Source organism: Melitaea cinxia, chromosome 8 (assembly GCF_905220565.1).
Source record: "Melitaea cinxia chromosome 8, ilMelCinx1.1, whole genome shotgun sequence".
Lineage (NCBI taxonomy): Eukaryota > Metazoa > Arthropoda > Insecta > Lepidoptera > Nymphalidae > Melitaea > Melitaea cinxia.
Genome location: NC_059401.1, coordinates 12,955,440 through 13,085,211, shown reverse-complemented (window position 1 = coordinate 13,085,211; position 129,772 = coordinate 12,955,440). Strand labels below are relative to the sequence as shown.

Here is a 129,772-nt window from a genome sequence, read left to right as displayed (position 1 = left end):
TTGTAACACGACTAATTTAAACCTCAGTATCCTCGTTCCGCTAACAAATGGAAAGTTATCATTTAATTTAAAAGGATTATACCTAGCGCGTAGTTAGGATACACCGAAAAGTTACATTTTCAAATTAAATTTGTTTGAGTGGTGCTACACGTTGTTACGGTTACACGCACTGTTATTACTGAGTTTAGTATAAATATAATCAAAAACAGATTGTTTATACGTATAAAATAAATCATGGGAATAAAGTAAGTATTTTTATACCTAAGGTGCACTATAATTTACTAAAAAAGCCTTTTTCGATTATTCAAATATAGAACAATATTTGAACAACGAAGATATTTAATATCTATTATATTATAGTATGTTATGTCATAAGTCTATGTCATATTACGTGCAAATTGTATAAATCTTATATATGTATATCAATAATATAATAGAAATAGTAGGTACATATCAATACGAAAAAATCTTTTCTCCTGATTTAATAGTTTTATTGTAAAACAATTAAAAGGTTTTTTTCATTTCTTTCCTTTAAGAAAATATTATTTGCATATCAAAACCAAGTGCAGGTAGCTGATATTATGAAACAAAAACAGTGTAGGACATCGTAATTGCCCGTTAAATATTAATGTTTTGTAAATGTTAAATTCCAAAAACAAAAATGTGTCCTAAAATAAGTAAAACTGTAATATAATAACTATATCAAAGCCTTAAAGCCTTGTGTCTAAACTCGGTTGTCAAAACAATATCTTATTACACGCTTTTTTATTAAGTTATAATTTGGTATTTAAATTCATAAAATATTTTTACTTTTACAGTTATATATTTATGAATATAATATATAAAATGAATACACTGACATATAAATACATTTTTTTAATTCATTTATATAATTCTTATTTACTTGTATACAATTGCGTTATGTTTTTGCTTACACTATATTTTAATATTAAAATTATTTAATATTTGTTTTTACCGTTTCTTTTTGTTTATTAATATAAATAACGTACGTCTCTGTAGTAAACAGTCTTAAACACAAAGGTATTTTAAAATGGACCTAAAGATGAAATGACGTTAGACGTGATTGAAGCCGCATATGACCTATTTCATGGTATATACATATGGATACATCTTAAACAAAACTCTTAAAGTAAATAACCTTTATATTGCAACAGTATTAGTAATAAACACAAGGGGCCATTGAATTCACGATTATGGGTGTTGTCACGTGACCAGAACAACCTTCACGGTCACAACTTTATTATACTAATTAAGAACCCAACTATCTTTATTCCCTAGCGATTGTGAGTGCCCATGTGGTTGCGTTCACGACCGTCACGGATAAATGTTGTCATGGCCCCAATTCGTAGAGCATTTTATACGATTTTAATAAAATTAAGATAACTATCATTTGTGACCATCCTTCGCAACGCTTTTAATTATACTTTATGTTAAATATACTTTTTCTTATTTTCTGGAAGAGTGTAATTATGAAAAGTAGAAATATCATTTAGATTTATTATTTTATACTGTAATTAAATGGAAGCTACAATCGCTTTGTACGATAATCTTACTGAGAAGAAACGATGACAAAGTCAAAGTTGTTTTTTTAAATAATACTATAAGAACTGAGTGTCTTGATTGACTAAACTTACCATGTTCCACTTTTAATTTGAGTTTGTTTTATTATAATTTTATTTCATAGTAATTATTGAAATAATCATCATTACCGTTGAGGTATACAATATACATATATGTAATATCTATACTTATTGAGATGTAATCTATAATATAAAAATGAGTCGCTGAATGTGTTGCTAAGCGCAAAACTCGAGAACGGTTGGACCGATTTCGCTAATTCTTTTTTTAAAATATTCCTTGAAGTACGAGGATGGTTCTTACGGAGAGAAAAATTATAAAAAAAAATTTTTTTAAATTTCCTGAATAAGTCTAAAAACAACACTTTTCTATACTCCCATACAAAAGATTTGTGATAATACTTAAAAGTCAATTTGAACTTTAATACCATACGATAAAGTTTGTGTTAGGCGATACGAAGTTCGCCGGGTCAGCTAGTATGAAATATATATTTTATATTAAAATCATACAACATACAAAATAATCTCGAGTTCAAAAATCACAAATTCAAAATACTTTTAATATTTATTGTCAAACGGAACAGAATGGAAATATACTCGTATTTGTGAAAATCATGAAAATGACAAAAGACAATTATATATGACGCGTTGGCGCAACGGTCACAGCCATAGATTGTACCTGTTGTGCTGGCAATTGTGGGTTCAATCCCCGTACATGACAAACATTTGTATTGGCCATACATGTGTTTGCCGTGGTCTGGGTGTTTGTGGAGTCCTTGTGAGTCTCCCCACCGTGCCTCGGAGAGCAAGTTAAGCCGTCGGTCCCGGTTGTTATCGTGTACACCTGATAGCGATCGTTACTCATAGTAGAGAATATATCCGCCAACCCGCATTGGAGAAGCGTGGTGGATTAAGCTGTGATCCTTCTCCTATATCTCCTATATGGTCTATGCATGGTAGTGGGATATTATAGGCTGAAGCAGAAATTATATATTATTGAGTAAATAAGATACCTAATAGGTTTCAAAAATTATATCGCAACGTAAAAAACTTAGAAATAGTATTTGTTATATTATATGGTTTTTATTTAATGCCCCCCTTTTGTACCCACGTGTAAACTTTTATAAATCTATATCGATGTAGATTTATTGATTTAGCCTCCTAAACCGTCTCTCTAAGGGGTGACAATCGGGAATTCACAGATGTCATGTCCTAGTGTAGGCGAATATAAATGAATGATTGATTACTCTTTCACGGTTTTTTCGAATTTTCTCCATTGACAAATCAATAACAAGGGTGTAACACGTAAAAACTTTTTGCTGTGTTATACATAGAACATATGATGTACATACAATAATGTAGTATGTTCAACATACATCTAAATTAATGTACCTCTCATATAATGTCTAATTTAATCTGCATAACAATAAAATCATATAATGTACATACACGTTATATACAGCCTATGTATCCTATGTATAGGTGGGTAACTTTTTATAAGTACTCATTATATTGTTTACAGGTTACTTCTTCTGTTGGGACTCTTGATAGGAGTTTTATATTGCTTGCATATCCTCGCTAACGATTATCAAGCAATTACCGCACCGAAATTGCTGCGGCTTCTCTTTAAAAGAGATATAAACTCCACTTCGAATTACGTGAGTACATAAGTAGAAAACTGTATTTCAAATAACTTACCATATCACGTGTTATATAATATTAAATTGACTAACTTTAGTAATATACTAAACGTAACTACTAACTGTGTATATGTAAAACGACATATTAACGTGTTATTTGGTAGTAACTTTCAACTAGCAACAAATGTGATAAATAAACCGTTATATATATAATCATAATACTAGTAACCAGAAAACTAGTATTAAATGTTTATTTAAAAATCATCACTTTATTTTAATTTTCATCATTACATAGTATAAAAACAAAATCGCTTCCCGTTGTCTGTATGTATGCTTAGATCTTTAAAAGTACGCAACTGATTTTGATACATTTTTCTTTAAGCAATAGAGTGATTCCAGAGGAAGGTTTATATGTATACATAATATAGTACTGACAGTTTTTGCAACCATGCGAAGCCGGGGCGGGCCGCTGGTTCAAATATACAATATGTTCAAAAATAAAAAATATTGCCTAGTTATTATCTTAGTATAAATAAATTATTATAAATAGGAAAGGTATCAAAAATGAAATTATATTTACAGTATCCTACGGTAAGATGGAACAAGATATTAAAGCACGATCCAATACAATGTGCCCGATATCTGTACTGTGATCTCGGAGCTCGTTTACCAGACAATCAACTCCGAAACGGCTTAATTTACATGTTATCGTGAGTATTGTAATTATTTATAGCATTATCGAGTTAATAGCCGAGTATCATCGCCGCTTATAGACATTTAAAGCTACAAATGTGTTGATAGCGGAAAGAGGCGAAAAAAAGCTATTAGAAGAATGTACTATTTTACCAAAATGTCATCGAGCTATTTGGAAAATTTAGCCAATAACTTTACAATGCTATAAAATTATTAGTAATATTTATTAGAGAAATAAAAAGTGAATATTATTTTGTCGTAAGGTGGACTATTACACCATACTTAACTGACGTTGAAAAAATATACAACCACAAAAGAAAACTCAACAAAAATAAAAGTAAACTTTAAGATAGCGAACAACAAGCAAAAAAAATTACATTACCAACTAAGGTAATACACCTAGTCTCACACACAACTACCTAAAATTTATAAATCAACGCGAAGTACTAAATTAAACGAAAATAATATGCGGCAGAAAATTTACTTTCCTCTAAGAGAATTTTTAAATGAATGTTTAAGAATGTATTATAATAACAAAGTTAAAAATATCTCTAACTGTAATACCTTCATATCTAAGCTATCAAAGCAGTGTAAAGACCTACATTTGTCCAACGCCTTTGAAATCCCGAGAAATCCCACTTCGTGGCATCGCCTGAGGCCTTGTCGTAGTAATTTTTATTTACCTGCTCTGTTTCAAAACGTTCTGGTGTAGTTGTGATTAAAGCTCTATTAGCACCGACAATTCTGAGCTCAATTTACATTTGGAGTAAGAACTTTTGTTTGGAGTACAAGTACAAATTCTTTGAACAAATATTTCTTTCTGGTCTAGGTCGTTGAAGGTTTTTCCATCGTGCTTAGAAGTATACTCAAAACGATCGGTCCTGCTGCGATTTTTTTTTTTTGTAGTAAAATTATCTGCCAAACAGCAGTAGATTGGCGCAATGGTTTAAAGTCCAACGCAGTCAAATATACGACAGACGTTTGCTCTTTCGTTTAAAATTGTTCCATGGTAGTTATACGTTAAACATAAATTAATTCAATATTGTCAAATTCCTAAATAAAAAATAGAGATTCATTCTTCTAAGCAGTGTACTTTATACTAAAGTAACTTAAAAGCGCTTTTTTGTTTATATTGGGGTTGAAAGTAGAAAAAAAAAACGTTTCTTGTTCTCTTATTCAACCCGCAGATTCTACGTGATTGCACCGTCTAGACATTCTAGAGTCATTTTCATTGAGTCTTTTAGACTGTGCTAATAGTACGGAGCTAAAGAGTTTGAAGTACAAAATTTTTGCTATCCTCATTTTTCCATGTACCATTTGAAGAAAATTAATTTTCATAGCCGATGCCATCTCAAAGGGCTTATGAAAGGAGTTAGTTATAAAGTCCATTTGAAAAGATAGAGTTCATTTTGACAATTCATTGACATTAAAGATATGTTAATCGTTTATTAGATAGAGAAATAAAATTTTATATTAAACTAGGTGTGCCCCGTAAGATCAAGAAAGATTTAAAAAAAACTAACAAAAATGTTATATAGCCTATTTATTATTGATTTTTCATCCTTAATTTGTGCACACTTCTAACCGCTGCTACTGTATCGTATCCAGTACCCAAAGGTTATCTGGAAGAAATCGCTATTTAGCGATAAGATCGCATTTGTACATCTTGTATTGTATCTTTCTTAATATGTGTCTGTATTTTGGTGTACATTAAGAATAAATAAATAAATAAATAAAATATATAGCCTTAATCGGAAAATGGACTATCTAACACAAAAAGAATTTTTCAATTTTAACCAGTTCTTGAGATTTGATTGGAAAATATGAAGATTCAAACGCTTCAGCTTTATAATCTATAATATATATAAACGCGAAAGGTCACTCATCACGAAATCTCTGAAACTATGACACCTACAAACTTGAAATTGGGAAGGTAGGCTCCTTATAGGACGTAGACATCCGCTAAGAACGGATTTTACGATACTCAACCCCTAAGGGGGTAAAACGGGGGTTGGAAGTTTGTATGAAAGTCCTATGTTTTTGAAGTAAGAGATTTGAAATTTAACATGTATGCCTTATAGATGATGAGAAGGTGTTCAAATAATGTATCTTTAGAAATCAACTCCCTTTTGGGGTTAAAACGGGGGATGGTAGGTTTACTCACTCATCACGAAATCCCCGAAACTATAACACCTACAAACTTGAAATTTGGTAGATAGGCTCCTTATAAGGTGTAGACATTTGCTAAGAACGGATTTTACGAAACTTGACCCTTAAGGGGGTAAAACGTGGGTTGGAAATTTTTATGAAAATCCTATGTTTTTGAAGTAAGAGACTTGAAATTTAAAATGTATGGTCTATAGATGGTGAGGAGGTGTCCAAATAATGCACCGTAATCTATATATATATAAAGAGAAAGGTCACTGACTCACTCATCACGAGAACTCAAAAACCGCTGGAGGGTCCATCCAAAAGTTACTGAGTGTAATAAGAATTTCAAGTGAAATTTGCGTTAAACATCTTAATAGACTTAATAGCATATCTTCATAACCACGCGGACGTAGTCGCAGGCAACAGTTAGTGTATTATAAAACAAAGTCTCCAAAAGTTTATGTGATCGATTCGCTCAAAATCTACTGAACGGATTTTCATGCGGTTTCACCATTGGAGAGAGGGCTCCACCATTGGCAAGGGGAAGGTTTACGGAATGGCTAAGCCGATTTTGATGAGAGTTTCACTGGAAGTTTGCCGGGAAAACGTTGTGACACACTAATTTCAACGCGGGCGAAGCCGCGGGCACAGCTAGTATTAGTATAGATTCATATATTCCTATAGTAAATTTCTGAACGCACGCATAAATTTTTGACAACCAATATATATGATATAATTATATGTTTGCCAGTTTCGAAACCTATGAACAATTTGAATTGAATTTGTTTTTTCTTATATTTTATTTATTCGTCAATTTTCCATTGTTTTTAATACTTAATATCCTATTCCGGACTGATGGTACAACTAACATGGCTTGCTTTATAGTTATATATATATATATATATATATATATATATATATATATATATATATATATATATATATATATATATATATATATATACTAGCTGACCCAGCAAACGTTGTTTTGCCATATATATTATAAGCCTCCTTAATCCCCCCTACTATACCTTAGGGGTATGAAAAATAGATGTTGGCCGATTTTCAGACTTACCCAATATGCACACAAAATTTCATTGAAAATCGGTCCAGCCCTTTCAGAGGAGTATTTTAACTAATATTGTGACACGAGAATTATATATATAATTATATATATAGTATTACGTATAGTATTACGCGATATATTAGTAACTACATTGAAAAATCGCTAAGTATTAGATGAATAATTTATTACAAATAGTTATTAATCCGTTCTGTACTATGGTTCATCATCATCATCATTATAGCCCTTACAGTCCACTGCTGGACATAGGCCTCCACAAGTTTACGTCAAAAATAACGTGAACTCATGTGTTTTGCCCATAGTCACCACGCTGGGCAGGCGGGTTGGTGACCGCAGTACTGGCTTTGTCGCACCAAAGACGCTGCTGCCCGTCTTCGGCCTGTGTATTTCAAAGCCAGCAGTTGGATGGTTATCCCGCCATCGGTCGGCTTCTTAAGTTCCAAGATGGTTGTGGAACCTTGTTATCCCTTAGTCGCCTCTTACGACACCCACGGGAAGAGAGGGGGTGGCTAAATTCTTTAGTGCCGTAGCCACACAGCACTGTGGTTCATAAAAGAGTAAAAATAATCATTAAGGTCAAATGATCCAAAGAACTTTATATACGATTGCTTAAAAGAGCAAAACAATAAAAAATTCAGAGCAGTATTTTTTCTAAATATAGTATCATTTTCCCTCCCAATCTTAAATGTTTTTAGAGTACGTAATATTCTTTAGCAATGCTAGGTGTTAAGTAACTCGATCATTAAGTTTATCTAAAGGATTTTTTAAACGAACATTTAATATATGCGCTAAACGCGTCTGACCCTTATGCATACAGTTGTTGTTTACATCAAACACTTTCACAATTATATAATATACTCGGAAACGGACAGTCAGGTTTAAACGATGCATTTGCAAAGTTCTAGAAACCTGTATTTTATGGAGGTCTTACACTTGAATTGGGACGATTACGACCGTTTTAGTTGATGTGACTTACTTTTTTTATTATCTGATTGTTATTTATAACGTAACCGCGTAACCGTTGTGAAGACATAAACCAGATTTCTATAAGTAAAGTATTATGCAGGACAAGCCTCATATCCTTCTATTATTGTAAAGAATATGAATGGACGACAGTTTACTGTTGGTCACACACTAATTATCGTAAAAACACACACATTCCTTCACAAAAACAATTCGAACAACAAGATAAATTTAGTATAAGGAAAAAACCCTAAGTTGAATTTTAAAGTTGGTCGCCTAGGTTTGTTTAACTTAGCAATATAAATAACAACCTTAGGCATGCTACGTAACTGTATAAACATTAATTTAACATTTCTCAAGGGCAGGGTTTCTCAAACCGTGTGCGGTACAAGCCTCTAGAACTAATGAAACATGAAATGCTGTCTCCAAAATAAAAAAATAAAAATATATTTGCCTCGTACAGTTTCCTACACATATTAAACAATAATTTTGCTAAATATTCTATTATTTTCAATGTAAGATTATTTTATAAATAATGAAATAATAAACTTGAAATAGTAAACTACTGAATGAGGAATTTCAAATCTTAATAGCGATTAATTAATAGTCACGAATCCGGTAACATTATGTAATTATATTTTAATTATACTCGTAGTTAAAAATATATAATAATATTAAAAATAATACGTTTTTTTTCAGCTTAAAACCAAAGGAAGAAGATAAAATCGCCTTAAAGGAGTTCGAATCAGCATATTTCCAGGGAAGATCGTATCGCAGTTTTCCAGAACAGTGTAATAAAATATATCCAATGTGCCTATTCAATGCGCCTTTCTTGCTTGATTTGATAAATTATTTACTTAATAAAACGTGATTGAGAACTAAGCAATCGAAAATCGATACTTAAATGGACAATTAAGCAATCGAAATCAAGCTATATATTGAATATATATTGTATTTTTTTATGTGAATTCCGTATTAATTAATATTACTTTAGATAATAATATGTACAGAATTTTAAGTGTAATCATAATCCTTCGTGTGCCTTTATCTATACGTATTAAGTATCCGGGTACAATCCGGCTAACTCGATACCAGATAAAAGTTTTATAAATAACAACCCTTGTTAACTTCACCGTATCCAGCGTTTTAACTATACACTATTACATAAATGCAAATGAACAGAAATGGAATAAGTCTAGTAATATCCATAAACAACATACTCATAATACATTTTAATTAATATCAATAACTGTTCCGTAAATAGTACCGTTGTATTCTAGGAACAAAGAAATATTCACTCACAAATTATTTCAGAATACAAAATAAACGTTGTTTTTTTACTATTATTTAAAAAAAAACATCTTCGTGAATATAAACTTATAGAGTTATCTATCTTCCATTGATGTTTATAAGTCTAAACAAACAACGAAAACGATTTTTTTTTCTACATTTCGCCATAGCAAAGTAGGTTCATATTAATGTATAGATGAACACAATCATTGTTTTTTTTTTTCTTTAATTAATATCAATTAATATAGTTGTATGTAGTTGTATATTACTATTTTTAGATTTTTGTTTTAATATAATCAGTGCTATTAACGCGTTTAATTTTGAATAAATATTAAAATTTTGATTATTGTATGTAATTATGCATGAGATTATCCCAGCTTCGTTATTTCCGATATTCCAATGGAAAGCTTAAGCAGATTATCGTAATTCAACATTCGCTATAATGATCTTCCATTACGTATCTATTGACGTGAAGTTATGATTACAATTTTACATTTTAATTTTATTTATAAATGAGGATAAAACTCGGTTCACTAGAAAATATCATCAAATTCCACTATCTAGGTACTTTTTAAAAAATATTTATCAAATTTATATTATTTCAATTTTATTTTATTTTATTTTTTGATATTTTTCCCCTTTTAGACATATAGCGCGGTAGCAAAGAAATGTTTTCTTTTTTCTTTTATTGTATTTGTAGAATCAAATGAATTAATTAAGGCAAAAGAATTGAAGAAAGCTATAGCTATATATATTTAAAACTATTAATACTACTATGTTTATTTAAAACTATTTATTAAATAATAAATGTAAATTTATTACAATATAACAAGATACCTTACGTCGATGACCCAATTACTCAGAATACAAGTTCTTAGACCAAGGAAATTAAATTTTAGACAAATATTCTATTTATAATCTTGAAAAGAATTAACTGGATTAGTTAGTAATATTTGCTAAATTTATAATACTATGGTATTTGGAATACGTAATATTATTGATAATCCAAAATTTTGTCTCATTTGCACGTTTCAGTCTTATTAACTGTAATATGACTCTGTTGTTGATTCTGACAAAAAATTGATTAACGTGATACGTTTTTATTAGAAAACTAGCTGTGCCCGTGACTTCGTCCGCGTGGAATTTAAAAAAAAAAAGTTATTATTCAATTCGCAGAGCTAAAATATAAATAAATTTCAAAAAATAAAAGTAACCTAAGTTACTTCTTATTACATCAGCAATCTACCAGTGAAAGTCGGTCCAGCCGTTTCAGAGATTAGCCGGACCAAACAGACAGGAAGGCAGACAAAAATTGTAAAAAATGTTTTTTGGTATACTCGTATATACCATATGCATTTAGTAAAAAACGTTTATTTTAATATTACAAACAGACACTCTAATTTTATTTGTTTGTATAGATACTTGCTGAGCCAACAGACTTTGTCCTTGTTGAAAACTTTTGGCGGGTTTGAAATGTAATAGCCGTTAAGTTTTCTAAAATCTCTCAATTTTCACTCGTTAAAATTCTTTTACAAAGTATTATAAAACTTTAAAACAAAAAGATCAATGAAATTATTAAAGTTGTTTTCAAGTTATGGCGTGACCGTTAAATGTATGTAACTTCTATATTTTTAATTAAAAGCTGTCTATAAAAAATCACTCAAACTATTTCAGTAACAATATTTTTCATGAATATTGAATCATCATTCATCAAACATGACTGACACATTCATTCACGACACTCGCCATGTACGTGTACTTCATTTTAAAATAGCAAAAATCTGAAATTGAATGAAAACAAAATACTCAAAAAGTACAGACACTAAGTAGAGTTGTGTTGATTTAAACACCTTTCAGAACTTTTACTATTTGAATTTTTGAATCAAGAACTTTCTATAGAATGAAAAAAATTATTGAAGGGGTTGAAAGAAATGTGCATTTATTTAGGTTGCAACAGTTATTTTATTAGTTTTCTTTTATTTATCTCCATGTCGACTTCAACCTTATAATACAAGTAATGAGGATTGTTACAGTAGTATTACATTACACTTCTGTAGCATATGTAAATAATATTATTGTACACAATTATCATATTAACACTATTATGATATATTTACACTGTCTTTAAAATAAACCTAGGCCGATCAAAAAATTATTAATTAACAATATACGTTACAATTTAATATAGCCTCAGAGTCATATGCCTACTTGATGATACTGGAAAAATAATATCAAGTTAATCAAATAGTAGAATACATAAAAGTGATAACAAGCTATAATTTTAACTTGAACAACTTATAAATTCATTTCAACTAAATATTTATATTGTACTTAATATAAATACAATCAATTTATAGCTTAGTTACTATAACATCAATAAAAACGCTAACATGTTTACTTACTGACATTATTTTAACATTGCCATATAAAAAGAGTTGTCATTCGGCCGGTTATACTTCCATTTGTAAAACATTAACTAAAACTTTTTTATGGATAAATTAGTTTTATTAAGATACTAATTTTGTGTTGGAATTTAAAATGGTTAGTTTACTAGACACACTTTTACTATTATTTTTACTAAAGTCAAGTTTTATTCACTTCCACGTTTTTAATAATACACAATTTTTCCTAAAGAAACTTGATTATATTCACCAACATAAACAAGTTACAGTTTAAATAATTAATAATAATAAAACTTTTAATAAAATGCATATGTAAGTGAAAACAAATTACTAAGACTTTAAATATACATTTATTATTATGTGGTATTTATTTATAGCTTAAATATTATTTCTCCTTTTATAACACTATATATATAAATATAAAGAATGAATGGAGTGTACGCTGTAGTTCTGAAAAGTGATACAATTGAAAGCACAAAAAAGAAATGTTTAAACATCATTCAATTTTTATTTTAAGAGAATATACAAGATCCGGTTTCTGGTAACATGATTTTACGCTATTTACATGTATAATATTATTCTTTCCCGGAACGCTATAATACAATGTGTGTATTTTAAAGGAATAAAAACAGAAATTTCATATATTTTGTATGGTTTTACATCTTTTTACACATATACGAAGAAAACAGCCGTTATAGATGCTTATTCGTTTTTAAAATACCAGTTTTTATTTTTAATAAAATTACTATTTATAGAAGCGAAAGTGTGAAAGATATATTTTATTTATTATTTACATTGTCTATTAATATTAATGGACGACGAATTCCTCAATAATCGGTATAGAAATCCTGGACTAAAGTTTAATATGAACAGTTTTGTCAGCAAAATTATAATTTACTACAATCATATACAAATACATACAAGTAGTTAAACAGTTGTGTCCCATATTAACGTCTTCATTATATATTTTTTCTTACTTCAACACTTATAACTAATGTACGATCGATTTTTCCGATGTTTAAAAGGAATTAATGAGAAGTGGGTGACCATTTTCTGTATTCAGAATCCACTTAACAGTAATCGTTAACGTAGTGTAAAGAAAACTTGTGGATAATGTCTTTTACTTAAAACAAAATAATAGAAACAAAAGAATATTGATTAAACAAATATGATTAAATATACCTTTGTCTCATTTGCCAAACTATTTAAAAGGTACGATGGAACCAGCTGTTTGTTATCCTTAGATAACAAATATTTTTGTGGTTTACTTTAGTTTAAAAACTAATTACGTTACATCCTATTGTTTTTAGCAAATCACAAGAATCTCATAACCAGATTTCGGAATAGAACCGAATAAAATCATAATCTGAGATGGCATTTACTGTAAATGTTGAGTAATGGTACAAAAATGGTAATACTGATAGTGATTGAATATCTTATTCAACCTATATTCGAAGCTAATATTTATTCGAAGCAAAAACCTGCAACCCTTCTGAAAATGAAAATAGTCTCTCAAAATCAAAATTTCGTAAACATACTTAATTATACTTACGAGTGTTGGTCTGGTTGAATTGTAAAAGTGAATTGTAGCGTTGTTTATCTTTGAGAAGTAATTTACTATATGTATCAATACGATAATAAGATGTCATATAATCAAATAGATCGCCAAGTCATTTTATTCGTAATATAATCTTTGCAAACACCTAAAATATTCGTTTTAGACCCATTAAAGGTATATATGTAAAAAGGAGTGCTTCCAAACCATTTATTTTAAAATACATTGCCAGCTCTCAGACTACTACTCGCTGCATAATTTTTCACTTATCGTACTAGAACCGTTTTAATAATTAAATTAGTGTACTCCATTTAATGAAATACATAAATTCGGGTTGGCACAACTACTAAGTATCGACGTTTTTTTTTTTTCAGTGAAATTTCTTCTGATGGTATTTAAAACTATATACAACACTATGGAAGTATTTATCACTATTACATGGAAACTGTTTTCTCAGGATACACGTGCTTCTCCTACTATTATTTCTACTGGTACGGTACCTTTTTCAGAGTAAATAAAATGTTTAATTTAAATGAATCCGAAAAAAATAATAATTAATGAATGTTTTTGATTTTTCGGTGTTAAGTACCAAAATTGTAGCGTTAAACGCTCAAAATTCAAATACTGATGAACGAGTATTTTCAGTTTTTCTTCAACAAGTAGACTAGCTAAGTGATGAGGAACAGTCACTTTTTTTCTTAACGCCAATAGACTATAGATAGTAAGTATATTTACATAAGGGTAAATGTCATAAAAGTCACTCTGTTTAATGACAAATTAGCAAATTTCTAACTAATTTTTTTAAATAATTTATCTGAATAGAATAAATACTAGTAGTATAATTAGAAATGTCATTAAATATACTTCGTTACGTGAATTCTCTGAAATACTCCAGGCATCTGAAAACAAAATAATAACATTATATGCGAGTAATAATTCTACAAATCACATCGAAGTAAATTCTTAAAATCATAGTATTCATCTTTAATTAGTTGTCTGGAATAGAGGACATCGTACAGAATAATGAGAAGATACAATTGTTTACTATCCAAGGGCAGCAATATTATTACCAAATCAATCGACTCGAATTTTTTACCAAATGTTTATTTATTGTACATTTTTTCTAACGCAAAGTGTTTTCATTACATAGAAACTTTCAAATTTAGTATTTCCTTGTTACTGCCTCTTTTCACAGCGTATTTTTTGCTTTTTGTTTTCTAATAATAATTTCAAAACTCATTCTAGTTTGTATTTAAGATTCTCAATATTTTAATCATTGTGTACTCAAAATTTGTAACGTCAAAAACCTAAAAAGATGTGTCTACGGTGTATTTATGACTTTTTATATATCACCAGCAAAAGTAAGGTCCGGCTGATGGTAAGCCTCTGGCTCCTTACTTACCGCAGGAACACAACATTTCTTGGTAGCAGTATTATTTGACTGTTATTTTTTGTAAGATTGCGGCACATTCCTAGTCAGGCTGATCCAGATTTGAGAAAAATAAACGAATAGCAGTGCTTTAAATCCAATTAATTAGCTGGGTAAAGCTTTAGATTAGGTAAAACCGAATTTTGGGACCGTGGGCGGAAGGGGGGGAGAGGGTGGGGAACGCTACCCCTGGTACCATTGTCACACCTCAGAACCCCATGGTTATGGAGATATCCATGGTTTAAGTTTTGAGGTTAGAAGAAGAATTTCGAAAGTTAGAGGAACGCTTGGCTCCGGCGCTGCGGAAAGTGCAGCCCTTCCGCCCTTGCGTGCGAAAGCACGCTCACTCATGCTCCGTTCCGCAGCGGAGGCTGGTCGCCGAAGGCGACCAGCCTCAGCCGCTTCTCTACGCATTCGTTTGCGCGCTTTCGCACGGCGGGCGAGGGCAGCCCTCCCTCCGCGCCTCCGCGGCACAAAAAAAACACTCTAGGGGTAGGACAGACCAAGACCACGTGGACAGTGGGGTGCTCCGATTCGGTTTTGGGTATTTTTCGAATTTCTAAACCTATATTCTAGCACGCAATGTTACTAATTTTATTAGAATATTATGTCTGACGCGTTATTTTGTTTAAAAGTGTCGATTTGTCACACAATGCAAACAGTACGAACTCAAAGGTATTATAATAGCTTTAAATTCTTCTTCTAACCTCAAAACTTTATTTATTTAACACTTTATTGTACACCATACAATTAAAATAAGCAAGCAACATTAGCAATAATTTGTAGAAAAAAAAATGTACAAAAGGCGGCCTTATTGCTTAAGAGCAATCTCTTCCAGGCAACCTTAGGGCAAAGGAGATGATATATTGACGGTGTAGGTGAAAAGTATAATTTTATAAAAAATAATAGAAAGCAGCTCAATAAATAAACATACATACTAACATAGATAGTTTGTATACATACATACAAACACACACATACACACAGACACACATACATACACACACATACACACAAAGTTCATACTAGATAACTAAGAAGTTTTTAAACAAGATTAATAGTGACAGAAGAAGACAATCATAAGACTGGAAACCTAAAGCAAAGGATTAATTCCCACCCATTTTAAAAAAGTGTAGTTTAACGGATTTCTTAAAAATAGGAAGGGATTGAGAACGTCTAATCCACAAGGGCAAATAATTCCAAAGTCGAGCAGCTTGTACGGTGAAGGATTTGGTGTAGAAAGTAGAGGAATGAGAAGGAATTTCAAGAAGTAGATTGTTGTTCGACCGTAAACTACGTTCATGTAAATCAGTTAGATATTTAAACCGCTCTTTTAGGTAAGATGGAGTTGCCGGATTAAACATAATGCAGTATAATAGCCTGACAATGTGAGTATTCCTGCGAAGGCGAATTGGGAGCCACTTGAGTTTTTTGCGAAAATTGGAAATGTGATCGTATTTGCGGAGACCAAATATGAATCGGATTTGATAAATTTTGAATGCGCTCAAGCTTATTCAATTGCTCCTCGGTTATGTCAAGATAGCAAGTGTCAGCATAGTCATAGATAGGTAAGAGAAGACTATGTACGAGCGCAATTTTGATGGACGTAGGAAGGAAATTTTAACCATGGATATCTCCATAACCATGGGGTTTTGAGGTGTGACAGTGTTACCTTGTATAGATTCCCCTACACCCTCCACCCTCCACACCCAAAAACTCCATAATTCGGTTTTTCTAATTCGGTTTTACCTAGTCTAGATCTTAGCCATAAGCTGCTTTAAATATCGTCAAAATAATTAAATTCAGTAAAGCATTTAAGTCTTACCACTACCAATTTCTGATAGTCTAGATTCTTGATTGTAGCTTTCAGAAAAAACTATCCTCGGCCTGGTGACTGGCTCTGGTGGAATCGTCGTCCTATAGTCTAGTAGAGTCGTTGTTTTCTCGTGACTTTTAGCGTATATAGAATAAATAACCGCCAAGCATCGTATCTGTAAAAGAAACTGAGATTTAAGGTATGAATAACTAAGTAATAAGGTGTGAGTAACTATGAATAGTTAAATAAATATTATATTTAAATAGATACTTAATATTAGTCTCAATATATTGATGTTTTTGTAGTATATTTATGAAGATAAAATAATGAACTAAAAACTACTTACCAAAGGACCCCGCACAATTTGTATGGAAAATGGCTCTCGGCTAAATTGGCTGAAATTTTGCATAGGGGTAGCTTTCAACATACTGATCGAAAGTCTCAAGGGTCACAAACCCCCAAGTTCAACACACGACCCTCTACAACCCCCTAAACCCCCAAAATGCACTTTACAATAATCGACTGCAGTTTTGCGAAGAGATAGGCACCAACAAGCTTAACATAATTCTAAACTATACCCCCTCAAAATAGACCCTCGACTACCTACAGCTCAACCCCCCACTCCCACCAACCCTTATTTTAATTAGCTTAAGTTTTTGAAAGAGATGGATATCAAAATGCCAGTCAAAAATCTCAGTGAACAAACCCACTGCAAATCGTGCACAGACCCCCACGGTTCCATCTCATACCCCCAATACCTAACCCTCTACAATCCGCCCACCCCTTCTAATTCGTTAATTATTTCGATATTAAGATTTTGTACTTCACGATGTGCAGCATCTAGAGTAGTATGAAGTAAAGATTCATCTGGATATTTAATATGTTGTTGGTGTCGGGCGTATCCTAAATACCATAAGACGCTAGCAACATGCGCGCAAGTACCTAGCGTACGTGCTCCACTCTGGCAGGTGCAATAATAGCCCAGAATGACTTCTTCATCATCATCTTTTTCTTGATTCTGAATATTTTCATCATCTACTACATTCACGAGTCTTTACTCAATTTTAGGGTGGTTGGGGGTTTGTGTGTGGGGTCGGGGTTGATTTTAGAGGGGGTGTCGATTGAGAATTTCGACCAGCATGTTGATATTCATCTCTTTTAAAAACTTAAGCTAATTAAAATAAGGGTTGGTGGGAGTAGGGGGTTGATCTGTAGGTGGTCGGGGGTCTATTTTGAGGGGGTATAGTTTAGAATTATGTTAAGCATGTTGGTGCCTATCTCTTCGCAAAACTGCAGTCGATTATTGTAAAGTGCATTTTGGGGGTTTAGGGGGTTGTAGAGGGTCGTGGGTTGAACTTGGGGGTTTGTGACCCTTGAGACTTTCGATCAGCATGTTGAAAGCTACCCCTATGCAAAATTTCAGCCAATTTAGCCGAGAGCCATTTTTAAAACAAATTGTGCGGGGTCGGGGGAATTCGCACTACGATTTCTTATCCAGAAATGAAATGGATTTTTTTCGCATTATAGTATACTTACAAACTATACATATTTCGCAAAGATTACAAAAGTATACCAAAGTCTATACAAAAAGATAATATTATAAATATTCATCACAGTATTTTATTATTTCAATTTCGTTAACCCTTTTCCTTGGAAAGAGACCCTTTAAGAATAATCACCCTGTATATCTTCCTCTTATTATTTCAAGATTGTTTCAAGATGGTTTTTAAGTTCAGAAGTCAATGCCATCAGAAATTATAACCAGGCTTATGTTGACTTATGATGTATTTTTGGTTAGAAACTAAATTAAAATTGACCTCATCTTCAAAATGTATGCAGTAAGGACAGCAATCGTGTACTACATGTTTAAGTATATAAACTCGTATTATGTTTGTTATGTACTTAAGATGTATAAGACTATGTGTATATGAGGACACACTATCCATTTAGTTTAGCAGTCATAAGGGTCAACCAAACTAACAATAACTTAATGACATTGAAATTATAACTAGTAATAATGCTTAAATTATTATAAATTAAATAATCTCACCCTCAATTTTCCATCAATGAAGTGGTGGTGTTGCACTACGAACTGTATAGTACCATATGATGTCCATAAGCTGCCATTAGTCCCCCCTGATACTTTCCGATATACGTGCTTTTCATGAGCCTAAACAATAAAAAATTAATTTAATTTTAATATTTAACATTAGATTTGTTAGTTCGTACACCTAGTACGTAATTAATTACACCTACTAGTAACTTGGAGAGGCCTATGTCCAGCAGTGGACTGCAATAGGCTGAACTAACTAACTGACTGACTGACTAGTAATACCTATTGTTTATTAGTTAGTGGCAGTTGCAAATTTAATTTATTGCTAATGAATAATATTCATATAAATAGAAAATAGCGAAAATACTTGACTGTGGGTATTTAATCACTCGTGCTTGTTGCAAACTTCTTAATTATTACACTAACTAAATTGTGCATACAGTTTTAATGTAGGAATATTATTTAAATTCATTTTCAACTAAGCTAGTTACTATTGTTTAACACAACTGAATTATTCAAAACTATATTGCCCTTAATTATTTCAAATTGCTCCTAAAACATCCAGAATATTTATAAATTCCATCTTTTGATTATATTTCTACAAAATACTAAGTTCATTACGCTTCAGACTGTAATATCCCACTGCTGGACATAGGCCTTTTTCCCCACGTAGAAGAAGGATCAGAACTTAATCCAGCACGCTTGTAGCAAGCAGTGTACATGATAACAACCGGGACCGACGGCTTAACGTGTTCTCCGAGGCACGGTGGAGAGACCCACAAGGACTGCACAAACACCCAGACTTCGGCAAACATCTGTGAGGGCAATACAACACTTGTTTGTTGCGCCAACGCGTCGTCAAGTCATTAACTTGAACTTTATTTTATGAAGCTGTGTAAATTTAATTCTAATTAATTTGTAATGTTTATAGAAAGTAACTGAGTATTGGTCATGAGCATCTTCATTTAGCTGACTTCCACAAAACTTGTCATTATAAAAAGGTATCGTTACAAAGGCTAAAAAAATAGTAATAATACTAGTTGATTGATACATTTATTCGCGACCTTATTGCTCTTATCTCTTTGAGGTTTTAATTTGTATTTTAATAATTTTTTTATTTTTTTATTAGGGATGGTACACAACACAGAACAGATTATAAAAAAACAAGAATCCGTTGAAAATGAATTAACAAACATGAAAATAGAAAAAACCGAACAAAAAACAAACTAAATACAAATGTATATATAACTGAGGTATGGCACAAAAAGCAAAATCCTGCTCAAAATCTGGAGCAGACCAACTGGGCACCTCAACTTTAAAGAAGGTCACAACTAAATAATACTGCTTTCAAGTAGTGTTGTATTTCTATGGTGAGTAAGGTGATCAGAGCTCCTGAGGGCAGGGAAAGGGTCGGCAAAGCGCTTGCGATGCTTCTAGTATTGCAGACGTCTCTAAGCAACGGTAATCGCTTACCATGAGTTGAGCCGTATGCTCGTTTTGCGATCTAGTTACATTTAAAAAAAATTGTAATTAAAAGTATTACCAATAAATCTATTCTAATGTCCAATTTTATAAATATTTTGTAATTTTTATAAATACTACTAGCCCCTTTGGCGCTGTTTGTAGTGACTCTGCTTTCTGCTCCGATGATCTGGGTTCCATTCGTATTCTGTATTTTTTAAACGGTTTTATTTAGCTCACCCCGTTTGTTTTATGTATGTTTATCGAAAAAAAAATGTTACTTTATCAGTTGGCTGTTACCTAACGCAAACATTAAGGTGCTTATCGTAGGAACCGACGACGATGATGAGTGTATGTTATAAAATATATATATTTTATTAAAAATAAAATATATGTCATTTTTAATAATAATAATATATATTATAACATACACGTGGCCATCTTATTTTAACCAAGCGGTCGAAATTCGAACATAATTAAAAAATTTAAATTAAAAAAAAACAATATAATGAATAAAGAACCTTTTTTTAATTTGACTACAGACTTTGATAATCAACAAAAGAGCGTAATTATAGTATGCGTGTTTGTGTCAAATACATGGTAGTGTGTATAATGTTTTTATCTTACTGCCTTAATATATTTTTATGCATAATTTAAAAAAAAATATATTAGCATTCTGCACTCCTGTTCTATATGTTACACTGTAAGTGTACGTAATTTCATACTCCTCCTTTCAGGCAATTTTCGTAAAAAGGGGTACAGAGTTTTTGTTTCACGTATTCATATATAGATAGACTAGCTGACCCCGCAAACGTTGTTTTGCCATATATATATTATTAACCCCCCGCCATAACTTAGCGGTATGAAAAATAGATGTTAACCAATTCTCAGACCTACCCGATATGCACACAAAATTTCATAAAAATCGGTCCAGACGTTTCGGAGGAGTATTAACACTGTGACGCGAGAATTTTATATATGAGATATGGGACACATACCGGTTCATCATTGACGTAAAATGTTATATTGGCCGGCGGCATGGAGTTAGGACTGATGCACTCTACTTTCAGTTTCATGCCCGGCTTATAACCTATTTTCATACCCCTCAATTTTGGATAACCTTTGGGTAAATCTGTAAAAAAAAATTATTTATACAATTATCATATTTGGCATTTACTTTATTTTAGATTTTATAAGTATTTTAATAAAATAAAATAACTAAACTTATAAGTATGGTGAACTTTGTAAATTCCTTTATATTAAATTTTAATAAAAATGTAATATAAAGGCAAAAAAGAATAAGATAATGTAAGGTAATGACGACAATTTGATAACGCTGCATTTATGTAGTTCATATAAATAGTTTTTTAAAGCGCTTCACATACAACGGCCCGGAAATACAAACAATACACAACCATAAACGCCCTGAGCACAACAAACATCGATATAGCCTACACAAATGTTTGTCATGAGCGGGGATCGATCTCGCGACCAAAAGTGTAACAGCCAGTGTTGTGTTCGAAATGAAATTATTTATCTTGCCATAAGGTGATTACACACAATTAACGAACGTCAAATTCAACAAAAAATTAAAGAATGTTAAGGTAACAAAATTATCAATCAATAAAAAAAATACATCTTAACATTAGGTACATTACAAACTTTGCCAATTTACTTAATGTTATCCAGCAATCTTAACGTAGTATATTTATTTAACTCAAAATCCTAATGTCCGAGACATTAACTTCCTATTATATCCTCGGTTTTATTAAATATTACAATAAATAAAATGATGTCCCTAATGTAGACCGAGAGAAGAAAAAAGCAAGAGGAAATAACTCTCAGCACTGTTTTAAAATTCAAAGTTATATACAAGACAAAAAACGCAACAGCACGATCATGAAATGATCAGGACAAACACGAGACAGACAATCGTGTGTGCTTAAACCACCACAAGCCACCTGCTCACAGTATTTGCACCTAACTGTATCTATTTACAGGGCGGGTCATAGACATAGCCTGATCGAGCTTTATTCAATCTCATGCCTTGTCATCATCATTAAGGTATTCATTGATGTTATAATAAGCTTTAAAACATAAAGATCGCTTTATTTTATTTCAATAAAGGCAAAGATTGAACCGCAGCCGTAATCTTGTTATAATTATATTGAAATAGATATTCCTATAAAGGAATCACTTTTTTCCTGAGCCGATATTTAGGAAATATTAAGAGAATTTCAAGCTTTGGGAAAATCAAACAAAATCATCAATTTTCAGTATTCTATAGTCAAGCAAAAACTCTAGTGGTGTTGAAGTGTTATTGATATGTAGCTAATATTCTTCTCCAATATGGAGAAAGAAACCTATGCTCAGCAGTAGGATGTTACAAGCTGAATCAATAAAAAAAAATATTAAGAATACTTGAGAAACTGAAATCCCGACAATATTTCCATGTAAAAGTTTTTTGTCTGGCTACCGTCAAAGTTCTGGCACAGCACACTTTTAAAACTTTCACATAATTATAATCGTTCAACTATAATAATTCAAAGTTACCTCTTGCACAGGAGAACAGAAGTTTTTTTTATAATATAATACAGAATACCTTCCACAATAAGTTAAGTTTAAAGAGGAATCTCAAAGAAGATAGAAATGGTGTAAAATTCCTAAATAATATATGTACCGGATGAAGGTTAGATTATGTTTATGTATACATTAAGCAAGCGATTACAAACTAAAACGTGTATGTGACCACCAATGTCTATGAATATCATATAATCAGAAGCTTATTCTGCTTACTAATCAACGTCACAATACCCGTATTTGTATTGCTCTATGCCTAGCTCATTCCCTTTATTGGTTTCATGGCTAAACAGGAATGATTACAATCTAGTGCGATATATTTAGCTATAATTATCGCATCATTCGGTAAAATAATACAGTTGCTATAATTATTACCATCATTATAAAAATAGTGTAAAGATGTTCATTTAAAGTTTTCCCAAACTATCATAATATTTGGACGACTTTAAATATTATAAACACAGAGTATTGTTGCAAATAGGTACTTCTACGATGTACACATTTGAAACATAAAATTTAATTTAATATAACTTAACGTAATGTATTGAAACGTAAGAAATTATATTAAATTAAATGTAACTTGGTCTAATTGTTACATAAAAAGTTTATATTTTTATGTTTTAACATATTTGTATACCTAATATTAAACAAAATATTACAAAATAGTCAATATAGTAGTAGAAAGTTACAAAATAGTAGTATCAAATAAACAAAGAATAAAAAAAGTCAGCACTTTACTTGTCTTACTTTACTAGTCTAGAACAACGTAAGAAAATCAGGGATGTTTTATTTGTGATTTCTTTTTTATTTTCCTAATTTACCGTCCTTTTACGAAGATTACACGAGATCAAATTTGTACAAGAGCTTACTTTTGTGATACAGAGAATTATTAGGCAGGTATTTTCTGAAAGTAATCCTCAAGGAATTGAAAGGGGTGGCAGAATATGTGTAAGGAACGAAGTAAAAAAAATTACGATGACGTGAAATTTTATACAGCTTCTCTTTAATCTATATCCTGATTAAAGTCAGAAAATATATATTAAGAAAAAAAGTGTCTTGACATAACTCTGTACCTTCTTCTTCTTCTTTAGGGTTAATGGCTTTCAATAGTGCCAAATGAGCACAGATGATTTCGCCAATGTCACGTAGAACATAACTCTGTACCTACAAACACTTTTGTAGATGGAAAAATTCAATTTATTGTCAGTCAATGTCGCTGTCAGGTAAATTTTGAAAAACGAATTTCTAGTTGAAGCTACAGACAAAAACATACAACAGCTTTAAAGTAATGTCTGAATTACTTGGATAACAGACGCGTCATTGAATCGCCTACGATTTTACAATGCAGTCAATAATACCTATAAATATTTTAATTACCTAACTTTTGTTTTGTTTTTTGTTTGTTGTAACAGTTTTTGTTTAATTTTTTTTTTTTTTGTCTGTACTAGAGAAGACCAGGGTATTTCTATGATTTGATGCAATTTGGACAGATTTAAACACAAAATATTCAGACACCGGACAGAAAATTTTCAAAAGCTTTTTTCCAACACTCACAAGAATCTTTACCAAGAATATAAACTATTTGTATGATTTATACAAAATTATACGCATTGGATAAATAGATATCGACTCATGAAAATCTATACTGCTGATGGTAATGAAAACTGTGGGTGTGGATGATGGAGGGGGGGGAATCAGGTTTTAATCACGTCTAGATCGCACAAGGTTTTAAGGACCTCTTATTATCGTATAGAACCTTAAAACATATGAAGGAATATAATATCACATAGAAATAAATGAAAAATTCATGACATTCATTTTTATTGCATTACAGTCACCTTCATAGCTGAAGGTAATCGATGGTAATGAAAGTGAGGGTTATGAATTTTCAAAGCTGTTTTTCATTTTACTCAGCAATTAATCGATCAACGTAAATAATAATTATAAATATGAATATACGAATTACAAATACTTCGATACCAAAACTATAAGAAAACTATAACTACTTAACATGAACAATCTGCTGTAGGTAATGAAATCGAAATTGGTTGAAGCACATAGTTGGCGTTCTTTTTTAACCGTCGCGAAAAATCTGACGAGCGTCCTGCATATTTGTTGTTGCTGGCAAACTGACTGGTAAGTGAATAGGCGGCGGGGGGCTCGAGATCCGGTTACGATGCATTTACAGTCTGATTTTTGATGTTTCAAGCCAGGCTGAAGGTAATGAAATATTTTTTCAGACAAATTGTTTTTATCACAGTGTATTTAAATAATAACAATATTACAACTAGTAAGATCATAATTAAATTCCTTATTCTGCACTTGAAGTTCCTCAAGTAACAATATGCAGCATAAATCTCTACGTATCATCATTACAGCCTATACAGTCCACTGCTGGACATAGGCCTCCACAAGTTTACGCCAAAAATAACGTGAACTCATGTGTTTTGCCCATAGTCACCACGCTGGGCAGGCGGGTTGGTGACCGCAGTACGGGCTTTGTCGCACCGAAGACGCTGCTGCCCGTCTTCGGCCTGTACGTATAATTAAAAATAATTTATTTTCAACTCGTCGCAAAAAAGACACTGAAGGTAATGAAATTTAAGCAACTAAAATTTTAATTTCAGTGAGTAACCCGTCATGATTATTTTAATTTCACGTGGCAGAAATAGTTAAACAGCCCGTTTATATATAAAAAATATTTGTGGGCTCCTAGGGTGTTCAGATTGGCCAAAAAATTCATGGACATACAATTTGCATGAAATCATAGAAATACTCACCACCGCCTGTGCTCATAGGAGTTAGTATTAAAATTTAGTTCGTAACGGTTTATCCAATGACTTCAGTAAATACATTTACGACGATTTCTTCATTGTAGTAGATAAATTAGTAACAGTGAACTAAGAAGAAGAACTAACATTCAACATGCTATTACCTACATAATAATTATATTACTATCATTATAAATATAATTTTAAAAAAATTACATAAGAATTGTTAAAAGGATATTTTAGACAATTTAAAGGTCTCGTAATTGTGACCACATTGTGACATTCTGAAGGCATGTCAAGAAGTAGCTTGACTACGAACAACGTAACCGCAGAGTAAAAAAAATATAAGTATCATTTAACAAATAAGATTATTACTGAGAAAGTAAAGTAAAGTAAGTAAGAGTAAGTAAACAATTTCACTAAGGGCTACGCATCTTTGGACTACGTGGGAAGTCAATTAATGTAAGAAAAATAAATAACATTTAGGTGGGTATTTTCATTGATTAAATATCTTGTTATATTTAAAACAATAGAACTTTCTCGTATTATGCTGTAACAGTAGGGCTATGAAAAATGTTTGTGTGACTATGGATATATTCAAATTTTTAATCATATTGTTTTTTGAAAGTCGTTTTTAATATTATGTATATTATTCTCACAAATATACGTGAATAGATGAAAACTTACCAACTACATACATCATGCCCTGCAACTGGGCTGTTATGAACGATGGTGCATCTGCTGAAATTTCACACGAGTATCGTCCGTTCGCTCTGTATGATACTGCCCTTATTGTTACCTTTTCCCAGTCGCTTGCATCACGCTGTACAGAAAAAAAAGATACATATAGAACAAGCAATAAGAAAACAAAGTAGGTTATATAAAATCTTATATCCATACTAATATTAGAAAGCTGAAGAGTTTGTTTGTTAGAACGCCCTAATCTCAGGAACTACTGATTCGAATTGAAAAATTATTTCTGTGATGAATAGCTTATTTATCAAAGAAGAATATAGGCTACACAATATAGTACATAATATTATTATAATATAGTGCATATGTTATATAAATGAATCGTTGAAACATATATACGTACATAACTTTCAAACAATTGCACCGAATTGGATTAGATATCCTTTATTTTCTGAGTTCGTTATTGCCTAGACAGGTTTGTGTGAAAGAAAATTTTAAAAATTACTTATATATACAAAAAAATGTAATATGATGGAACGAAGATAGCCAGGTCAGCTAGTGATATAAAACGATCTGGATGACACGCCATTTACATGCGATTATTGTTACTTCTATCAATTTGAATGTGATTCAATAAACTTGCAACTTTTAAGATACCGTTATAGAAACATCCAGAAAACAGCTCGTCAAAACTAACAAACAACTTTTGACCGTGAGTTTGTAATTTTTATTATATTCATAGCCTTGTTATAAAAGTACCAATGTAACTTAATTAGACCAATACAAAAGTAATGTACATAAATAGTATACATAAGTGGAAATTACAATAGACATACATAAACATATCCATATGTAATTAATTATTATGATACGTTTCAAAGTGAAGACAGAAGACAATATGTGACTGAATAAGATAATATTAAAATCGAAGGGAATGGTGTTTTTTCAGACATCTTGAAAACTCAATTCATTCAGCGCGTTTAATGGGCAAGGATTGGGAGTTCCTTACAGGGCCGGTTACGGTCTGCCTAATAGTATGCAGGTACCGTTACCTATGGACTCCTACAATAGTAGTAATGTTCCTGGCATTTCAAAAACCTTAGTGATCCTAATATTATATATATATACTAGCGGACCCGGCAGACGGTGGCCTGCCCGGAAAACGACTGTCAAATTTGATTCCTTACATACTGACCAATAGCAGCGCCACCTACCGGGTCCAATTGACATAAAAACTACCCTATTTCCCAAGTTGGACAAAATTACAGATGCTTACAAAATTTGATAAAAATTGGTACATTAGTTTCGGAGTTTATCGCTAACATACATCGTGACACGAAATTTTTATATGTATAGAGATATACATGACGTATGACGTTACGTCTAAAAAATTTCAGATGATAATTGTTATAAAAAGTAATAACATATGCTTACGTGTAAAATTTTGTGAGTAATAAAACAGGCTTGCAATTTATCTTGCGTAAAATATGACACGAAGAATATATTTAAGGAAACAGCTTTTTGTCACCTTCTGCTCCTTTTAAAATTATTAGCGGCTCTAACAATCAGTATGATGAACAAATTTGACAGTTAAATTATATTAAAGTCTTTGTTGAATACCAAAATAATTATTTAGAGTTTACTATGGTGTTATGGTGGAGCGTTTAGTGTGGTATATTATTAATACGGTGAGTGAAATCGTGTGAAACAGCTGACGCTGACGCTCAGTGACGCTGAGAGTGACGTTTTACAGCACTTTATATATGACTAGCAAGCGTCAATTTATATTTTAATTTCCAAGTTTTATTGTTTTAATTAGTTAATTTAATTAATTTAATATAAAATTATTTTTTAAAATCTTACGATAAACCCGAGTAGAAATTTTTTCGTCTTTCTTAGAAGGACCGGACCAGGAATGCCTGATCAGGAATAGATAAGACATGTAACGCTGATGATTGGTCTGGACCTGATCAGGATGAGATGAGATTTCCTGATCGGGTCCAGATCAGGAAATCTCATCTCATCCTGATCAGCTGGTTCGGTCCGGTCCTTTTAAAAAAAAACGAATGTATATTCTTGAAAAAATTGTTTGGCAAAAAAAAAAAAAGAAAAAGCGAATTGATATTATAAATACATAATATGTTACTTAACATAATTATTATGATATTTATTTCCGTTTATTTTTTCCAGTGTATTATTTATTTATGTTTTTACTTTAAATATTAATTATTTTTATGTTATTAATTAATTATTATTACTAATTTAATTTTCTTTATTAACTTCTAATAATTAACTACTAATTAACCATTTCCTATTACTTACGACTGCTCCACTGTGTAGAAATGGACTCCCTGCTAGACTGTCCTGATAACTGTATATATACTTAAAAACATTAATAGCATGATTCAGGCTCAGTTCGAGTAATTTCTTTCAGACTATCCTGATCTGGACCGTACCGGGTCCTGACCCAGTATGCCTTACCATACTTGATTATATTTTACATCAGGCTATCCTGATCTGGCTCGGACCGGGTCCTGATCCAGTATGCCTTACCATACTTGATTATATTTTACATCAGGCTATCCTTGTCTGGACCAGACCTGGTCCTGATAGAGCTTGCCGGATCCGGCATGCCTCATTGTATTCTGATCCGGTCCAGATCCATGATCTGGTTGAGTCTGACCTTTTTTCTAGTCGGGAACGTTCTTAAGGAATAACTCTATATTGATACACAGATACACTTAACTGAGGTAATGTAGGCCTTAATAAGTGAGACTAATGGATGGGTTGTTAAATTTATGATTAAATTAACAAGGATTAAGTTGATCAAGGATAGTTTAAGGAGGAAGGAAGTGTGCTTTTACTAGCCTCTTAAATGTTTGTATTGACTGAGCGCGTCTGAAATGAAGCGGCAAGGAGTTCCAAGGCCTAACAGGTTCTACGGAGAACGACTTAGAATAGAAGAAAGTTTTGTGAGAATTTTCAGGACAAGAATTTCTAGATCTCATAAGATGCATGTATAAATCACTTAATTAGTACGTGTTCAAAAATTAATTCACAAGTTCGATCGTGTATGGAGTACTGCAGCCACTTATGGGATGGCTCTGCCAAGTACCAGCTCGCTGCTTTGGATTCTGTGGATCGACGCGCCAGAAGACTCATCGGTGACAAATCGCTGGTTCGCTCTAGACTTCAAAGTCTCGAACATCGGCGCAAGGTTGCCTGTTTGTCGGTATTTTACAGGTTATATTTCGGAGAGTGTGCTCTAGAACTATACAATTTGGTTCCACCATCACCTTTTTACCACCGAACCGCAAGGCATCGCATGAATCTGCACCGCTATGTGGTTGAAATCCCACGACCTCGCACTAAACGATTTGCTTCCTCGTTCCTAATACGCACCGCAAAAATTTGGAATGCCCTTCCGGCTTCCGTTTTTCCAACGAACTATAACTTGGGTATCTTTAAATCAAGAGTGAATAGGCATCTTCTAGGCAAGCGCGCACCACCTTAGGCTGCATCTTCACTTGACTTCAGGTGAGATCGCAGTCAAGCGCTAGTCTATATATTAAAAAAAAAAAAAAAAAAAAAAAAAAAAAAAAAAAAAAAAAAAAAAAAACTGGGCGTATGGAAAAACAAAAGTTTGTTTATCAAACATTATATTAAAATTATATGATTATAATGTATATATGTATTTATATGTATGTGCACGTATGTATATATGTATGTACTTATGTATGTAGGTACATACGTATGAACGTACGTACGTATGTATGTACGTACGTATGTATGTATGTATATGTTTAATTCTTTGAATATTTATTATTGTTGTAACTTGTACAAAATAAGAAATTCCGAACCGAAATAGTTTTACTAGATACCAATAGATGGCGTCGCAGCTAAGTACGCACCGTCACATAATTATGCGTCATCAAAGATTACTCAAAAAGTACTCATTATATCTCAAACAAATTATAATGAGACTACAAGACAGGTGGTTAAGGATAGGTGGTACTGGGATTTTCATTTTTGTTGAGATATATCCCTAAATAAAATTAGGAATAAAATCATAGTTGTAAATTCATATTCTATTTAAATTATTAGATTGAATTTACAATTACTTGATATATATACAAATAAATAAAATTGGAGTGTCTGTTCGCTATATTGAAATAACCGCTTTTTACTAAATGCATATGGATGGACACGGTACATATACCAAAATAACATTTTTTACAATTTTTGCCTGGCTGTCTGTCTGTCTGTCTGTTTGTTCTGGCTAATTTCTGAAACGGCTGAACCGATTTTGACGGGTCTTTCACCGGCAGATAGCTGATATAGTAAGGAGTAACTTAGGCTACTTTTATTTTAGAAATTTATTTATTATATAACTCTGCGAAATAAACAATGATTTTTATTAAAAACTTAATATAAGCAAAAAATATGTTTAAACATAAATAGACAAGATTTCTAAGTCGTGTAATATTTGTAGTATTGAATAACAGTGTTAGTTTTTCTCATATTGTTTTTTTCATCATAATTGCTTTGTTTGTTTGGTAATAGAATCTTCATATTATATTAGGTTACAATATTATTTTTGTAGTACTTAATGAACATTTATAGCCGCTATTAATGTTATGTTCATTATATGATGTATTTTTAAAACGAACTAGTATTTAGACTGTATATCTGTTTTTTTTTTACTTTTGTGATGATTCTCTAACAGTCGCGAGTTTAGTGACCCCGGCATTTTGTACTTGCCTAAACCGAACAATAGAAGGAACGTTTTATACATAGCCTAAATAAGCTCTACATTCTATAGAATGGCTTCAATATGATCCATATTTATTGTTATATTTGTCGTAGTCTGGCTATTTACATTTGTTACGAGCTTGTTGTTCAAAACCTATCCACTCTCTTACTCAAAACGCATAGTTTTTCCAACGCTTTATAATATATGTGAATTAAATCAAGATCATGAATCAGTCTGTAATATTTCCATATAGGAGGAGGGTTGGAGCTTAATACACGAGGCTGTTTCACTGCTAGTTGATGGATTAAGCAATTAAATATTAAAAAAAAAAATATTAAAAAGAATTTAATAGCTAAAACTCATTATTCGGTAGGTACGAGTCTTAATGATAAAGTTATAATATGAATTTAGTTGCTCTGTATTTTATCCGAGATATTACTAGTTTTTTTACTAAAACACAGTTTATATATTATTTTCAAAAGAGTAACTGCGGAGTTTCTTGCCGATTCTTCTCTACGTTCCAAATCGGTGGTAGCTTCACTGTTAACTGTAATTATTTATTTAATTAAAACTATTGTAATTTTAATTTTTATAATGACGATTTGAAAATTCTGAAGCATGCTTGAATAAAGAGTTTTTTTATTTAAATTGGGTTATTTATTATTCCATATACATATGTATTTATATAGCTAATATTTGTGCCAACAGATATTTGTGATTTTGGGCACAGTAGATATATATATCTGTATAAGTCAAGCTCAAAATCTGTAAAAGTATCTAAAGCTTACAGAAAATCACGGCTTAATAAAACTGCTTTCTCTTCTCTTCTTTTTTTTTTTTTAAAAAGTAGTATTGTGTCCCTGTGGTAAATAAGGTGGTCCGAGCACTTAGAGGGTCAGGTCGGTGACACACATACAATGCTTTTGGCTTTGCTGACGCCTATTAGGTTATGGTAGCCGCTTAGTATTAGATGAGCCGTACGCTTGTTTGCCGTTACGTATTACAAAATTACTACCTAACCTCGCAAACGTTGTTTTGTTATATTTATGTTATTAGCCCCCTTATAACTTAGGTTATGAAAAACAGATGATGGCCGATTCTCAGACCTACCCGATATACACTATGCACAGGACAGTATTGTAACTAACATTGTGACACGATTTTATATATAATATTTTAAAATTAATCTTTACTCGAAAACCATGAACTCTCTCAGATTTTAGGTTGGTCTTGCGTATTATACTCACATTTTTTTCATTCAAGTGTAAATAACATTTGCATTCAAACTAGACTCGAAATGAAATTTTGCAGCTAATTTTAAAATTAACTACTAACATTAATGTATAAAATTTCATCATGAAATAAAACTTTTATTTTGATATTAACTATGCTTATAGTATGACATTAGTATCATTGCTATTAAAGTCGAAGCTTTCATTTCGTGAACATCTTTTCAAAATAATAAAGCTTATTTGGGACGAACTTATTTATCTTTTTCGCCAATTACGCACAGATAATATAATTATTTTTGAATTATCTTATGTAAGTTTAAATTAAAAACAGCGCGGGATGAATTAACATGGAAGATTAATGTGTTGATGATCGACATATACGTAATACTCATTTCTTATTAATTAAATATTTCATTTATTGATCAAAATATGTACGGATTCAATTATCTTCGGATAATGAGGTTTTGAAGAATAAAAATTTACTTAAACTTTACATTCCCATATTTTTTTAATGAAATCTCTTGATGATGCAGATATAGATATTATAGAATTAATTAGTTTTTCTTTCAGTTGTTTTTTGATCTTTGCTTATTTTCATTTGATAAAATCAAGACTAAATTTGAAAATAATTAAAGATTTCACAGTTCCATTACACCATTTTTCTTTTGTAATAAGGAATGTAGTGCGTAGAACTTAGAGTGATTCTATTTTAGAATTGTATTCGTCGTCATAGACTTTTATTATATTATATCGGACGACAAGTGCATTTTTTTCTGAAATGCATTGCGAGATTTGCGGTAGCGGGTGGCAAGCGGTACAAATCGGTGGTAGCTTTACTTTTAACCATAATAAATAACTAAAATAAATATAATTTTAATTTATAAAATAACAATTTAAAAGTGCGTAGGCTTAAGCCTACTCAAATAAAGTAATTTTTGATTTTTATTTGATTTCCATAAAGACTCCCATAAAATTAGTTTTTTCCTAAATATCTTTGTTAACCAGAAATATCCAGTTAAAATTTTAGTTACATTAAAAGATAGTGCAGTGTATTTATAGCTAGGTGTTTTTTTTTTATTTTCTTTTATATATAAATAATATCCTGATAAAAATAAACCCAATTTGATGAGAAATAATTACCCAATTTGATACAGTCTTCAGCTATGCGCATACGTACATTTTTCCGGTTAATTTGTAATTCTATAAACAATAAAAATAATGGTATAGTCGTGTTCATGTAATGGGAAAGGATTTAAAAACTAGAGTGTTTGATAACGTTGGTAATAGAAAGCATATTCGATTACATCAGTAGCTCTACGTGGAAATGGAACAGCTATTGTTTGTCGAGTCAGAATGTGTTTGTCGAAAAGTGATATTTGTACACGTGGCGCAACCAGATCATTATCCTGACAGTATATACAAGAGACAGAGTTTTGTAAAGATAATAATGTACAAGGAAAGAAAATACTTCATTACCTTCTTTGTATATAAAAATGAATCCGCATTTCCGTTGGTCACGACATAACTTGAGAATAGATTTACCAATTTTATTCATAATTTTAAGCTTACTAAAACTTTTTTTGAGTCTATGTAACAAAATTTAAAAAATTGCCCAGAAAATAGAAAAATTTCAGCAAGCGTAATGATAATTTAATCGTCATGCGTTTGACAATTAACAAGGTAGGAAACTTTAAATATACTTTTTTTACGTGGGGAAAATCCATCATGGATGCCCTCCGGCGCGGGGGCGCCAGAGGGTTATGTCAGACTCCTACTGACTAAAAAACCACCACGTGTGAGCAGTCGCCCGCCTGGGTGGGGCGAAAATGAATTGCGCTAGCATTCGCCACCTCGCCCCGGAGGAAACTTATATACTTAGATCAGCTAGTTAATTAACTAAAACAATCAATTTGCCAAGATCAATATTTGCCAAGATAAATTTTACTTAAATAGTGAAATATACTAGAAGAAGAAAATTTGATCTGATTTATTTATTAAAATTACAATGCTACATGCGTAGGGTAATTTATAATAACACTATTTTTGAACCAAGACAGAAAGCACGTTTTTAATAAATGAGAGTAATATGAGAATCCTGCTAATTATTACATAAGTACGCTTATAAGGATAGAATTACACATCTACGAACAAAAATAAACGATCTTGAATCACAGAAGTACTTGAACAATACGTACGTTCCGTTTCTCGTCTTATTTTTTTCTTAATAAGTCTTAAAGTTTGTTGTTAAAATAAGGTTAATAACTAATTATTTTTCTGCTGCTTGCACAGACATATTGAGAAATTACAATTTATTAAGCTGCTGATTTATAAATCTTAATAGTTGAATAAATACATAATTTCATTCATTAAGAAAACAGAAATATTGTATGTATATTACCTGTTATCACACGATGTTCAATTAAGAATTATTTCCTAGACGTATATTGTGTTTGCTCGCAAACAAAACAAAGCCGACTTTAATTGACATCGACAAGTAATACGACGTAGGTCGTCGAAAAAATAATCAATTAAATACGCATTATTCGAGATAAATTTAAAAAAATAATGGAGCCACACAACTGGCTCTCGATATTTCGATTGTTAATTTTCGAAAAAATGAAATATAATAAAATGTCTCTTGTATTTACTTAGGTAAGAGGTCGATTTACACAATAACAGCATTAAAGAACATTATGCTAAGTTTATGCTGAGGCATAGAGATGACAAAATTTCCATCAAATAGTATCGAAAAATTATGTAAACTATGATTAAGTACAAGTCTACGTACATTCTGATAAAGGCACGTGCGACGCAGATATGCTCCTATTTATATTTAGGTCAGCTGTCACGAGCTTTCAGTTATGTGCTTGATATATTGCACCTCAGAATATGTTCATCCTAAATGACCGTAGTTACGATTTGTATTAATAAAGTAGTAAGTGCTTAATTTTTAACTTTGACTCTGCTTTATTAACGCTTAAGCTACTTATTAAATGATAAAACGAAAATGAGGCAGAGCTCCTGGGGGGATTGGGGATTGGGTCGGCAACGCGCTTGCGATGCTTCTGGTGTTGCATGTGTCTATAAACTACGGTAATCTCTTACCATCAGGTGAGCCGTACGCTTGTTTGCCGACCTAGTGACATTAAAAAAAAAAGAAGAGGTAACTAATTATTACCTATGTTCATTTTATTTATTTCGCTGTAATGAGCATTATCAACGTGTATGAAGATCACAGCTAAATAAAACTGCTCTCATGCAGTGTTGTGTTCCTGTGGTGGGTAACTAGAGCTCCTGTGGGGGAAAAGGTAGCGTCGGCAACGCGTTTGTGATGCTTCTGGTGTGGCAGACGTCTATAAGTTGCGGTAATCGCTTGCCATCAAGTGAATGGTTCACTTGTTTACCGACTTAGTTGTATAAAAAAAATCTCAAATATTTATTGTTATAATAAAATAGTAGAACTTGGATAGTTTCACAAAACAAATCAAATTTGACAACGTGTTAGTGCAGAGGTTAAAGCACTGGCCTGGCGTTGCACTGCCGTTTACGGGTTCGATGCCTGCACGATGTTCGATGTCTACCGTGATTCCGGCCTCCGACACACGAGTAAATCGTATTAAGGACCGTTGAGTGTGAGGCGTTTATAAAAATAAAATGAATTTGTGATACAGATACGTAACTACGCGTATTTCAGATTTTTTTAGATAAACTAATCGTTTATTTTAAAAAATGTGAATTCGAAAGATTTCTTTGATTAAATGTACTACGCATAATGTTTATGATATTAAATTATCAAAACGAGTAAAGAATGTTGTAACTAATATTGGAAATCATTAAACGTACTAATACAGAAAAATAAGCAATAAATTTATATCATATTTTGGTATTGACCTTCACTTAAATTAATTCAATAAGGACATATTATTAAAAACAATAGATAATAAGATTAAAAACGATAGATATGAATAAAATAAAAATAGTCATTATTAAGTAACATAGTCTTTAAGATTAAAATATAAGGATGTAACCATTAACTTTAAAATGCTTTACTCTTGTCGGATAACAGATGGCGCTAAAACCCGAACGAAGCTCAGTCTTAAACTTCCTATTATTAAATTTTAAACTGAAAATTTTAATTCACTAATAAAATAAGTGAGACTATTGCTTTAAAAAAATAAAGAGAAACAACGTTAACAAATTAAAGTTTTCAGTCGAAATGTAAAAAATGAATGATATATTATTGTGTTTGATCGCAAACGAAAAAAATCCGACTTCAATTACATCTACAAGTATTCTCTTTGTTCGGCTACATAATAGTTTGCCAAATAATGTTGGTATTCATTATTAAAGAAAAATAAATTTGTTACTTTAGATATTACGTTGATAAGTTTTTAATATCAGATGTTGCTGACGCTTGGCTTATTACTACATTATAATTCTTGATTTAGTTATTGGTACACTTTTTTGGTATAATTTTCAATTATGAAAGAACACCATCTTATATATAAAATTCTCGTGTCACAATGTTATTTAATATACTCCTTCGAAACGGCTCGATCAATTTTTATGAAATTTGTGTGTATATTGGGTAGGTCTGAGAATCGGCTAACATCTATTTTTCATACTCCTAAGTTATAAGGGGGGGGGGGGGATTAATGGGATTAGTAACATATATAGCAAAACAACGTTTGCGGGGTCAGCTAGTTATAAATAAACTCTAATTTTCCTTATAAGAATAAGGCTCTTTAATATATTTTTCTATCATTAGTCATCACTTAGGCCTCCACAAGTTCGCGCAGAATATGCGTGAACTCATGTGTGTTGCCTATAGTCACCACGCGGGGCAGGCGGCTTGGTGACCGCAGAGCTGGCTTTGTCGCATCGAAGACGCTGCTGCCCATCTTAGGCCTGTGTATTTCAAAACCAGCGGTAGGATGGTTATCCTGCCATCGATCTGCTTTTTAGGTTCCAAGGTGGTAGTGGAACTGTGTATCCACACTACTTTAATATGGGTTTAATTTTATATTCTAATTAATTTACTACTGTTACAAATATTGTTTTGAATATTTATTAAATTTATACTATTGCAACACTTTTTAAAAAATATATGAGTATTATTTTGTGGGTAGAAATGAGATTAAAAAGGAAAAATATGGACTGGGAAGAGACGAATGTGGAATGAGTAGTGAAAGATTATTTCTGTTAAAAAGAAAAATATATTGATTTGAATTTAATCATATGTAAATATGTAACGATCTAGAAAATAAATACAAATAAAACCGTTTAAAAGTGGCGATTGATACGTGAGTATTATTTGCAAAGCCTTCAACCGCTAACACTACACGATAATATATGTTTTTTTTTGTATACAAGTGATATACATCCACGGGCTTATGAACCCATGTCCTTTTTTATTCTAAAAACATGCAATTTTTATTTTTATTTTATTTTTTATTTCAAGGTAGGCGCTACTCAGCAACATCGCTGTTCAAGTTAGACTAACTGGATAATATTCGTTGTAGTATACCAAATGACTAGCCTTCCTGTACAGTTTGTGTAGCATTAGGAAAGATTACTCAATTAAACGCATATACCTACATGGGGACAAAAAATGAAATTAAAATATATATCCACTTACATCGACTTCGATCCCACGTAAAGGAAATATTTTGAGCGGTGGCACATCTTTAGGCGCGTAGCGACAAAACTCATGATCGCCGCGGTACCACTTCACCTGGTACAATTCTTCGTTCTCTAAATCGTACATACACTTGATTACCGCTGTCTTTCCCCGCTCCACTGCTTCAGGAATTACCATATACACGTTCCGGAGGGATAGCGTACCTGTAAGCAAAAAAATATTCTTTGAACTCTTATTTCTTTTTAATAAAAATATGTAAATTAAAAATAAATATTTTAAGGCCTTTGAACCTAGACTACTATGTTGTTTTCAAAAGACAACGTTAACTAACACATGTAGAGACCATTTGATTCATTTTTTTTTTAATGTTATTTACAGATATGGCGCAGTTTGTAGTGACCCTGCTTTCTGCTCCGAGGGTTGTGGGTTCGATTCCCACCCCGAGTCTGCGTGTAATATTAATATTTATTTATATATGTATTATTTATAAGTATGTTTATCGAAAAAAAAAATGTAGCTATATACCAGTCGGCTGTTACCTACAGCACAAGCATTAAGTTGCTTACTTTAGGAACAGACGACCGTGTGTGTATTGTGTAAATATTTACTTATTTAAAAAAAAAAAAAAAGTGTAAATGATGACCACGTAAAGTAAAGCAACAATACTCGATTCACCTACCTGTTATCGCAATTACTGTCGCAAAACTAACCCTACTATTAGTAGACAAATTTATGACCTATTATTAGTAGATAAATTTATGACCTATTCTAACTATTCTTTAATATTAATATACGTAATAATAATGATTGATATAACTACTGCAATGAATTATTTATAAACATCGTATAAGGACTGAGATAAAACGGGAAATAATATGCAAATGATATGATATTTTTATTCTTATAATGAATTGTGCTTGCTCGCAAAAGAAAAAAAACAGACTTCAATAGACAATTAATACAAAGTAGATAGATGAAAAAAAAGACAAAATAAATACGTGTTATTAAAGATTATTAAGTACTCATCAGAACTCGGTCAAATTTAAATGAAACCACGTGACAAGTACTAGCTTATGATTAAAAAGATAATCATCAAATGGATATCATCATTTTTCATTTCAGCCTATCACAGTCAACTGCTGGACACAGGCCTCCACAAGTTCGTGCCAACTCATGTGTTTTGCCCATAGTCACCACGCTGGGCAGGCGGGTAGTGACCGCAGGGCTGGCTTTGTCGCACCGAAGACGCTGCTGCCCGTCTTCGGCCTGTATCAAATGGATATACCTACCACCAATTCTATGCAAGTATATTTAACCAATACTAATAAGTAAGAACTATAAAAAATAAACTTCAGACTTTTTCCGATTGGTAAACAGTAAAACAAAACAAAAAACCCCTAGAATATACGAACTTTTTAGAAAATTTCCGTTTTCTTTCGTAATTTTTTATGACCCGACGTAAAAAAAATATGCAAAGAGCTGTAATAAACTGTTACTTTCAAGGCAGAGTTGATTATACCCAGTCCTAAGTAACAAAGCTGTTTTTGTTTGAGAGATATATTAAGGCGTGCTTTAATAAGCTGGCTTTCTAAAAGAAAAGGATTTTTAGAATCAGACCACGCCGAGTCCGAATTCTGAGAACAACGCGTTAAAATTAACATTTTTGTTCCTTTTCTTATTAATCGACTTAAAAAAGGAGGCTGTTACTCATAACTTTTTATGGGGACATTTGATGTTTTTTTTTTTTATCAAAAGATAGTGCTTGTCACGTTGTGCTGTTGAAATTGAATCGATAAATCGATATATATCCCTAATAATTCGTATTTACTAACTGCCTTCAAAACAGGAGTAGGTTACTCAATTCAACCGAATATATATATATATATTTCATGTACGTTTGGCGATAACTTCGTCGTTTATGAACCGATTTTGATAATTCTCTTTTTGTTGGAAAAGAGATATCTCAAGAGTGTCACCATGATAAGGAAACAAAGATCTGATGATGGATGCCTAAATAAATCGAAGAAATAATCTTGCCTAGAATAATCGTTTTTTTTTTTTTCGTTTGCTAACAAACACAATAATAGTGCAAAATAAATAAAATATATAGACCACTTTTCACTGCATTTTCATTACTTTCAATGGTCACTTTGTGTTTTCAAATATGGAATATGTACAAAAAGGCTTTAAAAGCACTTTCGAACAGTTAGCTTACGAATGAAAATTATTATAATATATCATTATGTTTATGTATGAGTGAACGTGAGTGTGTATGTGTGAGTTTCTACAGTCTCTTGAGACGTTCAACTATATGTAAGTTTCCGTGAGAAAGTAAATTAAAAAATTATTATTAAAATCTAACTTTATCGTATGATGTCTCTTTTATCCTATTAAAAATATTATGATAAAATACCAGAATTAATTCATTTTAATTAGCTTCATTAAAATTTATCCGCTTTTGATTAATCGACTTCAAAAAAGGAGGAGGTTACTCAATTCGACCGTACATATATATGTATGCTCGGGGATAACTTTGCCGTTTATGAACCGATTTTGATCATTCTTTTTTTGTTGGAAAGAAGATATCCTTGGTGTGGTACCATGATAAGGAAACCAGGATCTGATGAAGGGATCTCAGAGAAATTGAGGGAAACTCTCAAAAATCTGCAGAACTTTTTTACTGGGTGTACCGATTTTGATGATTTTTAATTTAATCGAAGGCCGATGTTTATCATGTGGTCACATTTAAATTTCATCGAGATCTGATTACAATTTTTAGAGTAATCTTTGATAATGCGTATTTACTTGACTATTTTTTCATCTACCTACGTTGTATTACTTGTCGATATAGTTGAATTCGGTTTTTTTTTCGTTTGCCTGCAAACACAATTATCGTTATATTATTTTACAAACAAATTTAACTATTGGGTAAAATTTATAGGCTGCTTAGGACGTGAGGGTCAACAGATTACTAACATAAAATAATATAACATAACAAAACACTTTATTGTACACCTAAACAGAAAGAAAACATATCATATTGATTTTAATAAAGTATCTTAAGGTACAAAGGGCGGCCTTATCGCTGAAAATCGATCTCTTCCAGGCCACTTAGGGGCAGAGGAGATGGTATTGTGTTGGTGTAGGTGTACAAATTGTGATATACCACTTAAAGTGAGACACAAGCGTCTAAATATACTTAAATAAACACATTTAAATATGTCGTCACCTACGCCGCCGTACGCAATTAGCAAAGAATTTATAAACAACAGATGCAAGGATCACGCGACCTAGCACATCATTCGATAGTCACCTACCCTCATTCATTAGGTGTAGGTGTAGAAATTGTAACACAAACGTGTAAATATATTTACTTAAACACATATACATATACATATAAATACATACATACAAAATCTATCGATTATTATGATGCAAATACGTTTTTAAAATTGCCTAAACACAACTGTACATTAAAAAAAAGAATGTTTGTAATTTATTAGTGGAATAATTTGATAGTTGACTTTAAACATTTCCAACTATATTATAAGATTTAATATATACACAAGACACATACGATTTCAATAGATCAGAAATTGATTGTGGTTAATACGGAATGAAACATGCATGTTGTCGTCACCTGTAATTGTGCTGGCACTTAGTTATATTACTGTTAATTATTATATTTTATGTAGCATTGGTGATTCTATAAATAAATAAACCAACTGTTACATCCTAGCTAAGCAGATAAAATATATAGTTTGATTGTTTCCTTAAATTTATTTTATATTCGATTGTTTTGTTTGATTTATGACATCTATTCAACGTTTTCGGTTTAAGATATTGAGGAATTGTAATTTCACTAACAGTTAAACTGTTTATAAATATGATATTTTCTGCAATTGCAACTATTATTTTATTTTGTTTATTTATTTTGTGAATTTGTATATTATGTCAATTCTTATATTATTTTGTCAATGTATATAACCTGGGTTGTCTGGCAGAAATGACTAATTACCCATAATTCCGCCCACTGTACTTCACTATCTGTTTTTATGCTTTGTTTGTAACATATTTGTAGTGTACATAAAGTATAAAATAAATCAATATTATTTCAACGCGGAAAGTGTCGCCGTTTATATTTGTAAAACTCCTATTATTGTTTGAATGTCATCAACTCGAAACTAATTTGATCAATTATAGTTTCACTAACGTTGATTGCCTCAATTATTAATTTATTATATTATGTTCTTAACTATTATTAATATCTAATTCGTATGTAAAAATAGATAATTCAAAAAACAATGATTCTTTTCTAAGCTACTAAATTGTTTAAGGCTAATAATGAAGCTGAGTTTGTTGCTTTATGGTTATAATATTTTCTTAATAGCTGCTTATAAAATGATTTAATATTCTATCATTCGTCTAAAATTAAATTCTTAATCAAAAGTGCTTGAGAAAGTCCATTTTCACGGAGGCTCTTCGGGTAGGCAAGCGTATGTTCCAAGCACCTGTTTATTATTTTGTATTACATATGTATAGTTAAAAGAATAGTAAAAATCATTATTTATAATTAACTATTTAAAATAAAACTGTTTTCAAAATTTTGTGTGCCGTTTCATTTATAGTCATTGTTATGATTGAAAATAATGAAAATAGCTTATTAAGTATTAAATATTTTCCATGATGGCACATTACAAGCTTGGGTAATTTACCCAATGCTTTGCAATAATCTTAAGTTAATGACAATATTTATTACTTTAGGTACTCTAATTTCTAGTATCTCGGAAGACGTTAACTTTCTACTATGTCATCGGCTATTTTCTTTTTCAACCTCTGTAAAGGCAGGGATTGAGCTGCAGCCGAAATCTTATTATATATTAAAATATACATTCCTCTTAAGAAACGACTTTATTTTCTAAGCTGGTACTGAGCAATGTTAGTTTGTGGCCGTTCCTGGGTGTTACATTATTTAAGGGATGTTAGCTAACAAACAAATGCATTTTTTTTACGTATATACATTATATTTTCATAAATATACTCAATGCAAAGGTTCTCTATGACTGATCTTTTTAATTTACACTTTAAAAACTCTTTACATGCCATTGTATATAAGTACTAGCAGTGCCCGCGGCTTCGCCCGCGTAGAAATCAGTGTGTCACAAAGTTTTCCCGGCAAACTTCCAGTGAAACTATTATCGAAATCGGCTTAGCCGTTCCGTAAACCTTTCTCTCCAAGCCCTCTCTCCATTGGTGAAATCGCATGAACATCCGTTCAGTAGATTTTGAAGGAATCTTTCACATATACTTTTGGGGACTTTGTTTTATAATACACTAACTGTCGCCTGCGACTACGTCCGCGTGGTTATGAAGATATGCATTACTATTAAGATGTTTAACGCAAATTATTTTTTTATTTCAGTCACTTGAAATGCTTATCAAACTGAGTAACTTTTTAAAAGGCACAATTTAGTATAATTTAATAGTTATTTTTATAAAACCTCTCTATACACCACATTTTTAGTTTTATTTTCAGGCTGTATATGTTTCATACAAACTATCAACCCTAATTAAACCCTCTTAGCGGTAGAATATCGCAAAATCCGTTCTTAGCGGACGTCAACTAACTATAATCTACCTCCCTGCCTCATCTTTGTCCATCCTGGATGGATGGACCGGACCATCCAGCGGTTATTAAGTTCTCGTGATGAGTGAGTCAGTGACCTTTCTCTTTTATATATATAGATTACGATGCATTATTTGGACACCTTCTCGCTATCTATAGAGCATACATTTTAAATTTCTTTTACTCCTAAAACATAGGACTTTCATACAAACTTCCACCCCCCGTTTTACCCCCTTAGGGGTCTTTACGCCCTATAAGGAACCTATCTACAAAATTTCAAGTTTGTAGCTGTTATAGTTTCGGAGATTTCGTGATCAGTGAGTCAACGTACCATCCCCCGTTTTAACCCCAAAAAGGGGTTGATTTCTAAAGATACATTATTTGGACACTTTCTCACCATCTATAGAGCATACATTTTAAATTTCAAATCTCTTACTTCAAAAACATAGGACTTTCATACAAACTTCCAACCCCCGTTTTACCCCCTTAGAGGTCGAGTATCATAAAATCCGTTCTTAGCAGATGTCTACGTCCTATAAGGAACCTACCTGCCAAATTTCAAGTTTGCAGGTGTTATAGTTTCGGAGATTTCGTGATCAGTGAGTCAACCTACCATCCCCGTTTTAACCCCAAAAAGGGGTTGATTTCTAAAGATACATTATTTGGACGCCTTCTCATCATCTATAGAGCATACATTTTAAATTTCAAGGCTTTTACTTCTAAAACATAGGACTTTCATACAAACTTCCAACCCCCCGTTTTAGCCCTTTAGGGGTCGAGTTTCGTAAAATCCGTTCTTAACGGATGTCTACGTCCTATAAAGAGCCTTTCTGCCTAATTTCAAGTTTGTAGGTGTTATAGTTTCGGAGATTTCGTGATCAGTGAGTGACCTTTCGCCTTTATATATATTATAGATTATAGATTATAGATTATAGAAGATATAGAAGATTATAGATTATAGATATATATTATAGATAACGAAAACCCTTTTCAGCTTAGTGAAAATAGCAATAATATCAGCCTGTTGCACCGTAGCAATGCCAAAAGACATTATACTAAGGAAGCAGCTGAAATATATTCATCTAGCTATATCGACAACTGTAATTAATCCGTAATTGATTTGTTGCAAACAAATATCATACTTAGAAAATATATTATAATGAATATAAGAAAAACAACGTAAAACTACACTAACACACACTATTTTTATTCATCCTTAAGAATATTGTACACTTCCTATCCGTCACTACTATATCATGTCCTGTGCCCAAAGGTTATCTGGAAGAAATCGCTCTTCAGCGATAAGATCGCCTTTGTACATCTTTTATTTTGTAATTACTACTGTTTGTTTATATTTTGGTGTACAATAAAGAATATATTATTATTATTATTATTATTATAAGTATACATGTTTATTTTAATCAGATGAAATTTATATATTTCTTATAATTATTTGAATTGTCTGTTAATACATATATTAATAGTTATAGATTATTGTTTTTCCTTATTCACAACAATAATAAGAACAGTATTTTTCTCAATTTCAAATTTCATCCCTCCATTTTGGCACTGTTTTAATGACTATTAATTTAATTATATCACTTTATTTACAATCACTCTTTTATGTTGTGATATTAAGATGAACATGTTGACAAATACCAAAGTTATGCCTAAAGAATTCTCTTTTACCGTTTTAGCACGAAACACTTTAGTAGTATAAGTATACGTCGTTCTATTTTAAAGTAAGGTAATATAATAAAAAATTTGTAAATAGGCAAATTCCCACGCTGAGATTACACTCTTTCTGGCCGCACAGGCTACGAATTACTAAAAAAATAATTAAAAGTTATAAATATTATAATATTATTATAATCCCAAAAGCCCGCGAGAGCCAGGACCTTCGTCATTTTATAAAAGCTGAAATTTTCACAGTGCATGCTTCCAATACCGTTAGAAGCAATAGCCAGCAAATATGAAGTTTGTCTCCTAGTGCTTTTGATACCTGGTATTTGTCAAAGCCACTATGACTTTCATATTTGGCCATTGCTTCTACCGGTGTTTAGAACATGCGTTAAGACTCTTGATTTTTCTAAAAATAGCAAACAATAATATAATAGTATTGCTTGCTATTCTTAGAAAATTATATGGAAAACTTTTTTTATCAAATGGTCTCTTAATACAATGACAGTATTTTATTACGCCATGCCCACCTACTAGTAGATATCTTTCAAATTAGGTACGGTATTTGTAAAATTTATACTCCTGATAAATTATTAACCTCAAATCAAGGTTTCTATTTATATACTATTAGGTTGACAAATAAACATATATGGTTCACCCAATGACAAGTAGCTACGGCATCAAATGGACGCCTGCGACATTAGAAACATTATTTATACTAACCCCACTGTAAACACAGTACAAGCCAGAACTTGGTCACTATAGGAATAAAATGAAGGAGTTTTTTAGGTACTTCTCTAGTGGTGCTGCACCAAATTTTAAGTAAGATATTTCCTGGTGTACCATAACCACGTATACCAGCAGCTTTTTTTGTATATTTATATAAGCTCTATTTCAAATCCTCACAAAGTAATTACCATGGAGTTTAATTAAATATAAATTAATACGCCAATTATTTTGACGAAAGTCTACAAAATGAGAATTCTTAGTAAAATCCTAAAGCAGCAGGTTATTAAGCTTTAAGCACTCTTAGTATAAATATACAATTATTTAAAATATGAAAGCTTGAATTGCTTTGAACCAAGTTATATAATTCAGGCCGTATTGGCGCTGTGAATCAAAAATTAATCTACAAAAATTCAGGAAACATTGTAATTGTAAGAATAATTTTTCATGTATATTAATGAAGGTAAATTTATGTGTAATCTATAAAATAATAAGCTAATGCAAACAAGGTATATGCCTCGGATAATCGTATATCCTATTTGTAGCTTTCAGGAAACGCTGTGAAATGAAACGACTTCTATAGATGGTATAGATTATTTAAATGTAACATTGACAAAAATACATTAATTGTAACTGTTTTTCATAACACTCGTAAGACTAATAACCCAAACGAGTGTACGGTCAACCTGATTAGTAAACGTTGACCGTAGCTTATAGAGGCCTACAACACCGGAAGCATCGCAAACACGGAGCCGACGCTACCCCTAATCCTCACCAGTAGATCTGGCTTACATTCTATCTTACTCGTACTTTGTTACTTTGTATAAATTAATATCAAAAATTAAGAATGTTGTATTAATTAAAAGGTCGAAATGACATCGGTTACTTACGCGATCGACATTTACCAATTAGGACGATGCTCATCCTTTGGGACAAGGGATTGCAGAGCAGATATGTTCCGAATGAATTTACCTACATACCTGGAATGTGTAGCAGAACATCTGCCGAAGAAATTGCACATTATAAACTTTACATACTGATTACTAAGACTAAGAACGGTAAAAATAATTCCTTGCCATTCACGAAGTATGGGAAGGATGTTCAGTAAAAAGTAACTAAAAGCGTAACTTGGAATACCTATCCCCGTTCCCCCCGTTAATTTATTTTACTTTTTTTCTATGGGCGAACGTCTTAAATTCTACATAACCGTATATTCTACGTATATTGGCTCATAAATAGCTGCGAGCATTGAAAACCCTCAGAAAAATTCGTTTCGTTTCTATTTAACGTTTGTTAAAAATTGTAATGTAACCCAAGTTAGTATGAAAGGCACGTGCTACATACACTACTCAGAAACGACACCGCTTCTTTTTAAGCTGTTAAACACGCAATTACACCATTCATTTTATATAGTCTTTTATTTTATCGCTATTAGTCATAATAAGATAAGCTTAGTTTCTAAATCCATATGCTGTATTAAATTTTTTTCCAGCACAATAACTGCATACATAAACGAAGGTAGAAAGAAAATTTAAACAAAAAAGCCAACTACTCGTAATTTATACCGTAACATTTTATCGCAGTAAAGAACTTTTTTCCTGTTTTATGTACATCTACGATTTATAAAGGCTGTATGTGGATTTAGTTCTTAGCTAGTTTTGCCTAGAACAGTAGCTAAGCAAACTAGGTGGCGAATGCTAGCGCGACCCCATCTCGCCCCACCCAGGCGGACGACTGCTCACACGTGGTGGTTTTTAGTCAGTAGGAGTCTGACATAATTATGTCCACACACCAGGTATCCATGATGGATTTTCCCCACGAAAAAGAAAATATTTTTGTAGCCTGTCTAGTTCTGGGTCTAGAGTAGAGAGCTTTTGTCTACTCAAATAGTATTCTGATTTGAATTACTGTCGTTATTCGCGTATGTTGTATACATATTAATCAAAAAAAAATTTTGAAGCAGTTAATTTGACGACTAATTGTGTGATTGTATGGAAAGCTACGGCTTATTAGAAACGCTTAAGAACTTTCCTATCGAAATAAAATCAGTTTTATTCTGTTTCTTTTTTTCATACTTTAGAATTTAGTTTCATACATAATTTCATTTTATTATTTTAGTAGTTAAAAATCCCTGAAAAGTGCGTATTAAACTGTATCCCAGTTTAACCAAATTTTGTTTTTTAGTATTATTTTGAAATAAAATTTTATTTATATAAAGTGTTAAAAGAAACCATTTATATATTCTTATAATGCATAATTTTACTTAACTTATAAATAAAACGATTAAAATTCAAATTATGATACCTTTCGTTAGAAGTACGACCAGCAATAAAATCCCCGTGGAACGTCGACTATGTTTCAAACTCATATCTCCTAAAAAATTCGAATAACTCCTCAACTAATCTTTATCACACGCCACTAATATATAATACACTTGTATAATATTTCCACCAATATGATATGTATGTATGAAATAAAATATAAGCAACGGATGATCAACTGACACTGTTTCGTAGCGCGACGTAGTTTGTAGTAGCCGCCTTGTCTCGTAGAAAGCGCTTGCTACAGCGATGGTTGGAGAGAGACTGGCTTGCCGGGATTCTGCCGAGAGCGCATACGTGTTATCAAAACGACTGTCTCATTTGTCTAAATAGTATGAAAATGATATATCAAAAATAAACACCGATTTATTGTTATAAAAAATTAAATAACAAAAACTTCTGATGTTTAATATTTAAAAAAAAGAAAATTATTTACGTGATCAAAGAAGTTTTTTTTTTTTTTTATAATCGAAATCAACTAAGCATTTTGAGATAAAATAAACGGTATTTATTCACAAGTTACCGTACTAAAAAAAAAATATATATATTTTTAATAAATTATGAGTAGAATTTTGACGAGATAAAAGTGTTTTATTTTATATAGAAAAGAATAAATAAATTTTCGTTACATTATTCACTTTATTGTATAGAAAATAGTGTTTTATAGCATTAACCATTAATAAGCATTTCATCAAAATTTCAGTATCTTGTCAAATTAAGTCATAATTGCTAGTGATTTGAATTAGTGTGCAGGCTTAGTCAAATACAAACATTGATTAAACATTTGTGTAGTATACAGTACAGCGCCTGATCACTAATTAATAAATAACATTATAATAGATTAACAAACAACAATATAATATATATATTTGATTTAATATACACACATGCATAATTGATAAAGAATACCACACCGGATATGGTGTTTATATTTGTACACACAAATACACACACATACTGTGTGTGTGTGTGTGTGTGTGTTTTTTTTATATTTAAATTTTAACATCCATAGGCTCTTGAGTGCCCATGCCTTTTTTATTTACATTTTAATTTTCAAGCGTTGCGGCGTATTATTTTCAACATTGCATGCTTCAAATTACGAACTAAAGTTGTGTGTGTGTGTTTACAGATAAATACATTTAAGTATGAACCACTAAGTTAAACTACCCGTGCAATTTGATTTTTGTGTGGGAGTACAATGTGCGGGGGATTCACAAGGGGGAACTTGCTCGTCGTTCTGTCTTATGTCAGCAAATCTTTTACGCAGACTAATATATTAAGAAGCTGACTCAAAAACTATATTAAAAGTAGTATGAATCAACATTGCTGACGGAAAGTTTCACCTACTTCAAGAAACTTACTCTTATTATACTACTCTTATATATAAATATTAACATATTTATCATAAAAGATAGTGCTAATATAATATAAAAATAAATTACGTAAATAAAAATATCGTCAAAATACTACTTAGACAAGTCTCTTTATGTTAATTATCGTAACAGACTCAAGAATTAAAACGTTCATACAAGCAACGGAGGATGCAACCAGCATCACCTCTAAGTGTCGTCACTTGTCTGCCTTGTATTTCAGGTACATAACTTTTCGTGTAAATTAATTTATGAAATAAAGTAAAAGACTTAGTAAGCGTCATCATCATCATACCAGCTCACGGATGCCCACTGCTGAGCATAAGCCTCCCCTAATGCTTTCCATGACGATCGGTCCTGCGTAGCACGCATCCAGCGGCTTCCCGCAACCCTGACCAGATCGTCGGTCCACCTCGTGGGGGGCCTGCCAACGCTACGGCGCCCGGTACGCGGTCGCCACTCGAGAACCTTTCCGCCCCATCGGCCATCTGTTCTTCGAGCTATATGGCCTGCCCATTGCCATTTCAACTGTGCGATCTTTCGAGCAATGTCGGTTACCCTGGTTCTCCTACAGATATTCTCATTTCTGACTCGATCACGTAGGGAAATCCGAGCGTTGCCCTCTCCGTCACCCGCTGAGCGACTTTGAGCCTTCTTATGAGGCCCATATTTAGCGACCAAGTTTCGGATCCGTATGTCATCACTGACATCACATACTAGTTGAAGACTTTCTAGACTTTAGTAAGCGTAACTAGCTGTTTTAATTCCTTCAACAAATCGTCGACATAATTCTATATTTCAATTTTTTTACTATCAAATGAAATACATTTTTGTGAAAAGTATGTTTAAACCCAATGTCGCGTCGGTAGTAAGAGTCATCTTAAAAAAAATGTTTTTTTTTTTTCATAGACCTACAACACACGCTGAACTGATAAGAGTTTATTTATGAGATTGATAGACCGTACTACGGATGCTATTTAAAAACAAATAAATAAATAAACCCACTTCGTCTTTTCTAACACAATTCATACATTTTGCACCCCTCTATCTCCAGCTCACTTGTTATTTCGGGGTGCTATGTCCGCAGTCAGCGCGTACGCGAAGTTATTTTAACAGCAGCTGAATTCATATGAAATGGTAAATTGTTAAAACGATCTTTTATAACACCGCTTTTTATTTTGAATATCACCTTTCACTAAAGCTACTAAAGCAAAAAAAAATTAATCAAAATTTAAGATTGTTACGGTACTCAATTCGATAGCTAATTAAAACTCGTAATAGTTAAATTTTTACCATAATCTTAATAAATAGTTTACACAGTTCTAATACAATCTATCTTATCTTTAAGAAATATTTAATAACATAAATTCTTTTGACGAATAGGTACGCTTGAAACGTTCTTTTAAATAGACATTTTACTAATCTTATAATATTATTAATTACTTATTCATAATTACTGTGAAGCTTATTAGAAAATTAGATTCTTAGTAGAATTGACAAGATATTTAATAATTACTATTTTAAAAGAGTCCAATGCTATCGATCCAATGTAATAAATATTGTCACAAGCCCTGCATGAATAACAATGCCACAAAACCCACACATCTTAGTCATTTATTAATATATAACCCTGTACAGAGTAATATGCTTTGGCTTAGACTCCTTTTACAATCTGTCGAAACTTTAAGTACAGCCTTCAAAATTCAAAATGCTTTACAATATTAGTATTGATGACTCACTGATTAAAACTACGCTTGACTCGTTAACAAAAGATTTGAACAAATAGAATTAATTACACAATACTATACAGCAGCTGATCGTTCCATAATCACAGATTGAACAACTGATTCTACTATTTAATAAAAAAGTTCTAAAATGTACCAACTGCAAAGTAATACAAAATTTCCATTTAAATTGAAAAAAAAAAACAACATTTTACGAATTATACAATTGACATTATCGTTTAAAATTTATTTGTTGGTTGATGAAATTTTAACCTTTATGTTAAAATGTATGTTTTTGTAATCACAAAAGCGCTCCATTAAAATGTTATTATATTTCTGTGATCATATTACTATAAATTAAATAAAAAACATCAGTTGCAGTTGCATAATTTTAATGTTTTTAATGAATATGTATTTAATCTCTGATATACAATGAAATGTTAAATAACTGTCTCCCTAACTCTGTACAAAATATTCGGTGTACAAAATATATCGGTGTACAAAGTATACTAGTTTCAAACCACAAAAAATTACTTCAAAAACTGTAAATAATATAACCGGGAAAAAGATAAATAAAATCCATAACTCACAGACACATACATGCAATTCGATATCTCAAAACATATTCTTCTTTTTGATTAGCAGTACTATGTAAAAATACAAACAAAATCTTTATGATAATAGAAAATATTATATAAAAAATAATAAGAGTATTGAATGGTAATGTTTGATTGACAAAACGTACAAATATATCTGAGGAAAAAAAATCATTCAGACAGCGCATCATAGTGCGGGCAGTGACCTTTTCATTCAGAACAAACAAAACAGAGTAAATATTATACTAAAGCACATCAAGCGCTTGCTACGAATACCGGACGTGAACATTGTGAAATATTTAACATTAATTAAATACTACAAATATGCAATGTGAAGTTTTAAATAAACAAATACATGTCTGGTCTCTTCTGGAAAGTAATAACAATTGCATTTTAATACGTTATAACAATTTCTATACTTTTCCAGTTATAAAATAGGTACTTCCATCTTGAAACATCTTTTTTTTTCATTAAAATATTTTATTTTTTATCTACACCTTTTATTCCCAAGCTATCAAATTATTATAAAAAAGTGTGTCATTGCATTTAGATCTACGAATGAAACACGTTGCCGAGTTTTCTGTAAATACATAAGAAAGTCTAAAGCGCTTCACGAACTGAAAGTAACCCCGAGAAGGGTGAGCTCCGGCGTGGCGCCATACTGTCGGCCGCATTCGCGTCGATTCTGTCGCTGGCACAGATCACCTTACGTATTGCTAAGAGTATCGTTATACTTATAAACTTAAATAAATGTAACGTTTCCGAAATCTTTTATTCGTCAAACCTATTTAATACTATTTGAATTAATCTTTTGGGCCTTTATTGTATAATACGACAAGCAGTATTTGGGAACCTCTTCTCTTCATTGACCCAAACGTATTAACTTTTGAAATGTAACAGTACTACAATGAAATCCTTTTTTTCAATCGTTATTAAATTAAAAATCTCTTAAAAGAATAATTCGAATGCTATAGATTTTTTTTTTTTTTTTTTTGATATCAAATGATAAACGTCCAAGTTCCGATTTATATGAATTAAAGTTAAAAATATAGACCATTTCAAAAGAGTCGTTAAGAGTCTGTAGTAAACCTTTTGTTTATTTAATAACAGCTTAACAACCTTGGTTTCATCTATCTTTGACCACCAGCGGCATATTTAATCATCTTTTTGCCTAAAGGTTAAAAGGGAATTGCTACGCTTTGCCAAGGCATTTAGCAATTAAAAATACATGTAGGTAACAATAAAAAACAATATTTTATATGTTACAGATTGTGTTAAAGTAGATAAATATCTATGTTATCATTGTAAAAGAGACGAATTTGGATCTCAATTAATTTTAAAAATATTATATTTAATATATTATATATTAATAATATATCCTATTTGTTTATTTTTTCAATCATGTTTCGGAAACTCTTTTTAATCGTCATTATGTAGAGTATTAAATTATTTATATTATAACATAATTTTTATTAATTTAAAGCTCCTTTAATATTCTCGATATAGAGTACATTGAGTACTGTATTGGAATATGATATTTTATTTAATAATGAACATAACGTCACATATCCATTACGCAAGCCAGTATTGCTATTACATAATGATTATGGTAATATAAGATGTAAAGGATTATCGTTATGTACATGAACGCGTATTTAATTTAATAAGGAAACTGTATCCGTATAAATAACTTTCCAATTAGCACACTTTACATAACCTATATTTTTTTAGAAATGAGAATAGGTCGAGTCAGCTAACCTTTAAAGTGGTATCTTCGCGGACTTTTTGTAGACCTATAGGGTAAAACCGGGATAGATGCCTCACTTTTTGAAATAGCCACCTAATTTTAAAAATATGATTTTTATACGAATAATTTTTATTAATGTAGCTAGCTCAATCCTTTATGTTGAATTATGACTATTTTTTTTCAACCTAGCCAATGCAGATTAAGCAGAAATTAGCTTTTCGTGAACCCTTTTTTTTGAGGATAGATGCCTACCTATATGGATAGATGCCCCACCATGAAAATAGTGAGTAGGATAGATGCCCTTTAAACCGTGTAAACGAAAAACCCAAACCAAATGTTAGGTTAGGTTAGGTTAGTTCTACTCCTAAAACATCGATTGTCTCCAAGAAACATGGGCCATAGCAATGAAAAATTTTTGTTTTTTTATATGATTTAATTGTTATAATTAGAATATAATTTTTATATCACACAGATTACTATACCTAATTAAATTTTTAGAGCTTTTGTTTAGCTAAAATATAAATTCTTAAGTTTCAACATGATATATATATATATATGTATATATATATATATATATATAATAAAGCATAAATTCTTAATTGTTGGTCTAAAATATTCATATCAAGTGTCAACATACACATTGCACAATCATACTTTCTCATCGAAAGCCGACTGTAGGTTTTCTATAGTACAAGAACATACTCGAGCTCGCATTTCTTCCTTTCTTTTATATTTTCATGGCATAGTTCTGCTAGAATCAGTAAAACATCCAAACATAAATATACGTAAAAACATAAAAAATATAACACACACAAAAAAAAATTATACATATAAACTTACTCTGTATATGGTGAATGAAGAGATAGATGCCACTAAGGGCACCTATACCTCAAAAAATCAGGGCAACTATCCTTTGTGATTGGGATAGATGCCCACGTATTTTTTAAATAAATTATAAACAAAATAGCATCTATTTACAACTATATGCAGACTCAATGACCCAGTACATAGACGTGATAAAAAATATAACGGAATTTATTACTATTTATAAAATTATACAACCTTAAATACTAACCTTTAAAACTTTGACGTGTTTGTAAATTTCGCCACGGAGAAAATTACACACACGATCCAAACGCGTCCTTGCCACACGAATATCTGTGGATATCTGAGGTACGGGGTGACTTCGACTCCTACTTATGCGATTAATTTTTATTTGTGAGTTCGGGATGTTAGGTTTTTAGAACATGAGGCATCTATCCCACTGCGGCATCTCTCCCGGTTTTACCATAAACGAAAAATAATTCCACCACACATTGTTTTGGGTACTCAAAGAGGCAGTGATATCGGTTGAAAATGACATATGGCTTTATTTAGATTGTTATTATTACTTGACGATTATTAATTATCGTCATAGTTCAACAATTCTAAACAAAACCTTAACAATTATAAACCTAAACCTGTGAATCACTGAATCACTGTATCTATTGGTATACTGATGTATGGAAAATCATACATCAGTTTTAAAGGTCATAGTGAACAGATGAACTAATAGACAGAAGCGTGGTCGCGGTGACTAGACACACCAACACCTGTGTCTATTACACCGACGACAAGGACGACGCAATCGGCCACTTCGTCAGAAGGTGGAGGCAGACCGTAGGCAAATCCTCGAGCACAGCCTCAAAATGGCGATCCATAATAGTGATGCGAACGTTATTGAGGATGTGGTCGCGAAACTGGCAGCGGGCGCTGTTTTAGAAAAATGAGTGTGGCCGTCGACAATGCGGTAAATTAATATTATAGTTTTACACATGTAATCTATAAAGCATGTAGTGTGTTATAAAATAGTAATGGATAGAGCATGTAGCATAAAAAAAAAAAACTATAGAAAAAAAACCATACTCGTTAATAAATATCTTAATTATAAACCTACATAAATATATGTGTATATATATATGTAGGTATATATATATCTCTCACGGTCAGTTTTGAACTCACCATCGAATAAGAGAAAATATATATAAAAATAATACGCCTCAACGCTTTGAAAATTAAAATGTAAATAAAAAAGTAAAGAATTAAAATGTAAATGTAAATAAATTTTATCAAATTGTAAGCATTTGTAATCCTGTAATTTGGTCCAACTTGGGAGATAGGGTAGTTTTTATCTCAGTTGTTGATCTCAATATTTGTTATTGCAAATGAAATGTTTATTATACGACTTTAGTGTGTATTTATTGCTTAGTTCTATAAAATTCTAATAGATGGTGGTTTGGCATCTAAGTTGCACAGATACCCGGTAGATGGCGCCGTATTCCTATTTCTAGATTATAGATGGCGCGTTTGAATATAGAATTTACATATATTTATTTAAATATAATTACTAAGCCACAGCAATGCGTGGCTGGGTCGGCTAGTAATTATTCAGTGGTCAGCCAGACTGATTAGGGATTATTTTTATTTTACATTACATATGAAATATTATATTTATTTAATACTAGCTATAAAATTAAATAAAGCATTTTTACATATACAAAGAAACTGAAAGCTAAATTTAACATTGCGAAGCCAGAAACTCGGTTTTAGAATTATAGAATTACTTTTCTTGTAATGCTATAATTCTAATTCCGAGTTATAATTTTGTTCATATACGTAATATTATTTTAAATTTCTCGAATCAGGCTTGAGCTCCGATAACATAAATACAATCGTTACTCTTATTAAATAAATTCATTAGATAACCCGCTGCGTAGCGTCGTGGTGAATTATTGCCCAGATGAGGGACATTTACAGAACCTTCATCGCCACTTCAGTTCATTTCCCTTCAATATGAATAGAAAGTAACTTACAAACTGTGACAATACGGTACAGAAGAGTCAATATTATAAGAAGTTTCGTAATACAATGGGCAAAATGCCAATAAATGTTGCAAAATACCAAGTATTTAAATTTTAACTATAAATATTTTACACAAACTGATGAGCAGAACAATGATATTACAGCTTTATATAGGTGAATATACTAATGACTTATATAATAATAATGTATCCCTGTGCAACTCTAACGCATATCAACTGATGGTTATGCACGAGAATATAGACCATCTTGATTTTACACCACAAAAAATTTACGCTTCTGCTCGATTTGTTCGATGCCGTTTCCACGACTAAAAAACCTTTCGCGTTCCTGACCTTTTTAATGTACCATCACCATGCCGTTACCATGGATCTCCAATGGTCTTGCCACTTCAAATATACGAAACTAAAGAGCGTCTCATACCTAAATCAGAATCAAGTAAAAAGTTTAAATTAGAAACTCTATTACTGACGAAGTTATAGAGTAATAAAACGGAATTTACTGAAGTTAGGACTTTAGAAGTCAGGATTTATTTTAGGTGTAAGTCACGATCTCAATATAGTTTTTTTATAGATATCTATAGAGTGAACGCTTTAACAACCGAACCAAATTTAATAAAAATTATTTTATACGTTTATCTGAGTTACAGAATGCTCTGTTTAATAATATGATTAGTATCGTCAAACTCTTTGAAAACTACAACGCCTCCAACTAGAGGGAAGAACTTTCTAACATTTACCGAGATTTATTTTACTTATTGAGTATTTGTGCACTTAAGGAACAAATAAATATATAAAACAATATCTATTTCACTAAAGTAGTCAACCTATTACAAAATACGTATTAGACGAGGTGTAAAATAAGACGTCATGAAAAGTTATCCCAGCTGATATCCCAAGAATCTTAAAAGGAATTTCATTAAATACTCCGCTCACTTATTGATATGGACGTCAGACGTTCTAGGCCGGGTCGCACTTTATTAAGACACCATAAATGTGGTAGAATTGCCGGAGATATACGTGACAATATTCCATATTCCAACGTATGAGATAATCGAGATATTTCATAAAGAAAATTTTCAAAAGGGCTAAACTTAGAAAATAGACCTAACTACACTGTGTAGCGATAATCCGCCTTTGTGCATCTTCTTTTTGTTTGCTAATAATGCTATGCAAAAATGATGTAGGTACAATAAAAAAAGAATTCAAAACGATATTCTTTTTTCGTGTACTCCTGCGTATACTGTTTCTACTATTTTGTGTTGTTTAAAAAAAAACAATTTATATATATATATATATATATATATATATATATATATATATATATATATATATATATATATATATTATTAGCTGTACTCGTCAGTTCGTTCGCGTGGAAAATTATATCTGGATATTCATTATTTTTTTAACGCCGTAATCCCTATCCCGAGGGAATTATGGTATAAAAAGTCTACCTATATGCATATATGTAGTATAATATACATGTTGCCATGTGACCTCCTTTATCTTATTTAAGCCATTTCAAAGACAGGTATATACAGACATATAAAATCTTAAAAAATTCAATAAATCATTTAAATAAAAAAATAACTGTAAAGATTTGACAAAACGAAGTAAATCTTTTGGTATACAGGATAATATATCTAAATTTTATTTGTTCATTTACTATTTACCTATTTTATTTTTTATTTTTATAATTCAAACCTTTTGGGATTTGTCCTATTTAATAGAAAAAAATGGTTATTTAATATCTATCTGAGCGGTAGGTACTTGTTCGCGGTAAACGTGGTTATTCCCGCGTAAATCCCAAATATTAATTAATTCGTGTTAATTTCGAGATAAAAAAGAGCCTATAGTTGCTTCACAATTTCCTATATCTTCCACTGAAAGTCCAGAAAAGACAGATACAAAAATTTTAATCGTTTATTTGTGTTTTAGTATCGTTTAAATAAATAAATGCAAATACAATAATGCAAAAAAAAATTAATTCTAATCCTGAAATAAATTATAAAAAGATATAATTTTCAATAAACTTAAATTGAAAATGCATTTTTTTCACTCACTAGGTCGGCAAACAAGCGTATGGCTCACCTGATGGTAAGAGATTACCGTAGCTTATAGACGCCTGCAACACCAGAAGCATCTCAAGCGCGTTGCCGACCCAATCCCCAATCCCCCTAGGAGCTCTGGTCACCTGGCTGTGATCTTCTGTAAGGTCTAGGTACTACCCCAGTTGGGCGGCTCCATTTTTTGAATAGGAAATTCCTGCTGTGCCCTACCTCAGTTATTCCTGCTGTGCCCCACCTCAGTTAGTACGTGTAAGTGCATGTAAGGTTAATCAAAATACTTCAGGTAAAATTCGAGTAAGTAGCTACTTAAATTGAAATTTATCGAGAATTGGGTCACGTTATGCAGAAAACATTTGACTTTATGAATAATAAATGAGTAATATTGATAGCACAAATAAATAATAATTGATGATTAAACGTAATTACTCTGTGTGATGTTTATTTATAATTACATGAAGTAACACGAATATTTCTACATGTTTTTTTTAATTTAATTTTTTTGCACATTAAATAGGACTTAATTTATTCCCTAATTGAATTCGCATTTAGCCTGTACCATCGGCTGGCCATACGCCTCTTTCTCCATGCAGGAGAAGGATTGGAGCTTAATCCACCACGCTGCTCCACTGTGGGTTGGCGAGTTTGTTCCCTGCTATGAGTAACGATCGATATCAGGTATTTATGATAACAACCAGGACCGACTGATTAACGTGCTCTTGGTGGGTCCCACAAGGACAGACACCCAAACTGGAAAGAAATATTTCTACAAATCAAATATCGATTCCGGGCGGGAATCGAACCCGCAAACAGTCGGTGTTTTAGTCAACTACTAGCACCACTACACCAGAGCGGTTATTGCATTCGCAATACATTTTTATTGCATCTAAAAATCCAGTTTCGGAAACATATTGTGAATCATTATAGTCTGTTTTTCACTGATATTACAAAAACTCTAGATCTATGTTGCTCCTTGTTTATATTTCACCCCTCAAAGATAAAATCAACGTAAATAAAACAAAAGAGGTCGGCTATTGTGCGCGCAAAGCGGAAAAACAATTGTATTGATTTCAATAAAGACTTCAGTGATATATTTCTTCGACATTTGACTTTATCTAAAAAAAACAAGTGTGCTTTAGACCACACGACTGAAGTAAAACTTACGAAACGTAACTGTCTCTCTTTCTATCTTCACCAGCTTATATCTTCATCTCAACTTCCGTTCACCTCGCCCCATCATATTTTTCGTAACGCTCTCGTCACACATTCACCAGCTTACTCCTCAAGTCAAGCGTGCTATAGAAGTTTTACTTCAAAAATAGTGCAATATTTTCTTTTTATGTGTATATTTGTAACGGGGTTATTACCGTGAGAGAAACAATTTAAAATTCACTACGTTTTACAAAGAAAAATTTTAATCAAGGTATATTTTCCCACAAGATATTTTTATGTAGTTTTCTCCGTACATAAAATACATTGTCGTAATTAGCTTAAAAATATTTTAGAATCTACATTATTCTCAGCAAAAAGGTAATAATAATAATAATAATAAAAACTCTTTATCGTACACCAAGAGTGAGCAAAATTACAAAAATAAAAACAGGAGTTAAGTACAAAAGGCGGCCTTATCGCTAATGAGCGATAAAGAATGAGCCTGATGTGTTATATTTATATTAATTCTATGGCCATTGATGCTTTGAAGACTGACTTTTCAAGATGACTAGTGAAACACGTAAGAACTTATTTCTAATCGAAATAAAAAAAAAATTGTTTGTTTCTGCTTTTATAAATATCAGAATAGATGATCTGATGTATCGAATTTCTAACTTTGACGTTAGTACAAATGCGAAATTCATGCGCCATTTCGGATCCCGTAAATATAGACTTTATAAAAATGCTGAAACACGTCTATATTTACTTCTGAAAATATTAAATATCATGCTTCAATTTCGACGATAACAATACACTCGATCTATAACGATACAACGACGTAAACTAGCCCCTTAGCACAGTTTTAGCACCCTGCTTTTTGCTCCAGGTGTGGTAGGTTTTATTTGCGCCATGAATCTGGATGTAAAATATTAATTATATGGATATTTATTCCGAAAAAAAAATATGCCGAATTTAACCTGCTGTTACTTGAAACACATTAAATTTCCTATCTGTGGAACAGAAGGGCCGTGTTTGTATATTAAAATACATTATTTGAAAAAATATAAATATGTTGATGTCTATCACAGTTATAGTAATTTTGTCAGAAAAAAGAAGTCACCTAAGCAGAAAACTACGGAGAAAACATTTGTCATACTGTTGACAAATATCAAAGCTATTCTAAGTGGCCGTTTAAGCTATAGCTTGACGTAAGGCAGAAGCTTGTTTTTATTTTACTAGCGCCTCGTACAGCTGTTCACGGGTACAATTTACTAATGTAGCAAATGAGAAGTTAGCTTTCGGAAATGTAAACGTGTGTCATATTTTACTGGCTGTAAGATATTCAAATAGAAATTCAAATTATGAAACTTTTGCTCGAGATAAAGGAAAAAACCTTGCCTGACAATAAAACAGGCGTTCTGGAATTCGGAAAATTCTGTTGTAAAAAGTTTCATACTGGGGCTATAGATTTTTTTTATATTTATTAAGATTTTAGTATATTTACATATAATCTCGTCCTAAAATTGCTTGCATTTAAAGCTTGTCATAAAATTAGGCTTCATAATGACGAAAATCATTAGAAAATGACTTGCATAAGCCAGTTCTTATTGTACTAACGATTGAACAATGCCTTTTAGATATATACGGATGACTCAAACCATCGCGCGGCGCCGTCTAGACGCAAATCTTAAATCACGGAACGGTGAAACAGCTGTACCTATTTGACCACTATATCAAGACCTTTCCGAACCACAAATGTATCAGTTTGATTGGATAAGTTCAACAAATACGTGGTAAAAGTTGCTTGAATAAGTTGAAAATAACGTAACCGTCAACTTTTTAAAATTATTCGTAAATGGTAACACATTGCAGATTTCAAGCTATCTGTATATACTTCATAAATAAACGGTATTAAAATATATCATAGATAGTTGGACACATAACAATTTTTTGGCTGTTGGTAGTGCTTTAGTCTAAAGTGGATACTAGTAATGTCGAAACGATTTACGAAATTATCCTATTGTTTAAACATCTAAGGTAGCAAACACACTGTGGTCTTATTCCAGATCATCATCATCATCATCATCATCATCACTGCAGCCTAATACAGTCCACTGCTGGACATACGCCTCCACAACTTCGTGTCAAAAATGCCATGAACTCATGTGTTTTGCCCATAGGCACCACGCTGGGCAGGCGGGTTGGTGACCGCAGGGCTGGCTTTGTCGCACCAAACACGCTGCTATCCGTCTTCGCCCTGTGTATTCCAAAGCCAGCAGTTGGATAGTTATCCCGCCATCGGTCGGCTTTTTAAGTTTCAAGGTGGTAGTAGAACTGTGTTATCCCTTAGTCGCCTCTTACGACACCCGCGGAAAGAGAGGGGGTGGCTATATTCTTACTGCCGTAACCACACAGCGAGTATTCCAGATACCCTTTCGTAAATATGTCTAGCTCTATTATTAAATGTAACAAAGTAACTAAGCTCTATCTCAGAAACTACAATACAATTAATATACAGACTATATGACTCCAAATGGAAAGTTTTGTTTAAATGTTGTCTAGACGTGATAAATATAAAGTGATATTGCTATTTAATTCCCTATTAAAAGTTACTTTGCAACACAACGCAATTCAAACCCGCGTTTTATATCACACAATTTTATGAAAGTAAGTTATGGCACGATCTGTGTGAATTTATTGTAAAAGTATGTAAATGATATTGAATTAACATTAAACAAGATTTACATTTATACTTTCTACTACTTTTCTTTTACGTGGGGAAAATCTTCATGGATATCCATCTAGCGCGGGGCACCGGAGAGGTTATGTAAGACTTTTAGTAACCAAAAACCACCACGTGTGAGCAGACATCCCCCTGGGTGGCGCGAGTTGGGGTCGCACTAGCATTCGCCACCTCATATACTTTGTACTACCTGACCCACGAGATTCTGTCTATTGAACTATTAAACACGTGAAGTTAAAATTACATTTAGGTTTTTCCCAAATTTTTCAATTTTCTGGGCTTCTGATTTCCTACTTCAAAGTGAAATTTTAACGAAAACAATAAACGTAATTGTAACTTATTAATTAAACGTTCTCAATCAAAGGTGTTGGCATAATTGTTCAATAAAATCGACCAAAACAAATGGAGATTCACTTCATAGAAGATATGACACCAACAAAATCTAGTATTCAATTATACCGCATTTTTGTTGTTGAGTCGCCTGTTTTATATCCAGAATTTACTACTACTAAAATAAATTAAATTAGTAAAAGTTTTAATTAGGCGAAACAAGTTGTAACTTAGGAAATGCGACTGAGTAAACTGTTACGTTCACCGTTACACAAAATTCCGACCGGCTCTTTCCAACAGAATCTGCATGCCTGACAACATTGTGACATAGCTCAAAGATGAAAAACGTAAGAGATGAATTTATAAACACTTTTAGCTCACGCGTACAGGCCTTCTTGAATATACATAATTTAAGACTTTAATTTTGAGCTCTTTGACATTGACATTAATTTACCACTAAAATGCAAGTTATTTATTATTATTTTGTACTTTTGTTGGCAACATTTTTTGTAACGATAAATCTGTCAATATTTAGATATCAGCCAATTATTCGATCTTTAAAATTAGACAACAAAAAACTTGCGTTAGAGTCCCATACCTATCTTCCATCATAGTTACAAATGTTTAAGCTACAAACATTTGCTTATTGTTAACTTTTCTCTATCAAACTACCAAAGATATTTTGGTAGAATATTTAAATCCGACCAATAGGCCCGATTTTTATACGCTTTCTTTATAGTGTATAGAGCTGAACATCACACGCACAACAGCCATCTAGCCATTACTTAACATCCGACTTTACTAAGATAATTACCAAAAATAAGCAAAGACGTAGGGCAGATTGACGGGCGACTCTAACAAGTGGTGGAACGTTAGGAGTTTGTAGACTTAAGTCACTTGAGCATTGTGAATCAAGACGAATGAGCTATGTCCAAAGATGATCAGCAGTAGCTGACTTAACGATGACAACAATTTTATTTAACCCTTTTAACCCCCTTAGAAGTTCAATTTTATAAAAATCTCATCCTGTCATTCCAGTCACAAAAAAATATAAAATATATGTTTTGATCTTTAGTACTTTTAGTTGTGTAATGAAGACACTAAAAGTCTTCATTTAAACGACCTTTTTTTACCTAAAGTTAGCATATTTTTATTGTTTTTCTTAGTATTGTGTACTTCAGTAAACTTTTTAATATAAATACTATCGTATATCAAATTATGTAGATTAGAAATATGTAGTGAACTATGTATACCGTATAGACAACATTAAGTACTGGAGTAATGAACTGGCGGATACAGAAACTAATTTGATCAAACATAATCTATCATTTATGATCCTAAATCTTGTATACAAACAGATTTCCTTATCTGGCTAACATTGTAATACGTCTCATAGCCAACGTTATTCCCTAATAAGATTAGTTACGGTAATTTAATCACTTCTCCATAAATTACGATCACAGAATTAATGGAAAATTTCTAATGTTATGGAATATTAATTTTTATGTAGCGGATTAGCTGTTTTAGAATACGAATAAAATAATAATAAGAGAAAAGCAGCTTTAGTCTGTCTTTCATTTCGTCTTCGTATTTTTCAAGAATAATCATATATATTAATACGCTAAGGTTAAGATATTTTTATATAAGATGTTTTGCCTCCCTTTATAGAAAAAAACCTCAGAAATACTCCTCATAAATTATATATCATTTTATAGATAATTGCTTGCTCTACCGGCATCCACAACTAAAAAAATTATTGTTCCTTTTGTTTTTGTAAATTAATTAATTATCAAAATTATATATATGACGGCTTTAATTTTGAAACAACGTCAACATAATTGACAATTATTATATTTATTTTATGCGAATTATTCGCACGGGTTTTGCTAGTTTAATATGTATTTTATAAATATAATTCAGGAGTTTTAATAAAATAACTATGTTAGTTAAGACTTCTATAGCTTTTATAATTAAATTACCGATCTGAATCTGACTTTCGGATTTTTCTTTTTTGTAATGAAATTGAAATTTTTAATATACATTGAAAGAGTAAACTTATAATAAAAAAAAAATAAGGTTATATATAGAGTATAAATTATAAATTAATTAAGTAAAAATAAATATAACCAAAATACAAAATACGACGTATGCAGTTTTATTATTACCTATTACCAGCTTATAATAAAATCGTCATAGGTCTATAATGAGCTGCTATATTATGAATTAGGAACATAATTAATTAATCATTCAAGAGAGTACAGGTTCACAAATGTGACCTATTGTTTTATAGGTCTAGCTAGGGTCACACAAGGTGACTGACCTTTACCCTCCGAAATATAAATAAGTCATTGATCTTACAGGACTAATTATATTTCAATATTTTTAAATTATTCATAATAAAATTAATTTTATGAAATTAATGTTTTTATTCTTTTTGATTTTATAATTATTTGATGTCAAGTATTTACTTAATATAACATATAAATAGGGGGAAATCCCCTAGCGCCGAGCGGTCGGTAGTATCGAACGAATACGAAATCTATGATAAAAAAATGAACGAAAAGGGTGGTTTTAAGTTAAAAAGAAAGAGGCAACGCTACTTAGTCCGCGAAAGATGCAGCAGCAGTTAGGCCCTCTCGTACAGGTCGTGAGAGGAGATGCATTTATTTTGCGCAGGATCGGCACGTCACGTGTATGCTAAAAAATACTGGTTGATGCAACATTTACGTGTGCTGTTATTTCTAACAGCATTCAAATTTTAGTTTGGTAAGTACTTTTTATATTTAGTCCTTAAAACTTGTATTACATGAATACCTATTTAAAAGTCTCGTAACAACTTAAAAATTGATTAAATATGTCCTGTAATATAAAACCTTAATATAAACGCTATCGCTATTCTATCCAAAGTAGCTTTAATTTCTGACATAGTTTCTTTTTGGTCTTATTTACAGATATTTTTATACATCTCAGAATATGAATTTAAATTAAGATTTTTTACGATCGAACATAAAATAAACATTGATAGCCGTCCATTCTACGGAACAAGTGAGGGTCCTAAAACGACGTAGGTAGGTACAGTTAGCGAAAGAAATTTTATTTAAAGTAGAACTGATTTATAAAACGATCTCCACCACTTCCTAATCGATTGTTATTACGTTTATTAAACGAGCCTTTAATACATAAGGTTCATTTCTGTACATTCCAGTTTTGAACTATATATTATATCTATTTGAACGAACGGAAAATTCTGATAACTAAAATTTCGAAACTATCTTGTAAACCCAAGACCTTATAATATCTTCGGGATAATAAAACGTGTTTTATATATTAACACGTTACTTTTTCATAATGGACAGATAATCAATCTTTATTAGCAGAATTACATAAAGTGATACATAGGTGGCGCGGCGCTACTTGTCTCAACTTTAATTGTTTTTTTTTTTGTTTTCTAAATTATAATACTGTATAACAAAACAAAAAGAATGTATTAAATCGGACTACACATTAATAATTTACAACTAAGTACACTATTTAAGCTTAATTTCGAAATGTAGCACATCCAGTGTCCTAGCTCATTATGCCAAATTTTGTTTAAATTTGTTCGAAGTGTTCACAGACTGAAAATCATAGCAAAATAACAATTAATAATTAATCTGATTTGTATAATATTATTCACCAAATTTTAATAGTCGTAGAAATGCATTAAAATGTACCACAGAGTTAGGTCACAGCGGGAAACATCCTGTTCAAAATTTGGAGAAGCCCGACTGGGGAAGTAACGACCTTTCAGAAGATTACAGCTAAGTAATACTGCTTTCAATCAGTGTTGTGTTCCTGTGCTGAAGAAGGTAAACAGAGCTCCTAGGAATGATTGGTGGTAGGTAATGTAAAAACTATGCAAGTCGTTTATGGTTTTCTCAATATTTCGACAAGTTTATTATAATAACCGCTTTTCTGTATCACTGTACACAAAACGGTTTTCATCCCCGGCCCCTGCGATGATCTATTGCTTGCTAGGGTTCGCAACATCACGACCCCATCGTATTCTTACCCAGCGCAGTAGACGCTATTGTATTACATGAATATTACTTTACTAGACGAAATATCTTCATCTCGCAAATATTTTGATTGAAGTAAATGTATAAAAATATGTATCTATGTATATCTATTAGGTTTAATTTTTTTTATGAGATTTATTTTTGTCATTTTATTGCGCATCACGTTTGACATTATTGGCTTAATACTTATATTATATTGTAACTGACATAATTTAATTAAAAAATTTGTAAATGTAATGAGATCGTAGTGAAACATATCAACAAAAATTTTCATATTTTGCCATGTGTTGATGTTGTTACACCAAATACTATTAGAATTCAAACAATATTTTTTTTACTATCTACATAATGAAAGCTTAAAGTCTTCACTTTATGTGTTTTTAACGAAGTGGAAATTTGAAGACAAATTATAAACAAAGCTATAAAAGCCGCCTACAGAAAGCTTAAAAAAATGTTTAATATCTTTATACAGTCCAGTCGACAAGGTATATTGTTGAATGTCTGAACTTCAGGTATTATTGTCTTTATTCATTATACTTATATTATTGATACACCATACCAACAGTTGATTAAGCTTAATTATTTTAGTAGTTAAAGTTTATAATGGGTTGAATACAATATACTATTATAGTAAAGAGATAGAATTACTTGTAGAACAAAGGATCGCTACCACCGGTTGTTAATAAAGTTTATTATACATATAAGTTACTAGCTTCGGCCCACGACTTCGTCCGCGTGGAATAGTTACCTTGGGCTAGCTGGGGAAGCTCCCAAAAGCAAAGAAAAACGACACATTTTGAGACATTCTTCATTGATCCTCCGCTCCTTCCTCGATAAAAGGGCTATCTAACACTATGAGAATTTTAAAAATTCGGACCAGTTCCTGAGATTAGCACGTTCAAACATACAAACAAACTCTTTAGCTTTATAACATTAGTATAGACTAATAGGCTTTAATCGTAGGATGTCAAATAGACAGCTTAAGCCTCTTTTGCCTCAATTCATAAATTACAACTTTTATATTTACAATGGCGAATAGAGTTACTTATTCCATAAACAAATTAGAATTTGCTGATGAAAAAGAAAAATACATTATTACTTTTATGTATTTGTACAAATAGGTATGTTCTTTCCGACTTGACTTTTCTTGTGGATATCTCCACCGTGTCTCAGACAGCACGTTAAGCTCTGATAGCTTCATCTCTCTTTTCTCGGTTGCTATCAACGACACCTGATAGGCTGAAAGCGATCGTTGCTCGCAGTGTACCAATACATCCGCCAAACTGCAGTGGAGCAGAGTGGTCCGATTTTTCTTATACATTGACTAATACCCAGACGTGGGATACGGGCTGAATTAATCAATTAAAAAAGTAGATGTATTGTGAATAAAAAAAATTAGGCAGCTGAAGATCTGAAATAAAGACATAAACTTGTCTATAAAATAAATCTGAGGTATATTTATATCTGAAATGAATTTGCATCAAGTAACATAATTATAATAGTAATAATATCATAATAATATCGAATATACCTACCACATGCATCAACCAATGCGGTAGCGAGTTGATGGATCTAATTTTCATTTTAGTGTAAAAAAAAAATCCACCTTAAACTCCTTGGGTCAAGGCTTAAAATTGTTTGTTTTCAAAGGGAAAGCTAACAAATTACCTAAAGTATCTAAAACTCTATGGCTACATGCATCATACGAGTCAAAACAAGAATTATTTACGAGTGAAGTTAGTCGTAGTTTTGACAGTTGAGTCTGAAGCACTGCAAATAAAAAGTCAATGAAGGAAACTTTTTATTTTCTTTTTCCTTCTTAATTTACATAATGTTAAGTAAGCAAAACTAACGAACATGTTCCTATAGATATCAAAGTTAATTCTTGGGATTCTTTATAATACCTATGTATTTTGATATACCTACCGAGAAAGAAATATAATTTTAATATTATTTAATATAATAACCGCAATTAATAACCGCTTTGGTATAGTGGCGCTAGTAGTCACTTATAACACCGGCTGTTTGCAGATTTGATTTTCGATTCGGTTTGGATGTATGTCCGTGTGGATTTCCCGATCAGTATCGTGCCTCGGAGAGCACGTTAAGCCGTCGATCCCGGTTGTTATAATAATAGCGATCATTACTCACAGTAGGGAACACCGCCAACCCGCAGTGGAGCAGCGTGATGGTTTAAGCTCAAATCTTAAAAAAAAAAAAAAAAAAAGGCCCATGCCCAGAAGTGGGATGTTACAGGCTGAATACGAATGCATGTATGCTACTGATTAAGATGTGCAATGATCACGTAGGTATACGACAATAGTACAAATCATATAATAATTATAGATCTGTCATAGATATGGCCGTTCCCACGTAAACACATGACACGTGTTCAAGTGTCCGGTGGACCTACTGACACCTGGATATACAATAAATAATAATAGTGTAAGAATTGGGGCAGAACTCTTCACATGCAAGTCACACGCATGTTAATAAAATAATTTAATATTATTACCTACTTAATATTAAATAACTAATTACATATTATTTTTTCTGTTTGTTTTTTAGTTTTTAACCCATAAATACTTAATAAACTTAGTAGTAGTAGTTACTTTAGTTAATTTAAAAAAACATTAGACACATTACCGTGTAATTGACACACACACGTATATGTTATACTCTTTTGTTTAATTATTATAGAAGTAGAGTCTTGACAACAGAACCATAATAATGTTCAAACTTATAAATTAACTAGCGACTCGCCTCGGCTTCACACGGTTGCAAAACTATCAGTGTTCCTCTACTATATTATGCATGTATTATACATATAAACCTCCCTCTGGAATCATTCTATTTACTAATGAAAACCGCATCAAAATGCGCTCCACGGCATTATAGATCTAACCATACAAAGAGCGGGAAGTGACTTTGTTTTATGCTGTGTAATGATCATGGTCGAATTTCGACCACTGGGTGTGGTTTCGTGTTAGCGAAACCATGAAATTTTACTTCTTAATTATATATATACATATATATATATATATATATATATATATATATATATATATATATATATATATATATATATAAGCAAATATTTAAATGTAAATGACGCTATTATTAAGCACCATAAGTGATTTCACAACAAAACAGTGTAAGCTTTACTTAAAAATAATTTATTATTTTACTGACAACTCCTCTTTGACAGTGATTATGTCAAAATTCATTTTATCTATGATAATCGTTATTTTCGATTTGAAAGCAAGTTCAGTTTCATATTTCATTCTTCTATAGATTATTTAATACGTAACAAAGAGTATATAAGATACGTAAAGAAAGAAGAAGGAAAAAACTTTCCAAGGGATATATTTTGAGCTCAGTATATATTTATATAGTATATGTTTGAAACTCAAGTAAACGAAAGTTAAATATTATAGCGTTTAAACAATTTGTGCCACATCTCTAGCAAAAACTATTCAGTGTTTGTTGTGACAATGGAAGAAGATGACTATTGTGAAATTACTTCACAATTAGATGCGAGGGAAATACTAAGGTATCTTAATAACTTAGGAATACGTAATATTAATGGAGAGGTACTAAAATATTTCATAACTGGTGAGTATTAAATTTTTTTCAATATTAAGCTAAAAAGTCCAGAATTACTATTAACGTCCCTTTAAGAATTAAAAAAAACACGTTGTTTATGTATTGTTATTTGTTTTCTTAGTAAAGCTTTATAAAGTAAATAATTACATATTACTGACTTGTTCTATTTATCGTATATTCTCATTATTATAGATCTCAAGAAACTCATAAAATACGATCTTCAACATAGAAACGAAGGTGAAAGCCTCAGTACTAGAACACAGAAGTCGGAAAGTGTTGGTTGTGAGAGGTTACACAGTGCTAGTACATTTTCATCTAGAAATAGATCTAAAGGTACAGTTATAAACCAAACTTGTAATAGAGGGTGTCAAAGTAAGAGAAAAGTAATAAATTTACAAAGTATTCATTCTGCACCTATTATTGGTCACCAAAAAGAAGAAATAAAAACTTCGAAAAGAGCCTGTTCTTGTGTTAGACTTGAGAAACCTGAAAAGAAGCCTGAAACATCTAAAGAAACACCTAGAACAACTTTTAGCAATAATTGTGAGTTCAATTATTTTATTTTAGATATTGCCTGCTACATTATTTGTCTCAATAAATGTTGTCCAATTAAGCAGCTATTTCCAACTACAACTTCCATGCTAAATAACATCAAGATTCATCATTTATTCATATATTTATTGAAAAATTTATATCTTTGCTATCCTTATCCAATAGCATTTTAGAGGAATAAGAAACAGCTGTGTACAATCTCTTGTTTTCACTGTTTTAAAAATTTTGTGTGAGTTGTGTTATGAAATAATAAAAAGTTTACTTTGCCAATGCTTTACTAAAAGAACTTTTTGTTACAGTAATCAAGGTTCCCAAACAACCAATCAAAAGGAAAAGCGATCCTGTATCATTATATCATTATTACGCATCACTATGGGAAAAATACAAGCCAAATGTACCCGGGGAAAATAACTGGTCTGACCTAAGATGGAATATTCGTCAGAAAATGGTTGGGAATGTTGTATCACAGACTTCAAGCAGAGTAAGACATTACTATTTTTATTTATATATCTGTTAGTAGTATTGAGAGGCCAGTGGATTGATGATTCTTGTTGATTAAAACAGCTGGATCACTTTGCAAATATTTTATTATAAATATTGAGAAAAACAGTGATTATTATAATAAAATATGATTAAATTTACAAGACGTATGGAGGCGAGTTAAAACTTGTGGACCAGGAGTTACAGTGACAGTGGTTGACAGAGTATAAAACGTTCCTAATATGCAGATTACAAACAATATGAACATATGCTTCAGCCTGTAATATCACACTACTGGGCATAGGCCTCTTTCTCCATATAGGAGTAGGATCGGAGCTTTATCCACCACGCTGCTCCAATGCGGGTTAGCGAATATATTCCCTACTATGAATAACGATCGCTATCAGGTGTACATGATAACAACCAGGACCAACGGCTTAACGTGCTCTCCGAGGCACGTTGGGGAGACCCACAAGGGCTGCACAAACACCCAAACCACGGCAAACATCTGTATGGCCAATACAAATGTTTGTCATGTGTGGGGATCGAACCCGCAACCGCCAGCACAACATACAATCCATGGCTGTAACCATTGTGCCAACGGGCGTCACAATATGAACATATTAGTTATTGGCCCAGATATTGTGCATTATTAACCTTCAACTTTTCCTTCCAACATTATATAGATATGTACAGCTCTAAAGTAGTGTTGTGTTATTGTGGTAAGGTGGCCAGAGCTCCTGGAGAAGGTCGAGAGTTGACATAGTGCGTGCAATACAGGCTTCTATAAGCTTTAGTAATGCTTACCATTAGGTGAGACATACACTTGTTTGTACAGTTGTATAAAATAAAAAGAACAAAGCAATTTTCTATAATACAAAAAGCAATCTCCACTCTATCGCCCAGAACTCAATATCTATGCTGATAGCTATCATAATAAATATAAATTAAGCGTCATGTCGTTTGTCCACGATGAACTACTACACCAATTTTAATCAAATTTGCACACTGTGAGCAGTTTGATCCAACATGAAAGATATGATATGTTTATTTTGATATTTAAATCACATATAACAAATACTGAATTTATTAAAAGAGATTTCTTGTGTACAGGAACAATTAAGAAAAGAAAAGGACATGTCTTCAAAGAAGAAAACAGTGAATTAATATACATATGAAGTTAAAAAAATATAAATAAGGTTCCTACATAGTTAGTAAATATATTTTAAACTGATGAAAAATAACAATAAAAGACAATGAATTTACTTTCTATTTTATTTTATTCTAATTTAAACTTGGTTCAATTTAAATTTGGCCTGTTGTTGCATTGTGTTCGAATGAAGATGCTGTAAAATCTTTTCTTCAACTCTCTCTGCTGCCGCTTGTGTCATGACAAGAGTGTCGTGCTTCAACATTGAATATACATTGAGGCCATAGAACGGTATTATGTTGACATGTTGCAGACTGTCTGTGGCCAAAGTAATATTTCTAGGTGCATAGTCATTGCTAAAAAAGAAATAAAAGGTAGTCAGTTCTAAGAGGACATCTGGCAACAGCTTGACAGACAAAGGATACACATACATATATAATTTCTTTTTTTTTAGTACCCTTAGCCTGTTTCACCTACACATATACTTGTTACACAGGAGGTAGAATAAGCCATTAGGACCTATTTCTCCTTGATTGATAAACTACAACTTTTTGATTCATATTTGCGAATAGAAATGTCTCATATATAAAGTAAAATTCAATGGTAAAAAAGATTAATATATAAAAAAACTTTTATCTGTTGGATACCGTCATCTGTCAAATAGCATTATCTACAACCAGTGAAACAGGTCCTTAAACCATTAAAATAAGGCTTTTCTTTACTCCTTCAAAATTCTTGTCCTTAAAAAGGCAATATTACTGACAAAACCAAGGTAATATTATTAATCACCCAAATGACATCAAAGAAAACCAGTAGGTAGTCAACATTTGACTCAAGAAAAATGTAAGGGGTATCTAATTAGTAAAAAATAATCTATTATTAAGACCCTTTTTAATGATATCTACACATGAGTTATACAAAAAGTTTCACAGAAGGAATCTGAAAGTTATTTATTTACTCATTAATAAACGCGAGAAACAGCTAGAAATATCTTGCTAAAATTCTGGCAAGCTAACTTGTGTATACAGGCTCTGTGCTGTAACAAGTACTTTGACACGGTTGTGATACACTACATTTAGGCTAAGGTAACTAGTTACTATGGGGCATATCAACAACTTATGTTTAAATCAACTTACTCATCCACTATTAACACTGAAGGACCCCAATTCCTTTGCTCTATTAGATCAACAAAATATTCCGGATCCTCTGTTGGTACCTCTAAATCCTTAACAATGTGTAAATCATCCTGAGCAAGCTTTGCAGATAGTGTTGAAGTTAAGCCGTGTATTCGTAAATGAAAAGGTAGCATAAAAAAGTGTGTTTTGCCAGATCGAGGACCATGGGCTCTACCACCACCCCTCCACAGTGGAGATCGAATGGAACCGTGACGAGCTTTACCCAAACCTTTCTGGGGCCATGGTTTTCTACCACCCCCATTTACTTCAGCTCTCGTCTTCGTATGAGCCCATGATACCCATCGGAATTTCCTTTGCCATATCACATTCCTATGAATGATATCTATCCGTGGTAAAACAGCGTACACTAAAGGATGTAATTCAAATAATCCTAGTTTTTTCTCGTTAATCGTATCTAAATTTTCGATCCATACTTCACGTGGTTTTGTGTATTGAGGTGGAAACTTCCATTCCTTACGTATTACGCTTAAGGAACTATTGTTATTATTGTTTATATTAGAAACTGTATTTGATACAGAAGAACACAACCGTATTTGTGATACGGCTGAAATATGTAATTTCTTTATAGCGTTAATAAGAGTTAAGCTCATATTGATTTTGTGAAAGTAATAGTATACGATATGCGTACACTTTGTTATTATGTTAATAATAACATCACATACAACAACAAAAAATGTTTTTTACGTATTTATTTTCAGGTTATGTAAAATTTTACATTTGACTTAGATCTTATTAGAGAAAATACAGACTATACTTATGATATGATATGATCACAGAGTATAAAAACTATATTACAAATAGAAACGGACGCGGATATAGATTCGGAATTACGGATAATAGTATATTGGTTTTGAATTCTGTAACTTAAATTAAATTATATAGATTTATCCGCTAGTTTAGGGTACAGATTTAAGAACTTTAAAAAATTGGCAGAGTAAAATAGTTATAAATCGTACTGAATGGCTGAATGTGAACCCTAGTAAATTTCAGGTCATAATAATCGGCAAGCTGTGTGGCTACGACAATCTATATATATAATAAAATGGTAGGAAAGTCAAACTGTACACTGAATATTTTTTTAAAAGAATACTTGGGGTGTAATCTTCAATCGATACCGAAGCCAAAAATATGGTTTTTAGAATTTTTGTCTGCTTGTCTTTTTGTCTGTATGTATGTCCGGGATAAATTCAAAAAGTACTGCATGGATTTACTTCAAATTTGGCACGAATATTATTTAGAAGTCGGGTCAAGATATAGGCTACATATTATCACGCTATCACCTACGGCTAACGAGCAGTGAACCTTTATTTCTTCAACGCATTCGCAACGCGTAATCTAACGACGCATATTTGAATGTTGTTATTATGTTAATAATAACCATGCTATATGCTAGCTTCACACTATAAATATCACGCAATATAAGTAACTTAGGCCTATAAACATAATTAAATGAACATAAGTAGTATCAAGACAATTTTAAAGCAGCGCCATTTATGAGATTACAAAAACATCATCATCAATCCCTTTGTGGGTATAAATAATTTAAATTTGAACATGTAGGCGAGGTTAATAGTTGTTTTTAAAAGTCATAGATGAAGATGTGCATTTTCTTCTTAAAATTGTATCGTTAATTCGTTTCAGAGATGAGCAACACAATTTAAAAAAATGTTTTTATATAAGATTTAAGCTGCTTCATCTATGTCTTATAAAATTCATCGAGTTTGTCTGTATCTAACAATAATAACAAACAGAACTCAAAAAGAACTGCATAAATTTATAACAAAATTTAAACTCAAAAACGGCACGTTATTGCTGTAAGCAATTTGAGCTAAATAACGAAGAAAGAGGAAAATTAAGCATGACATACATATCTATACATATAATAAAATGGTAGGAAAGTCAAAACCGTACATTGAATTTTTTGTTTTTAATACTTGGGGTGTGATCTACAATTGATACCGAAACCAAAAATAAAGTTTTTAGAATTTTTGTCCATTGATTGAGACATTATTTTGGTCACTACAAATTAAGGAAGCCGGAAAACATTTACTAGACTGAGCATTGCGTCGCCTCAGATCTGTTCTAATAATCCCTACCAAAATTATCTTGGCAACATCTTTTCTCCTGTGTATTCTAAGATTATACAGATGCAGGCTATCCTAATTTTACCGAAAACCAACTTAATAAGCTTGAGCGACAACAAAATCGTGCGAAAGAAGAAGATTTACTTCAATAAAAAAACGAATCTGCTTTAGACCACAGGGACAGGACTGAAGTAAAACTTACGTAACTCTATTTTTTTCTATCTTCACTAACTTATATCTCCCTCTCAACTTCCGTTCACCTTGCCCCATCACACTTTTAGTAACTCCCCAGGTCAAGCGTGCGTAAAGAAGTTTTACTTCAATAAAAAATTAAATATAATAATTACTCAAGGTAATCTAAATACAGAGTGCATAGGATTTCATTGCGATTTTAACTGACGATTTATGATTAAATAATAGAAATAATAGGTCGGCTAATCGTCGTCCATCTCGCTAGGCCGACGATTTGCGTAAGGTCACCGGTGTAGGTTGGATATAATCATGTAAAGATTGCAGACAAGCGGGCTATTTGTTATGCAAATTGAAGATCTACGTCCAACAGTTTACTATAATAGGGTGAAGCGACACGAATAGAAATAAAAACAGTACATACATTTAAAATCGCATGACTAATATATATATATATATATAGGGTAAACATATAAAACATTATTATACATGATAATTTACTCTACTTTACTATCTGAAATTGTTCGAAACTTTTATTCCGGTTACAGATATCCTCTATTTTCGATTACGGAGCTCCATAACATCATTTTATTAATGATGCGCGGGTAAATTTTATGTGTGACTACGGGCCACATACATATGTTCAAGTCATTTTTGGCGCGAACTCGTGGAGACCTATGTCCAGCAGTCGACTTCGATAGGCTAAAGTGATGATGATGATGATGATGATGATGATGGGTAGATTTTGTGTGTCTAAGGAGGCTATTTAGTTTTGGTGAAATTTATGAGGTCTTGTTTATTATTCAGTTACTTGTGCCGAATCACTATGCCAAGAAACACGATTGAACAACCCGTCCAAATAGTAAAATTTAATGGAGTGTTCGTTGGAGTAAAAGTTACGAGTGTTGCCTTCGTTTTACGTACAGACGACACTTAACACTCGACTCTTTAACATTTAGTAGCCAAATTTAAGATGACGAGCTACGAGCTTGTAAATAGTCAAGCAATAAACAAACTTGTACCTACGTTAAAGAAACTCAAAAAGAAGAGCGAGTTATTAATCAAAAACAAAATTGCTTTTTTGCAACTTAATTTGTTAATAAATTTTGCAACTCAGAACCGAGCCGTTTATCACAATTTTTATCACCCGAACAAAATAAACGCAGGTATTCTCATAACAAACAGACAAGCTCGCCGCTTATTTCAATTCTTATATGTGGGTACCACCAAACGTGTTAATACGGTGTCAGTTACCGAACAGTCGCGGTGATTGCAACAATCTCGACATAACCTATAAAGTTAAGAGATAAAAAATAAATAAAATGCCACACAACTACGAAAACAATACTTCGATATCAACTTTTGTGGAATATTTGCGAATACCTAGCGTACAACCAAACGTTATCTATGGTAAGTGAAACATTTTATTACGCACCGAATGACTATATAAAATTGGATAATTCTTTTTTTTATGTTCGTTATTGTCAGCACCTACAAGGTTTTAATAAAAAATAAATATATTAATAAAAGGCGGTACGAAATTCGCCGGGTCAGCTGGTTTAACAAAACATTTTTTTTTAATAAGTTCATAAAAAGTTTATGTATAAAACTAAAGATGTGAATATGAAGATCACATCATTAACACCATAACATTACTACATACTACAGAAATATAAAACTTCATTGTTTATAAACTACTAGCTGACCCGGCGAACTTCGTATCGCCTAACACAAACTTTATCGTATGGTATTAAAGTTCAAATTGACTTTTAAGTATTATCACAAATCTTTTGTATGGGAGTATAGAAAAGTGTTGTTTTTAGACTTTTTCAGGAAATTTAAATTTTTTTTTTTTGAATTTTTCTCTCCGTAAGAACCATCCTCGTACTTCAAGGAATATTTTAAAAAAAGAATTAGCGAAATCGGTCCAACCGTTCTCGAGTTTTGCGCTTAGCAACACATTCAGCGACTCATTTTTATATTATAGATGTAAACCGGCGTAACAGTAGGTATATATAGATACTACGAGTAGTCTTTCAAAATAGAACGGTATACTCACACATACCCACAGTTACACAAATAAATCTACCTACAACAAACATGCTAATATGAGCGCTTGGTAAAGTGATTAAAATTGCAATTTTATAATGAAATACCTACCTTACCCTGTGGAAAAACTCTTATATAAAATGAAAAGTAAAAAGAAAGTTCCATTGGGAATCCTGATAGATCTATCTGGATCAAATAATACCCAGATAAAAATTGTATTTTAACGTATCAAATTGGAATTTAAGAAAGTATTTAGAATTCCTGTTTCAAGCACACAATACTTTACAATAACTTCCCATCAATCATCGTTTTTTATTTAGATCTACGAGTATCTGGAACTTTCAGCAGGGTAATAAAATAAAATTGGATAATGTGTCTCAATCAGGATGATTATAAGTAATTTGGTTGCTACGCGCCTACGTCTTTGAATAGTTGGTAACATCATACAAATAAAATGTTTTAATGACAACAATTTTCAAACATAGGGGTTATAAACTACTAGCTGACTCCGCAAACCTTGTTTTGCCATAAATGTTATTTACAACCTTAATCCCCCCCCCCCCCTTATAACTTAGGGACATGAAAAATAGATGTTGCCGATTCTCAGACTTACCCGATATGCACTCAAAATTTCATAAAAATCGGTCCAGCGGTTTCCGAGGAGTATGGTAACTAACATTGTGACTCGAAAATTTTATAAGTATGATGATAGTCATGTTTTTCTTTAAATTTTTTGAAGGCCAATTAACACAATAAATTGATATGTGGCACTCAAGCAATATGGTAATACACAATCTACGAATTTTAATGAGGAATGGTCTACGTTTAAAAAATTGTTCTCGATGCGTGGACGCAGCGCTCACAGTACTGGCGGCGCGCTGGCAATCGCGGGTTCGATCCCCGCTCTTTTCAAACATTTGTGTAGGTTGTACAGATGTTTGCCATGGTCTGAGCATTTGTGATTATGTTGTACGTTTTGTTTCCATTTTCTTTTTTGTTTGAATTTTTAATAGAACTCTTATGATTCTCTTCTTCGTCATACTCACATCACAAAACAAGTGTAATCAAACGAAAAAAAAAAAATTATCATATGAGTTCTTTTTATTTATATCGAAGAAAATAATAAACTAACAATACGATGTCCTATTATTATAATACATACAATAAATTAAACAGAAAACCATTTTGTACAGATAAAGTCTAAATTTACACTATTTATAAATTTACGAGATATTTAAAACTAATAATTGAGTAATAAACTAGCTGTACCCCGCGGTTTTACCCTTGTTGATTTGAGGAAAAAATAGCCTTCTTTCTTCTTAAAGCATACCTAACCTTCCTCTTTAAATGGGCTAACCAACTCAGGGGAATTTTTCATTTCAAACCAGTAGTTCTTAAGATTAGCGCATTTAAACAAATAAACCAAATTTGCACGTTTAGAATATTAGTATAGTTTAGTACACCTACACACAAGTAGGTACATTAATTTATTTACAAAAACAAAAGCGATAATATTTCTTTTAGTTGTGGATGCCAGTAGAGCAAGTAATCTATAATATAAAAATGAGTCGCTGAATGTGTTGCTAAGCGCAAAACTCGAGAACGGTTGGACCGATTTCGCTAATTCTTTTTTTAAAATATTCCTTGAAGTACGAGGATGGTTCTTACGGAGAGAAAAATTCTAAAAAAAAAAAATTAAATTTCCTGAAAAAGTCTAAAAACAACACTTTTCTATACTCCCATACAAAAGATTTGTGATAATACTTAAAAGTCAATTTGAACTTGAATACCATACGATAAAGTTTGTGTTAGGCGATACGAAGTTCGCCGGGTCAGCTAGTTATCAATAAAATGATATATAAGAGCAAGCAATTATCAATAAAATGATATATAATTTATGTGGAGTAATAGTTAAGTTTTTTGTAAAAAGGAGGCAAACATCTTAACCTTAGCGTATTAATATAATTGAGTATTTTAAGCATTATCTACTTTCATGCTATAAATTTAAATAAATTATTTAAGAGTAGAGAAACTGATTGATAAGATAAGGTGCTCTAAAGGTAACTAAATGTTAACATTTAGCATTTGATAAGCCTTAATTTTCATAGAAATATACTATGTTATTACAGCTAATATTTAATTTTACTGTAATAAAACATAACAAATACAATAAAACCGTAACTATATTACGTAATACTGGATTTAGAAAAAGGAAACAAAAGAGCACTTCGTTTCAAAATGGCTAATTTTTGGCTCACAAAATATGCGTGCAAATTTTAATGTCGGATGCGATCTACAAATTATGGTCCTACGCCCCTCGACAAAAGTAATAACAATCAGAGAACCGGCCTACATCATTCGATAAAAGGTACCGCTCAATAAATTTCAATTGACTATCAAGGATCATCAAGTTAGTTGCCACTTACATAACGTCGTGTGACATATGTACTTGTATCATATCTGCCTTTATATTAGATTACATTTTCGCTCGCAGCTTCACACAGATAAGGACTCCTGATGAAATAATTTTCAAAATAGCTCTAGTAGTTTTTGAGTTTATTAATAATAGAGAAACGAAATTCAAGGCTTTCCTCTTTTTAATATTGTATTTATAGATATAGATGAGACTTGCGGTATCGTGTTATTCGATGCTAGTAAGATCGTTTTACTTTTAAAACCACTTTTAAAAAAACTTAATATCGTAACATTCAACTTAAAACATATCAAGCAATTACGCATTAGAAAAAATATATATCTCAAAATATTTTAACCTACATATTAAGACGGGCTAAAAGTTTCGTATTTTGTATAATAATTGTGTTTGCTGGCAAACGAATAAAAACCGACCTCAATTACATCAACAAATAATACAACGTAGGTAGACGAAAAAAAAGTCAAGTATATACGCATTATCAAAGATTACTCCAAAAGTTGTAATCAGATCTCGATGAAATTTAAATGTGACCACATGATAAACATCGGCTTTCCATTAAATTAAAAATGATCAAAATCGGTACACCCAATAAAAAGTTATGCGGATTTTCGAGGGTTTCCCTCGATTTCTCTTTCTCTGGGATCCCATTATCACATCCTGGTTTCCTTATCATGGTACAACACTTCGGATATCTCCTTCCAACAAAAAAAGTCGGTTAAAAAAGACTTCATCAAAACCGGCACCGAATCACCCCGGAACATACATAATATATATATATATATATATTAAGTAGCCTTCTCCTTTTTTGAAGTCGGTTAAAAATTTAAATAAGTACCTATTTACATTAATATAAGCATAGATATGTACAATTTTGTTCGATAACTTGCTCGACATATAATATGAAAACGACAAGTAGTTTTCACAATCCCCTTGATGTTAACTTCACACCTAAAAAATTCTGAAGCGACCGAAATAGAGGAGGTGGAAGCATTAAGACTTCCCAGTCAAACCCACTCCATTTTTGTTGAGTGGCTAAAGACATATGTAGTCGGGTGTGGTCGTGAGTTAAGACCACACCTTTTCTGTTGATCAATTCTGCTGCTTATTCTCAATTTCGCAAATAATTACATTGTCTAAATTTCTTTCAGTGAGTTCATGTGGCACCCATATGTCGAGCTCTTTGTATAGCTAGCCTTTTTCAAATGGGTCAAAACGGTTTTGCGACTTGAGTCCCATTTTTCTCTTTTCAAAGTAAAACTTTAACTGAGTGCCCTACGCACAGCAGGATATTACCTGCTCACAATCTGGAGCAGCCTTACTAGGAAGGTACTTCGATCTTACAGAAGATCACAGCTAAATAATACTGTTTTCAAGCAGTATTGTGTTCCTGTTTGTAAGTAAGGGAACGCGCTTGCGATGCTTCTGATGTTGTGATGTGATGATATGATGTCAGACATCTATAGCTACGATCGCCGATCTAGTTATATAAAAAAAAAAAACTAAAATGTACCGAATTTATTCGTTGGATTCACCCATGTTGGCGGATATAAAAACTTTTTCATATAATTTTTAAAATGTCACCTTTTCATCATATCAAAACCAATTAATCACAAACAATACAATTAAAAAAATTTATTCCAACTTTTTACTTGAAAATAACAAAAAATTTCCCCGACTTATTACACCTGAAGTTGTTTCAGTTTAAATGCTCATTAAGATTCTGTAATTTAAATATGTTGATAAATAGTAGGTACAGATAATAAAATGATTATTTTTTTTTATTATAGCCATTAATGGCTTTTTTGTTTTAACGAAAATAAATTCTTATTGCGAATTTATTTTAAAGTAGACTGTATATTTTTTGCATACTCTTTGATATCGAGTTGCTTTGAACATTGTGAGCTTAAAAAACTGACCTTTGTATTTAAAACTGTGCCGATAAAACCAATAACACCAACGGTCGCGGTTGTAAAAGGCCACAACGACCGACGGTAAAGGCCTCCTTTCCATGTTGCATAAAGTTGAGCATTATTTGTCACTATGCTCCACAGCGGTTTGGGAGATAATTTCTCTACAGTAAGTAGCGATTGCTACCAGATACTTATCCTTAATAACACTGACCCTTGACTAAAATGGTCCAAACCTAGACCGACGACTAAACGTACTCACTCACTCACAAGATTATACACCTAGATCAAAAACGAGTATTTATATAAATGAAAATATCTGCAATAAACTGAAATTAAACTACTAATACGGTTCCCACTTTACATATACGGGTGACCTCAAGCTGGTAACAGTAACACTGCATGTCTTATCGATTAGCTGAAAATCACTTCTGATTTCCGAGGTCCCATCAGACTGCAACTCGGTGTGAATAAATGTGTTTTAGATTAGATAGAACACAGGCTAACGTTAGAGCTTAGTGTCACGTTTTTTGTATTTTTAAGACCTTTACTGAGACTGTATATGTCATACTGGGTATGTCCCAATCTAGAAGAGGTAGATATTACACACGCTTGTTTTTGCGAGATAAGAGTTATGGACCACTGACCAAAGGGCCAACCAACAAGATCTAAGCGCTTAAGAAATGGACTATACCTACTATCTTGTGATTTATAACCTTTAAGTAACAAGCTTAGTTTAGCGTGCATATCTTGCTAAGATAGACTCAGATCAAACTCCAAACCCTGTTCACACAATTGTGACTTACCAATAGCTTTTAACTGAGGTAGGGTACAGCAGGAAATATTCTGCTCAAAACTGGAGCAGCCCAACTGGGGAAGTAGTGTTGTTTTCCTGTGGTGACAGGAGCTCCTGATGGGGATTGGGGATAGGGTTGGCAGCCCGCTTGAGTTACAAGTGTCTATAAGCTACGGTGATCACTTACTATCAGGCGAGTCATACGATTGTTTGCGGACCTATTTACTTAAAAAATAAATCCAAAATGCCAAGCCTATCCCCCTCCAAAGATTATTCCATACCTAAGTCCAAATTCTTGATGCACGAAAAATAAGGTTATAAAATTAAAAATTCATTTATAAGTCATGATTGTTCGTTTATAAGTCATGATTGTTCAGGAGCGAGTTCGTCTCCAACTAACACTTCGGCGATTTTCGGGTGGTTGGGACCACGACCTTTTTTGAGGGCTGGATCCCCGACTGAGTGAAATACATTTCATATCGTACTTATAACTCTATACGTATAACTGTCTGTTTATTAAAAATATTTTGATAAGTTTATGATGTTAAACAAAACTATTTCTTCAGATGAATGCGTCAATTTCCTCAAAAAGCAAAGCGATGAACTTAATCTCGAATTCAAGATCTACGAATTAGTACCAAAGAAACCTATTGTAGTTCTGACATGGATAGGACAAGATCCTTCACAACCTTCGATCTTGTTGAACTCTCATATGGATGTTGTACCAGTATTTGAAGTAAGTATGGTAATAATTAGGATACTGAAACGTATTCAGATGTTACTTTGTAAAATATGTTCGCATATATCACAAATACATATGTAGAACACTAAAAATTTCATGAGACTTAAAATAATGACTCATATAATGAAACAATGCAGTATCATTCTGAAATCGAAGTACAGATGTTGAATGTTACGTACATTGCCACTTTAAGCAATTGAATAATCCCTTCCTACGTCTCTACTAGCTAGTTTCTGAATATTTTTAAATAAAAAACAAGCCTAATAAAACTAAAACATTAGATACTCAATATTTATTGTAATAGTTTTCACGTCAACTTTCAACTTTTTTTAAACATGTAATGAATGGAGAATGTTTAATCCTTTAGAATAGTTGGACTTATCCACCATTTAGCGGGCATATTGACAATGATGGAAAAATATATGCCCGTGGCTCTCAAGATATGAAATGCGTCGGTATACAGTATCTCGAAGCTATCAGGAAATTGAAATCGTCCGGAATCAAATTGAAAAGAACTCTTCACATTTCATTCGTTCCTGGTACGAATTTACTTTAATTATTTGCTAAAAATATAAGTTTTCAAAATTTAGTTACTAAACTTTTTTCAGGAGCTTACTTTATATAAAAATAAAGTTGGGTTTTTTTCACTTTAGATGAAGAGATCGGAGGCCACGATGGAATGAAGAAATTTGTTCTAACTGACAGTTTTAAGGCTTTAAACGTGGGATTTGCTTTAGATGAAGGAATGGCAAATCCTGGCGAAGAATTCGTCGTATTTAATGGAGAAAGGAGCATCTGGCGTAAGCATAATAATTTGTAACATGTATATTTGTAAATAATTATTATTATCATCACGAAAAAGAGTTATTTTATTATTTTTGTTTAGTCGAAATATTTTGACATCACTGTATAACCCGTTGCTGTTCGTACATAACGCCTCAACTAATAAAATGCAGCTTTTGGACTACCGGGCTGAGAATACAAATATCGGTTGAAGATCCATTTGATGGTGGAAAGAGGAAAACATACTGTGCTTTTGTCTGTTAGATATGCTGTGCATCTAACAGCTCTATCAATAAGTCTATCAACCTATAACATTAACTTTTTTTTAAACAACCAATAATGTACCTACGACTCGGCAACTTTACGGCTTAATTTTTTTTTTTTTTTTTTTTTCTAGAAATACATGTTATTTGTCCCGGTCAGCCAGGCCATGGATCTCTCTTACTACCAAATAATTCCGGTGAAAAGGTATTATTATTATTATGTATATTATTTTTATTTATTGGTTATTAAAAAGGATATTTTTTTAACTTTAAAAGTTTTCTACAAAAAGAATTTTCTTTTGCCATCTGTTTACAGATAAGGTACATCATAAATAAATTTATGGACTTGAGAGATGAACAGAAAAAAATTCTAGAAAGCAATCCTAAATTGAATATCGGAGATGTGACTACGATAAATATGACGCAATTGTTTGTAAGTATTCATTTCTTACAACTAACCAACCGGCGCGATTTCAACAATGTTGATTTTAATATCGGTCGGTAATGAGTTAAATAATAATAAACTGTGAATTTCATTTAAACTTCTAGTCAATCATCGGTGCGTAACGATTTCGCTTTAGTTGCTAACAAAGTAAAAAAAAACACTTGTATACAATTTAACTATGAAGAATAAAGCTATAGGTACTAGATTTTAAATTAGATCACCTACTTTTTCGTCGTTGATTTAGTTCACATTTTATTTACAACAGATTTCGCATGATCCCATAACAAATTTTATTTAAAAACAGTTGTAAATTTAAAAAATAATTGGTTTGACTTATATTGCTCTCGTAAGTTATAATGATCTTTACTATTACAAATATTTACAAATATTTTGGTTACTTTAATTATTATAAGTATCAAATTATATTTTTGTCGAAGCATCAAAGTAAATAATCCATATAAAATTTCATTGCAAATGATATTACGCCTTCATCATAAAGCGTAACGAGATAGACATCCAGGTAGACAGACAGCTACGTTATAATTTACGATACCTACATATATTTGTTTTCTTGACGTTATTAAATTCCTAATACAATTATTTACCTATTTGATAAGGTAGGTACACTAAGTTACGACCATTATTGTCTACAGTAACGAAGTGACTGCCAAGTCATTTTTACTTAAATAAGCCGATTTGCAATTCAATGAAGGAATGTTTCTGGTTGGGACAACCCACTTTATTTTAATATTATAAATATGTATAATTTGGCCTTCATTAAATGTTATTAAACAATACACAAGACAATATGAACACAGAAAATATGAGAAATTTTGAACTAAAAATATGGATACAATTTATCACATTTTTATCTCAAGTAAGCTTACGTTTTTAGATATGTCAATCTTAGATAAACTTGAATAATAACTGCTTTTCCTTGTTTCTATAATGTTTGTATATGACTACATGTGCGACGAGATTTCATTGTCATTCGCCTAAGTTTCAATAAATCAAATAATATAAAATGAGCTAATGTCAGTTTGTTGACGTTAAGATTATTGATCTTTCCTCTTAATCATCCTAACTCCTCAATATCCAGAAGTAGAAAAGAGGAACGTACTTTAAAATAATATTTTTAGTAGAAAAAAAAATTGAAAGAATGAGGGTTGTCTCACCAGTTATGGACAACGCTATTTGAAGGATGCCGGTATCTGACAGTAAAAAGCAGTTGATCCATTATTCTTTTTTACCATCGAAATTCTTGATATGATGATTTCTATTTTCGGTTTAAGCGAACTGTGGCGCCGTCTATAGTGAGTTCTTTACAGAGACCCGTAACTATTCAAAGTTTCATATTACAATGAAAATCTTTGACAGGAGACGACACCATGCTATTTTTAATATGCACGATTTTATTTTTGTGTACCCACACATTAGGAATTCTAAACATTTTTGAATATCATATCAAAAATTGATATGATATCCGATCATCGAATTCTACTATATCTATGAGATAATTCTATTCGCATATAATAATCTTATAATTTTAGTTTATTAATTGAGGAGAAATAGGTGCTACTGGTCTATTCTACCTCCCGCTGTTAAATTGAATAATCCCGCTGTTGACGTAATACACGTTAACAAGGACAAATCAATGAAAAGAATATAAAATTATAATTTTAAGAGCAAAAAAAATTTAAATAATTAAATACTTTTTTTGTTAAAGGGTGGAGTACAGTCAAATGTCGTTCCAGAAAAGCTGACTGTTGTTTTCGATTGTCGATTAGCAGTTACAGTTGATCACGAATCTTTTGAAAATACAGTAAGCATTTATATATAGTTATATATACATATTTAGCGGCACGGTGTATATACCTAGAACAAAAAGAAATAATCTTAGTTACGATTAAAACATGTATAAATTCTAAGTTATAGGTACATGCGAAACTCAGAATTTATAGATTTCGTTTGGTTGAGATATACGAGCTTTAACGCTAACCTACAAGCTTTAAAATTAAAATAAAATGAGTAACATTTTTCGCTCGGTTTTTTTTTGTACGACTAGGTCGCCAAACTTGCACCTGATGCTAAATAATAACCATAGCTTATAAACGCCTAAGACGCCGCGTTGGCGCAACGGTTACAGCCATGGATTGTACCTGTTGCGCTGGCGGTTGCGGGTTCGATCCCCGCACATGACAAATATTTGTATTGGCCATATAGGTGTTTGCCGTGGTCTGGGTGTTTGTGCAGTCCTTGTGGGTCCCCGCCGTGCCTCGAAGAGCATGTCAAGCCGTCGGTCCCGGTTGTTATCGTGTACACCTGATAGCGATCGTTACACATAGTAGGGAATATATCCGCCAACCCGCACTGGAGCAGCGTGGTGGATTAAGCTCTGATCCTTCTCCTACATGGGGAAAGAGGCCTATGCCCAGTAGTGGGATATTACAGGCTGAAGCGTAGACGCTTGCAACACTAGAAGCATCGCAAGCGCGCTGCCAACACTACCCCTAATCACTCCCCGAGGAGCTCTGGTCATCTTTCTCACCACAAGAATACAACACTGCTTGAAAGCAGTATTATTTATCTATGATCTTCTGTAAGGTCAAGGTGCTTACCCAGTCGGGCTGCTCGAGATTTTGAGCAGGACATTTCCTGCTGTGCCTATATGTTGTGTGTAAAGATCTATATGTTGGTGTATAATTTTTTTATTTTATTTTATACAAGAATGCATGTTTGAAGCCAAAGAAATAGGTTACGAGTTTCAGAATCCGAGGAATCTTTCGTATCTTTAGTAATTTCCACAAAACTAAAAAATATAGTCTAAACGTTACGGAATATAAAGCTTATTTTGTTAAGTATAATTACAGTAATCAAGTCTTTAATCTGTGTTATCAGGTCAAACAATGGTGTAAGGAGGCCGGTGAAGGTGTGTCATACGAGTTTGAACAGAAAAATCCGTGTGTCGAGTGCACAAAGACGGACGACAGTAATCCCTATTGGGTCGCATTTAAATCAGCTTGCGACAAAATGTATGTTGTTTCGAAAACCTAAAAAAAGTGCCTATATCGCATTAAGGTAATCGCGTTTGCACGCAAACTAAAACGAATCCGACTTCATTAATTACAACGACAAGTGATATAACGTAGGTACACGAAAAAATAGTCAAGTACATAATCGGCATCAAAGATTACTCAAAAAGTTGTCTTCAGATCTCAATCAAAATTAAATGGAGCCACGTGACACGCACCACCATTCGATCAATAAAAAAAGTCAAAATCGGTTTATCTAGTCGAAAGTACTAAGTACATAATAATTGTGTTTGCAGGCAAACGAAGAAAAAGCGACTTCAATTATATCGACTAGTAATACAACGTAGGTAGACAAAAAAAATGTCATGTAAATACGCATTATCAAAGATTACTCCAAAAGTTGTAATCAGATCTCGATGAAATTTAAATATGAATATGTTTATCATGTGATAAACATCGGCTTTCGATTAAATGAGGTGAATATGTGCTCATTTGGCACCATAGAAAACGATTAATCTTAAAAAGGAGTAGTTTAGGTAATATAGTTTTGAAAAGCCTGTTCTCTACTGCAGATAAAACCTAAAAATATTTCGTGTAAGATAAAATTTACCAGCAAACGGTAAAAGAGACCCTAATTATCGACACTTCGACATGGTTATATAATTATCCTTTTTCACAGTCCAGTCACATCGCAGACTATGTAATTGTTCTGAAATATAGACACTTTAAGACAGAGTCAGGCGTGTGGCTACGGCATTAAAGAATATAGCCACCCCCTCTTTTCCCCTGGGTATCGTAAGAGGCGATAACCATCCAATTGCTGGCTTTGAAAAACACAAGCCGAAGACGGGCAGCAGCGTCTTCGGTGCAACAAAGCCAGCCCTGCCCAGCGTGGTAACTATGGGCAACACACATGAGTTCACGCCATTTTTGACGCGAACTTGTGGAGGCCTATGTCCAGCAGTGAACTGCAATAGGCTGTAGAGAGTGAAAGTGAGATAGACAACTTTATTATGAAAAGTATGTTTACAATTCCACAACGGATTTATGGTACTTTATAATCTCGTATTTAGATTCATTTACCAATATTTATAATTCTACCAAGTTATATGCCTTCAGGAATCTAAAGCTGGATATCAGGATCTTCCCAGGAGGTACCGACAGTAGATACATTCGCCGCGTCGGCGTTCCTGCTATCGGATTTTCCCCGATGAACCACACGCCTGTTCTTCTGCACGACCACGATGAATATCTCAGTGCCGATATATTCCTAAAAGGAATAGATATCTACGTGAAATTAATCCCAGCTATTGCCAATGTTTAAAAAAATGCTTCTTATAATGTTTATATTTTTACTCTTTTAAATAAATGTATTAAAATAGTATTCATATGATATATTTTTGAAATGTCATTATATTATTACGTTTTATTCAGTTATTAAATTTTTTTTATCTAGTAACGATTTTAAATTACAAAAAACCTGCACCCCAACCACTGTACCAGCTTACTCCTCAAGTCAAGCGTGCCTAAAGAAGCTTTCCTACAAAAATCTAGAATAGTCTGTGACAACAAAGTTCCTATGATTTAAAAAAAGTTTAGTAATTTAAGTAATAATACTAAAACAATTACCATAAAATTTAGTGTGTACGAGTATAGTTGAACTTTGATTAAAACATATAAGCGTATTTAATCTCACACTTTTTTTTTATTAATTATGTGATATATCCACAGGCTTATTATGCCCGTGCTTTTGTTATTCCATATATTATTATTATTATTTTTTAACATGCATCGGTACTTCACCGCAACTTAGAATCTAGAAGCCTTAATAACTAGTATTAAAATTTCAAATTTCTAAAAGTCGACGCGAGTCCACTGACCAAGACTATTCTACATATTGCTTTTTTATATTCTTACATACTAATTATTTTTATTATATTTACACTTATTTGCTAACTACAACATATGTACACTTATTTTCTAACTACAATATATGTACACTTATTTGCTACTTACAATGTACACTTAACCTATGTTATTGTTAGTAGTTAGGTACTTTTTTTTGTGCTTAGGAATCGTTTTATCTATTTAATTTTTTTTTTTTATAATTTTTATTAATATATTATATGACTAATCCTATCTTATTAAGTAAATATATAAAGCCTTATAATTACAATTACATTATCCTATTCCTATACTATTACATTCAATTTTAATCTCACACTTACAAAGGATAACTTTATCATTTATTGTTACGAAATTACAATTCCTAAGTTCTGAATGAAACATCTATTAAAATTTTGGATTAATGATATATACGACGATCCGTTGGCGCAACGGTCACAGCACTGATTTGTAGCTGTTGCGTTGACGGTTACGGGTTCAATTCCCGCACATGAGAAATATTTGTATTGGCCATACAAATATTTGCCGTGGTCTAGGTGTTTGTGTTTTCTCCCTATCGTGCCTCGGATAGAATGTTAAGCCGTCGGTCCCGGTTGTTATCATGTACACGGATACACCTGATAGCGATCGTTACTCATAGTAGGGAATGTATCCGCCAACTCTCTGACCCTTTTCCTACATGGGGAAATAGGCCTATGACCAGCAGTGGCATATTACAGGCTGAAGCAAATATTTATAATATCTTTTAACCTTTCTTTTGTTAAATTAACTGTGGTGTTTTAGTCGTAATACCTTGTGCTTCGAAACAGTAGATATAAGATTTTAAATTAGCATGGTTATTTCCATCATTAAAATTATTTAAAACAGAATATTTACCATGTTTTTAACCGACTTAGAAAAAAGGAGGAGATTACTCAATTCGAACGTATATGTTTTTTTTTAATGTATATAAGTACTCACATATATAAGTACTCACTCAATAAGTGACGTATGAATGATTAGTGTGATAACTTATTGAATATAGTTAAAAGTGTATATTGTGAATGAATAACTATAGATTTGAAGTGAGAAATAAATGTTTCATTGAGTGTTTTCAATCGTGTTCTACAATAGTAGAACTACACACACACTTTTTATTTTTATTTATAACTTCGTAGATAATGTCGAAATATCGAGCTCTACAAAATAAAAATAAATAATTGTGTTTGCAGGCAAACGAAGAAAAACTGACTTCAATTACACTACAAGTAATACAACGTAGGTAGACGAAAAAATAGTCAAGTAAATACGCATTATCAAAGATTACTCCAAAAGTTGTATTCAGATCTCGATGAAATTTAAATGTGACCACACGATAAACATCGGCTTTCGATTAAATTAAAATCATCAAAATCGGTACACCCAGTAAAAAGTTATGCGGATTTTCGAGAGTTTCCCTCGATTTCTCTGGGTCTCGATTTATCATCAGGTCCTGGTTTCCTTATCATGGTACTAAACTAGGGATATCTCCTTTCCAACAAAAAAGAATTATCGAAATCGGTTCATAAACGACGGAGTTCTCCCGGAACATACACAAAAAAAACAAAACAACAATTCGACCAAAAACTCATTTCGACCGTATATACGGTCGAATTGAGTTAGTTGGTGGAAAAGTAATCGATACATATGTAGTAAAGAATTGCAACAATTAATGATACCTATTCGATTCACCGCTTTTCGTCAATGACAATGTCGAACACAGATGTATACTATACGTCTATCCTACACTCGAAAATGTCGCGTTTGGCAATGTTTTATAGAAGTAAAACCTCTTTACGCACGCTTGACTTGGGAAGTACGTGTTACGAAAAGTGTGATTGGGCGAAGCGGACGGAAGTTGAGAGGGACATATAAGTAAGTGAAGAAAGAAAGCGAGAGAGTTACGTTTCGTATGTTACTGTAGACGCAATTAAAGAAGTTTTACTTCAGTCGTGTGGTCTAAAGCACGCTCGTTTTTTTTCCTATCTTATGATTTTTAATTTTTGATATTGGTGTTAAGAAATCGATAAAAATGCTCTCTAGTGTTGTTTTCAGACACAACATTTTGCCATTTACATTTAATGCTCTTAAAAAAGTGAAGCCAAATTTAGTGAGCCGCTAACTCCTGATAGCGCCCAAATATGCATTCCACTTATAAAATTCGTCTACAAGTACAACAACCGCGGCGTTGTTTACGTTAATAGAGGCTTGGAGAGTTTCTTTTAACATTTATTCTACTCTATGTTTGAGAGGAAGACTGTGGAATCGTGGTCGAGGGCATTGTGGGCCTTTACCTTTAGTGGAACGCGCCCTTCATTGATTCTATACTACTACTACCTATACTCTTTGACAGTTAAAGATTGATTCCTGTATGCTTATATTACTCTTTGGATTGATTCTAAAAATGCGTCAGTTCGTATAGATGTTGATTGTTTTTATCTTTCTTTAATTTTTTCCTTTCATTAGGTAATTAGCTTTTTCGAATATAATTAAACTTGCGCCAATAATTAACGCCACACGTACGAAGTCGCGGTTGGCCGCTAGTAAACAAATAAAAACTGATCATAAATTCACAACTATGTTTTTGTTTATTATTAATGAATGAACAGTAGATATATTCTTGTCAAAAAGTTCAAATCTGGGCTTTTAAGATGAATAAGATATGTAGGATTTGCTTAGAAGAAGGTGTTTTGTCTTCAATTTTCGCTAAAAATTATCCCGTATCATTATGCGAAATGATAGAATTTACTACGAAAGTTAAGGTAAACTGAACCTTTCCATCTATTTTCAATAATTTTATGTATACTAACAATAATATAAAAACAATAAATTTAATTTTTGGTGTTTTTAGATAAGAATTAATGACGGATTGCCAGAACAAATATGCAGCAACTGTGTATATAAATTAGGTGTAGCCTATCATTTTAAGCAATCTTGCGAAAGCGCAGATTTACGTCTCCGAGAATATTTAGCCCTAGATATGCCAAACAGGTATTATTTCTGGGTGTAATAGGTTTTTTATATTTTTAAATTAACTGTTTTTTTTTATAAATAATTATTTTACAGAGTCAAAGATGCAATAGTAATGACTGATCCCATAGTGAGTATTGCAATAATATAATGATTTACAATAAAATATTTTTTGTATATATTATAAAAGAAGTATATATGTTTCTGTAAATTTACTTTTACAGGTTGTAACCCAACGGACTATAATTAAGAAATGGTAAATAATTATAATAAATATTACATTAATAAATTTAAATATATTTGTAAAACCCCAACATTATAAAGTCTTGGTTGTAGTAATATTGAAACAGTTTGTATTTATTTTAGCAAAAGTATGCTGTAGTATCAGAAATATATAATAAGAAAAATTACCCCCATTATATTATTAAGTTAATATGAAAATTCTTTTGTCTCATAGCAAAATTTACTATTATAAAATTTATCTTTGCATTTTATTAATGTCATAAATTCTTACTTCATGTTTTTAAATATTAAACCTATTTTAGTAAATGTAAAAATGTAGAACAGAAAAAAACCTCATCAAATTACAAAAAAAAGCCTGAATCTGAAAAGTTAAAAAGAGGACCAAAGCCGAAGCAGAAGCAGGATCACTCTTGCTATCAATGTGATAAACAATTTAAATGTAAAGCCCAGTTAGAAATACATGTCAGGTAAGATATATTAAAAAAAAAAATAATGTACCTAAAAATAAAATAAAAATTAGGTACTAAGATTTTATTACAATCAATGCTAATGTTATACAGAGGAATGAAATTATATTTTGTTTTTAATGGGTAAACTCAAAAACTACTGCATTGATTGCCTTTTACCAATATGCTATGTTATCACTGAGTGACATGGCTATATTTTAACAAGAAAAAAATCAAACAGCCAAAATCATATAATTCATATGGGTGAATTAAAATCCTTTTTAATTTTTACTTCTATGAGTTAGTGTTTTCCTGTGTAAAATTTACATTTACATTACATTACAAAGGAAAGTTATATTTTTTAAATAATATTACAGGACACATACAGGTGATAAGCCCTTTGTCTGTATGTTCTGCCCACGGAGATTTACTCAAAAACATAATCTTACAATACATCTTCGTATGCACACTGGCGAGAAACCTTTTCAATGTGACGTGTGCAGGTTTGTCAGCCTTTTTTAAACAAAGCTTATTAGATAACAACAATTTTCGTATCATCAATAACATAAAACTTTTTTTTAATTTCAGTAAAACATTTTCAGCTCAAGGGAATCTACAAACACATTTGAAAATACATACCGGACAAAAAGACCATGTAAGTAGATACTAAAATATAGATCAACAGCATAGCTTTTACTGCTTTGCTTCTGTGCATCATAGTATTTTAAATAACATAGTTTTGAAACTCATTTCCTGTCTGATAAATAGGCTTTCTAATAAAAAAATAAATTTAAATTAGACAATATATAAAAAAATAATAATTTATTTATATTATATATTTTAGGTTTGTTCTTTATGTAAAAAGTCATTTATAACATCAAGTGAACTGACAAGACATATGTTTAAACACAGAGAAGTAAAAGGTTTTAAATGTGACATCTGTGGTGCTGCCTACGTCCATAATAGAGATCTAGTAAGCATTTTAATGGGGTTAAATCTTTTATCAAGTTATTTTATGAAAAAATTCTAATAAAATATTGCTTTACAGAAGAAACATCACTTGAGAAAACATAAAATATCTGAGACATCTAAGGCTCAAAATGACTACAGTAATAGCAATAACATAGATATAATAGGAGTAGATGAAACCAAGAGTATATCTGTTCCAGTAGGAAATGACGTTCCAGACAATAAAATTCCAATAAGTAGTGTAAATAGAAATCATCATTTATATGAGAATAAAGATTTGAAACATGATCACCAGTATGCAAGTAACATACCTTGTGATTCTCTACATTGTTCAGTTTGTGGGGAGATATTTCACTATATGGCACCTTTGGCTCAGCATTATCTTATTCATCATAAGGGTATATAAATAAATTTAATATATATTTCTAATCTTACTCAAAATCTGGAGCTACCGGACTGAGGAGGTACCTGAACCTTACAGAAAACCACACCCACAAAAACACCTTTCAAGTAGCGTTGTGGTTGTATGATATGCAAGGTACCAAAACTTGTCAATGCCCTGTATTAACAACAGAAATGGGGTCATCAAGCCCCTGTGACTCTCTTGGGATTACTGGAATCCCTATCTATGGTAACCATTTTTATGTGGATCATATACATGTTTACTACTCTGTTAGTATAAAAAGGGAGGTTTTAACAAGAGCAAAAAAGGTTTGACATATGTTTGCAGACTTAAGATTGGTCAATCATTATATGAGTGTGAATCATTATAATTTCCAATATTAATGGGATTATTTAAACAAAGCCAGCTTACATAAGTGGTCACAGCTTTCTTATACATAAAACTCTGTGTGTGCATTACATGTGATAAAACTAAAAAATAAATAATTATTCAACATATACTTGTATTTTTTTATCAATTCTATTCTCAAGATACAAGAAGATGAAGAATAGTATTACAGACAAATAAAAAAATTTGGTTTAATGAAAGAAATATAATTAATTGCAATTTATTTAAATAAAAACAAAGAATCTGCACTAATTTATCTGCATTTTTTTGTATCACTAATCAAATTAACGGACAGGTACCCATGGCTCCAAAACTTCACTAAACTTTTTCCTCTCTGAAAAAGCACCAGAATAATTACAACCACATACTTAGACCATAAATAATAAAACATTTAAAGCAATTAAATCTTGTTATCTATATTTTTAAATAATATATATAATAAACAGTTATTCCTAATACTTTAAGTAATTTATGTAGCTGAGTATATGAAATACAACTAAATTGGTTGTTATTAGATAGAATAAAGAAATGGTTTCATATGTTGTGCCTAATAGATCAGAGAATGCACAATTTTGTATTTTGTATTAATAGATTTAAAAAATTAAGATTCCATTATGTGTGTGCTATGTGTGGCTATGTGTATAAAAAAAGGCTATAAATATTCCAATAACAAATATTTCAAATGCTGCTACTACCCTATTGAAAAATTCCAATAAGACCCCATCAAAACAAAACACTAAAAGCCACTTGGAAACCAATAAATATTATATATTTAATGGTTTCTAAGTTGCTTTTGTTGCTTTTGATGGATCCTACTGGTATTTTTCAGTAGGGTACTATCAGAAGCAATGCCTTCACTGCATACCAGAAAATAATTACTATTATAAACTTAACTCCAAAAAAATTCAGAGGTTAAGTTTGTTATGTATAATGTGAAACCACTTCTTATGTATTTACATGTTCTATCTACTGGATTTCAAGCACATACATTACTATCGTGAACATAGTCAAAATACCTGGAACAGGGAAATCTTCAGGGTGCAGTTGAATGTAGTGCCTCAGAATTGCGTCTTTTTCAGCTAAATATTCTTCTCGTTTGTTCGTTACATACGTAAAAAGCGATGTCCAACCAACTACACCTATAATATGCTTTTGTATACCTAAAAAGACAGACTAATTATAATGACAGTATTAATTTATTATTATTTTGTTTTCTTGTTATTATGTAATATTGTTACCGCTCATGAGAGGACGTCTAGTGCCAAAATTTATAATAAGGCCTGTTCCCACTCCGAAGAATGTACCCAAGAGGTAGGGCCAGTATTCATTTAAAACAGGCTTCGTTCGTCCTTCATTTCCCAAGTTTAATAATTCAATTGCAGATAAATTTGAAGACATCTTTATTAATTATTTTTCTCTCAATCGCAAAAATCTTACATTTCATGTAGAAATGTCAATGTCATTTTCCACAATCCAGTGACATTTTCTTTTTACCTTGCCATGTCCACAGACAATTTATATTGCACTATTTTAATATTTTTTATAAATTAAGATGGCCATTCAATAGTTTATGAATCTTCTAGGTACAATACGTCTATATCTTACGTTGTTCAATTTACTTTAGTACACATTTATTTAATACATTCCTGTAAAAATAATATAAGGCATGATACCCAATAGTTAAAGCTATGAAAGCCTGAAAAGAATACTATATATATATATATATAGTAAAATATTCAGCGTAGTATCTCTATGTAACTGCTACATGATTTTAATTTTATGGTAAATTATATAAATCTCACTTATTTTATATCTTGAGTATTCACCTCGTGTCACCCTATTCACATAATCTATACATCTATACAAATAAATTAAATCGGAATGTCTGTTTGTAATATTAAAATAACCGCTTTTTACTAAATGCATATGGATGTATACACGGTACATATACCAAAATAACATTTTTTACAATTTTTGTCTGTCTGTCTGTCTGTTTGTTCCGGATAATTTCTGAAACGACTGGACCCATTTTGACGAGACTTTCACTAGCGGATAGGTGATGTAATAAGGGGTAACTTGGGCTGCTTTTATTTTAGAATTTATTATTAAATTCCACGCGGACGAAGTCGCGGGTACAGCTCATCATTTCAGCCTATCACAGTCCACTGCTGGACATAGAAGCCTCCGCCAAAAGTGGCGTGAACTCATGTGTTTTGACCACGCTAGCGAAGACGCTGCTGCCCGTTTTCGGCCTATGTCTTTCAAAGTCAGCAGTTGGATGGTTATCCCTTCGTCGCTTCTTACGACACCCACGGGAAGAGTCGATGGGGCACAGCTAGTATTATAATAAACTATGGACATTGATACATTAGATACGTTCTGTTTCAGTTTTTAACTAACCTATTTTGAATGAAACTTTTTCAGTTTCTTTTCTACGTAAAATGATTTTCTTCCGTACCATTGACTAGGTAAACAACAGTACCATTTATTGATATCGAGCAAAAATAGGCAAAATATAGCTTTTTTGTAAAAGAAATTCCCCTTTAATAATCATTTTATTTTAATTTTATTATTTATTATTAAAATAAAAATACAACTGAGTATTTTGTGAATATTTCAAGTGCCTACCTGTTGCTATTATTGATATCGAGCAACAAAGGGCAAAAAAATCGCGTTTGTTTCATGAGAGCCCTTCCTTAATATTTATTTTATTTTGTTTTTAGTATTTGTTGTTATAGCAGCAACAGAAACACATAATTTGTGAAAAACTTAACTGTCTAGCTATCGCCGTTCTTAAGATACAGCCTGATAACAGACAGACGGACAGACGGACGGACAGACAGCGAAGTCTTAGTAATAGGGTTGCGTTTTCCCATCAGGTAGCCTTTACCTATCCTCCACTTTGAGGTAAGAAATATTTATTATATCTATGACCCTTACCTTAATTCATAGACCAAAACGGAGGAGAGTAACCATACACAGGCGTTCCCCTCTGTCAAGGTATAAGTTTAAATGGTCCTACGCGTACAATAAAACTAGTTGCAGCCGCACTGATCACTAGACTAAATCTAGTTGCGCAATTGAATCAACTTCCTTTTTTGCTGCAAAAAAAGATCTGTCACGTGAAATTTACTAAAAGATGAAGTTACCTTTCATATGCTAGTATTTTTAATCACATTATTATTGTATACTTGTTTCAAACCTTTTTTAAAGTTAAAAATTACAAATGTTATCGATCGGGATGGTAAAAAAAAACCGTAACAACATTACGGTTTTTTTTACCAACACAGGCCGCTCGCCCTCACACAATATGCGGATAGGTCGAGCGACTGATCTGAGTCTATTTCTGAGAAGTTATTGTCGCCGAGCGATGGTGTTGTTATCGATTTGTTTGTAGATAGTTATCGATAAAAACGACAAAGGCAAAGGAGAAGAGAAACGTATTTGAGGTTCTGATTTATTTATAATATACTATTGTGAGCTTAATTTTATAATAAAAATGCATTAAATTAAATATAATACAATACTAACAAGTATTAACATATTTTACTGGAATTACTTAATGTTAACTTCGACCATAATATACTATATAAAAATTTGGCAGGTTTCCTAAAGATCCAAATTTCAGGCATACGTGGATTTTTTTTGTAATAACAAACTAACCTGGACGCCTATATTTGCTCAAATCGTTTCCATACCTCTGACTTTCAAGTGTGGAACTGGCAAGATTAATACTGGAAAAATATACCGGTACAAGCATTTCTTTCTTGTGAAAAAAGAAAATCCACAAAAATGCATTCGACATATTAATAGAAAACTAATCCATCCATTTTAAAAACCCGATAAAGGATCAACTGTCACTGGTTTTTAAAATAATATAAGCATTTCGTTTATTTTTGACATGATGATTATCGTAATTCGTCGTATGTGCTGTGTGGCTACGGCACTAAAGAATTTAGCCACCCCCTCTCTTCCCGTGGGTGTCGTAAGAGGCGACTAAGGGATAACAAGGTTCCACAACCACTTTGGAACTTAAGAAGCCGACCGATGGCGGGATAACCATCCAACTGCTGGCCTTGAAATACACAGGCCGAAGACGGGCAGCAGCGTCTTCGGTGCGACAAAGCCAGTACTGCGGTCACCAACCCGCCTGCCCAGCGTGGTGACTATGGGCAAAACACATGAGTTCACGTTATTTTTGGCGTAAACTTGTGGAGGCCTATGTCCAGCAGTGGACTGTATAGGCTGTAATGATGATGATGATGATTATCGTAATAGGTACATAATAAATAAAGTCCATCATTATAATAATACTTTATCTTTGTATCACTTTCAAAACCTAATTTCCGTAACCGAGTACTTGAATTTAACGATAATGCGTATCGACAGTTGTTACAACCATGGCTGTAAGCAACTTGTCAGTGTAGTTGCGGCATGTCATTGTACTGTAATGACACAAAATGTATCTATGTGTGTGTGAAAAATGTAATGTAAGTGTGTTTTTAATTTAGTATGCGTGAGTTTCATAGTGAGATACGATTATTTTTATGTGAGAATTAGATAGTGTGCGTGTGTGCGATTTCCCCCCCGCAAAAAATGACAGGCAGTTTTGAATCGGTAAACAACGCTATAGCGACTCCCCTTCGTGTTGCTCTTTGCCTTAATTGAATGAAATAACGCGTGTTTCAGTAATCACCAATTTTTATAAAAGTGATTTAATATTTTTCCATATAAAAGTTTTGTAAAAAAGTCTGATAACATATTTAAATTTCGAAATGGAACATAATCGCTTATTATATAGCTACAACAGCCTACAACATATCTACAGAGTATAATTCTTTTATAAATCATTCGATTGTTTATTCCTTCAGTTTATTTTTCGGTCAAATTACCGTATTTCTTGCATCTGTAATTTTAGTTTATACGGTTGGCAGCATGGGATCAAATACATAACTGTCTAAATTTAAACTGTCAAACAATATTTACTAATCAAAGTTGAACTCACGTGTACGTTATGGTAGTTTTTCTAATTTCTAACAACGAGAAGAAATTAAAATTGACTTAATACATTATTGAGGAGATTTATTTTCATTGGTTTATTGTAAACAAAATTCAACATGGTAAGCTTTAGCGACTTTATATTCCTTTATTAACATGTTTAAAATTACCATTACTGTATATTATATTGGTTTTTGATGACAGGGGAAGCAAAGAAAAACGAGAAAAATAGTCGAAAAAAGGTTTGCACAAATGAAAAAGCTCATTAGTCCAAGTGATAGCAGGATAAAAGCAACAGAAAGGGCAGAGCCGAAGAAAAAGAAGAAAGTTGATCCGCACGAGGTTAAGATTCGAGAAGTGCCGCAAACGAGTTCCGCTCTATTTTTTCAATACAATACACAACTAGGACCTCCTTATCACATTTTAATCGACACAAACTTCATAAACTTCTCTATAAAGAACAAATTAGATATCATACAAAATATGATGGATTGTTTATACGCGAAATGTATTCCATATGTAACAGATTGTGTTTTAGGCGAGTTAGAAAAACTTGGACGTAAGTACAGGGTTGCTCTAAGAATAATCAAGGATCCGCGCTTTGAGAGGCTTGCGTGTTTACACAAAGGCACATACGCCGATGATTGTATAGTGCAGAGGGTAACACAGCATAAATGTTATATTGTTGCTACCAATGATAAGGACTTGAAGAGAAGGATAAGAAAAATACCTGGTGTCCCTATTATGTATGTTGCTCAACATAAATATACTATAGAAAGAATGCCTGATGCATATGGAGCACCTAAAGGTGCAATATAGTTAGTTTTTACTAGGATAATAAAATTTTATTTTATATTTATTGTTTTATTACATGTCTACTTACAAGTTTTGGAAATGTTTTTATCGCACTGATGTTGAGGTTTTACATTTATTTTCATATTTGTCATAAGTTGCTATTGTTAGTTTGTTTCTCAACTACTAAGCAATATATTTAATGTACTAAATTCTCAATTGTTGAAAAATGATAATAACCATAATACTAAGAAATTACACATATTCCACGCTCGACTTGGGCAGTAAGCTGGTGAACGCGTGACAAGAGTGTTACGAAAAGTGAGATCGAGCTAGTCGACCGGAAGTTGAGAGGGAGATAAAGTACGATAGAAAGAGAGAGTTACATTTCGTAAGTTTTACTTAAGTCATATGGTCTAAAGCACACTTATTTTTAGAACGAAGTTCCTTACGGCAGGCTTGACATTTGGCTGGGCGACCGAACAGAAAAATGTGATACTAAAACCGTAAGAAAAATATATAACGGAAGTGACGTAATATCAGTCACACGACTGTATTATATGTTATTTGTAAAACTAAAATATTACTAGTAAACTTTTTAAAATTATTTATGTAATTTTATACTGTCGACAAAAATAAATAAAGACATATGTTTTTTTTATTTCACTTAATATATATTACGGTACTTGTTATTTTCTAAAATACTAAATTTCCTAAATACTTTTATGTACTTAATTAAAAACCAATCAACAAAATTAAAAAAAAATCAAGAACGAAAATATATATAAAATTCAACATTTTTGTTTTCAAATTGTGTTGCTTCTATACTATCCGAAGGAACTTCGTTCCTACCTGATGTCCCATGACACCACATAATTTTATTACCTAATTTCTATTATATAGATATATCTATACTAATATTATAAAGAGGAAAGATTTGATTGTTTGTTTGGATTGAATAGGCTCCGAAACTACCGACTCGATTTGTAAAATTGTTTCACTGTTGGAAAGCTGCATTATTCGCGGGTGACATAGACTATATTATATTTTTTATTTAAATAACAGAATTAAACAAATACGAGCCTTAAACTGACTAACAATGTTGAGAACAACTACGATTCTCCTGTGTTATCTAATATATAAAATTCTCGTGTCGCGGTGTTTGTAGTTAAAACTTAAAATCCTCCGAAACAGCTTGACCGATTTTCTTGAAATTTTGTGTGCATATAGAGTAGGTTTGAGAATCGAACAACATCTATTTTTCATCCTCCTAAATGTTAAGGGTAGTCCACCACTATTTTTTTTTAATTTTTAGATAAATTATTTTTTATTTTATTATGATTTGGAGTTGAAAAATACATACAACCATTTTTAAATAGCGTTTAGCGGCAAGACAACGTTTGCCAAGTCAGCTAGTTACTATATATATATATATATTACTAGCTGACCCGGCGAACTTCGTATCGCCTAACAGTCGATTCTTTAATTTTATTAATTTTTTTTTTTTTTAGAATTTTTCTCTCCGTAAGAACCATCCTCGTACTTCAAGGAATATTTTAAAAAAAGAATTAGCGAAATCGGTCCAACCGTTCTCGAGTTTTGCGCTTAGCAACACATTCAGCGACTCATTTTTATATTATAGATAATAAAATTAGTCATAGTTTTTACGGCTAAAAATGCGATTATCAATAATCAACATAGATATATTAAATATATTATAGGTGAAACAAATGAAAAAAAAGAATTCTTTAAGGCATAAAGATATTACTATTACATCTGAATAATCTCACGCGGGAGGTCAAAATTTAGTGTGTTCCTAGCAATTGACTATTTAACAAAATCTAATAACAATTTGACATTATATGCAGTCATAAAATATAACATCACTCTGGTGGAGTGGTGTGTACACCGTGTTGGTGCTCACACAATGGTGATTTTGGGGTTCAACTTCACGAGATGGATGAGATGGATGTACAAATATTTCATTCCGGTTTGGATGTCTGTCCTTGTTAGTCTCTGCACTGTGCCTCGGAGAGTATGTTAAACTGTCATTCATGGTTGCTATCATAAATATCCGATAGCAATCATTATGCATACCAAGGAATATATCAGTCAAGTTGTAGTGGAGCAGTGTTGGATTAAGCTTCAATCCTGCTAGGTGGAGAAAAAGGCTTATGCCCAGCAGTGCGATAATGTAGGCTGAATCGTATTTTTTTTTTAACTTTATAACTAAAGTTCAGTTAGATGTTAATAGCAGGAGTATTTTATTAAAGCACAAGAAATAATCAAACAATATCGATAATTTTTACACCCAAGTTTATTATCTAAACAAGTCATTTACATTATTTACAAAAGTTATTATATTGTATTATTTAAAGCACTAGGAGATCCAACAACATCGATTATTTCTCCCAGTGGTTTTGAATCTCCATCAACATTTGAGTTGCATATTGAAGGAGGAATACTCAAAGTCTGAAACAGAATGACAATGATTGTTATTTTAATAACCTGTTAAGTAAATAGTTAGACATACTTTTCAAAATGTTTCCTTTTCCACTATTTGATCAGTCATCAGTTAAGGCTAAAAGTAATGTGTTTAATACCCACAAATAATAAATATGTGTAAAGTTCATACAGATTATTGTCGTAGCTTGGTTGTTACCACTCGTGAGTTGTGTGTTTTTCCAGAACCCTTACAAATAATTTATATCCTAATGGTGATTGTTAAGTGTGAGGCACTTATTTATTATGTTACAGTGCCTCAAGAGCACATCAAGTTGTCGGTCCCAGTTGTTATCATGGACACCTGATAGCGATTGTTACTCATAGTAGGGAAAAAATTACACCAACCCACATTGGAGCTGTGTGGTGGATTAAGCTCTGGCCCTTCTCCTACATGGGAAAAGAGTCCTATGCCTAGTAGGTTCCACTAAATAAAACGAATATACCACTAAAATAAATATTTTATTACAGGCTGAAGGCAAGACTTCACATATTGAAATAGACAAAAATGTATGAAAACTACTCACCTTGCCAGGGTTAAGAGCTTCATATTGATGCCGTAAAGCTTGTAGTTCCAACTCACAAGACGCTAGAGCATTTTTCAAATCCAATGCCAGTGCAAGGTCAGAACGTAGTTCATTGAAATGCTTGCAAATTGCTTCTGTTGGTGTCGGAGCAATATCTGTACACCATATACCAAATGAGTCTCATGGTTACATATTTATATAATGCGTTTTGTAAATATACTAACAGAATATTTAATATAGTTCCAGTTACTTAATAGGTCATAATTAAAATTATTAATATGTTAGGAACAATTAGCTATTTTTGTTTTAAATAAGTATGATGCACAGTTATGGTCAAATACAATATAATTTCTATAGTGTTACTATGGAGACCTACTATGGGTTAAAATTCCTGCAGTAATTAATTAGTGCTATGATTTGATTTTAAATAGAAAAAAATATATTTGAAAATATAAGCTGGCAGTTCAGTTGTTGTTTAGGTACTTAAAAAATTCATACCAATGTTCATAAGACGTAACTCTTGTTCAATTGCTTTTGTTTTACGCTGACCGACACCTGGAGGCATTTTCATTCGCTGAGAACGTAACCATACGCCAGTGCTCCTTGCTTCAGGGAACTTAATACCAGACCATTCCACTGTCTGGAAAAAATGATTAAGATTTTAAACTTATATATTAATACAATAAAAATGCATACTTACATTACTACATTTACTTAACGCGATTGTCATTTTAAAACGCCCAATATTTCGTGACTATAGCGTGACGTCATTGAAATAGTCGGGAGTTTCAAAGTGATAACTGTTTCAGTGAATAAGAACAATTATTTGCTTTAACATTTTCAGAAATAGGGATATAACAATACACTTTATTGTACACCAAAATAGAAATAATACATAGCAGATTGATTTGAAGAAAGTAGCATAAGGTACAAACAGCCTTTTTGCTGAAAAGTGATTTCTTCCAAGCAACATAGGGCTAGAAGAGATGGTGATGTGTTGGCGTAGGTGTACAAATTGTGATATAGGTACCAGTTAAATTAAGACACAAGCGTGTAAATATACTTACATAAACACAAGTACACATATAAATACATACATACACACATATATATGCTATTTTGTTTGAAAATACAACATTGCTGGAGCACTATGTTGAAAATTTAACAACAAGTATATGACATATCTCCAAATAACCTTTTATCTATATTTTATTAAATTTACAACTGTTTACAGTAACTTACAACTGCTTCCACAGTACGAACTGGACGTTGCTGTGTTGTCAATTTTTTCTTATGTAACTTTCTGTCATGCCGACGTACAATGTTAGAAACTGTATTCGATGGCATTGTAACACCTTCGCTGGCTATGTTAGTCTGGTTGTTTGTCACACTATTACCACTGTCAGCTCTGGATATCAGTTTCTGTAAATCTTGTGTCTTTCGTTCCCTTTCACGCTTCCTAGCCTCTATCTTTTTCAGTTCTGCCAATAACATCTGTTCTTCATCAATCTAGAAGTAAATGCACCAAATCTAAACTGTAATTATGTTATATGAACGTTATAAGTAACTAAAACTCTATGAATTCTTTAGTTGAGTATGAACACAGTATACAGTGTAAAATTTATTTTAAATTACAGAACATACTTGCTCTTGTGTTCTATCAAACAGTCTCTTTAATTGCTCCTTTCTCTTCCTTTCATGTTCAGCATCATAATGATACACTCGTTTTTCTCCGTTGACCATTGTAACTGTATTTGACCATGGATTTGTCTTAACCTTTAAAAAAAACAAAAGCATTATTATGTAAAATAAATATTTTAAATAGTTCTAAAGTTGAACGTTACAGGAAAAACTACATGGAGCGTCTTTCTGCACATCCTAATCCACTAGCCTACCAGCTGACGACCTCAAGGCCTTTAAAAAGACTGCTCATCTGCTCCCTACCTAAATGAGGGCTGCACCCCATACCTGCAGCCACTTTAATCGCCATTCTCTTTTCAACAAATTTACTTATAGTCTGGCAACTGATTGTAAATTACAAAAAAAAGTATATATTTATTAGTAGAAATATGAGCAGTAATAAACTTAACCACTCACAACTGCACATATTATACCTAGTTACTACATATTAATTTTAGACAAAGGATATATTTACTTATTGTTTGCCTTGTAATCAAAATTTATTCGTATAAAAAACAAAACATAATCATTGCAACTCAATGTAATGGCAAACAGCCTGTATCTTCAAGACATTCAGTGGTATGTTAATAGTCTTTGTGTAATCCATACATATTTTTAATCTTTTATAAAAAAATGTACTTACTTTGTTTAAAATACTACAAATGTTATAATATCTCTCTTTCAAGTCTTCAACACTTCTGTCCCTAAAAGCCGCTTTATCCCAACGATCATGTATGACAATAAACCTCAAATCGAATCTCTGACAAAGGTCCATTAAGTGGTCGGTTTCTGCTTGACTCCAGTCTTCTGATTTCAAGTATTGATTATATTCTGATTCAGAATATGAAGGGATTGATACTTGCTAAAATAATTTTAGAAATAATAACTTTTTTTAACAAGTTTTTTTTTTTAATGCAAATAGTGTGGCAAGCAGTCCACTCCTCTGATTCTTATGAAAATTTTTGTGCATATTTGGTAGGGCTGAGAATCAGTCATAAGCAATTTTTTAAAGCCCTTAGTCAAAAGGGTGGCCTAGCCCAATTTTTTAAAATTTTTGTGGCAATACATACAACCCTAAATTTTTACCCTTTTATCACCAAACCCTATTTTTTTAATAGCGTTTAGCGGCAAGACAACATTTGCCGGTTCAGCTAGTAAAGCTATAATATTTATAGCTAGCTAACTTGACAGACGTAGTCCTGTCTTGCAGACTGTCAAATTTTTCATTTTGCAAGATGCTTTTGCAAAGTACTAGTACTAGTAAACTTTAAAAAATTAAAAAATGGGAATAATTGAGTGATTCATTATTAATTATATGGAAAATAAATGATCCAGAAAACTGAATACCTTGTTAAACTGTGCAAATGGATATTCTTTTGCTTCGTCAGAAGCTCTTTTCCAATGATAAAACACAGCATTATCTTTACGAGCTGGATTTGTGAATGGAGCCCAAACCCATTTCCGTGCTTTTCTCATACCAAGTTTAGCCTTTGTTTGTTTGTATGCTTTGCCTGAAATTGAATATTAAGTTCACTGTATGTTTCTGGTAACACTTATATAAAGTTATTCTTTAATTAAAAATACTGTAAGTGAATTTTCAATGATCAACAAATTAGCAGAGATCTCTTAGTGCTTAAGGCATGTTTCACAAGGTAATGAGAAAGTTATTTAATGTATAACAATATTTAACAAATACAAGTGAATATGGTTTTGTTATTTACCACTTTGGCTTTACTTATAAAGTTAGTTATTTCTATTAGCAATCTGTGAATCCAGAAGTTGTACTTTATTAGTTGAAGTGAAACAAGTCAGAGTATTGAAAATAGCTTTTTAAACAAGTTTTAGAAAGCTTTTTAGTAGTATAAAATAATATATTTTGGAATATGTATTTTTTACCTGTATCAGTAGGGAGGAGAGGAGGCAAGTCCTTATTATCATTGTATAGGAGAGCAAACACTTCACGATGCATGCCTTCGGGACGCCGTACTGCCTTTGCAGTAACATACTTTTTTTTTACTTTGTCACCATGTATAATACTGTCTCTTGTAACTTCTGATGCTCCTGGCTGTTCTATATCTAATATGTCTAAGATATCTGCCATTGCGTGCACAAACTATTCACTGTTTAGTAAACTGTAAGCATATGTTACGCTTCGATCCAAAGATCAAATATTAAGATGTGAGAAAATAAATTTGTTGTCTTGTCAATAAATCTATTAAGTTTACAAAAATGTTTTTATAGAAACCCGAAACTTCGTTTTTCGTAAGCCTGGGCTTGTTCACTTGTTGTGGTCAATGTCAAACTAAATGACAGTAATATTTATTTTGTGTCATTTATACCCATCAAAGGTACTAAGCCATACAGCCTCGTCTGTTGTGTTTTGTCCAATTGTTGAATAAATAATATATAGAATGCAATTTAGCCATGTCTTTTATTAAATTTGTCTTTTAACCATAAAATAGCAATCGCTTTTCTTTACATATAAGTTATATAGAGTTTGTTTCCATGTATCGACAGTAGATGTTATATCTACTCGTAAGTAGAATTATAAGTTTCATCTTTTTTAGTAATTGCTGGATATATCCAGCGTGGGAAAAGTTTGTGCTTCTCGTAAATTTTTAGTAGTCTGTAAATAAAAATTGATCTTGCTATAATAAATTTTGTGCAGAAAAAAAGATCCTGTTTGATCTTGTTCGTTGCATCCTTTTCATTTATAAGCGATAAATATTCATGTATGTTTCAAATCTAACTCACATCCATATACATTTAGTAAAAAGCAGTTATTTTAATATTATACCCAGACACTCCAATTTTATTTACTTGTATAGATGTAAAGATATGCAAAAAATGCAGGCTGGATCAGAGTATAAATTAATCAGAGTATAAATATAATTAAAAAGGAAAGGGGTCAAATTTAACCTGGTATAAATTATTTAGTTTTTTGAAAAACATACCAAGGTTACACAACACAATCATTTACCATCTATATAACTGTCATTTGAAAAAAAACTTTTACAACTGATACAGAGGAGGGCCAGGCTGTAAATAATTTTTATATGTAGCCACCATACAGTTGAATTAATCAACGCCTCTCATGTGCATGCGTCAACGACTACAGACCGCTAATATTTTTGTACTTCTCCCTTTTTTTAGAAATATCGGAGTTACCGTACTTTCATACCGGAGTTCGTAATTACCTCAGTTTTCGTGAATCAAAATATATCTGATCTATCTATCTATTTACACATGCGCAGTATTTTGTATGTATAAGGTGAAAGGGAGAAAAATAGAAGATATATAATTTAAAATAGTTTAATCGTAATAAAAATTTTTTTTTCATTATTATTGTTTCAAGTTAAGATACGGTTGAGTACCCGCCTTATAGCAAGCGAGTTATCTAATGGTACCTGAAAACAAAAATAAATTGTAAATGCAGCTTCCTTTTGTTTTTTTTTTTTTTTTTTTCTTAAAAAATAGCATAGTATTATTATTACACTTTAATATCATTAACAATTTCTAGTTTTATATAACCCTTTCTAAATACCTGTTATATAATTTAATTTTTTTAACATTAATTTTTTTACATACACAACATTGAATTTGAAATGTAAATCTATTTCATTTTACACATATGGTCTTGGCTAAACTAGCTGCGCTGTTTAACATTTTTGTACTTGTTTTTATTGTATTTCTTATATTATCTTTATTTTTCTTATTATAAATGCATTTTTTTGTGATTTTTTATATTAAATTTAATTTACACTGAGCAGCATGTAGTGACTGCCTATAAAAAGAAGTACAATGATCATTGTTTACCTATTGTGTAGGTATTGAAACGTTTATATTGTATCTTCTGTTGGTTATCCTTAATAAATAAATAAATAAATATTTTTTTTGTACTGTTCCTGTAATATTGTTGATTTGATCTTAAAACAAAAAAATTCTCGTTTTCGAGTATTTATTTAGAGACTAGCTGTACTCTGCCCGCGTAGCTACGTTTTTTTTTTTGTTTGGTCGTACCAAATCAGAAGCAACTCTCAGCTCCAAACTACTTCAGAATAGAAAATAACTTCTTTGCGTAAAAGTCCGAGACGTTTCTGGTCGATGTAATTTAGTTTAGTATTTTTTTATGGCCTATTTTGTCCCAGATTTCTATATTTGTGTCTAAAGTTATAGGATTTAAAATATTGAATTGTGTAGTAAAGATTATCCTGTTAACTAAATTAATTAATTAATATTACAACAAACAGTTATTACATAACAGATTCGACTCATACTGGCTAGTAACATAGGCTAAGGCTTGATTCTGAGTAAATATTATGTCTATCGTATGTTTCCGAAACAGATGGAAAAATTATAAATTCTATTTCTGAGAAACTTACCCAGTGGTATGGATATTGTACAATATTTTAATGAAACATCAAAGTTCTAACTATTCGTTTACCAAGTAATATAAAAATATCTAAAGTCAATTCCTACTTAGATCAACGAAGAAGTTTTTGTTAAATTTAGTTTATGTATTAATAAATTGAAAACTTTATTCACACCAAGATCACATCATTCTACAAGTAAAAAAAATGTTTTGAACTTTAGTGGATTAGAAAAAATTAAATATTTTAATTCAATTACTTTATCGTGTGTTGCTGGAAAGTTGTTTACAACGAAATATAATATATTCATGAAATTCTTTTGCAATCTTCCCGATGTGCCCATAAAGTCAAAGTATTCAAGTGAGTTTAGGATTTTTTTCGAAATTGTTAACTGCAAATTACGCATTTTAATATGGTTTGGGCCTTTTTTTGGTAAATTTATGATTGAAAATTTTAACAAGTTATAAATACATCAAATTGATTATTTGAAACTAGCCATTCATACAGGCCTTTTGTATACCTAGTACAATTTAATTGATTGTCCCTTTTGGCGTAATAACGATAAGCTAAACGACTAAATAAACTAAATGAGTCACTATTTTCTTAATGTGAATAGACTATAGAGGACAAGATCATACCGTACTTTAGTAGTTACTAAGTACTTACAAAATAAGTTACGTTTATATTATTATATCAGAAATAAGAGTATTCTTCGCTACTATTTATTTAGAAATATATAATTTATTTATTAAGATAAAAGATGGAAGCTTAATCCGCGGAATCAAGTTTAAAATGTAACTTGGGATATTCAGGTTTTTTTACGAAGGTTTTCATCTCAGAGGTAGGTATATAATAAAATTAGCTATTGAGAGAAAAACGAGTGTACTTTAGATTTAGACTTCAACGACTGAAGTAAAACTTCTTTAGCGCCATCTAACTTATATTGCTCTCTTAGTTCCGTTTGCCTCGCCTGGTGATATTTTTTGTAACGCTCTCTATCTAATGGTACCAAAATCATATTACAAGATACTAAAGTGTGATTTCATTTGTTGTTTAAAAAAACGAGTATGCTTTAGACCACACAACAGATGTAAAACTTCTTTAGCAATAGGCCTACACACTAGGTCTATACTGTGTCTTTGATATACGAAATGTAACTGACTATGAGAGAAAGAGAGAAAGAAAATATGTGCTCGCACCTCGCTCTCTTGCTCCGTTTGATTTACCCGATCACACTTTTCGTAACGCTCTCGTCACGCGTTCACCAGCTTAGGTACTCCCCAAGTCAAGCGTGCGTAAAGAAATTTCACTTCAATAAATAAGATATAATAATGTTTAAGATAGTGACAAAATGTTACATTAAATTAACTTAAGGAGGCTGGATAATATTTTTATCCTTTTAACTGATTGAATTTTGATTTTAGTTTTAATTTTAATTTTGTTTTAATTTTAATATTGATTTTTGTTTCTTTATTGATTTTAATTCCAGTTTTAATCGAATTTTAGTATTGATTTTGTTTTTAATTTTAACTATTGTAATTTTGAATTTTAGTATTTATTTTAATTTTAAATTTTAATCATTGTAATATTGAATTTTAGTATTGAATTTCGTGATGATTTTAATTTTGGGTTTGATTGAATTTTAGTACATTCATTTTGATTTTAGTGTGATTTTGATTTGGTATAATTTGTTTTGTCACAATTGTTTAAACTAACATAGTTTAGGGAAACAATGTAACTAACAAAAATATGGACATATGTCTGAATTAAATTATTATTATTATTATATTATTAATATTGAATACATGACCTAAGTTTGTGATGTACCTAATGTTAAAATGTAGCGACTTCTCAATTGTATCTTTATTATGCTACTATTACTTAGTTATTTAAACGATCATGTGTTTTTCACGTTCTTTAAATATGTGCTGTATGAATTAAATGTTTCCATTTAAGTTCAAAACCATTACTTGGATATAGCGAGGAACATAGGCGTTTTTTGATATTAAATAATGTCCATAAGTTATAATAAATTATTACCAACTGTCCGGCGACATTTATCCAATAAAAACGCAGTCTTTCTGACTCCCTAAAGTAGCCTTCAACGAGGCCGTTAATAACGAGGGTCTGTCTTGATGCATTCAAGAATTGAGCTTGTCCGGACCATCTGAGATTGTTGACCCATTCCAGCTGACCTTTAATATAGAAATAATGAAAAGAGTATAGAAAATTAAATAAAAAGAGTCACTTAGATTCATTACAATATTAACTACCTATACATCAAGGTTGTAGTTACGGTACTAAATGGCGCGCTATTGATATAATAAACCATGGTTTTGGATATCAATATCTTATGAATATATGAAATTAACTATTACATTATGTAGTATTCTGTTATTTATCGTGCTCTTGGAAGCATTCCAGTGGCTGGTCCTAACATAACGATATTTGTTCCCAGCTAAACTTTCAACTCGTCAACTTGTTGGTAGGTAGTAGGTACTATTTCCACCTCAGCTATGACTGGTGCGAATAACTGGCGAACTTGCAACGATCAACTCAACGATCGAGATTGTTAGTAACATATCGTAACGTATGGCTCACCTGATGGTAAGCAATTACCGTAGCTTTTAGACGCTTGTGCCAAAAAGCATCGCAAACAAGTTGCTGACCCTACCCTTGACCCTCCGCAGGAGCTCTTGCCACCTTACGCACCACAGGGACGCAACAATACTTAAGAGCATTATTATTTAGCTGTGATCTTCTGTTAGGTTGAGTTCTCCTCAGATGGACTGCTCCAGATTTTGAGCAGGATATATTCTGCTCAAAATAAGGACATGTATATGTGTAAGTAATATTTTTATTATAATACTTTGACGTAAAAGTTACCTGGTGTGTTTGATACGGCGTCAAGATTACCGTTGTAGATGGCAACAGTAAGATTTGTATTTTCAAGAATGTGTTCCACTGAAAAACGATCGTATAATGTTAATTCACTGATGTCGAATCTATAGAAACAAAAATGAATCGCAGAATGACAATGTATGTACACAACTACAAATAACTTAAGAACTGCAAATAAATGTTTTAGTTTTGTGTTCGTTCTTGTTTTGGTTTTTTTTTGCGAAAGATAAATCATAAAAATTAAATTAAAAATTTAAGAAAACCCCCGATAAAACAGCCTGTGTTGCCTTTAAAAAGTAAAAAATATTTAAAGAAACTCAATCTTACAGTACCTAAGTATGTACGAGTATTAATACTTTTTATAGGTACACTTATTATAATGTAGATTTTGTTTCACTCCACCACATATATTTGCAGATATTGGGTATTTTCCCCACTTTTACCCCCAGAGTTTTTTCAGGGCCCAACCGATTTTCATTGAACACATTATTTTGTAATGTGCACGTGATGCGCTTTCATTTCAGACCTCACTAGATTATATTTGCAGACATCGGTTATTCTTCCCCACTTTCACCCTCCACAACTTTCAACAACGATTCAACCGATTTTCATCAAACAAATCTAAAAACACACGTACTTCACCCTTCATACAAAAAAAATAACTAAATTGAAATCGCTTCATCGGTTCGCAAGCTACGGTGCCACAGACAGACAGACAGACAGATACGTCAAACTTATAACACCCCTCTTTTTGCGTCGGGGGTTGAAAATAAAAAAAGGAAACGATACATTGGCGGAAAAAATTTGGCATGTCACCTAGTATTTTATTAAAAAAAACCCAAACGTAATTTTGTTCTATTTTTATGAGAGTTATCAATAAGTATTTAATAGGTTATCAATAAGTAATTAATCAAACGTTAAGCTAGATAGATAGTTAGATTTACAATACGATTAAAAGTTACAAAATAAATAAAATATATTTGTTAGACTGCGAACTAAAAAAACCCCCTTCAATTTGCATTCAAGATAAAGGATAATACCAAAAAGTATTTGTTGTTATTGATTTGATCAAATAAAAAAAGAGTCATCAAAATCAGGTACCAGAAAGAAGTAACGAAGAAACGGACATTAACAAATACGGTCTCATTGAGAACCTCCTCTTTTTTTTCGAGTCAGTTAGTCAGAAAATGACGAAAGTCTTAGCGAGATTTTTTAGGATTACATTAATCTAATCAAAAATATATAATTTACTGATAAAATAAATTATAATATATTATAATTAAGATCTTATCTTAATTTATGAGTAGGTAAGTGATAAATATTTCTTAAGACCAAATTTTAAATTTTAACGTACCTAAATTCAATTTTGAAATGAACTACAAATAGTTGTCGAAAAGTATTCATCGATAAATCATAATTTTTACTTCATATAATAAAAATTTATAAGTGGCGATGTACCTTGTCTGATTTTCTTTTATATTTTAATAACATTTTTATATACTTACATAACAAAGTATTGAGTGGGAATTTAGAATTAAAATTATAAATAAACATAATCAAATACCTTGGTCAACAATAGGTTTCATGTACGAGTTATTAAAAGCTTGTATGGCAATATCACGTTGTCGGTCGTACGAATTTTCTCCTGAAATTCCCAATGCCGGAGCAACCACGGTATTCATAAAACCGTTTACATCAATGTCTACGTTTAACATGCTGTTAAGATAGCTCCTTTCCCCAAAATAATCTGAAAATAATACTTAAAATATTTTTATACTTTTACAAAATTTTTAATTATAAATCATTTTCAAGCGAACGTGACAAAAGATATAAAAAAATATATTAAAAATGTCAAGTAATAACCGATACAATAAGATTGATATATCTTTTTAAATATAGCTAAGAACCATTTCAATCACGTCAGTTTTCAAACAAAATAAAACACATCAAAATCGATTAATGAGTTTAGGAGCTAGGATGCTAAAAACAAAATCACAATAAGTATCTTTCAACACCACTTTTTGCGTAGGTTTAAAAAAACGTAAATATATCATGATGCTGTATATATTGAGCCTTTCCATATTTGCTTTTACTTAAATAAAATAATATTTGAATTCAAGTAAAAATTACCTCGGTTTGTAACTCGCGTTAATTTTTCAACAATATAATTTAAGTTCACAGCCACAGCTCCAGCGTTTTCGTTAATAAATTGTTCAAGTGACGTAAAATAACCGAAGGCTTGCTCGTACGATTCTGAAGCAACTAATGTTTGAATACCATTCGTGTAATTGTCAACTCTTACTCGACCATCTGAATCTATGTAGCCTAGCTCCTCCAAATAAAAACCGAGTTTAGTTAATACTAAAGATGGTGAAACTAAAGGATTTCCAAGAATTAGTCCTTTGAAATTATTTGTAATACCGTCTTCCTGTAATGAGAAAAATTTTTATTTATACGTTTTTAAAGATACGTACATTTTACAAAAAAGTCATATACGGTTGAACTCATTTTAAAACAGACTGGACTACCTGTCATGTAATTAAAAATAATAAATGGTGAATAAACCCAATGCAGCAGGTACTGTCTCATAAGCTTCCAGGTCAACGAGATCAACCTTGTAACATTTGAAAACAGGGTTCAGTTCAACTTAGATTAACCTTAACATATATTTAATTAGACAAGGGACAAAAATTTAGTATTAAATGTAAATAAGAGGATAATGATAAACTTAGAATTATGAATTTTTACTTACTCCATAAAGCTTTACCGCCAGTGGAATAGCTAACTGAGAACCATCTGCATGCCCACATATATAAAGCGGCGCTTCTCTGTACTCTTCATGTACCTCAAAAAATGATTGTATTGTTCTCAACAAATGTTCAACTGAAAACAACAACAAAATAGTATCTAAGTACCTATCGAAAGTTATAGTACTTAGATTATAATCACTTACCGTTTTGGTCAATATTGTCATTTGTATCGTCGGAGCTTTTTACGCTAAAACCTGTACCCAGTGGAGCGTCAACGAGAAGTATATTATAATCGTTCACCTTTAAAAAGAAAAAATTAACGGCTATTTAAATATTCTAACACTTACGATAAAATTTGTTTTTACCATACTGACCCACGATTCATTATTTCTGTTCAGGTTAACATTGTACGGACCAAACATGCCGAAGTTGGCTAAGAAGCTGGGTGATAATCCAGTAGCTCCATGTAACCACATCAATAGAGGGCGAGACGTTGCTTGACGCGAAGAACTAGTAAGAGTCGGATAGAACCACCAAAACATATCACCCTGTCCATTGACTCTTGTAAAAGCTGCTGTGTAATCAACATCACCAATACCGTCACCTTCTAAGCCTGAAGCAAATATTCCCTTGTTACTCCCATAATCATTAATAGTTTCTTGACTTTTTAACCGACTTGATAACCGAAAAAGAAGGAGGCTCATTGAGCCTTCGACTGTATTTTTTAATATGCCTCTTAACTTTTTACTGAGCACACCGATTTTGATGATTTATTTTTTAACCGGAAGTTGGTGCTAGTCACGTGATTCTGTTGAAATTTGATCGATATCTAACGAGTACTTTTTGAGTTATCCGCAATAATGCGTATTTCATTGATAATTTTTTTGACTACCTAAGTTGACGGTGTTATTTTATAGTTTGTCGCCGTACATTTTGAAGTTTTTTTTTTATTTGACAACAAACACATTTTAGAAAGTATACCAATGTGCACTTACGTATTGTATGGAAAAGACTGTCAGCACTAACTAACCACCAAATTAGAACACCTAAGCCGGCACCTACCACTAAGCATAATGCCACCACTATAGTAATAATACATGTTTTTTTCGCCATTTTAGCAGTTTAATATATTTATTTACATTTGCGTGCTTCTCGCATTAATAATGACGTGCCACAAATGTAGATACATAACTGTATATAAGGCGCTGGTGATTAATGATAATGCTTATCTGTGAATGTGATTACATTGTATAAGTATATTATTTCGTATATTCGTTCGTTTCATAGTTTTAATCCATAGGTAACTGTAATGGTAACGTTTTTGTTACACTCATTTTTAAGTTCATTCGATTGATGGGATAATAATCTATTTTTTACAAGAACGCATATTACATTTACTTTTTTAAAGATATGTAGGTATTATATTTTATTATTAGATTGTATTTATTTAATCGTTAATTTAATGGCTTTCTTGAAAAAATTTGTAACGCTTTTTATTTTTATAGCTTTTTGTAGAAGAATTTTCCATTACAAATATATGATAAAAAACCGAAAGTGTCTGTGAAAAAAATTACGCATGTATTATATTTTAAATTAATTACATGTATAAACCTACTAATTGGTAAATATTATCTAGGATAAGCCAGCTCCTTTACCGCAAGGCACAGCCCGAAACTTCGTCTGCGTACAATAATTATATTGTAAATAGCACATTCTTTATTCTTATATACTACCTATTGTACATCCGCAAGGGACGATTTATCAAAAAGATCGTGTAACAGTTTTTTACCGAGGGCATAAATATGAATTTTCATAAGTTTCACCTGAAAAATTATGGGTTCCTCTATATTTACTTTTACCATATATTTTAACCTTTCACAGTTATATTTTCATGATAAAGATAAAGCAACATGTTTAAATATATAAAAGTACTTGGATAATCAAAAAAAGATTTTAAATTTATTCAGAACACTGCTTTTCACTCTGTGAACTTCTCTGAATTTGTTTCAATAATAAGGTTCTTACCGTTTTAGTAATTATAATCAAAGAAGCCATTTTGGATTAGAAACCCAACCATCTGGTGTCGTTAGACGAATTCTGGTTGTTTCGACTTATTCAAAATAATACCTAACTAGGAAGCGTTATTGCATCGCTTCGTCATTTACACACACGTGGTAGATAACCATACAGATAGTATTTCATTTTTTATACCTTACGCTAAATTTAAATAAATTTACGAATTTAATACTTATAATCAACAATTTAATTTTTTGTTGATAAAATTAAATACACATTACTTCTACCAAGATGTTTATCAAATAAGACAAAACTGATTATTACGATTTATAATTAGTGCAAATTGACTTTCAAGCATACCTAAATAAAAAAAAATGTAAAAGTAATGATTTACGGATAATAATTATGCCTATCGTATTACATTTGTAGTTAGAATTCCGGCGCTATTTAGCAGTTAAAGTTCGAGCTAAGTAGAGGCTATGAGAAAAAAAGAGTCTCTTGAAAGAAAGAAAGAGAGAGAGAACACACATATACAGCAAGCATAAAATAATAATAATAATAAAGACGTTTATTTACTACGAAACAAAAAAGATTTCTTACAATCTAATTTATAGAGATTTTAGAAAAAATGACAGTGAAAAAAGGCCGTAGACTCTATTTACAGCTGTTTTTCAGTCTGCGCATTTAAAAAGTACAGTTTAAAAATATTGGTTCTGTTAGTCGATTAGATATTAACATAAATATAAAAAAATACATAAAAATTAAAGGTAACATTAAGTAAACAATTTAAAAGTTGTAATAGATTTTTTTAATGTGTATAGTTTGAAAAATAAGCAATATAACATTTTTCTTATTACTAAAACTATTCAAAACGGAATAGGTATTTACCATGTTTTTTATTTTCATTTTGCGGAGCTCGATATTTCTATTTTTTAGATTTTGACGGCTTTAGTAATGTCCATACCGGACTACCTCCTTTCTCACACGTTTGTTGCGTAAGCACTGGTCACCACTACCATTGTTGCTTTCACTCCTACCATTGTCATTTTGAAATGAAAATAAAAAACATTGTAAATATCCCGTTTTTGAATAGTTTGAGTAATAGAAGTAGCCATGTTAATCTAAAATTATTGTTCGCATCAGTATATCGTTTGTACGACCAAGAATTGATAAATTTAAAAGTAATTTAAAAAGTGTAATGATTTTTTAGATTTTATCGCAGTTTATTAATTTCTTTAAATGCCTTTCTTTTCATCTATCTATATGTTGTATAACTGTCGATGTAATGGAAGTCGTTTTTAAGTTTGCGAGCAAACACAATTATAAATAAAAGAACATGGGTTACATGCTTTATTATCCAAAAAATAACTTGAGATTAGAACAATTCCACAAATACGTTAAGGGAAAGACGTCATGTCACGAAGGACTTCAAGGAGTCCTGCAGGGTTGTCTCTCGGAGCCTGTAATATATAAATATTAGATTATTTAGTGTAGGTAGGTTATATATATATATATATATATATATATATATATATATATATATATACTTATAATTTCTTGAATTGAATCTCAGTTTTTTCGGGTACACATCTTGGTAGGATATATAAGTTTTATAATTTTTTTAGAATTTATTTCGCTTATGTGTTGAATACTTATTGCTAGACAGTAATTGTTATATGAAATATATAAATGTAAGGTGCAGATTAAAAAGTGAAATATCGTATTTACGCTATGACCAGCTTCGTTTATCCAGAAAAATCTGAAATTTCCATAGGATTTGTAATAGCCTTCGAGACGATTATTTTCCCAAATAGGCATCCGGGGTGCGTTTTTGTATCCTTCTGCTCCTGGCCATTGAAGTCGATCAACCCATAACAATTGACCTAAATATTAATACTTATATTATATCGTATAAATCTTATATGTAATTGAAACGATCATGAGGAAAAATCATCTAGCAATTACAATTTCTGCTTCTTTTTATTTCTATAAAAAGAGCTATTCGCAGCAAAGCCAAAAAATAAAGACAAGTGAATATAAACTGGTTAATATCGCGTTGCTTTGTAAATATATTTGACGGTAGCAAAAAATTAGCGACTATTACAGTCATTTTTAGATTATTAGAACTCTTCCAAGTTAATCTTTTGGGAAAAGTTTGTGATCCTTCCTTGATTCTTTCTTCTTTCAAAATAAATTTGGACATATTATTTTTTTAACTTAATGTACTTTAAGATTAGCGTTTACAATTAGTTTTGAAATGGTTCTTACCTGGAGTGTTACAGATTAGGTCGAGGTTTCCATTGTATTTACTAAGAATAATATCTGTCTCATTAAGAAGTTTTTCAACTGAAAATCAAAATAAAATGTAACGTACTCTCTTGTAATATATGTAAGTTTTTTATTGACGTACAATGAATGACAATATTATTTAAAAATAAATACTGTACTGCTAGCGAAGAAACAGTAGAAATATAGTTTAATTTTTTATTATTGATGATGTTCAAATACTATGCCAATTATGCTATGTGTAAAGAGGAAAAGGACCTCAAAGTGGCCATAAACTCAATTCTGAATGACGGACATCTTTAAGTGGGACACGTCACGATTATGCGAATTAAATGATTTTCTAATTTAATTCTAATAACATAATCATTTTAATTTTTTTTGGCTTCATTTATGGTATAGAAGCTTATGAGTTTTATTGTAAGAATTACTACTTACATACTGAATACTTGAATTTATTGAGGCAGGGAAACAGTAGGAAATATCCAGTTCACAATTTGGAGGATTCTGACTGGGTAATTACCTCAACCATATATAACGATTATAGTTAAATGATACTACTATCAAGCTGTGTTGTGTTCCTGTGGTGAGTAAAGAAGCCAGAGATTTTGGGTAGGGTCAGGTGTAGGGTCGACAACGCATTTGCGTTTCTTCTTGTGTTACAATCATCTATAAGCAAGGGTAGTCGTTTAAGATCATCAGGTGAACCGTACGCTTGATGACCTGGTGGTATGATAAGAAATTCATTAAATGAATCAATCTGATCCGCGACCTCTTTCTTTAGATTAATTTATTATTTACCCTGATTTGCAGACAGCTAATCTCCGCCATAATGCTGTTAGTAACTAGATGTTATTAATAAACAATTAATGCCTTGAACCTACTGCTTTCTGTAACAGGCTTCATAAAGTCTCCTCTTAAGGTGTTGAACACTGGACTAGATGAGGAACTCCAGACAACATGTTCAGGTATTCCCAACCACTGCTTAACTATGGTGTTCATGAGCTGATCAAGAGTCAACTGTTGCCTTTCAGAGGCAATACTATCAATAGTAGTTTGCAATCCGTCACGCACCATTATATCTCTTGCAAAACCTAATAAATAACAAAATAATTAATTAGTCGTATTTAAATATAAATAAATTATAGTGACAATTTTAAATTTTAAGCCTCACTGTAAGCGTCTTGAAACGTATCCGGCTGGAATGCCGGCATTTTAGTCAGTATATTATAAAAGTCAACTCGTGTTGTACTTCTAAATACAGCTTGCTGAGTTGCAGCCCATTGATTCGTAGAAGCAACAAATTGTCCAATATTAAACAAACGTTCTGCCTCTCTTGCATGTCTTTGTATCTCTTCGAATCCAGCTTGGTCCACGAGCCCAGCAGCTAGCAGTTGAGGTCCCCAAGTTAAGGTGGCGTCAATTGGTGATATCCAAGCATTACCCATAGCAATACCTCTTAAATTTGAATTGATTGTATTCGCTGATTCCGCCTGCCAGGACAACATTTATGATTATTAGAAAAATGTTTTACCAATCCTCAATTTTCAAGTTTATGTCCCACCAGGTGTATCTTATGCTAACGGTAAACGGTTGTTGTAGCATATAAACACCTGCAACACAACAAGCATTGGAAGCACATTCCTGACCATATTCCCGACCCTAACTCTCGTCACCTTACTCACACACACACCAACACTACTTGAAAGCTTGATTGCTTAGCTGTATTGCTTAGCTTGATTATTTAGCTGTGATGTTCAATCGATATAAATATCAAACTTTTGGTCTACTATAACTACAAATAAAAAAAATCTGACAGTAACTTATCAAATAGTACAACATTAATAAAGTAAATTAAAAAAAATCTGAAACTAATCCTGTCAATGACTTAATGCAGAATATTCAAAGTTCGTTTTTTTTTTTAACTATACGATAGCTTAATAGTCATGTTTTTTTTTAATTGTACGACAGCTTAATAGTCATGTATTATTTATTTCTTCTAGTTATTCGAATGTAACTGGAGGTAGAAGTTACTATGACTTGCGATGTTTCTAAGTAAGTTGTTAAGCTAAGTAAGTTGTATGAATTGCAGTTTTTATTTGTAAAAATAACGAGTTATCAAGTATAGAAATTCAGTAATTAGTACCTCACGTATTCGTATACCCATGTCAATCGCCATTTTGCCACCGTACGACTGTCCGTAAATATAAAGTGGAACTCCTTCAAATTCTGGATTATCTCGATAAAATCCTCGCATTAATTCGACGAAATCTAACGCTGCAATGATACATTCAATATCGAATTGCTCTAAAATCATCTATAAATACAAGACAATTTAAAACTTACCGATTTCATCATTGGTCGTTGTTAAATATTGTAGATCATCTACGTAACTGAAACCCGTGCCAACCGGATTATCAACAAAAAGAACATTAAAGTTTTTTACCTGAAACGGACATAAAAATATCAACCCATACTAAATACTCCAAGCTATTGAAAATTTTATTTATAATAAATATAATGAGTATTTATAGTAATACAATACCCAAGTATAATTTCTTTCTTGAAGAGATAGGTCAAGAGGTCCTAATATATCGAAATTTCCAATACCAGTAGATGAACCTCCTGGCCCACCTTGAAGCCACACAATGAGAGGTCGTTCAGTGTAGTTTGCTACATTGGCTGTCGTATGGAACAGCCAGTAGAACATATGAGCGCCTGGTCGGACAGTAACGTACCCATAGTTTTGCTCATAATTTTCAAATTGAGCTGTAAAAATAATAATTTATATGCTAAATGTATATCAATAACTGAATAATATTGACCCAAATCGAATGAAGATACAAATATAATTTTATCGTCAGCAAGCAACTACATTAAATACAAACAGGTATTACCTAATATACGAACACTTACAAGTACTTATTCACTAACTACCTGTATCCACATAACATATTAATTTATAAAAAATAGAACCTCAGGATCTCTACATTGCTATAATAAAATTTAAATCTATAAGTATTTTATTTTATTGATTGGGATTTATTACTTTTTGTATAACAAATCATGCACGGGATTAAGAATTGGCTGTGACTGAACTGACTAAAACTGTTACAATTATATATCTTCTTAACATTTCTTTCTTCTAATCATTATTTATTTGTCGGATTTAACAAATAGTTTGGGTATTTTAATAAATTTATAACTTAGGCCATACGTTAAAAAACATATCTATAAATTGTTTGATTTCTTGCAAGCTCAGTTTCGTTTGAACTATTACAACAATTAAAAAATGATTTATTTTAAATTATAAACGAAAGTGACTATAAATTACATTAAAAAAATCTTACCATAGCTTCCTGATATTATTGAAATTAGTAACAAAAACCAAAGCATGTTTTTAACGTTCTTAATGTGTAACGATAAAATTAATTATTCGAATGAGATATTAGAAATATGTCTGGTATCAATTTAATTGACGATATTGGTTATCAAAATATGATAACACTTATTTCATTACGATAATTTAAATACGATGATGATTTGATACGATGCACATATGTAGGTTACGAAATATGAAATCAAGAAAGAAAACCTGAAACTTTAACGTATTGTGGTTTTAGAATATTGAAAAAATTTAAAAAATTGAAAAAATTTAAAATGAGATAATAATCATCGCAGTCGAAATCAAGTTAATACACATACGATCTAATTCAAATTTAAATGGGACCATATTACAAGCATCAGATTTCGAATTACAAAGAAATATCAAAATCTGTATATCCAGTAAAAAGTTATGAGGTAACACAGATAAAAAAAGCAGTGTGTAGAGCAGATGTGATTTGTTGTTGAGGGAAGTAGTCAGTAGTGAGTCATTACTCAAACGAGTGTCTCACTGAGAAGGCTGAACCACAATATACTGTACAAGATTTAAATTATAAAACTTTTATTTTATATCATTTTCCATTTTACGTAAAATTGTGGTTGAGGTAAAGCCTGTAGTTGTAGATTATTTTTGTATGTTTGTTTATAAAAGTAAACAAGCAGGGAATATCTCAATCAAAATTTAATGGTAGCTAGATCAAGCGTTTCGAATTTGAGGTACTCAATATCATAATTTTTAAGCCTTATAATAATATTTTTACATATAAAATCTATGTAATTTAATTCTGTACATTAGATATTACAGATTATTTTAAGAGCGTTAGCGTTCTGTACATTCGATATTTCAGATTATTTTAAGAGAGTTACCAAATTTTTTTTTAATTTCAATATGCTGTTTAGTAACAAATCACATAGAAAAATACTGAATGATGAAAAGAGGTACGGTTTGTATCCACACTGCGCTGCGATACTAAACACCCAAAATTTGGTTCTTTGAAAAGGGAAGAAGAATGTGAAAATGTATCATAACGAAAGAAGTAAATGATAAATTATTTTTAACAGTAACGAAATAATGATATTTTTTTTCCTATACATAAATAAAAAATGCTAACATATCAGTGTCTAAAAACACTCAACCTTGAGCTTGCTTACGACCTGAGACGAAACCTGAGATATTGCAGCAGAATTCTATAGCTAATATGTTAGTAATTATGCCTACAAAAATTTAAATTATGGCACAAAAAAAAAAACAAATTGTTTGAATGTCTCATACTGATAAACAAATTAATGATTACAATTACCATATAAATGACCAGAATGTTTACAAAAAATTGTAAGGTTAACGACTATTTCATATGAGTACCTAACTAAGCAAGTAACCTAAATTAAAAGCACTTTGTATAAGATACTTCTTAACAAAGCACAATTAAAACAAAATGGCAAGACATTTGAATATGAAAGAATTTTATTCCTACTTTCAAAAACAGGAAACTCGAGTTGGGAAGATTGTAAAGAAGCTTCATAATTTTATCGTTGAAAATGTAAGACTTGATAAAAAATTTAATTTCCTACCTTATTAAATTGACATCGATGATGTTTGATTACGTTTATTTCTCATTACATTTTTATAACACTGTTCATAAATTTTCATTCCTTAATAAAAACTTTTTAATGTACCCACAAAAACTATACATTAATTAAAACGTGAAGCAAAAACTTTTACGAAAATTGCGCGGATGGAGAAGTATGAAATTTTGCACACTTATATTTTATATAGAGCTGACCCTGCAAACGTTGTTTTGCTATTGGTATATGTTATTAGCCTTAATCCTCTTCACCCCTTATAACTTAGGGGTAAGAAAAATAGATGTTGACCGATTCTCAGACCTACCCGATATGCACACAAAATTTCATAAAAATCGGTCCAGCCGTTTCGGAGGAGTATGTTAACTAACACTGTGACACGAGAATTTTATATCTAAGAAGTAGTGCAGAATGCTACTATTTTTTTTTAAATGGTGTATAAAAATACATGAAATCAATAAAAAACATTACATACACTAACATGTATTTGACACACACACACGCATAGGTAAACTCTTTTGTTTATTGTTATAGAAGAATAGTCTATGACATCAAAACCTGAATAATGTTCAAACTTATATTAAATTATTAATTTAACTATGGTCGAATTTCGACCACTGGGCGACGCTAAGTTTCAATTAATTTTTTAAACTTATAGTGCATGAAAATAGTGTGCGTGCAGGGGGTTTTAAAAATTTAGGAATCCAAGGAAATTTAAATAAAAGACTGAGATCTTACTATGAGCAGTGCTAGCAGTATATTCACTAAATAATTTTTGTTCACCGTCACTTTCGATGAGCTGACGCCTTACAAAATAAAAAAGCAATTGCGTCTTGAAGCAAAGATGAGCTTGATGCTTCAACAAATAGACAGTTCTACACTTTTTTCTTTTTTCAAACATCTATTCACTTATTAAAGTTAAAAAAAAAACATATTTCTTATCGTTTCTTACTGCACTCAAGTTATAACAAATATTTCCTACGTAAAATTAGTTGAATTGGTGGTAACCGTTTTGGTGTAGTGGTACATGCTGACGCCTAAACACTAGCAGTCAAAATACATAGTCATTGAATAAGTTATACAAAAAATAATATAAAATTGGTTGTCTTATGGTAGTATACACTTAAGATTAAAAATATTCGATTTAAAATAATTAATGCCAGTTATTTAAAGGCATTATTGCAGTTTTAAATACTTTCTTTGTATTTTTTACTCTTCAGTTTCCTTTCCCTACCAACTCATTCAATAAGTCATTACAGTAATAAAATAAATTAACAGCAACAGGCAGTTTTCAACGGCCTTAATAGGATTTTCTCCTGTTTCGAGGGTCCGGAAATACACAAAACGCACAGATCACGACAAAAATATGTATCTATATATAGAAACTAGCTGACTCGGCAAACGTTGTCTTGCCGCTAAACGCTATTTAAAAATACAAAATTGGGGTTGGTGGTAAAAGGGTGAAAATTTAGGGTTGTATGTATTTTTCAACGCCAAATCATAATAAAATAAAAAATGAATAATTTATCTAAAAATAATAATAAAAAAAATTAGGGGTGGACTACCCTTAACATTTAGGGGGATGAAAAATAGATGTTGTTTGATTCTCAGACCTACCCAATATGCACACAAAATTTCATGAGAATCGGCCAAGCCGCGAGAATGAGGAGGAGTTTAACTACAAACACCGCGACACAGGAATTTTATATATTAGATGGTTTATAAAAATGTTTGTTATCCACGGGGATCGAACCTGCGATGGAAGTGTAAAAGCCAGTGCTATGACTGTTTCGCCAACGTCGTCAATTATTAAATAAATTAATTTCATAATTCATGTATGTATAAGTTCTTTGTATGTGTATACAAGTACTCTTGTAACTCATGTAACATAACGTTACTGAACTGACTCATCCGTACAATATCAGCTGATGCTTATACAGAAATATGAAACAACAACCATTCATTTATAGCGTTATCCCATTATAGAAGAAATAAGGTTTTTTTTTCGAAAATTGTAACCTTATTGAATTTTATCCATACTTTTAAGGCCTCGGTATTTTTAAATGCATTAAAGATAACACATACTGAATTTTGGTGCCTAGCTCTATTATAAAAAAAAAACTAATTTTTTAAATTATATTTTATATAAAAAAAAACTATAAATTTTCGTGTCATAAATTCTATATTCAGGTTTCACAACTTTGACATTTAGATAAATTCTTTATCTAGCACGTGACAACAATACACTCAAGATACACGTGTTTTTGATCTTTTTTCTTTAATCGTGTCACTTTGCGGTTAGGTTGAAATCAATTCGTTATTTCATAATCCTCACTTATACTAAATATTCACTTGTAGACGAAATAGAAGTTTTAATTTCAAATCGCTTTCTCTTAAAAATTTTCATCAACAGGATACGATAAACGACTATAAAAAATATACATACAAAGATGGATATACTAAAGCTATCTATAATTAAAAAAAAGAGTATAACTATATTGGACGCTATAGAGTAAAAAAATGATAATTCATGTATACTATATTATTCATATATTATGCATATAAACCTTCCTCTGGAATCACTCTATTTAGTTATTAAGATCTAAGCACACAAACAGCGGGAAGCGACTTTGTTTTAAACTATGTAATAATTATACAATACACTATTTTATTACAGAACGTTATTTAATCTTATTAAAGTCATTCAATTATCATCGAGGCACCTACCTGGATGATAAATTTACCATTATTGTCGGTCTACGTTTAAAATAGATGAAAATAGAAATAAAAAATAAATAAAACATATGGATACTATACGTAAAAAAAGATACATACATAAATCATACATACTCGCAAATGAAAAAAAAACCGACCTCCATTATATCGACAAGTAATACGTCACTAGTCGGTAAAACAGTGCATTGTCAGGGATAATTTAAAGAAGTACGCTTGAGATCTTGATCAAATTTAAATGGGACCACATAACAAGCAACAGATTTCGATTAAAAAAATAATATCAAAAGCGGTACACCTAGTACAAGCTATGGGATAACACGTATAAAAACACTTCTCCCTTCAACAGTCGGTTAAAAAATAACCAACTCCTACAAGCAGAATGAGGCAGACTGAAGGAAATTACAGGCTGAACCGTTTATCGTTATCGTAATACATAACTGAATTGAATACTGTCGAATAAAACACGAATTTTTGAAACTAATTATACTTATGTTAATCCCATATGGAACAGCAAAAATGCATAAAGAAGGCTTAAACATAAAATTATGCTGTGTGGTGACGGCAGTAAAGAATATAGCCACCCCCTCTCTTCCTGTGGGTGTCGTAAGAGGCGACTAAGGCATAACACAGTTCCACTACCACCTTGGAACTTAAAAAGCTGACCGATGGCGGGATAACCATCTAACTGCTGGCTTTGAAATACACAAGTCAAGGAAGATTAGGCAAACCAAGAAAGACCTATTTACTTTTACGGTATTGTAATGTTATTTATGCATATAATCCTAACATTATCGGGTATCGCGAACCTTGTTCGATGAACTACACTTTTACTAAATTTAAATATGTTTATCTTTATGTTCTTATTGATACAGCCCGTGGCATAAAGTTGGTTGTATTGCCTTCGTTGGGGTCACAACGAAGTTTTCATGGCTAATCATGATATTACATTGATCGTATTGCTTTGAGTTTTCACAAGCAATTCATTTTCAATACTTAAATAATTTCAGTAATGGAGGTCGTAGGTTTATTTACGCCTAGGTGCCATGTTGTTCACTAACGTTATTTGTAGTGGTCCTCGTCGTGATTAACAACATTTATCGTATTAGAGGTAAAGTACAATACTCACATGACCGCTGTGTAAACTGAGATTTGCTTCATATGATCGAGATCTCTAATCAAAACAGATTGTGAGAAGTCGTAGCGGGTGCATTCAAAGCCGACGTTCACGAGGCACCGGTGTCTCTGCTGCTCCATCTAATTTTTATTCGTAAATTTAGGTGTGTCGAAGTACAATACGCACGTTGATATTGCCGTTAGTTAGAACGAATCACATTATAATAAATAATATTTGTTCAGTATCGAGTATAGTGTGCTTAAAAACATCGTGATGACTAA

The 129,772-nt window shown here is 31.7% G+C and overlaps 10 protein-coding genes across 10 annotated transcripts; 4 read left to right on the top strand and 6 right to left on the bottom strand.

The window, feature by feature from the left end:
• Positions 1-16,619: 16,619 nt before the first annotated feature.
• On the bottom strand, positions 16,620-50,229 carry LOC123656042. Its single transcript, XM_045591764.1, has 7 exons — positions 50,087-50,229; positions 46,743-46,838; positions 37,803-38,034; positions 26,174-26,309; positions 21,134-21,267; positions 18,672-18,791; positions 16,620-16,796 (listed from the first exon to the last, which is right to left on the bottom strand). Exons 1-7 carry the CDS (start codon positions 50,227-50,229, stop codon positions 16,620-16,622), a joined length of 1,038 nt encoding a protein of 345 aa, XP_045447720.1.
• A 19,807-nt stretch (positions 50,230-70,036) lies between these two features.
• Positions 70,037-72,624, top strand: LOC123655755. Its single transcript, XM_045591508.1, has 4 exons — positions 70,037-70,420; positions 70,604-70,954; positions 71,263-71,444; positions 72,557-72,624. The coding sequence occupies exons 1-4, from the start codon at positions 70,300-70,302 to the stop codon at positions 72,608-72,610; spliced, it is 708 nt and encodes a 235-aa protein (XP_045447464.1). The 5' UTR covers positions 70,037-70,299; the 3' UTR covers positions 72,611-72,624.
• An 80-nt stretch (positions 72,625-72,704) lies between these two features.
• LOC123655754 (39S ribosomal protein L4, mitochondrial) lies at positions 72,705-74,512 on the bottom strand. Its single transcript, XM_045591506.1, has 2 exons — positions 73,730-74,512; positions 72,705-72,949 (listed from the first exon to the last, which is right to left on the bottom strand). Exons 1-2 carry the CDS (start codon positions 74,377-74,379, stop codon positions 72,733-72,735), a joined length of 867 nt encoding a protein of 288 aa, XP_045447462.1. The 5' UTR covers positions 74,380-74,512; the 3' UTR covers positions 72,705-72,732.
• A 2,773-nt stretch (positions 74,513-77,285) lies between these two features.
• LOC123655546 (aminoacylase-1-like) lies at positions 77,286-89,897 on the top strand. The gene is made up of 9 exons (XM_045591317.1): positions 77,286-77,472; positions 83,815-83,984; positions 84,358-84,529; positions 84,644-84,790; positions 85,171-85,241; positions 85,353-85,469; positions 87,208-87,303; positions 88,380-88,513; positions 89,633-89,897. Exons 1-9 carry the CDS (start codon positions 77,385-77,387, stop codon positions 89,835-89,837), a joined length of 1,200 nt encoding a protein of 399 aa, XP_045447273.1. The 5' UTR covers positions 77,286-77,384; the 3' UTR covers positions 89,838-89,897.
• Positions 89,898-92,785: 2,888 nt separating this feature from the next.
• On the top strand, positions 92,786-95,964 carry LOC123655749 (zinc finger protein 569). Its single transcript, XM_045591503.1, has 9 exons — positions 92,786-93,198; positions 93,288-93,427; positions 93,503-93,536; positions 93,631-93,662; positions 93,952-94,116; positions 94,473-94,598; positions 94,684-94,750; positions 94,940-95,068; positions 95,144-95,964. Exons 1-9 carry the CDS (start codon positions 93,088-93,090, stop codon positions 95,468-95,470), a joined length of 1,131 nt encoding a protein of 376 aa, XP_045447459.1. The 5' UTR covers positions 92,786-93,087; the 3' UTR covers positions 95,471-95,964.
• Positions 95,965-96,060: 96 nt separating this feature from the next.
• LOC123655748 (NADH dehydrogenase [ubiquinone] 1 subunit C2) lies at positions 96,061-97,358 on the bottom strand. Its single transcript, XM_045591502.1, has 3 exons — positions 97,093-97,358; positions 96,871-97,014; positions 96,061-96,188 (listed from the first exon to the last, which is right to left on the bottom strand). Exons 1-3 carry the CDS (start codon positions 97,250-97,252, stop codon positions 96,139-96,141), a joined length of 354 nt encoding a protein of 117 aa, XP_045447458.1. The 5' UTR covers positions 97,253-97,358; the 3' UTR covers positions 96,061-96,138.
• A 3,425-nt stretch (positions 97,359-100,783) lies between these two features.
• On the top strand, positions 100,784-101,707 carry LOC123655700 (rRNA-processing protein FCF1 homolog). Its single transcript, XM_045591454.1, has 2 exons — positions 100,784-100,974; positions 101,057-101,707. Exons 1-2 carry the CDS (start codon positions 100,972-100,974, stop codon positions 101,669-101,671), a joined length of 618 nt encoding a protein of 205 aa, XP_045447410.1. The 5' UTR covers positions 100,784-100,971; the 3' UTR covers positions 101,672-101,707.
• Positions 101,708-103,943: 2,236 nt separating this feature from the next.
• On the bottom strand, positions 103,944-108,655 carry LOC123655503 (DNA methyltransferase 1-associated protein 1). The gene is made up of 8 exons (XM_045591280.1): positions 108,250-108,655; positions 107,701-107,864; positions 106,997-107,215; positions 106,318-106,449; positions 105,916-106,182; positions 105,172-105,313; positions 104,674-104,828; positions 103,944-104,116 (listed from the first exon to the last, which is right to left on the bottom strand). The coding sequence occupies exons 1-8, from the start codon at positions 108,452-108,454 to the stop codon at positions 104,003-104,005; spliced, it is 1,398 nt and encodes a 465-aa protein (XP_045447236.1). The 5' UTR covers positions 108,455-108,655; the 3' UTR covers positions 103,944-104,002.
• A 994-nt stretch (positions 108,656-109,649) lies between these two features.
• Positions 109,650-117,487, bottom strand: LOC123655886 (retinoid-inducible serine carboxypeptidase-like). The gene is made up of 9 exons (XM_045591631.1): positions 117,370-117,487; positions 116,749-116,987; positions 116,578-116,674; positions 116,377-116,507; positions 115,755-116,052; positions 115,189-115,371; positions 113,610-113,687; positions 112,764-112,918; positions 109,650-109,760 (listed from the first exon to the last, which is right to left on the bottom strand). The coding sequence occupies exons 1-9, from the start codon at positions 117,485-117,487 to the stop codon at positions 109,704-109,706; spliced, it is 1,356 nt and encodes a 451-aa protein (XP_045447587.1). The 3' UTR covers positions 109,650-109,703.
• Positions 117,488-119,725: 2,238 nt separating this feature from the next.
• LOC123656041 (retinoid-inducible serine carboxypeptidase-like) lies at positions 119,726-124,069 on the bottom strand. The gene is made up of 9 exons (XM_045591763.1): positions 124,024-124,069; positions 123,219-123,442; positions 123,020-123,119; positions 122,820-122,950; positions 121,848-122,166; positions 121,558-121,767; positions 120,659-120,736; positions 120,119-120,273; positions 119,726-119,850 (listed from the first exon to the last, which is right to left on the bottom strand). The coding sequence occupies exons 1-9, from the start codon at positions 124,067-124,069 to the stop codon at positions 119,788-119,790; spliced, it is 1,326 nt and encodes a 441-aa protein (XP_045447719.1). The 3' UTR covers positions 119,726-119,787.
• Positions 124,070-129,772: the final 5,703 nt, after the last annotated feature.

Bases quoted from the DNA above. Each gene is read 5' to 3' on its own strand.
- LOC123655503 (XM_045591280.1), bottom strand. From the start codon at position 108,454: ATGGCAGATATCTTAGACATATTAGATATAGAACAGCCAGGAGCATCA. The intron at 106,450-106,996 runs GTAAGTACATTT...TTTTTTTTAAAG, and splicing joins TTTGTAGTATTTTAAACAAA to GTTAAGACAAATCCATGGTC. The intron at 104,117-104,673 runs GTGAGTAGTTTT...ATTCTGTTTCAG, and splicing joins AAGCTCTTAACCCTGGCAAG to ACTTTGAGTATTCCTCCTTC.
- LOC123655755 (XM_045591508.1), top strand. From the start codon at position 70,300: ATGGAAGAAGATGACTATTGTGAAATTACTTCACAATTAGATGCGAGG. The intron at 70,955-71,262 runs GTGAGTTCAATT...TTTTTGTTACAG, and splicing joins AACAACTTTTAGCAATAATT to TAATCAAGGTTCCCAAACAA. The intron at 71,445-72,556 runs GTAAGACATTAC...TCTTGTGTACAG, and splicing joins TATCACAGACTTCAAGCAGA to GAACAATTAAGAAAAGAAAA.
- LOC123655886 (XM_045591631.1), bottom strand. From the start codon at position 117,487: ATGGCGAAAAAAACATGTATTATTACTATAGTGGTGGCATTATGCTTA. The intron at 116,988-117,369 runs GTAAGTGCACAT...TATTTGCTTCAG, and splicing joins CAGTCTTTTCCATACAATAC to GCTTAGAAGGTGACGGTATT. The intron at 116,053-116,376 runs GTAAGTAAAAAT...TTCTCATTACAG, and splicing joins TGGCGGTAAAGCTTTATGGA to GAAGACGGTATTACAAATAA.
- LOC123655546 (XM_045591317.1), top strand. From the start codon at position 77,385: ATGCCACACAACTACGAAAACAATACTTCGATATCAACTTTTGTGGAA. The intron at 85,242-85,352 runs GTATTATTATTA...ATCTGTTTACAG, and splicing joins CAAATAATTCCGGTGAAAAG to ATAAGGTACATCATAAATAA. The intron at 85,470-87,207 runs GTAAGTATTCAT...TTTTTGTTAAAG, and splicing joins TAAATATGACGCAATTGTTT to GGTGGAGTACAGTCAAATGT.
- LOC123655754 (XM_045591506.1), bottom strand. From the start codon at position 74,379: ATGAGCTTAACTCTTATTAACGCTATAAAGAAATTACATATTTCAGCC. The intron at 72,950-73,729 runs GTAAGTTGATTT...TTTCTTTTTTAG, and splicing joins TCAGTGTTAATAGTGGATGA to CAATGACTATGCACCTAGAA.
- LOC123655749 (XM_045591503.1), top strand. From the start codon at position 93,088: ATGAATAAGATATGTAGGATTTGCTTAGAAGAAGGTGTTTTGTCTTCA. The intron at 93,663-93,951 runs GTAAATAATTAT...AACCTATTTTAG, and splicing joins CGGACTATAATTAAGAAATG to TAAATGTAAAAATGTAGAAC. The intron at 94,751-94,939 runs GTAAGTAGATAC...TATATATTTTAG, and splicing joins ATACCGGACAAAAAGACCAT to GTTTGTTCTTTATGTAAAAA.
- LOC123655748 (XM_045591502.1), bottom strand. From the start codon at position 97,252: ATGTCTTCAAATTTATCTGCAATTGAATTATTAAACTTGGGAAATGAA. The intron at 97,015-97,092 runs GTAACAATATTA...CTGTCTTTTTAG, and splicing joins TAGACGTCCTCTCATGAGCG to GTATACAAAAGCATATTATA. The intron at 96,189-96,870 runs GTATTTTGACTA...GTGCTTTTTCAG, and splicing joins TGAAGATTTCCCTGTTCCAG to AGAGGAAAAAGTTTAGTGAA.
- LOC123656042 (XM_045591764.1), bottom strand. From the start codon at position 50,229: ATGACATACGGATCCGAAACTTGGTCGCTAAATATGGGCCTCATAAGA. The intron at 38,035-46,742 runs GTAAATGTCGAT...AAGAAATAAGAG, and splicing joins GATGAGCATCGTCCTAATTG to TTCAAAGAATATTTTTTTGC. The intron at 21,268-26,173 runs GTAAGTTTTCAT...TTTTTTTTACAG, and splicing joins GGGCATGATGTATGTAGTTG to ATTTACCCAAAGGTTATCCA.
- LOC123656041 (XM_045591763.1), bottom strand. From the start codon at position 124,069: ATGCTTTGGTTTTTGTTACTAATTTCAATAATATCAGGAAGCTATG. The intron at 123,120-123,218 runs GTATTGTATTAC...TGTCCGTTTCAG, and splicing joins AAGAAAGAAATTATACTTGG to GTAAAAAACTTTAATGTTCT. The intron at 120,274-120,658 runs GTAAGAACCATT...ATTAATATTTAG, and splicing joins CCTAATCTGTAACACTCCAG to GTCAATTGTTATGGGTTGAT.